Below are 141,932 nucleotides of genomic sequence, written 5' to 3'. Positions count from 1 at the left end.
GACTTCGAGAAGAGAACGCTGCTCATCTACAAGCACATCGGATGCTGGAGGAAGAGAAATTGAAGATTCTAGAAAAATTAAATCAAATAAGAAAAGAAAACAATGCTTCCGCCAATTGATTCAAGCAGAAGAAAAATGAGATATTAAGAAAATAAAATGAAATTTGCGTTCAGGTTCCTATGACTACTGCAATACAAGTACCGAATGTTCCAGAAACGGTGGTGGATACTGAAATAACGCAAAGCGTGAAACTAACAGATTCCCTCAATGCAATTACTATGAAGACCATGGAGATAAAAGAATTTTACGTTGAACTGAGAAAATTGAAAGAAGAGCTCACCAAAGTCCACAACATGTCATCTGTCGCGGGAAAGCTATTTGAAAATGAAAGTTTAATCATAGCAAACCAGCAAATGGTTGATGGTACACAGATTTCATAAGAAATCTATCAGTAAACCTAAGCTTTTACTCTCAAGCAGGATATGAAAAGTAAAGAACAATATTCACTCTACCATCACTCACCAGTATCAAAAACCATCTAGCTAAAGTTGGCGTTGCATCAGGAATCCTGAAGAACGCCCTTGCAGAAATACAACATAAAATAAGTGAGGGACACCTTGCAGAAGCAACTCTTTCTCTTGATGGAATGGCAATCAAGAAAGGAATTCACTGGGTCAGCAAGTTGAAAAAATACTTTGGTTTTTATGAGTTCCCAAACGTACAGACTGACGGAAGTGATAAAAAAACGGATCCGTTGCCACAGAAGCACTCGTCTATTATCTAGTAAGCCTCGATGGGCGGTGGAAAACACCGGTAGCATACTACTTCACAAACCATGTTGACAGTAAGCGTCTCGCCGAATTAACAACCGAAATTTTGGTGGAATGTGCAAACTTTGGAGTTACAGTGACATCTCTTGTGTTTGACGGATTGCCTACAAACATACAAATGACCACACATCTGGGTGCTAATTTAAAGTTACCTGACGTGTTAACTACAGCAACGACAAGGCATCGAAATAGCAGAGTTACCACCAAGAATGACCTGACTAAGCCATTTAATCCTTACTTCAAACATCCGTCAAAAAATGAACCAGTATACGTGATGCTCGACGCCTGTCATATACTGAAATAAGCAAGAGGTTTATTGGCTATGCCGCAAGGAGTTTTATTACCTGGATTCAGGATTCCTCCCAAATGGAATAACATAACGGAATTGTTTGAATTCCAAAACAAAACTGGATTTCGTCTTGGAAATCGATTGACTCGTAATCATGCCTACTTCCAGCGACACAAAATGAAGGTGACCCTTGCAGCCTAAGTCTTGAGTCAGTCAGTAGCAGATGCTCTCCAACATCTGCGCGTCAAGTTGAAGGTGCCTTAGGTAATAATTAATATGAATTTATGCAACTGTCAGTCATGCATTGTTACTGATCAAATGTTTGTAAAGTTTGCTGCTAGCGAGGCTACAGAAGAATACTGTCGTCGGTTCAACAAGCTATTTGATATTTTAAATTCATGGAACATCAACGCAAAGGGCGATAAAGAGCCATTAAACAAGACAAATTTAGAAGAGAAGAAGAAGGATTTGGAAGACCTATCGAAATTTCTAAGGCAACTGAAACTCCCTAATGGACGGTTAGTCTCTGTCAGCAAAAGGAAAACCTGTGTAATTGGATTTCTCGCTACAATTAAATCGACTATAATGCTCTCCTCGGAGTTGCTGAAGAAAACCGATGAGCCGTTGGATTACACCGCAACTCGTCATATGCAGCAAGATCCTTTAGAGCATTTCTTCGGCATGATTCGGCTTCGCTATGGTTTAAACAACAATCCTAACGCAATTCAGTTCAAGGGAATTTTAAGAAAGTTGTTAGTTATTAAGAATGGTGGTGTAACTCCTTCACTTTCCTCGAATTGCTCCATTCTGTCTGTTGACAACGTATCAGATGACAATTCCCTTTCGGTCGACGGCGAAATTATGTTAGACATGGAAATATTTGGCTCTGATAATGATTTTAATAACTATGTGTTGCAGGATCAATTTAATGATCATTGCCTAGCTTACATTGCCGGATATCTCATTACTAAAGTAGAAAAAGCTGTTAAAGTTCCAGTTCAAAGAAGTGCTTTGTTTTGCAATCCAGACGATCCCCTTGATTTAAGTCTAGCAAACGTGGCTGAACTAAGAGGCAAACGTGCCATGGTTATTCCATCACAATCTGTGTTCATATTGGTTCAAAAAGCTGAACAATTGTTTCCTTCTTTGATTGTTCAAAAATAGAACACACTTTCAAATGAATCTAATCTATTGTAAAGAGTTGGAAAAGAGATTTTTAAGTTTATCAATTATAGCACCATTTTCCCTTCAGTAAATGCTCAATTTCCTTCTGTGTGTGTTGAGGAGCTAGTCAAACTAATAGTTTTTCGATATCTCAAACTTCGATTCCTATCATTTACGAAAGTATTCAACCAAAATTTGTCAACTTCAACATCTAAGAGATATTTGTTAAACAAGTATACTTTGTTCATGAATGAATAAACCAAGATTATCTACTTGCAGTTCTTAAAAACAAAATGACTTTAATGTAATCAATTCATGTTTTAAGGTTGCCGCCGTTGCCGACTATGTTACTGGCACCGGTCGGTTGGAGCGCTAGCGTAGCGCTGGTGAAGCGCGAAGGGTGGTAGGGAGATAATTTTACGGTGGGTTCTGAGCGGGTGAATAGATGGGGCGGCGTCGTCTGCTGGCTATACCATTGAGTTGGCCATCTCCTTATCTCTGATTCGCTTTCAACGCAAACCCACAGTGACTTGCGCATTTCTTGATATCAAGAGTGTTTTTGATACAGCCTGGTTTCCTGCAAATCTCTCCGCACTGATCAAAAGCGGTTGTCATTATTACCCGACCCGCATGGTTGCTATTTTTTTCTTTGCGAACGAAAGGCACTTTTGTTCTTCAACGGAGAAAAAATCTCGCAAAAAATCAATTCACCCTACTAAGACACGAATGTCCTTAGTAGTAATAGTAATGAAAAAAACTTGGAACTGGTATATGCCATTTGTACATAAATACGTACGTACGGAAGATATCCGAATCACCTTCCCGTGGACGTCGTATAGATTAGATCGTCTGCTCATCCCATTAAGTATACACAGATTGCATTCAATAATATTTTTAACGGTATGAAATAAAAACCAAACGAGAAATAAAACTAAGCGTCAAATAAATCTTGAACTGGAAAAGTATTAAAAACAGTAGTATTTCTTTTCCGAATGTATTTAAACGATTATAGGGATAAATAGTTAGATAGAAAAAGATAATCATTATCTTCTTAAGTCTCATAGTTTGATTCAGCTCTTTCTTGTTCAAGAAGAAAATGTGTTTGTGCTGCGTTCCTTTGCGTTTCTTCATCTCCTACCTTTATAAAAACCCAAGGGTACTTTGTGGGCGGAGTTTGTTTGTGAATCTGTCTGTCTGTGTGTTTGTTTGTCCGTTCAAGGTCGTGTAGGCGCACGCTGCCATTGGTTGGACGGCGTCACGTGCTTTTTTTCTACCTGCGAAAAGGTTCGACTACCTGAAAAGGGTTCGACCTGCCGCCAGCAAGGCTTAACCTTTTCCCTCTTTCCGCTTTTCTACACTGTAGCTATTCCCCACACCGCACTCCGCATTTTACCTACCCCGACTCCACCATAATGGCCGACGTCAACCATATGTCCAGCACACAGCCTTCACGTCAACGGTAATAAGATTATATATTTATTACAGCTTCATTGACTGCATTCCAATTAATTTCAGAGACCGTTGCCTTTTGCACACTACAACCAACCACCACTGCATTTTGTTCTCAACTGCTACACTGACTGCATTCAGACATTTTTAAGAGACCGTTTCCTTTTGCATCCCTCAAACAACCATTAATTCATTGTATTCTGATTAGCTCCATTGACTGCATTCCATCACCTTTGAGGGACCGTTCCCTTTTGCATCCCTCAAACAAGCCCCATTCATTTTGTTTTCACATGCTCCATTGACTGCATTCCAACACCTTTGAGGGACCGTTCCCTTTTGCATCACTCAACAATCACCCATTCTTTATGTTCTCAACAGCTCCTTTGACTGCTTTCTAGCACCCTTAAGAGACCGTTCCCATTTGCATCCCTCAAACAAGCCTCAATTCTTTGTGTTTTCACCAGCTCCATTGACTGTATCCAACACCATTGAGAGACCGTTCCCTTTTGCATCCCTCAAACAACCACCAATTCCTTGGCTTCTCAACAGCCCCTTTTGCTGCATTGCAGCCCATTTCAGAGACCGTTCCCTTTTTCACCCCTCAAACAACCACCACTTCATTTTGTTCTCAACAGCTCCCCTGCCTGCGTTCCAACACTTTCAAGAGACCGTTCCCTTTTTTACCCCTAAAACAGTCACCACTGCATACTGTTTTCAACAGCTCCACTGACTGTGTTCCAACACTTTTAAGAGACCGTTCCCTTTTTCAGCCCTCAAACAACAGTTTTTGGATACTGTTCTCAACAGCTCTCCTGACTGCGTTCCAACACTTTTAAGAGACCGTTCCCTTTTGCACCCCTCTAACAACCACAGCTGCATTTTGTTCTCAACAGCTCCATTGACTATGTTCCCACACTTTGAGAGACTGTTTCCTTTTGCTTCCCTAAACCAACCACCCATTCATTGTGTTTGGACAGTTCCTTTGACTGCATTCCAACACCATTGAAACCGTTCCATTTTGCATCCCTCAAAAACCACCTATTCTTTGTCCTCAACAGCTCAATTGACTGTGTTCCACCACCTTTAAGAGACCGTTCCCTTTTGCATCCCTTAAACCAAGCAACTATTCATGGTATTCCCAACAGCTCCACTGACTGCGTTCCACCACTTTTGAGAGACCGTTGCCTTTTTCATCCCTCAAACAACCACCACTGCAATTTGGTTCCCAACAGCTCCACTGACTGCGTTCCAACATTTTTAAGAGACCGTTCCCTTTTGCACCCCTCAAACAACCACATAATCTTTGTTTTCTTAACATCTCCATTGACTGCATTCCAATAAATTTCAGAGACCGTTGCCTTTTGCATCCCTCAAACAACCACCCCTGCAATTTTGTTCTCAACAGCTCCACTGACTGCGTTCCAACACTTTTAAGAGACCGTTCCCTTTTGCATCCCTCAAACAAGCCTCAATTCATTGTGTTTTCAACTTCTCCATTGACTGTATCCAACACTTTAAGAGACCGTTCCATTTTGCATCCCTCAAACAAGCCTCAATTCATTGTGTTTTCACCTTCTCCATTGACTGTATCCAACACTTTAAGAGACCGTTCCCTTTTGCATCCCTCAAACAACCACATATTCTTTGTTTTTTTACAGCTTCATTGACTGCATTCTAATTAATTTCATTGACGGTTGCCTTTTGCAGCCCTCTAACACCCATCATTGCATTTTGTTCTCAACTGCTCCACTGACTGTGTTCCAACACTTTTAAGAGACCGTTCCCTTTTGCATCCCTCAAATAAGCCCCCATTCATTTTGTTTTCACCAGCTCCTTTGACAGTGTTCCAACAATCTTCAGAGACCGTTCCCTTTTGCATCCCTTAAACAGCCACCAATTCATTGTGTTGTTCACAGATTCCTTGACTGCATTCCAACACCTTTGAGGGACCGTTCCCTTTTGCATCACTCCACAATCACACATTCTTTATGTTCTCAACAGCTCCTTTGACTGCGTTCCAACCAAATTAAGAGACCGTTCCCTTTTGCTTCCCACAAATAACAACAATTACAATGTGTTCCTAACAGCTCCCTTGACTGCTTTTCACCACCCTTCAGAGACCGTTCCCTTTTGCATCCCTCAAACAGCCACCAATTCATTGTGTTGTTCACAGATTCCTTGACTGCATTCCAACACCTTTGAGGGACCATTCCCTTTTGCATCACTCCACAATCACACATTCTTTATGTTCTCAACAGCTCCCTTGACTGTGTTCGAATCAAATTAAGAGGCCGTTCCCTTTTGCTTCCCTGAAAAAAACCAACATTACAATGTATTCCTAACAGCTCCCTTGACTGCTTTTCACCACCCTTCAGAGACCCTTCCCTTTTGCATCCCTCAAACAACCACCAGTTCTTTGTCCTCAACACCTCAATTGACTGCGTTCCAACACCATTGAGAGACTGTTCCCTTTTGTATCCCTCAAACAACAACCATTGCCTTGGGTTGTCAACAGCCCCATTGTCTGCGTTCCAGCACTTTTCAGGGACCGTTCCCTTTTGAATCCCTCAAACAAGCCCCAATTTATTGTGTTTTCAACAGCTCCATTGAGTGCTTTCCAACACTCATAAAGAGACCGTTCCCTTTTGCACACTTTCAAACAACCAACACTTCATTTTGTTCTCAACAGCTCCTCTGACTGCGTTCCAACCCTTTTCAGAGACCGTTCCCTTTTGCACCCCTCAAACAACCACCTCTTCATTTTGTTCTCAACAGCTCCTCTGACTGCGTTCCAACCCTTTTCAGAGACCGTTCCCTTTTGCACCCCTCAAACAACCACCTCTTCATTTTGATCTCAACAGCTCCACTGACTGCGTTCCAACACTTTAAGAGATCGTTCCATTTTGCAGCCCTTAAACAGCCACTATTGCTTACTGTTCTCAACAGCTCCACTGACTGCGTTCCAACACTTTTAAGAGACCGTTCCCTTTTGCACCCCTCAAATAACCCATAATCTTTGTTTTCTTAACATCTCCATTGACTGCATTCCAACAAATTTCAGAGACCGTTGCCTTTTGCATCCCTCAAACAACCAGCAATGCAATTTTGTTGTTGACAGCTTTGACTGCGTTTCAACACCCTTCAGAGACCGTTTCCTTTTGCATCCCCCCAAACAAGCCCCAATTCATTGTTTTCACCAGATCTATTGATTGCATTCCAACACTTTTAGAGACCGTTCTCTTTTGCATCCTTAAAACAAACCCCAATTAATTTTGGTTCCACCACCTCTGTTGGCTGCATTCCAGCACTTTTCAGAGATCGTTCCCTTTTAACTTCTTTCAAACAAGCCCCAATTCACTCTGTTTTCACCAGCTCCATTGACTGCATTCCAAATATTTTCAGAGACCGTTACTTTTTACATTCTTCTAACAGGCCCCATTTCATTGTGTTTTCACCAGCTGTGTTGACTACATTCCAACACTTTTCAGAGACCGTTTCCTTTTGTATCCCCCCAAACAAGCCCCAATTCATTGAGCTCTTACAACTCCTTAAGAGACCGTTCCCTGTTGCATCCAAACAAGCACCAATTCATGTTTTCTTAACATGTCTATTGACTGCGTTCCAACAACCTTTAGACACCATTTCTTTTTTTCATCCCTCAAAGAACCATCCTTGCATTTTTTTTCTTAACAGCTCAATTGAGTGCGTTCCAACACCAATTCGAGATTGTTCCCTTTTGTTTCAGTGCACGTGCTTCCATTGGTTCGAGAGGGTTCACGTAACTTTTTCTGCCTGGAAAAAGGTCGACCAACTGAAAAAGGTTTGAACTGCCGCCGGTTAGGCTTAACCTTTTTCTTTCGAATTTTCGTGGACAGGGCGGGTTAAAGGACGGACTGGGGAAAACGGTGGGCAGGTGTAGACCTACGGGCAGGGCGAGACCCGCAGGCAGGGCGAGATCCGCGGGCAGGGCGAGACCCGCGGCTTAACATGGATTACGTGACTTAACGTGGATTATACGGCTTTTCATGGATTAAGAGGCTTCAAGTAGATTAAGGTGTAAAAAGTATAAGGGGTATTAAAGTAAAAGTCGACTAACGTGCAGCAGACAATACAAGTATAACTCAACTAACGTGCAGCAGACAATACAAGTATAAGTCGACTAAATGCACAGCAGACACTGAATACTAGACTTCACCTATTACCGTCCTGGGACGGGCCGCCGTATACTAGTCGGATCTTATAAACGCCCTCGTAGTTTTGAATTGCAATGCTGCATTAGTTGAATTGCAGCAAGCCGAATTTATTCAAAGTCCAGCTGAAATCCAAATTAAATAAGCGAATGTAACTAATCGAATATATTTATGAATAAAACTCTTTACCCCAGACAGCCAGGACAAATGGTGATTTTTTTAAGTTTCTTTATTCTTTGTAAGCCTTTCTTTACCTAATTCCAGTTGCAGAGCGCTCTAACATTTACGGCAACCACTTCTTTTCATGCTTGTTTGACGCTGTCCGCTTGTGTAGACCCGTCGATGTTTCGAACGAAACGAGTGTTAAAGGGAAAATATTCATTTTCAGAAAGTGACTTTAAAATGGTTAATGCTTTCTGTTTGACAACGTATTACATTTCATTTTGTCGAAATACAGCACATTTTTGAATGTTCACGTTGTCATTTATTTCGAAAACTACACGTAAAACAGCGTCAGCAGGTGCGTCATGGTGACAATTGTTTACAACAGACGGAGCCTGATTCATAAATACATAGGGTGCACCTCCCCCAGAAGAAACGAGCTGTCGAACGTGTACCTAATCATATGAACAATACTTTAGCGCCCTGAGTGTAACTCCTACAATTTTTTCATGCAAAGATAACTTTTAGAGCACTTTCTCTTCTGAAAGAGGAAAAAAGATAAAAAAATTAGTCCTTACCAGTAAAAAGATATTTAAGTTTTCCTAAGTCCCGTAGTGGAATAAGAATGCACAAAAAAAAACGGGGTTGTACCTAATCGTTTGGTGGGTACTGTACATCCGGTTTTATATATTTAATGGACCAAAGATATGTTATGAGTTCTTTCGAAGAAGACACACTACAAATACTTTAAATATTAATAATAGCCCAAGGAAAATTCATTATTAAACTGCTTGTGATTTGTTTGACCTTCTTAATTTCTTCTGGTATATTGTATATTTGGCAGTTAATCTACTACTAAAAATAACGTAATTTACAATGATAAAAAAAACATAATTGCAAGTTATCTTTCGGGATCGCGAAACGATCTTGAAATTCGGGATCGCTTAGTGATCCCTCAGATAATTCGCAATTTTATAACGAAATTCATTTTGGTAGACCCTAAGGGTGATTTCAAGGTATATAAAAATATTATTGCGTCTCCAGGGTTCTGTTCGTCTCTGACGATTCTACGTTTTTCTGTAAAAACGATTAAAAGGCAACTCTGTCGCCCAGTGAACCACACGAAGAACCGCGTCTACATCTTTGGAAGCTACCGCGCTTCTAGTTGAGTGCGCAGTGAAAGCCACAGTGGCCACTCCCGTTGCCGTAAAATCGATTCAACCCATCTCAATACGGTGTTGGTGTTGACATTTAATACCTAGGGCAAAAAAAAGGGGTCTGAACTGATATTACCCAACCCCCCTTATAATGATTTTGCGCCAAAACCGCCCTACCTCTCCTACAAAAGGTAAACTATTAATATTTTCTACCCACAGATGGCTTTTTCAAAAAAAATCGGTGTTCACCTTTTTGTGCAGGATACTGTACATGGCCTGTCAAAATGTCAGGGAATTGTAAGTCGAATTTTTGCTAGATATGACTTATGGTGAACAGTGGTAGAGGAGAGTGGGGGCAATTGAGACACAGGGCAATTGAAACAAAAATTTATTCTCAAGCCGTATAAGAGGAATTTTCTTGAAAAAATTAAGGTTAATAGAATGAGGGGGTTTACAAGTTTAGAAAAATTTACGAGCTTTTGTATTCAAAACTTTTTAAGATATCTTGAAAAAACTGTTTTTTGTTCTCCGTCTGTTAAATTTGCGTTTTCAATTTTTTTGTTTTAACCCCTAAAACACTACGCTTTATTAATAAAATTAGTTTCAGATGATTTGCAATTCATTTTTCTACAACTTAATGTCATTTAATTTTTCCCTGCATTCTTAAATAATTTTAAATAATTAAATGTAACGACGACCCTATTGCAGGGCAATTGAAACACTTTGTTTATATTCCCTGTCTGCGAGTGGTTGCATTTTTTTTCAAGTATTTGACGTAATTCATTTAAACAAATGTAAATCATCATGTTAACACAACTATAATACTTGTATTCGCTGTTTGGCATTTATTAAAAAAAGCATGTTGCTTAATGGTTTTTTTTTTATTTAATTATTTAAATATTTTAAACTAAATTACGATCTACTTTAAGCATATTTTAAAAATCTGTAAATTGCATTGTACCTATTGGTAAAATTTGATCACACTAGCAGTTGTGGCTGCTGAGATATCGTGATTTTCATTTTATGTGGGTATAAAGAAGCTTCCTTATGGGAAAACCCACGTTGCAATTGCGTCGACACACCGTTTCAATTATCCTGCTACCATGGCAATTGAAACACTCGAAGCGACCTCAGTTTTTTACAATTTACTACTATTAAAATTAATCTTTTCTCATTTTATAAAATACCGTTTAGTAGCTGAGATAATAGGCTACAATTCTATATAATTTTTATATTAAATGTTTTACTTTTTTTTTCAAGAAATACAAAAAACCAAAAAGTGTATCAATTGCCCCCACTCTCCCCTATGCATTAGAGGCCATAATTTGGCAAATTTTAAGTGTTTCACTTTATACCATGTTCACCTGTGAAATGTTTGCCTGAATTATGGATATTTTTTTTAATTTTTTGCATTTAAGGCTATTAATCTTTATGTAAGTTATCACAACTTATTTCTGAGTTTCCCACTCTAAAATAACTATAGGATTTTTGTTTATTGTAATGTTATTCTAGTTTGTTTACAACATCAACATTTCACTGAAATCCGTATTTGAAATACATGGGGCCAACTTACCCCACTACCACTGCCAACTTACCCCGTTAGTGGGGCATGTAGGCAAATTTTTTTTAGCTTTTTGAACTTTGTTTTCGATATGAATTTTTCAACGTAGATCAAATAAAAAAATAGCACGAGAAAGCTGGTTATCTGAGCTTTCTTTTACAATTTTTTGGTGGCAAAATATGAAAAATTAAAGAAACCAGAGAAGAAATAAAAAAAATTGTACCAACTAGCCCCACCCTCCCCTACATTACAGTATGGAATACATAAAAACAAAATAATGAATTTATTTAATGATTAGTTTAGGAGATATAAGGGGAAAACGAAAACCGTCCCGGCTTACTCCAGTCTACCCTATGTGGATGTTGATTTTCTCCAGGGAGGCTGTCATAAATAAGAACATGTGCAGGCTGGCTGAAGCCTTTAGCCGCCAATACCCAGTGATCCTTCCCGGTATGGATAATTTGCATCCATTTTTCCTCGTCAACCTTTGGAAATTCCAGGGATCCTTCAATGGTGACACAAAAAAGACCGCCAATGTCGAGATTATTTTTCTTCATCATCATCTGTGCCATATTGATGTATCCTGAAGTCAGTTGATTCTTTGAGGTAAGCTCTTCTACCTTATCAACAAAGAGGTGCTGGTGACCAACACGCGTTTTTCTTTTCGGCTTTTTTACAGGTGACGTGGTTGCTGGGATCTCCACCGGGGTATCCGAAATTGTTGAAGAATCCATAGCATCCTCCGTCTTAGTTTCGGTTGGCTGTAAAGGTAGAAACTTAATGATTCATCACCTCATCTAATTTTATTGAGTGATTATGTTTACCTCCATAGGCAAATCCGAAATGATGATGGAAGAATCATTCGCAGCTTCCGTCAATGCTACATCTTCCTCCTTAGCGTACATTCTGTCTTCCTCTTCAAGAATCATATTCTCTTCTTCAAGTAGTTCATCTAATACGGAGCTTGGTTGTGCGATATGAGCCTTTTTTCTCTGATGGAAGCTGTTGAAATAGCCATTATTATTCTTTGGGCGGCCTCTCTTTTTTACAGCAACTGGTAGACGAAGTGATGACCATTCAGAGGAAATTCCCTAATAGGTATTGGATGTTAGGACACAAAAATACCTAAGACGTGCTAGTATAAATTACCTTTTCTGTAGGATCAGGTTTGTTTTCCTCAGACACTGGAGAGGAACATTCATGGGGATTTTTAGTGATGGTTTTTCTATCTGGTGTCTTCACATCGTTATCAAACTCACTATTTTCAGAAACCGGTGATGAAGTTTCTTGAGTAGGATTCTTGATAGCACTTCCGTCTGTTAAACTAAGAGTCTTCATAGCATTTTCATCAAGAAGAAGTTCAATGGGTTGATCAGCCCTTATCAAGGTATGAATATCAACGAAGAGGCGGATTTTTTCACTGAATTTTGCTTCCGTCAACATACTAATGGTTTCGGCTATTTTTCGGAAAAGAAGCGTTGCCGTGTTGAATTGCTCCCTCTCAGTCACAGGCTTTCTGGCATTTTCCTTCTTATGCACTCTTGTAGGGGATGTTACACTGGCGAGAATATCTAAATCATCCTAACAAGAATTAACAGGTAAAAATTATGAATATTTACTTTTTGCTCTTAAAACAATTATGAATTACTCTATACCTCTAGATATTTGTTTCTCCAATGATCAGAATATGATTCGGGAGGAACCTCCAAGTTATCCTTTATATGAAAATAGATTAAATGTCGGCAAGGCAGCTGGAAAGACATGAAGAAATCACAGGAGCAGCCCGTTAAGTCCTTTTGTAACGTGTAGCTCTTGTTGTTGCTTGAAGAAATCTGGTATGTTGATGATTACTTTAATTAACACCAATATTATTACTTTGCATCATACGTTATCCTTATTACAACTAAGAATACCTGATGATATTTAAAATCGTGGGATTTCCTCATGTACTTAATGTTTTCTGTTATCTTTCCCCAGGCAAAGGGAGAAATGGAGGCAGCAAACTTTTCCAGTAGCGGATGTTTACGCTGTCTTGAAAATTTCACCTCTCGTATTTTCTGCATAAGTTGCCTGTCGCTAAGGCGGATTCGTACGATATCGACTAAACCTGTTATAACCTTAGCAAATCGCCTATCCTTTCCGAGTACTTCCTTGATGGTATGATGGAAGCTAGAAAAGTAAGAAAATAATAAATAATTGTTTGAAATTTAACTTTATACGTTTGTTTTTATTACCGTTCTAGCCTATTCGTTGTATTATTACCCAATTTTGGAAGGTGCTGTCGTCCCACACTCGTCCACTTGTCACTTATGTTGAACCAATTGTTATGAAAATACGCTGCAATGAGTCTTCCTTCTATCAATTACAGAGTTTGTAAAATTTCAATACTTTTTTTTTAGATTAAACTTAAACGATGACTATTCACTACCTTCGTATAGGCTGGCATTGGCTGTATCCAACTCTATCTTTGTTCCGGTATAGAGAACCTTGCGGAATTTTTCTCGGATGTCATTTTTCCTTTCTTTGTTGACTCCATCAATCTCTTTTAAAGTATTAAGCCAAGCGTCGACCGCCTTAAGAACATGGAAGTGGCATAAAATGTGCTCAGCATCCGGGAAATACTTCTCTAATGCGGAAATTTCAGAACAGTCCTTATCTGTTATTGTTACTTTCGTAACTGAAACATCATTATTCTGAAATTGGTAACAAGTACATTAATGATATTCTAAGATAATTTTGTAATACATTTATTGTACCTCTACAAAAATCCGCAGGCATTCACTAATTGCTACCGTTGTCTCTTCTTTCGTGAAAACCCACGCAATAGGTTGACTGTTATCATTATTGTCCACAATCATCAAATGGTAGAGGGAAAATCCAATTTTTGTTATCTTATAGGTGCCGTCCATTTCAACTACAATGCCATATTTGTGGTACAGTTTCCGTTGTTTTTCGAGCTGTATGAATATTGCTGTGACCTCCCCGTCCCCATCATAAGAAACGCTTATGACATTATTGGTATCTTTTCTGAGATCAAGAAGTAAGTCAACTGTATCTTTCCATTCATCTCCAGCGTTTTCTATTGGAGTATGGTAAAAATTAATAATGCACTCACAATTTTTATTTTTGAAATAGTTAATTGTATTCTATATAATTTCACACCTGCCAGAGTCTGCTTCAAGTTGATTAGGTCTTTGCTAATGAGATGACTCCCGAATTTATCTTGTAGCAGCTTCCGTACTCTAGTTGGCTGACCACCAGCAGTCACAGTATCTTTGGCAAATTGCAGTGCTTCTGGAGCCAATCTCCTACAAAATATTTCCATTATGGTAATTTTAAAATTAAAATTACATTAGCCCAGCACGCATTAACACTTACTGTTTTCTAACATAAGTCTGGATGTGTTCCTCGGAAACGGGGTGGTCTTTATGCTCCAGTTTCACGCTAGTAATCTGATATTTTTGAAGATCTAGCTTGAACACAAATTGGATCTGCACCGGACAGTTATTAGGCATAACATTCTGGTTGAGTCGCTTAGATTTATGCATTCGGTGCTCTCGAATTCCAAAGTGCGGGTAAATGAATTGAAACTTCTGATATGTCAACTTTTCACTAATCTTTGTCCGATTCCTCACATCATTATTGAATGATTTCACTGTTACGCATTTTCCACGATGAAGATACACATTTTCCTCCACTTCAAGTTGCTTGATAAACGCAACAATTTCTTCTTCGCTGTCAAAAGTTTTATATTTTGCTAATGCACTAACCGCACTAATAATCTACATTTTCTGTAAAAGAATTGAACTGTACTGAGGACTTTTCAATATCATGCCAACTTTTCCGAATAAAAGCTCCTCCCTTTCATTTGATGTTTTTCATTTTCTCCCTTCTTTCCCAATGATCTTTTCAACGATCCCTAAGCTTGTTTATGCCGCTGGTGCGGTAACCCTTTCATGTAAGAGTATGCCGTTTCCTCGAACCTGTCTATTTCTGACCTTGTAAAGCAGTGCTGCTGGCACTTCTGATTCAAGTGTAACATCCATCAGACAGGTAGACTGTGACAAACAAATGATTTGCTGGAACTTAGGCAATTAACGACACGAAATGTAATGTTTGTCAGAACCGTTTATTTCAAATTGAACGGAATAGTTTGTTGCACAAAGTCAAGTAAAAAGAGACAGTATTTTTCATTTATAATATATAAATATAATATAATATATAAATAATGCAGCAAGATTTCATGTTTTGCAAGCTATTTTCCGCTTTTTTCAGTGAAAAATTCATTGCCATCGAAAAATTCGATTGCCTTGCACATAAATATTTTACAAACAGAATTGCGAAATCCCCAAAAAGACTGCAGTATGAATTTAAGTTAACACGCTCTGTAATTTACATAAAAACAGATATTTTAGATCATAGAGGCTGTCACAAAGTGTAACAATATATATGTTTTATGGTTAACCGGTAAGGCTTAGTTGCTATAATAGCGCATTTCATGTAAAAGTAAGATTTATTCTGTAAATGTGCCACTTAGTATTTCTTTAATTTAGTTTAGTAATTTTTTCTTGATTTGATTACGGAAATATCACCAAATATTATCATTTTAAACGCAAAAAAGTTTACCGACTCCAATAGCACTTTTTGCCGTTAGAGGGATCCGTATTACGGACTCCAATAGCAACTTTTGACATTGGAGGAGTCCGTATTACGGACTCCAATAGGCGTCACCATGATTTCGTTACCTCCATTACCTTCTTGTAATTTGACGATTAAGAAGGTAATCATTTTATCGTCAGCAGTCAGAAAATAGAAATATAAACGATAATTTGCACAGAGGAAATGCACTTGAGATCAAAGAGAGCTTAAACACCAGTTACTATCTTAAAATAAACTAGACTGAAAAAAGGGGGCGTATTTTTTAATGGTTAGGGAATCGAGACTCGCTTTTGTTGCGTCACTTGTTTTTTTTCCCATCCTGTGGTCCATGATCTTGCAAATGTCGTCTGACATTAGTGGAATTATCAAGTCTTGTATTCTTTTACCAATATATTGATTATTTGTTTATTATTGACGTGCATTCGTTAATTGAAACCATAACCAATAGGTACGTATATCAGAAAATTAAGTTTCTTGTATTTTTAATTAAACTGCGTTTAAACTTTTTAACAACCGCAGAGAGGAATGACAGATAGAACTAAAAGAAGGCGAAATCAGGAAAATGCATCATACTTGCAATTTAGAGGTGAACAGGACAATTATTCAGATGAAGTGTCTGAATCAGATGTCGAACGTTGTTCGGTTTCCTCTCAGCTTGATGTTATTGAAGTTTTTGGTATTGCCCCAGACACACCAGCAGAAACACGAATTCAACAGTTATCAACATTGGAGGTGAAAGCACATGATCTTAAGTACATATTTTTGGGGATATTATACAAATAACTTTGCTTTAAAAAAAGAGCCGATGCTCTCATCGGATAACTATTCTGATCAAGATATACCAGACAGTAGTGGTAGTGATCTTGAAAACTCACCATCTATTTCAGCAGAAGAATCTGATGTTGATGTTCCAACTCTGCAAGATGTTTCTGCTGGTGAACTTGCACTCAGGACACAGTTAGCAACGTGGAAAATTGATAATCACATTGAGTTTTCTAAGCTTGATCAGCTATTGAAAATTCTGCATGCGTACCACCCTTTTCTTCCTCTATCGACAAGAACTCTAGTGAAAACATCAAGAACAGCGGTAACACTGAAAACTATATCCCCGGGTAAATATTACCATTTTGGTATTGCGAAGGGAATTTTTGATACTCTGTTGATAATGCATATTCAAGAATTGCTTGTTAATCCCGTCCCGTTGTGTGTTGCTATAGATGGTGTCCATCTTACAAATAGTTCCGGTAGCCAGTTCTGGCCTATTGTCGGCTATTTACCGTTCATTAAAGATTCACCTCCTTTTCCAATCGAAGTTTACCATGGCTTTTCTAAGCCCAATTCCTCCAACGCATATTTGTTAGATTTAGTAGAGGAAGCGCAATGGCTTATCGAAAGAGGATTCTTTTTCCGCGAAAAACTTTTTTCAGTTCTTATTAAGTCATTCTTTTGCGATGCTCCTGCAAGAGCTATGATTTTGTGCATTAAAGGTCATTCTTCTGAACAATATGGTTGCGCCAGATGCACAGGGTTTGGTAGGTTGGTTGGTAACTTGAGAACTAATGAATCCTTCAGAGAAAAGCAATGTGTGCCCCATCACCATTGCCGTACAATTTTAGAAAATCTCCATTATCTCGATATGGTTCTCGATGTCCCATTAGATCCAATGCACCTACTCGATCTCCCACATAGCACCCGACGTCGTATGGACGTCCCTGCTAGGGCCCAATGTCCCGAACCGGAATGGGATGTTGTAGCGACGTCGTAAAGAGGTCGCGGTAGGCCATTCTGTTTTAGTTTTTTTTCTAAGTCCCCCAAAAGCTATTTTGGCCCCTATCATGTACGCCACTAGATGGCATGCACTATATTAAACTGCTTTTAATAAATCTTGATCGATGTGTTTTCTTAAGTTGTTTTATTGAAAATAAATTTTTTAAACAAATTTATAACAGTTTATTTCAGTTTACTGCATTATTAAAATAAAAAACAAAATTAATTTGTAGAAACAGCAATGCCTCAATAAATGTTATCTGGCAATGCTTTTTCGTCTTTGTTCTGTTCTTCAACGACGCCAATCTGTCTTTGCTTCGCCGCCATTCTTTTTCAATTGTGTCAGCAGTTATTCAAAGAAATTCATGAGGTAAGAAGATTTATAAAGGAAATGTATATGCTATTGAATAATTGAAATGTGTTTTGGTAGCTGATGCAGCGAAATTTTTGTAAGTGAAAACTGAAATTAACTTACTCTTTCATCTTGGATCTCATCCCGATCACTTATCAGGTATGCCATATTCACAAGTTATAAAAAATTCTTGCTAATTATTTCTGAATTTTCTACAGGTTAGCCATTCTTGCTAATTGTTTTCTCTTTTGTGGACTTACCTTCAACATCTTGGTTTGGTCTCATCCCATCACAGTTGATAGGTCACAGTTCATCGGTCACAGTCATCAGTCAATCCGATCACTTATCAGGTATGCCCTATTCACAAGTTATAAAAAATTCTTGCTAATTATTTCTGAATTTTCTACAGGTTAGCCATTCTTGCTAATTGTTTTCTCTTTTGTGGACTTACCTTCATCATCTTGGTTTGGTCTCATTCCATCACAGTTGATAGGTCACAGTTCATCGGTCACAGTCATCAGTCAATCCGATCACTTATCAGGTATGCCCTATTCACAAGTTATAAAAAATTCTTGCTCATTATTTCTGAATTTTCTACAGGTTAGCCATTCTTGCTAATTGTTTTTTCTTTTGTGGACTTACCTTCATCATCTTGGTTTGGTCTCATCCCATCACAGTTGATAGGTCACAGTTCATCGGTCACAGTCATCAGTCAATCCGATCACTTATCAGGTATGCCGACGTACAGGAGGTCGACGAAGAAATGGACAATGATGAAAATTACGGATTAGTTCAGGAAAATAGTAATGTTGACAAAGAGCAAGCAAATGGTATTAACAGGAACAATCGTTCATTTACAATGTAAAAATTTGTTTGTTATTTTGTTAGCCAAGCAGAATATGATTAATGCCTATGGGAATCTTGAATTTGAATTCAAATTATCTAAAAATTATGGACTGCTGGAACCACTAAAAAAGGTAAAATATTTACAAAACATATTCAACAAACTATATTACACTATATACATCAATATTTGAAACAATTATTATTAGAAAGCAGAGAAGCTTACAACACTCGAGGAATTGTAAAACTTAATCATGGAGTAAAGGATAACAAGATGTTATGTAAGAAAATTTTTGATAAAATCGACGAACTTGAGAAAAAGCTGAAAACATCCCAAACCACAACAAACGAAAGCGATGAGGAGGACGATGACTTCCCAATTTCAAACATGGATGATTTCGATTCAGTTAACTTGAAACTTCCAAACGAAACAACTCGTAAACAACTGGTAGGATCTAAAATTATTGTATTCTTATTACCAGAAACTTATTTTAACTATTTCAAATTCAACTTTTATCATTCCAGAGGATTCGCCTTGACTCTATTGGAGGAAAAAACGTCGGCGATATCGTCCGAAAAATTTGTGTTTTCTGCTTGAATAAAAAGTTTGCTCGAAACTTCAGTTGGGAAGGAAACAGAGGAAATATGTGTCTTAAAGACACAATGCTTGGCAAAGTCATGCTAGGTATCATTTAAAATAGTTTTATAGTACAAGCAGTCACGATAGACACAACTTCTAATTCTAATCTTAATTAAATTAATAGGTGTAATCCTTAAATATGAAAAACCTAAAATAAAAAGTCATGAGGCGATATTGGCTATTCAAAATTGGCTGAGACATGCAAAGGATGGTATGAAAGCAGAGTTGGCGGCGGCAGCAAAAAAAAGGAGGAGAATAAAAACAATGAAAAAGAGGATGATTCCGAAGAAGACAGAGGGCCACTACCATCTTCGTCCTCTGATGATGAAGATTAAAATTTTTTCGTTATTCGATTAATATGTACCATGATTGTTGAAAATAAAATTCATGGAGTAACAAAAACCAATTGTAACATTTCTTTTTTTTTTTTTTTTTTGTTAATTATGAAAACCAATTAAAGCCCAATTTTAGTGGGGAAAAGGTTCAATTCTTGTCCTTATTCGAAATCCGAAAGACGTCTAAAGGATGTCAAATTGGGACTTCCATGGGATGTATCCTGGGTAGGACATTTGACCTGAATGGGACGTGACCTGGCCTGAAATTTAACGTCCTATGGATGTCCCAATAGCCCATGAGAAACCTCCATAGGATGTCCCTCGGACGTCTCTGTGCTATGTGGGCTCGGTACCATGAAGAAGATTCTTACTTTCCTTTTTAGAACAGATAGAAAGAGAAGAAATGTGCCACATGTAACTTTGCACCACACAATAGTCGATCAAATTGATTCCTTTATTACTGTCCATATAAGGCGATTTGTGTCAAGAATTGAATTTGCCCGGCAACCAAGAGCCATAAAAGAACTTCCTCGTTGGAAGGCCTCTGAATTCCGAACTTTCCTTCGTTATCTCGGAGTAGTCATTTTCAAGCAGTTTTTGCCAACTGAATTTTACAACCATTTTCTTCTGCTCCATGTAGCTGTAAAGTTATTATCGTACGATCCTTGGTCCGTCAATGATAATGCGTATGCTAACGCACTGCTTTCTCGTTTCTTTAATCAGTCGCAGGCTCTTTATTCACACTTCTTTATTTCTTACAACATTCATGCATTATTTCATTTGTCTTCCGATGTCTTGAAGTTCGAGCCGCTTGAAAATTTCAGTGCCTATCGTTTTGAAAGCTATTACGGAAAAATGAAAAAATATCTTAAGAAAAATTACAAACCCCTTCAACAGCTTGTTAAACGTCTATTAGAAGAAGTCCAAAATCAAAGTTTTGTCACCCGAAACATAGACGCCTGCAACGAAATAGAATTTTTTGATAGATGCAACAGTGAGTCCCTCTTGGAAAATATTCATGGTTTACAATTCAGATCAGTAAAAATTCCAAGAGTTGGTCACTTGAAATCTAATGAAGAAGCCGACAACTGTTTGTTTCTTAAAGACATATCCGTTGTTGTGATTTACGACATAGTTAAGTGCCCTTTTAACAATGTTGTAATTGGAAAAAAATTTGAAAATCAACATGATGCATTTACCTATTCCTGTTGTTCATCTGTAATCCAAGAATATGTTGTTTCCTCACTTTCTGTTAACTTTCAATGTTGGAACATTGAAGACATCTTGTGTAAGGCACTTAGATTGCCTACTTCAGCCTCACTGTAATCATTTGTAGTTTTCCCATTAGAAAACAATGAGTTTTCAGTTTTTCACTTATTCTTTTGTTTATTTTGAAAAAAAAAGGTTTAATTTGACAGTAAAAAGTATTACAGCCACGATATCAATTTCAAAATCACCGTTGTAAATTCGCCCGTGTCCGGATCCTCTTCAAGGCATCTTGAAGACAACATGTTATAGTCATTTATGGCGTATCGAGAAGCCATCTTTAAGTTGTCCGTAGGACACCAATTTTAGTCTTGAAATCGCTTAAAACATAAAGGAAAAGTTGGCTTAAGTTCACCTTGTCGAGACGCCTTAAAAACATCTTCTTCTGGTCCTCTTTTCTACTTGTACAGTTGTCTCGAGATAGTACGATCTCAGACGTCTTATGGGCATCTTATTTTAGTACCATTGTTATGTACCGAGTTCTTCTTTTCGTGGACATCCTTAAGAAATTTTTTTTTAGTTCCCATTTGCCTTGTCTTACACTAGACCTGGCGAGACATCCAAAAGATGTCACATTTCCGTACTCGAGTTCCGTTGGCCTAAGGTAGTCCTGACGAGACATCTTTAAGACGTCTTTTCTTGGACAGAGACGTATGTGTCCCAAGGTAGGCCTGGTCGGACATCTTTGAGACGTCCTGTTTTAGTCTGGGAAGTCTTGGGGGTCATGGGACATCATTGGGATGTCTAAAAGAAGACCCGGTGCTATGTGGGAAGTGATGTTATGTTAACCAAGTCTTTTCGTTAAATATATATTTTTTTTTTGGTTTTGCCTTTATTACTGTAACACTTTTTGAGTCGTTTTGCTTGATTCCAATTTGTTAATCTAGTTTGTACAATAAACTGCCATCAGTTTATTAGACACCATTCAGTTATAAAACCGTACACAGGCCGGTTCTATAACTAGACTGACACTATATGCTATGATAATAGTTCTAGGGTGTTAAAGGAGGAGGAGTAAGAATTGTGGAGACAAAAAAAGAGATAGAAATAAAAAAATCAAGAGATTGGCCAACGAAGGCGCTTTGTACTATGGATAAACGAACTAATTGCTTTCCAAATATCTGGGAGTGTGGGTATGATAGCTAGACTTGGTGACCAAACCAATAGGTTCGCTTGGCAGTGACTTGAAAGCGATGCGAGGCTGGAAAAACAAGGGACAGTGAAATAAAAAAAATTTCCCGTGGTTTCAACCGGCTGGCCACACCAGCCACACATTTCATCTGCGCATGCAGATAAAATCGAAAATTTTAAGTGGAATTGTCGGGAGTTTAGAAGTGAGTGTCCCGAAACAATTTGGCTAACCTGGCCTGATAGAGGGAGGCTTGACATAGCCCTCACGCATTTAACGTCTGGGAATAAAAACCGGGTAATTGAACCGGATGCCAATTTTGCCCGTTTCCGGTTCCATAACTCTATTATCTATTGTCGGATTTCGTTCCGTGCGTTTGATCTGGATGGGAGAAAATTTTCTGAGGAGCCACCACCACTTTCTTCTGGACAACTACATCCTCTAGAGAAGGGCATACTAGGCAACGAATTTGCACTACTGCTGATCAGTAATTTTTTATTGTAACGACTGCTAGGGATTCAAGATTGTAAATCTGAAATCTGAACAGTTTGCGAAGTGGTCGAGTGAATGAGAATGATGAGGGAGCTGACGATACTAGCTCTAACTGTGTGTACTTCGAATCAGTTGTTTTGGCTTTTTTCAGGGCCCAGTGGACCGCGATTTGTATAGTTTTGGCTCATTGACGTAGGAAGTGTAACGTTTTCAACTTCCAGGATTTCTTAGTTATCTGTGGACAGCAAAGAACACTGGTTCGACTTAGGAGCGCAACTGGGGCTGATGAAAATACGTTTTATGTTCAGCATGGATGGATACAGGGAGATGTTGTCGAGACGACAGTGTAGCGGCTTCGAACTTGGATGATATATTACTGTCCGGGAAATGCTTCCAACTTGAGGTATAGTGGAGTTAGCAAACCCCCCCTATGTGCATGAGGTCTGTACTCAACAATGGGGAAATTAATAAATTGTCCTGGAGTCCAAGCACCTCTCGTTCCGCCACAACCGCACCCACTTCTCACAGGCCATCCTCGCCCTCGTCTCTGCGTTGTACCCAATGCCAGCCGGTGACTCCTATACGTAGCGCAATTTAGGTGGCCAAACACCACCCGTCGAGGTCGTGGTCTCGTGTGCCGCCGTGAGGACTGACTTGATGGGGTGTCTAAACTGTCACGCTGGGTTAGAGTAGCGTCCTGCTTCTTGAGCATTGCTGCAAAAAATCTATCGCTAAAAAGGAGCTCACGGGCATCCTTCCCAACCGAGAAAATTTCCGAGACACCCAAAAGTCTGATTTGGGATCCACTGCGGGAACAACTGCTTGTCTCCTTAACCTAGTCAAGTGGATATAAGCCCGACCCCAAAGCTGTAAGGCCACCTCGATGGAATCTCTAACGCTGTCTTACACTTCTCCCCCGTCGTGAGCCGAAAAACGGAGGAAAAGATCCACAAGTGGCGGAGCTACATCCATGAATTTAGGTTTTGCCGTAATTAGCTCTTCTTCCGTAGTGTTAACGGCCTTAAAAACTTCCTGACCCCTGACTCAACGGTGTATATATCCGTCCAGTTTCAGTGGCTTCAGGGGAAAATCCTGGTCCTCAGACGTGAGAGGAAAACGCTTCGACAATGCCTTCAAAGCCTAGTCCGTCAACGGCTTTAACATAAATGTAGTTAACTGGTCTCAGACTGCCTTACTGACCACGATGGAGGATTGGGAACTATTAGCCAGACTTATTTGCTCCATATCCTTTGACGCCACAACGGAGCGAGAGCCTGACTAGGTAGGTCACCATGAACGATTTTGCTCTGTATAAATGAAATCTTCATCAAGCACTAAACTCTCTTCGGCCTCCAACTGTTCATCTTTAGTCTGGGTACGTTTGAGATCAGGGTTTTGTTCATGTGAAGCCATTTTCCTCTGAAAGCTCTCATCACACCGAGCTCCTGATCGTAGGCCGCCATGTTGTACGGCCTTCTGTTCGCGCCAACTATCCTGGCATCTCTGCTCTTTCAATTCGTAACGGTGCTGCGCCTCGAGCTGTAACTCCCATTCACGCTACTGCTCCCAATCCCGACTAAGCCGATAGCGTCGGTTTTCTTGCTTCAAAAACCGGTGCTTATTCCAGTCATTTACACCATAATTATCCTCACGACGGTAGTAATCCCTATGAATACACTCCCCACGGTAATCGACACTACGATGACTGACTGTCGAAGTGATGCAAGTAAGAAGCGTCCGGGTGCCACACGTGGATCGAAGCGCGTCCCCAAATTTCTGTCAAATGCCGTAACGGTGATCTATCCCGATAGTTTTCGTTCCTATCCGGAATAAGCGGCATCTCACTTCTCTTTTGGTGGCGGCCATGTCTCCGATATTCACGGTCTAAACTTTCACTCCTTGGTACAAAACTCTGGGCCCTAAAAACACTAAAACGGTTGGAGCACCTGTTATCAGAGTTACCCTGAGCCGACATTTTCTCAGGATGAGAGCTGAAGTATGTCTAAGTGTGGGTGTCTCAGGGCTGCAATAGGAAGAGGGAGAAAGGAGAGAAAGAGAAGTTTTTGTTTCTTGTCTGAGAAAATAGCTAAATTAAATTTGTCTACACCTTTAGGGTCTAAAGAAATGAAATTCGTCATACAGTAGTATAATATTGTATATTTAACAATTGGCCTACTACATTACTATTACAAATCACATGGTATTAATATAATTAACAATTAAGTAAAACACATTTTAAATGATACTTACGTGAAAATCAATTATTATTCTCTATGCTTCTGATGCTAAATTCAATACAAAATTACCACTATAAATAGCGAGTTCTTTAAAATGCTCAATTACTGCCTCATTGAGCTGAACAGCTTCACCCTTCTCCCACTATTTAACTGAACTTTTAATTGTAGAACTGCCAAACGTCCGCTTGTCAAAGTAAAAACTGTCCTTCTTTCAGTACATTTAAGACAAGATAATCCTCCACCCATAGTGACAGTTACGTAAAAATGTCTGTCCTAATTTAGTTAGTGTGCACTTAAGAAAGAAAATAATGGTAAAAACTTTAAAACTATTGTATTTGATTTACCTAACAACAATAAATTTTCAACATTACGACCTAGTAGAGATCCTTAAATATGATTGATATACAGTACCAAAAGCTAAATAGGGCTGTTCGACATCTTTTTCCTCATTTGATTTAATTATATTATATATTATATCCATCGTTTTGTTAGTTTTTTGTTGGTGTCAAACTATGTCGTGTTCCGAATATGCAAATGGACTCGTAAGGGATGCGAAAACTCGTTACTTAGATAAGTTAAAATTGTTAAATAGTGAGTGTCCCTATTCAATTCCCAATTCTATGTAGAAACACGGATTAGATTGTTGCCCAATTGTTCCAAAAATTTCTCCCCCAGACATATTCATCTATTTGGTCGAAACCAAAAGTTATCAAAACCACTTGGAGGCCCTTGGTGCATACAAGGGCATTTCTTCTGATCGCAGCAGGCTGTTAGAGATGGCTGGGTTAGAGAGTTCATGGCAATTGCTCTCGCAACCCAAGTTGTATTTATGAAGGCCAAGATGTCTTAAAGTAAAACTACAATTCCAATCACATAAATAATAATAATCCATTTATTGTTAGGTCTCACCTTCCCAAGCCTTAAGTAAGAGCCCATACAAGCCACGGGCAGCAGTTTCAAGTCAATTATGCTCAGTTATTGGTGCACATTGTACGTGTGCTGCTGGGTGAGATAAATTGATGTGTAAAGCAGAAATGAGCGTGTTGTTACTTTTATTTAACGTTTTTTAAGATTGGGGGAAGTGTGCAACTATGTTGCTGGGCTACTTCAAGTTTGCATGGTGGCTTCACAGATAAACGAACAAATAACCATAAGTTTTCGATTGACCGAATTGAACCCAGGACCACACATTTTCGACGTTGCCAGTCGAGTGCCTTAACCACTCGACTGCCAAGCCGAGATAAGCTATTTGAATATATTATTATTTGTACTATATTTTCGTGACTGTTTCGGCGATTGAGTTAAGAACTTTCTCACTGAAAATTAAAGTATGTTTACATTTAAGACATATGAGTATGTGTTAATAGTTAAATCCTACTTTTACTAATTAGATATTAATTGTTCACTATAATTTCTATCTTTTTCATTTTTAATCGCTAATTTAACCAAAATATTTCCAAAAAAACAAAGAAAATTTTAATGTTCAATAACAAATTTAAAAAACCAAAGTGGAAATAGTTATATGAAAGCAAAGAAAATATGAAAAATGTAAAGGGGGAAGTAAAATTTACCTGCAAGTCATAAGAAGAAAGTACTGTACGTTCGCTTTCCAAGTTTTGTTATGTTATTTTCCAACAAAAATTGCAATGTTTACTTGGGAATCGCCCGTCCATTTTTGTTGTGATTTTGCGTTTTCGTCTGCTAATTCTTATTTTTTGGTAGACACGCATTTCTCTACTATATGGTAGATCATCTTCCATTCCCCTACTAGCTAAAAGTAAACGAAATTTTCCAGCATTTCTCTACCTTCTTCGTTCTACTACGCATGGTAGCCAAAAAGTAGGAAAAAGGTAGAAACGAAAAATTTAGAGTGTAATAAAAATTTATGTAGAAAAATAGTTTAGAAAATTAATCTAGAAACTGGACTTTTTCATTTGCAGTAATAGCAAAGAATTCTAGGCGGTTAGATATAACGTTTATATTGTATCGTAAGAATCTAAATAATGTAAAAAATGCTCTGCTAAACTAGAATTTAACCAAATTCTTGGTGAATTTGAAGTTTACATCAGCAAGCAAATTGTTTTTGTGGATGTGGAAGATATTTCTGTTGTTTTCAAACCAACACGGTCTCTAAAATAAATATGATAATGATGATCATGATGATGATAAAAATAAACATGATTCAAGCACAACACTCAATGTTTTACTTGCCTCACGGTGCTAGAGACATTTATGGTTGCCTGGCTGCATCCGATAGTATTGAAAGTTGTCAGTACCGCCAGAGACATTCTCACTGCATAGAGGTCTCGTAGTAAAGCTATTTGGTTGAAAAAACTAGTGGTTCTAAAAAAATTTTAAATTATTTGATCTGCATCAATTAGTTTATTCCTTTCTACATCAGAAGTAAATTGTGAGGAAATCCCAATCCAGTATTACAATGGTAATTCCACACCAAAAACATCCATACATGAATGTTTTAAAAAAGATTCTAAAAATTTTAACACAACATTTAATAATTATTAAAATACTTTTTCTTCAAAATCAATTACAATTTTTTAAAGTAATAACGGTACAGAGTTTTATATTATAAACTTCGCGTTAACTTTCAATTGTACAACACATCGGATTATTCAAGTAAATATAAATGAGATAACTCCTTTTTAATATCTAGCTTTTCCCTTACAATGCCTTACCGAATCAAGAATTTCATTTCTATTATTACTAGTTGCAAGTTCATTGAAGGCCAGTGCTGCGCAGTACATAGTTTCGATAATTGGGAAACAACTTAAACAAAGGTTATATTTCCGCTAGAATATTTAGTTAAAGTTTTTTAGGTTTTGAACTTTCTTGCAAATAAATTTTTAGTTTCAACAATCTTGGTGTTAATGGTAAATTATTCAACTGAATTTTAATTAGACCATTAACTTGTATTAATTATTTTATAGACAATGTGTTACGTATTAGAAAAGTTTATTTCCATTATCCCTACTTGTACGTGCATCCTAATTAAATGTCAGTGTTGTATATTGCATTGCAATTTGAATTTCCCATCTTCCGCATCATTTCTCATTGTAGAGAGAGAATTTCATGAAGAATTTTACCCTTCAATTTGAGATCCGTATAAAGGTATTATGTTGAGGATTCATGCAAAATTGGAGGTTGGTTGTTGGAACCAGCAAGGGTTGCACAACCCAGTTTCTGGGGAGAGGGAGAACGACGGAGAATCGTCGGTATTGGAAAATATAAAGAGAAGGAGAGACAGACGAAACTGTGTGTGTTTGTACGTTGTATCCAGAACAGAGGAGGTAAAGTTGTATTTTGAGTATATAATCAAGAAGTGAATGATGACTATTATTAAAACAGCTGAAAAGAATCAGAAAGGTATCTCATGTTTAATAAACAAGCTCCAAGATGAGCATTATTAAATCTAAACTCTGTACGTGTTTCAACATATTAATCTTCACTTTCAAAGAGATTGACTTATCCTGCAATATTAACTCATCTTTAGTTACTTATGTAATACATCCCCGTGTGAGTGTGGATAGTATTTTCAGAATTAAAGTTAATTGTATTTAAAGACACGGAACTCGGAGGGCGATATACCCACAATGATTAAGGTGTATTACAACTAAGGCCATAAGAACTTTACGGGAATAAACACAGAGCAAGACAAGAAATAAAACACAAGATCCAAGACATGATGGGAAAAACATAAAGATAGGCTTACCGTCGTAGCGCGAGCGATACGGCGAGTACACGACGGAAGACAAGAATAAGACACGGTTCGTCGAAACGTCGAGGAAGAACGAGAAGAAACAGTCATTCAATAAAAGGGAACGCAATGATAGCGCTCATAGTAAAACGATATCGGACAAAACAAAAAGACAAGAGACAAGAGAAAAAACAAACAAAAGACAAGAGAGTAAAATGTGGTTAAAGATGGCCTCTAGCTGCACAAGCACGAGGGGTTGGCGACTACCGGGTAAAGTGTACGAGAGGCTAAATTTTGGCTTAGATTCAAAGATTTTGGCCTAGATTCAAAGATGTTGGCCTAGATTCAAAGATTTTGGCTTAGATTCAAACAGTTTGGCCTAGATTCAAACAATTTAGCTTAGATTCAAAAAATTTTGTCTAGATATACATATTTTGTTTTACATTCAAAGATTTTTGCTTAGATTCACAAATTTTGACATCGATTCAAAACTTTAAGCTTAGATTCAAACATTTTGGCTTAGATTTGAAAGTGATGTGTTCCTTAAATAACGTACTATTTCCAAAAACAATTTTTATCGCCATAGTGTACTATGTTGAGGATAAGTAAAGTAAAAGTATAGTACGTAAAATTCTCGGGGACTTATGCCTTTTATTTTATTCCTTGATCACACACAAGTGCAATACATTCTTGGAACATTCTTGTTAGAATAGTTCCAGTGGAGAGAATCCTAGCATCTTTTTTTGTGTTCTTTTCTTGTAATTTGTTATCGTTTTCAGTAATATGCCTGAGCAATTCTTGGAGGTAGGAATCTTTTTCAGCCAATCCACCTGTTTGCTCAATAATTAAGAAGAAATCAGTCATTCTTAGTCCATTGGTAGAGGCTGCCTTTTTCAATTTAATCTGCCGTATTGTGTCTCTTGAGTTCCAGTTTTTAACGGGGCTTTTAGTTACACCGGTGTTGCTTGACGGCAAAGGAACACCGGTAATCCAAAATCCCCAAACCCATCAGCTTGCCCCTCAGTCGAAGACTTGTTCTTAGAAGTTGGTTGCGAATTCAATTTCGCTGGTCGACATAAGAAGGACGATTTTTTCGCAGGAGCAGGAGCTTCATCACTGGCAAAAGCATTTGACAGGATATCAGACGACGGTGTATCAGTCGTTTTCGTCACAGCCCCAGCTGATGGAGCATTTCGCTTCATAGCTGAAACGTTTTTCTTAAGCTTTTTTTCTTTCCCCCTAGTGCTAGGAATATTGACCACGATTGAATAGGTGCTTGATTTTTTACAATCATTGCTGTTGTTATTACCAGCACTAGCACTAGCAACCACTGGCTGAAAAGAAACATTTTTCTACAAAAAGTGTTAACAAGGGTACATTTAGCAATTTAAATTTCGATTGATGCATTATTTATAATACCTCAGCATCACTATTTGTTAACGACAGAAGTCGTTAAGTCCCTAACGCCATTTATCCCTAACGACAGAAGTCGTTAGGGATAAATGTAAATTAATTTTTTTTTCTATGTCTGTATGTACGTGTGTGTTTGTGTGTGTGTTCGTGTCATTTCCGAGGGACAGAAAGTTCTGAACTTGTCTGACCTTGGCTAAACTAATACCCTCCCTTACACTTCCGCCACCCCATTTACACCTAAAGCTAATTGTTCGCGTTAGCGCCCTTCTTTTGTTGTTCCCTTTTTTATACATTTCCGTCGTAGTCGAAGACGGAGGGAGATGCTGCAACGAGGTCACTCTCAATCGTTTTCGTCGTGGCTGCAGTCGCAACCTGTTGATCCCGTTTTCTTGGTTTGTAACCTCGTGTTCGTGTTTAATACATCGCAGCGTGGCCCTTTTGGCCACTGAGTTAGCCACATTTTTGTCTCGTTTATTTCGGTGGTTAACACTATTTGCTTCTTTTCTATTTGTTTCTGTTTCATTCGTGATGTTCCCAGATAGGAATTGTTGTCCCATCGTGGCTCCAAAGCCGTACCGCACCAGCACCGCTGCGACGAGTTCATCCAGTAGATGTTCCAATCCAATCCCTTGAAAAAAGAAATACTTCCGTTTTTCCGTTATATTTCGTTTATCCCCCGTCGATGTCCCTAGCCCGTCCCATTTCTTTTCTTTTGGCTCTCTATCCACTCTTAGAAAATTCGTTATTACTCGGTGTATTACTCGTAGGCAGGTTACACGATACACAGCAGTACACGACAGCACTAAACAGCACTAACAACACTACAGCTACACAGAATCACTACACTGGACTGCCCCTCTGGCCGGCCATAGACGGGCTTTTAAGGCCTCTGACATCCGGCCAGAGCGGCAAAGTCCATTGACCATTGCACATTTAGGCCGCTCAGCATCCGGGGCTGAGTGACAAAGTACATTTGTGCTACATCCCCCCTCCTACCTACTGACATGGGTTCTTAGGGAATGGCATACAGAGTGCCCATATTTAATTAATAAATTCTAAACGGCCAAAACATAAAGGACCCTACTTACTACTTTAACATGGGGTGACCTAACTGAAATTTAACTGAGACATTTACGCCACTGCATTCGGGCCAGGCTGGCATTGATTCTCCTCCCCTGGCTCCCACATCTCCCTCAGACGAACCAACAGTAGGTTGTCTACATGGCCACTCAGCCTCCGGTACTCGAAGCAGAGGTAAACCAGCAGCGGCACCGGGAGCAGGCATCCGATTAACCATTCGAACGGATACCTCTTGGCATTCCCTTCCTCCTCCCATTGGCGTTGTAGGCGTTCCACCGCCTTTAAATGGGCGTTCGTCCCCGCTAGCTCTATCCGGGACCGCTTACGAAGGGCAGCGGGTGCTTCTTCCACGATGGGGCTCTTTGCCAGCGGTGATTGTTCCACCACCGGCGCAAGCAAGCCACTCAGCATACCCGCGGCTTCTTCATCGATGACACTTGTCACATTCACGGGTAGCATTTGCCTAAATCTTGCTTGTAGAACCCAATCGGCTGATGTCGCTGAACACAATCTTGCAATTTTTATTACTTTCGCCACTGGCAACACTTGCGGTAAGCTTATTCCCCCAATTCTTTTCCCAGGACACTGGAGCACTATGGTTACGTTGTCCTTGCCTGCGTAACCCCATCTTCTTCCACCGATGTAAAACAAGTCTATGCCAGTCCACCTTTTACTGTCTAAGCGACAGTTCCTTTGGATTCCTTCTTGCTCCTGCAGAAAGACTGCCGCCGCTAGTTGCTACCGGCATAAGAAACACGCTGTAAATCTGCAAGGCATAATTGAATTCGAATACCGGCAGATGAATAAACAACCGAACGTTGCCGCTTACAAGCGCCGCTTCCACCCTGGCCTCCTGGTACGCTCTCCAGCCATTTCCTCCTTGTAATGCTGGTGTCAGTCCCCAGCCTTGAGGCAAGGTTTGTCGAACTGAATCTAGCGCTTGAGCCAGTACATTCGGAGGACACAGGAGTGGTGACAGTCTCTCTATGGCTGCATCAGCTAGGCTGGTCTGCCACCCGTGTAGGACTTCAAGCGCCCAATCTAGCGCTCTATTTGCCTTCTCCACAGACGTCGTTTCCTTCTGTAGGAAGAGTAGCTCAATAGGGAAATTCCCTGTCACTACTTTGTCGAAGGCATGCGACATATCGTCTACCCAAGCGGTAACAAGTTTAATTACTTGCTCTGCCTGCTTAGTGGGCGCGCTTCGTCCATTTCGGCAATCGGCTCCAGCTGGCGGCGCTTCACTCTCCCTTTTCCTCCGCTGGCTAGCGGCTCCACAGCTGCTTCAGTAGGGGTGGTGTGGGGTGTCACTTCAGTGTCAGCTTCGGGTGCCACAACCGTGTCGGCTTCGGCACGCGGCCCACCCGCTCCAGTATTATTCCAAGCTGGTGTCAGCAATCGCGACACCCGAGTCGGGGTCGGCACTCTCGATATCCAAGACAGTGTCGGCATGCTCGATATCAAACTCACTTTCTTTGTCGCTATCTGACTCCTCGTCCGATTCAACTACAAACTTCTTCATTTGCGACACATGTACCACAATAGTCTTTTTCCCACTTGGTTTACGAAGTTCGTGGTTCAGTTCAGTAACCTGTCTGATCACTTTGTAAGGCCCCACGTATTGATGCAGCAACTTTTCCGCGAGCCAATTCTTTCGCTGAGGACGAAAGATTAACACTAGGTCTCCGGGTTCGTACACTGGTGCCACTATCACTCTGGCATCATATTGCGTCTTCTGCTGTTGCTGTACCATGGCCAGCCTGTCCTTAACGTCTTCTCTCAGCTCCATCATTGCCTTCATCAGATCTTCCACATTGACGAGTTTTGGCTGGCTTGGCCCCGTCGCCACCAGCAGATCCGTCGGAATCACTGCTTCTCTCGCATACACAATCATGAAAGGTATATGGTTGGTACTTTCTTGTCGTGCAGTGTTGTAGGCAAATGTCACGAACCCCAGGATTCGTCCCAATCCTTGTGGCTTTCGTCCACGTACATCGTGAGCATTGTTGCTAGCGTCTTGTTTTGCCTTTCCACAAGGCCGTTCGCTTGCTGATGGTAGGGCACCGCCATGCGATGTGACAGTCGCAGCAGTGCCAACACCTCACGGGTTACTTCGGCGGTAAAACACTTCCCCTGGTCCGAGGTCAGTTCCCGTGGAAATCCGTGTAGAAGCAAAACATTCTCGACGAAGAAATTCGCTATTTGCCGGGCCGTGGCATCCGGCAACGCCCTGGCCTCCACCCATTTTCTAAGGTAGTCAACCGCCACCGCAATGTTTGTATCACCACTACGGGATCGTGGGAACGAGCCAAGGACATTAATGCCGATCCACTCGAATGGCCCTCCCACCTGTGTGATCTCCATCAGCCCCTTCGGTTTTCCTTGATCCGGCTTCCGCGTCTGGCAACTTTTGCAGCTTTGGACATAGCGGGTAACCGCTCTGTCCATTTTGGGCCAAAAAAAACTTTGTCTTGCTTTCTCCAGGGTCTTTCCTTGCCCCAGATGTCCTGCCGTGGGTTCATCATTAACCCATGACAACGCTTCCTTCCGCCACTCCGGTGGCACACAAAGGAAGTCAAATTCTTGACCGAACCTGATTGTCCTCAGGTACAGTAAGCCCGCCTTCATCATGAAATTCCCGTACTGCGTGGTGCCGTTCTTGCTCATCACCTGCTTGATCCATCGCCACTGCTTCACCCGGTCTTGACCCTTAGCCCAAAACCGTGTATCCAGGCCTATGGCAGCGACTGGGATGGCCACCGCTTGTGCCCCCACACCATTTTCTTGTATAGGGTAACGCGATAGGGCATCCGCGTCTTCGTGTAAACTTCCCTTCTTGTAGCAGATGGCAATGTCGTACTCTTGCAACGACAAACTCCACCTCTCCAATCGCCTACTTAGCTCTTGCTTGGTCATCAGCCAACATAAGGCATGGTGATCGGTTTTCACCACGACTTTCGTACCCCAAATGTACGGCCGAAACTTCTTTACAGCCCATACAATGGAAAGGCACTCTTTTTCTGTTATGGTGTAATTTCTCTCCGACTTGTTCAACACTCTACTGAGGAAACAAATCGGCTTGGGGTTGCCATTTCTTTCTTGCATCAGCACCGCTCCTATACCGTAATCACAGGCGTCAGGATGCACTTCGAAATTCTTAGGATAGTCCGGATGAGCAAGCTTTACTGCCTTCACCAGCGCAGCTTTCAACTCGGCGAAATTGTTCCGTTCCGGTTCCCCCAACGAAAAACACCCTTCCCCTCCATTGCCGTGAGGGGGTACGTCACCTGGGTGAAATTCGGAACAAATTTGCGGTAAAATGAGCAAAGGCCTTTAAAGCTCTTCACCCACTTCCTTTTTGCCTTTTCATTGGCATTAAGGTTCGGCTCTCGATAGCCTTACAGTGATATGGATCAGGCTCTCTTCCGGCTTTGCTTACCACATGGCCCAACATCCTCACACGCTCGTTTCCGAAGGCCAATTTTTCCATCTTCAGCTGCAATTTATTTTCCGGAAGCACGACAAGACTTTTCCCAGTCTTTCCAAATGCTCTTCCACATTCCTCCCAAAGATGACTACATCATCCATGTAGACCAGGCAATCGTTCCACTTCAATCCTGCCAATACCATGTCGATCAGCCACTGGAATGTGCTCGGAGCTGAGCATAATCCAAACGGCATCACGCGGAACTGGTAGAGGCAATCCGGTGTGACGAAAGCTGTCTTTGGCCTATCTGCTTCCGCAACTGGCACCTGCCAGTATCCACTCTGAAGGTCTACAACACTAAACAGAGTCGCTCCCTCCAGCTTGGATAGTGCATCGTCTATGCGCGGGAGTGGGTAAACATCCTTTGTTGTCACCTCTTTCAGCCGTCTGTAGTCAATGCAGAATCGCCACTTCCCGTCCTTTTTCTTCACCAAGACAATGAGCGATGACCACGGGCTTTGAGCAGGCTCTATAACTCCCTGCTTAAGCATCTTGTTGACTTCATCCTTAATTAGTTCCCGCTCCCTCTAAGCGCGTCTCCTTGGCAGCTGCTTAATCGGTGCTGCCGTACCAGTTGGGATAGCATGTTCAAGCACATTGCACTCTCCCAAACAATCCCCATTGTCCGCAAACACATCCTGGAACTCTATCAGCAGCTCAATGAGGTCGTTCCGATCTTGCGCCGCCAAGGTCGACGCCACACTTTGATCGAATGCCGCTGGCTCCCGCGGTTTTCCCACCGGCCCCTCCCCTCTCCAGCTGCACCTCTTTCCTCGCTATCTTCTAAAGAAGGATTACTCGTCTGATCAATAGGCACTAGGTGACCGATGGAAGTTCCCTCGACGATCACATGATCCGCATGATCAACGTTCATCACGTGGACCAACGCCTCCGTCTTCGAGCAGTCAATCAACGCGTGACCCGCTGAAAGTCCACTATTCTGCAGCAGTTTCTTCGACGGTCTGAGTAGCATAATCGTGTCACTCCCTTCCAACTCAGGGATCGACATTTTCACTGGCACCGCACTTCTCTTCGGAACCATCACACACACCGTTGCTGTCACTTTCCTAACGGTATCTTTCCCACTGCTTGCTTCCATATGGATGCCTCTGAGTTCCACTATTGGCGGATCACTAAAGCCAATTTTCAGCTCTCGGAACAGCTTCAGTAAATTCCTACCCATGATAAATTCCGGCCCAAAGGTCTTCAGAACCAGCGCTTCACCCTCCAAGGACGGGTTTTTATTCGTGACCGTGAGGGAAACCTTTCCCCTCGGGCTCATCGGCTGTCCATCAGCAGTCACGACCATCGGACCTTCCCACGGGACTATTTTCAATTTTACTCGCTAATGATTGCGAAATAACTGAAATTATAACCCCCGTGTCGACCAAGGCATCGACCGGCCGTCCACTAATCCAAAATTTCTTCAGTTGGCTGACGATCGCCATTGGTCGTTCCAGCAGTCTGGTCTCCGCCAATCACCGCGCAGGCCGCCTTAGGCTCCTCCCCCTCGGGTTTCTTGGGTTTCGCTTTACTCTTCTTCTTCTTTTCCTTCTGACAGCTTCTCGCGATATGCCCTTCTTCATCGCAATTAAAACAGAGAATCGGATTCTTCTTTTTCGGCTTCTTGCTCCAATCGCTTTTCCACCTTCTTTCTCCTTTTTCTTCGAAGGATTACTTGCCCGGGGTAGCTCGCCCCGCAATCCTGGATCTGACGCTATAGATCTTGCATTTGATCAAGGCCTACTGCTCCGACAGCATGCTTCTCACGCTCTCTACGCCTATCCTCGTAGCCTCTCTCATAGGCTGTTCTGACGGCATCCGCGTGCAGTCTCGCCTCCTCCAGGAAATCCTCAACCGTCTTGATGCCCATCACGTAAAGTCTCTCGTACAGGACTGGGCTCAGCCCCCTGAACAGGTGATCAATGCGCACCTCTTGAGCCATGTCTGGCTGCACAATGCGGCACATGTCCATGACATCATGGTAGTACTCCGTGACATCCTCGTCCTTCTCTTGGACTCTCATCCGCAGCTTCCTTTCCGTTTGCCGCTTCAGATTTACCGCCATGAATTGCTTGAGGAACAGCGTCTTGAGTCCTCACACCTCTCTGTAGTGCTCCGGTTCGTCATCCGTCGCGGCTACGCGAATATTCCGGTCCTCCCAGTTATCCGGTCAGGCGTCTCTCGCCTTAAGGCCTACAATCCATTTGTAGACAGTACACTCGAGCGAGACGTCGATAGCCCTTGCTAGATCGTTATTTGACCAACGATTATGGCGGTCGATCCTTTCAAATAGGTCTATCCCCGGAACTTTTCGGGCTCCTTGTAGTGGAACATTGGGCGGCCCACCATGTCCTCCTCTTCTTCCAAAAACGGATCTCAATCTAGCTCGGGATCCTCCAAAGACTGTCGGCTCGGGGATCCACCGACACTGAATCCGCTTCGTCCCTGTTTCACGGTTGTCGCTTCCTGCGGAGTACTTAACGCTCTTGGTCGTAGGCCTTCGTGCGGGTTTCTTCCTCTCAAGCCTCCCGCCTCCAACAGATGGCTTCTATCGGTACCTGACACACTTCCTGGCTCCCGGTCACTAACCCCTGCGCTCCAAGCGAATTCGGGTCACCCGTCCGCTTCCACTGCGACAGCGGTCCTTGATCCCCATTAATTAGCCGCTCTTCCTGTCGCTCTTCGTCCCCCCCACCTGGTCCGTACGTTCACCTCTCGTCCGTTCCCTTCATCACGAGCCCCCTTACACTGCTTAGGTGCAGCCCTCGGCTCGTAAGTCCCCTCCGACACGGCACTTCCCGCTCCTGGATTCCTATAATCCTGGCCGCTCCGTGCTTCCTTAAATTTCTCGCCTTGTAGCTCGGAATCCGACCGGAATTGCGCCGGATCTTGAACTTCCCTTGTTCGGTACACTTCACTAGGTAAACACGCAATCCTCCCTCCTGCAATTGCGATCGCCCCACAGGTGTAGCTGCACTAACACCCGAGTAATAAGTGTGAATTTCCTTGGCTGCTTCCTCTGCTGCCCGCCTACGGCTTTTTTTCCCCCGCGTCTGCTATCACACTTCTCCCATGTGACATTCACTCGAGGATCCGCTGCGATCCCACTATCAACTCCACGCTTCCTCAGACCGTTGCTGTGGTCTCGTGCCCAGCAATAAATTGCCAAGTCCGCCTTCCAGAGACCCCTCACAGCAAATGCCTACTCGAGTCAAACGTGTCTTTGATTAGTGACAAAACAAAAGTATCTCCAACATGTAACAGATTCACTGGGTGTATTACTCGTAGGCAGGTTACACGATACACAGCAGTACACGACAGCACTTAACAGCACTAACAACACTACAGCTACACAGAATCACTACACTGGACTGCCCCTCTGGCCGGCCATAGACGGGCTTTTAAGGCCTCTGACAGAGCGGCAAAGTCCATTGACCATTACACATTTTAGGCCACTCACCATCCGGGGCTGAGCGACAAAGTACATTTGCGCTACGCTATTTTGAGTTTCATATTTTACCTGATAAGTTAAACTATTTTGAGTTTCATATTGTAATTGATTAATTTGACTATTTTAAGTTTTATATTGTACCTGAAGAAATAAAATAAATTTTAGTTTTTTTAGATAAATTTCTGAGTCTCTTTATTTTATGGAAAATAGCAGGATTGCCGCAAAGTCATCAATATATTCATCGGAACAATTGAGAACAAATGAAGATACTATTCGTGAATAAGATGTTTATTACGCATCTCACTTGTTTCATTGACATCTGAATTCCGTCCGAATGACGTCCAAGGTCTATCCAATGGGACAAGATTGGTACGAGTATTGGATCTCGGCGAAGTGCACATTACCGATACGTAAAAAACGTCCAAGGAATGTAAACTTGGAAATCTGGTATGTTCCAAGTACATCTCAGACGTCTCAAAATGACATGTTTGGGACGTCTCTGGAACGGCACTGTGTTATCTTGGATTCCCACCATCACTGCTGCTACTGTGGTGGCCGGTTGTAATAGAAATGAAACGAAATAGGACTGGAGAAATAGAACTGAAAATTTCCAGTCCTATTTCTACTGTAGAAATAGAACTGGGAGAATTAGGACTGATTTTTTTTTTATCTTTAAAGAAGTCCTAATTGTCCTTAGAGTTAGGCCTATTTTCTTCTTCCTTCTCTTAGATATTTCTGGACAATGAGCCTCTAAACCGGTAGGCAAGATGGGAGGGAAATGATCGGAATAAGCGGGTTGGCTTATATCCTTTATTATCCTTTAAGTCATCAAAAATTACCGTTGACAAAATTTCAGCGCTTAATTCACTTGCAGCTTAAGAACTCCATATGATTTTTTAAAAAATTCTGTATTTAACCGAAATTTGTTGCAATATATAGTTCATTTATCAAAAAATAAATCATTTCATAAATGTGAGTGTGATTTTACTTTGGTTATTATTTATTCTTTTTACGACTTGCATCATAGAGGGGCTACGATGGGTGTGGTCCTCACCCTTCTAGGGAGGGGGATGGTTCACCTAAGGAGCTGTGAACCCAAGATCCGAATGATCCCCTGCAACCCCCTCTGTGTTGCAAGATGTACGAAGAATTTACAATAGAAAAAGTTAAACAACGTTTAGATTTATTAAATTTAATTATTTGTTAAATGAACTGTATTCAGTAAAAAATGATGTTTAATATTCTGCAATAAAAAATTGTATAGAATAAGGAATTACAAGTGTATATTATTTTTGGAGGGTACTGTATATATACAGTTTGTGTAATTCATTTTTTAAAAAGATGTTTGGATAATTGGTAAATGGTCATAGTACTCTTAGAATAAGGAAAAACAAAATTCTTCAGAAGGAAAAAGAAAATTCGTTGACAAAAAATAGGGATGGTAGATTGCGGTGCCATAAGGGTCTATTCGGGGATTGAAATCGGGGATGGCATTACATCGTTAACCGGGGATTACACCGAGCACCGAAGTCACCGCACCGAGCACTGAAATCACTGCACCGAAAAAATTATCACTGCACTGAATCGATTAAAAAGCCCCGATTACCTGAACCCCAAAAAACCGCACTGACCTACCTGAAAAAGTGTCCGAACGGTTGTGACCCGGGTAGGTTGTTTTCCAGCGGTTCGGTTCGGTTCAAAATACCCGGAGAAACCGATAGACCCGGCGCAATCTCGAAAAAATGGCGCATGCATGGCGCCAAATTACAAAACCATGAAAAATACGATGAATTACCCGAATTTTAAGCTTAAATAAAATTTCGATCCGGGGCGGGGATAATCTTAATCGGTGCTCGGTGCGGTGATATCGGTGATCGGTGCTTTCCCCGATTATCAATGAATGGTGTGTTCTAAATTGGCATTTTCCCTGCTGCCATCAAGTTTAACAAAATATGACCCTAGTCACGTGATTCTCGTTGGCCTATCAGAACGCAAGGTCACTGGTAAGACTAACCCCCTATGGCTGAAGCGGTGCTATCGGTGCAGCACCGATTATAGCACCGTTCCGCACCGAAAAAAGAAATCCCTGGACCGAACTTCCCCGATTCATTTTTATCGGGAAGCTCAGCGGTGTCCCCGATTTGAATGTGATCGGGGCCGACCCCTATATCTATTGTCGATTTCGGATGGCTGCACTAGGTGCAGTAGCCAGTGCTCACTGGCTTGGAGCGAGAAGGGTCATGTGACGTCATGCACTCCACCGGATTGTCAGAAAATGGAGGTTACACTCGAATACTTTTTTCACTTTTTAATGTCGATTTCAGATAGTTGCACTCGGTGCAGTAGCCAGTGCACACTGGCTCGGAGCGAGAAGGTTCATATGACGTCAGCCACTCCACCGGGTTGTCAGAAAATGGAGGTTACACTCGAACACTTTTTTCACTTTTTACGCCGGCTGGAGGAAGTAACAGACGAAAGAAAAAAAGGCTCCTATCACTAAACTACACACTCTCTAAATCCGTCTGCTAAAAATTGCACTGCACCGCTTGCACTGACTAAAAAGTTCGGGAAAGAAAGTGCAGTTTTCGAGTGACCTCGGACGGTTCTGGAGTGCCACTGGAACGTACAAAATCGATGCACCGAAAAATATGATTGCACTAAGATTACCACTCGAACAAATTTTTCTCGGGGCAATTGCACCAGTGCAGAAAGGTGCAGCCATCCGAAATCGACATATGACTAGGGATCGGCCCCGACCCTAATCGGGGTGCATTTTGCCAATCGGGTTTCGAGATTCAGGGCCCAGGGCGGGGCGTTCAGGGCTCGGGGTGAAAATTTTTGAACCCCGATCTCAATCGGGGTTGAATCGGGGTGCCTAATCGGGGCTGCAACCCCCGATTGCAATCAATCGATCGACGTAAAAACATAATCAATCGAGTCGAAATCAATTATTATGATGAAAATCGGTGAGTTCGCCCCGGTTGCAACAATAAAAACCCGACCCAAATTCGCAGTTTAAATTCAGGCGCCATTTTTGCAAATGGTGTCGGGGCAAGCGGGTTAACCTCGATTTTTGCCCCGCTGACGAAATGGCACCCTGATTCAGCCCCCATTGCCTTTTCCCGTGGCGGGGCGGGGCGGTTAACCCGATTATGGCTACTCGGGGCCGATCCCTACATATGAGTATTAGAATACTGGTGTAGCCACGCTTATGGCGGGCGCGCGGTCCCTCCCATTGCCTTTTTGGCCTGAAAGTCTTTCTGTCCCATAACGAAAGCGCCACAGCGGCTGTGTTGTGAACTTGTGATGTATTACGTTTTCGCTATGTTTTCGCTCATTTTCGTCGTCTGTACTTCAGAAAGTAAACAAAAAGTGGCTTAATTAATAAGTGTGAAAAATGTATGTATAAACATATGGGTTGTTATAACCATAACAACCCTTAAAACTCAATTCATAGGTGGCAGTTACGGTTATGGGACACTTAAATCGATATCTTGCCTCATTTTCTCACAATCGATACGCGAAATTGGCAACAACTTTTGGGAAAAAATCCGAGAGGGGGGGTTAACATGGCCGTGGCTACACCAGTATTCTATTACTCTTATATGACTAGGGCTCGGCCCCGCGACGATCGGGTACGATTTTGGCCGAACCGCGCGGTTCCTTTTTTTAAAAAGGCCAAACCGGTGCGGTTCGGTTTATCAATTTTTGGGAACCGATCGCACCGCGGTTTCCGCGGTTTGTTGGGTCACACCGCGGTTCTTATCGGTCACACCGCGGTTTTAGGAAAAACCGCGGTGTAAAAAACCGCGGTTTAGGGAAAACCGTGGTGTAAAAAACCGCGGTTTAGGAAAAACCGTGGTGTAAAAAACCGCGGTTTAGGAAAAACCGCGGTTTAGGAAAAACCGCGGTTTAGGAAAAACCGTGGTGTAAAAAACCGCAGTTTAGGAAAAACCGCGGTGTGAACCGTAAGAACCGCGGCAGTTTACACAAGTTTACACAACAAGTTTTACACAGTTTATACAACAGTATAAGTCGTAAATTATGTGAAAAACCAGTTGTATTTTTGCCCACATCATTACAACAATTTTCTGAATCATCATTCGTCAATGTTTTCAATATCGAATTCAGTCAGATTGTGGGAACGTGAATCAATTTCGTTGATCAAACCGGCTTTAAACCAGAAGCGCAAGCAGATGAGGGCTTCAACAGTCTCGGGATTAAGGCTCATCCTAGCAATTCCAAAACAATCTTTTCCAGTGCTGAACGCCCTCTCACTGCCTGCACTAGTGGCTGGAATACTTAACATATCTCTAGCCATGTTTGATAATTTAGGCCATTACAGCAATGCCTGACAGCCTGACCTGACTCAATTAAGTAAATTAGTCTAAGTTCGAAGTTCAACTCAGGTCCCACCTGGCAACCATTGGTGCCACTTTACGCTCAACGCGATTTGATTGGTTGATTTGAAATTTCCGTCAAATTTTCAAAAAATTTTCAAAATGGCGGTGGTTCGCACCGGTTTGACTGAATTCTAAACCGAGAACCGCACCGAAGTAAAAAACGGCTAAACCGAACCGACGGTTTGGTGATTTTTGGCCGGCAAACCGCGGTTCGCCCCGATCGAAAACGATCGGGGCCGAGCCCTAGATATGACTCTGGGATAAGCATGATTGCGAGAATGCGCAACTCAGCACCGCTACAAATCTCATTCAGTTTGTTATTGTTTTATGAAGGATTAACAAGGGGGGCGGATGGGTGAGTTGGATAAGGCGTCACTTGGTGATCGGGGCACCTTGAGATCCGAGTTCAACTCTCCTGGTGAGCATAGTTGCTCCCACATCCGGGCACGCACCACTACACGAACAGTTCACACCTCTTCCTAAATCGCCTAACAAATCGCTCAACAAGTACGCATATAAAAATGATGGTACTTCCATCGCCCTCTTCCACACAAAATACACACTACAACATTTACACTGCTCATATGTGCGACTCACCTTGTACGACTGCGTACGCCGGTGCGGAAGGTCTTCGTTGTACAGAAGACCAGTTGCTGCAACAGCAGCACAGCACCCATTCCCTAAATCAAATCAAATCATGAAGGATTAACAACGAAATGCATTTCTAGAACTGCTAAATGATAACGTAAAACATGCAAATGTTACACATTGCATTCCAACTAACTTACCTGGCAGTTGCTTCAAACTTTGGATCAATTTTCACTGTTCTGATATGTTGTGCAGCAATGATCCTTCTTATCCGGCAGTTCAGGTACATGTTTCTTATTTGACAAGCATGTACTATGCTGAAGGAAACAATTACTAATGTTTTAAAGTGTATTCATCATTGTGTAATTGTTAGACTTCATGAGTTTGAACTTGCTGTGACATCAGTTGTAGAGGTAAAACAACCAGCTCAGGAACAGTTCTTAGCTAAAGTTAATTTACCATTTTCATTGGAAATAGGAAAATTTGACTCCAGTGGATTAGGTATATTCCTATATAATTTTATATGAATTTTTTTTTACTTCAAGATTTTCTTTATTAGATAGCCATCATCTAACTTTGTACTCCACCAGCTACTTTCCATGTCTTTTTGTTGTTTGCAGACAAATGTCAGCCGACAAAGTAAAAGTCTTGGTTAATGAACCATGGCAAAAGTTTATTGAAATATTCACAACTGAAGAGAAAATTTTACCTAATATGCAGATGTAAGTACTATGATATTGGCAGTAATTTGATATAATAAAGACATCAGCCTACATGTTTACAGCATTATTTATCTTGTTTCAGATATGCCAAAGAGGATGTTCATTTATCCAAGCCTTTCTTAATACAGTGTCCGATTAGTCAATTGCCAAGATTGACATACGCCTTTGTCACTTTTCACATCAGAACAGATGTTGAATGTATCAGAGATGAAGAACCAGCAGCCATAATCACTATTCTCCATATTCCAGACCGTTATTGCAACGCTCCGGCAACGACTTTGTGTCAGTACCTGAAATTCAAAGGCGGCCGGGTCTTAAACCTTAAGGTAAAGTCTTTGGTTGAATCTGTTACTTGGTAGATGAAATGTTTCCTTGATTGAGGTTTACTTATTTTCTTCTTTGTTAGCCGTTGTATTCACAGGAGAAGAATGAAAGTACAGATGAAGATGACTCAATGCGGAGATTTCTCAAAGAAGGCAACGTCAGCTGCATTATCTGTTGGAATTTACCGACTACACATGTTTTGCTGCCTTGCAGACATGCTTGTCTCTGTGCGAATTGCTTCAAGCGCGTAGAAAATTGCCCCATTTGTCGAAGTCGTGTCATTTCGTTCTTTGTAATCTAGTACAAATATGTCTCGAGAAATACCCGTTTAAAACCATATATTTCCACAATTGCACGAAAATGGTTAACACAAAAAAAAAACACAGCTATTACAAAGCTGGGAGTATTTTAAGAATCCATCCGCTCCCTGATCTTCATTTATAATTATTTCTCATTTACATCTTTCAAACTGCAGGAAAAAAAACTAAGTCTAGTATGAAATATGGCCCTTTCAGTAATCAGATTGTTCCAAATTCATTTTTTGTTAGAGAGAAATTGTTTGTTGAACGTACTAACCATAGACCACCTGTTCACCTGCGTTTCAGAAGGGGCGATGATGACGTGTGCTGCATTTTGTGCCAGTCCCACCTCGCCCCTTTGCACAGGTGTTAGCTGTGTGCACTGCACCACGTGTATCACTTGCACGAACGTGGCGTACCAGCTGATCGATGCATTCAATAATGTCATAAATGTTAAAAAAGTCTGATTTAAAAATAAATATTTATTTTGAGCCCTCCTTTAAAGTCGCTTTTTTACAATATGCATCATTCTGCATGTTATAAACACAATATGAATGTTGAGCTCGTACATGTAAATCATCGTTTGATAAATTACTCCATGAAGCTCATTAACGAGAAACAACTGGTACGTGAGACAACATATACCGCTAATAAAATTTGCTGTAAACAGCTATTTGACATTAAAATTCATAAAGTTGTAGTGTAGAAATCTTGAACAGATTCGTAATTTATAAGTTGGAAAAAAAGATATTTTATAAATATTCGTAGACAGTGACCCTATCACTGTTCCCTGTTCAGGCAAATACACAGAATGAGACACGAAGTACCATTTTAATAGTCGTTGTCGAGATCCATACTAAAGCAGTCGCACAGGAAACGCCTGAGCGGATGGAGGGGACACATAGGTGCAGATAGTGCAATATTTCAGGTTCTCAACTGCAGTTACAGTTTACTTTTGAAATTTAAATCGATAAATTATTTAATGACAAAAGGATTCGATAGCCCTCACGTGTACAGAGCCGAAATAGTAGAACGAGCTGGGATTATTAGGATTAACCATGGCACGCTACCAGAAGAATCGTTCTTCAGCCCGGAAAATGCATGACAAAAAGAAAGAAAAAAAAACTGCAGAGGCAACGGATTCACAGTCGTTATCTGAAGACAGCGAAGTCAAAGATGCCATTACAGCTTCAAAAATTGTCGACTGCGAAGGAGCCGTGGAGGTTATTCATTGGATCCCAGCGTCGGGTGGAAGCGTCATTCAAATCCCTGGTGGACAAGAGTCCGAGCACTTCAGTATTCATATTCACGAGAATGGCGATATTTTGGAGGTACCAGTTTTCGATACGGATACGGTACGTAACTAAACTGTAATCGATGTTTATTTATTAATGGAAGGTATTTTTTTTTAGGCTGAAGACTTGACGATGGCTTCCACAGTTCTGGCTCTGGGGGACATCGACAATGATCTATCAACTAGCCAATCTCCTTCTGCCCAAAAAACTCCCTCTGTGGAAACTAAGGAAGGAAGCGTCACCGTGTATGAATCCAATTTCAGGTGTAAGCAAGACAATGAATTGGAATTGCCAGGAAATTTGGAACTTAGGAAAGATCTTTTGCTGGAATCTTCCACTACCTATCTAGAAATTGATGAAGAAAATGAACTCCTCAAGACCGAAAATTCCATAGACAGAGATGAATTAGAAAATTCTTATGTTGACAATCCACATGATAGTCAGTCGCCTTCCGGCTACGTAACATTGGCTTCTTGTCATCTGCCTAGCGTCGTCCAAGATATTGACGAACCCCTGGATGCATCTGTCGAAACGACCAATGGTTTAATGCCGATTCCAAGCATGCTCAACTTTAATCCATCATGTTGGATGCAGAACAGCTACGAGGAAGCTCAAGCGCATTTGGCTCTTCAATCTTCCCATCAGCAGCTTGGCTCACCTTGCCATTATCCAATCATGTCAACAAAAAACAGCCTTTGGAGTATTCACATCCATCATTCATGATGATGGAAGATCCATTCAAATCATTGCCCGTTCCTGCGGGATCCAACGCGTTGTACCACCTTGACACCAACAATAGGCGGATCTGGGTACCAGAAAGCTCTTCAGCAGCTGGAAGTTATATTATGGATCGTAGTGGCAGATCTGGGCACGGTGGACATCGCTTAGAACAATTGCAAGATGGTGGGATTTTTATGGCGGCTGACATTGAAAATGAGGACCTGCTCCAACATGCCGTCAGCCTAGAACGATACCCAAACCCCAATCGTTGTTGGAGAGGTTCTAACCCGAGCAGAGCCCAGTATGAAAAAGGTTTGCTGATCTGTCCTAAAGCAAAACTGTCGATACGAAATTCTGTAATTCCCCAAATATTCGATAATAGATTATAAAAAATCCGCATGCGATCGAGAACGAACTCGAATGAGGGACATGAATCGAGCATTTGATTCTTTACGCGAGAAGTTGCCATACATTAAGCCGCCAGGGAAAAAGTTATCGAAAATCGAATCCCTCAGGTAATCCTTCTTGTTGTACGAATGTTCCAATCAACTAAGCTACGATGGTCAATTTCTTGGTTCCTCCAGGTTGGCAATAAAATACATACGTCATTTGCAGTTTTTGCTGGCTTCTCCTCCTGGTAGTACAGTGGATTTTGAAGCAACAAATTTTTCTCTGGATCCATTGCCGTCTTGGCGTTCCGTGGGATTGCTGTCCACTTCTTCTGGTGAAGCCTCAACATCGCTCGACCATCGACCTACTGCAACCAACAGCTACGGCTTCTCGTCTATGTTGCTAAGACACAGTCAACATCAACAAAAGAGCATGGATTTGGCTGCTGTGGGATCGGCGGTCGTTGATGTTGAAGATATCGATCAACCGTTCCACTCTTCGAACGTAGGGGCTCATCCGTTTTCTTGCACATACGAAGAAGCTTCGCCTTTGAATTGGGTTCAGCCAAATTAAATATCAAGGTGTCCCATCCCGAAACCAATCAACGGAAAATAAATCCAAGCTGGTAGATTGGCAACCTTTAATACTGTCGCTTGAGTTTTCTGAGGGAGGCAAACCTTAGTGTCCGGTGCAATCCAATACACCCAACAATTTCAGCTACTAAAATATATCAGAAAGGACGATGAAATTAATGTAATTGTGTGATTCTACGGCATTTATGCATCATGTTTAGCATTGTCATAGGTAAAAATACTGAGCAGATCAACTGAGGCTTTTGTAGAATAAGTCTGTAGTGCATGCCAATTTTTTAACTCTTGTTTGCGCTAAATTAAAATTCGGCAATCCAATCATATACTTGGAAATAGCCATAGTGGAGGAACCAGGGGTCTGTGTTTCTGGGTGGTTTGTAAAAAAATATATGAAATTACGAACAGTCCATGAGTAATTCACCTGTAATAAACCTGAATTGGTTTTAAAACTAACTAAATAATCATCAAAAACACTTTATCGGACGTTTTAAGGATATTTATTTTTATTTCGGTAAATTCCTTAAATTCCCGTGATTTCCCTAAATTTTCTTAATTTCTACCCCTTTTTCCGCTTTTTCTCAGGGGGTGAACCTCGAGAAATAGAGTCGGCGACCCCTCGGACGTGGCCACCATAAATAAGTTAGTATTATTACGAGATGATCGACAAAGCGGCACTGAATCAGTTAAATCTGGTGAACGGCAAAAAGATCAGGTTTGGCTCGTCTATTTCCACTGAATAATTAATAACAGCTATTACGAAAGCAAGAATTTAAAAAACAAAAAAATACCAAAACAAACAAAACGAAATTTTAAAAAATGTTGTGTTAATATTTTCGCTCTACACCAAAATTGATTAAGGAGATTCGAGAAGATTCAATTTGACCTTCAGTAGGAGTAGGGGAAAAGTTTGTTACTAATAAATCCCAAAACCAATCATGCTTTACATATTGCCCATGCCATTAGGGTTACGTGGATGTGTTGCAGTGATAAATAAACATAATCATTTGAAGTGTTCGAATAAGAGAAGCTATTCATACTATTGTTATCCTTTCCTATATTTCTGTTGTACCACCGCGGGGGGACGGGAAGGTAGGAAATTCTCCCTTCATTATGTTTTTGTGTTACGTTTATTTTATTTAGTGCGAAGTTCACCTAGTGTAAGGGCTCCTATGGCTATGACGTCACACGCTCTTTACACACAGGTGTTTTCCTATCCCTCCGTATTTTACAACATTGTGTCTCGTTCATCGCAGTAATAACACTTCACAATAACATATCACTCATTGTAGAGCAGCAGTAGTGTTAGCAGTGCAACACTGTACTTATTGTTCCTTTTTTCCCAAGCAATCTAACAAGCTGTTGAAAGAAACTTAATCCCGACCTTGCTAGCTTTACTCTTATCGAGGGGTCGTCGACTCTTTTCCAGGGTGAACCTAGAGATATTTTTCCGTATTCCCCTTTCTTTTTATTTCCGTGATTTCCGTAAATTTCCGTAATTTCTAGTTTTTCCCAAAATACCGTAAATTTCCGCAATTCCCGTACTTTTCCCTAAATTTCCGGGATTTCCTTATTTTTCCGTGATTTCTCTATTTTTCCGCGATGTCTGCTATTATCCACCGGATAAAACAAGAGAAAATAGAATCAAATTGAGGCCGAGTGCTAAAGCTCGGCCCCGCGCCAATCGGGGAGCTTTTTAGTCGATCCGGTGCGGGGATAATCTTAATCGGGGAAGTGATTTCGGTGCGGTAGTTTCGGTGTCCCCGATTAGAATGTGATCGGAGCCGAGCCCTAGCATTTTGTAAAAAATATATACAAAATTACCAACAGTCCACGAGTAATTCACCTGTAATAAACCTGAATTTGTTAAAATTAACTAAATAATCATCCAAAACACTTCATCGGACGTTTTAAGGACACTTATTTTTATTTCCGTAATTTCCCTAAATTTCCAAGATTTCCCTAAATTTCTACCCCTTTTTCCACTTTTTCTCAAGAGATGAACCTCGAGAAATAGAGTCAGCGATCCCTCGACCCTTATACACAGAAGAGCTCCCGAACAGGTTACCAAGGCTTTTGCTCCTATGATGTTGTACAACACGAACAACGACCCGACAACGTGCAATTCACAAAATATTTTATCATTTTCAATTCTGTGGTATTGAGATTGACACACGGACGTTTTTACAGCTTCAATATTCTGTTAAAATATCCTCAACAGTAGATCTTTTATTTCGCTTATAACTTGTACAACATACAACGGCGACTGACAAAATTCAGCTTTTGTAGGTTAGCCTACCTAACGATATTCCCTATTTTTATGTTTGAAGTTTATGTTGAACGCGTAGCATAAAGCAGTTTTGAATAAATTTCTTCTGGTGTTTACACAGGCATTGATACCTCCGTCACTGGAAATTCTTTTGTGCATGGGGTATTAGTGAACAATTTTTACCAAATGGAAAAAATTGACAAAATACGAACATGGTGCGAATCAATGCGGTAATACTACAAAAACGCGTCTAAAGGTAAGGACGAAATATCTAATTAATCATCGATCTGGATAATTCCATTTAGAGCCCAATGGCGCTGTGGCGGTTTTTTTTATTGCAATATTTGTCAACACCATCAATCTGTGTTAGTAAACAAGAAGGGAAACAAAGAAAGAAACAAGCTAGGAAGTGAATTAAAACCATAGTATTCATACTAATAATAATCGACATAGAAATTCAAACCAAAAACCTAGATCTGCAAACCACCCAAAAGATTTTCAAGTGACTAAAACGATTGACCAGCCGATACCATATTTTTTTTTTGCAAATCGTGTATTACGAGATATTTTATCATCCCAGAGAATTTTTTTTTTTTCGATATTAAAATTTGAACTCCTTGTATTTTTTGGCTTGTTTTGTGTCAGTTTGCTGTTGCTGCCTCTTCCTTTTGCTCTGTTATAAGGAATAAAACAATGAAATGTCGAAGTAACCATTAGTCAGCCCCGTCGATTATTTACCTTCTGTTTAGCAGCATGTTCAGCCACCATGTCACTGAAATCTTCTTTAGCCAAGTTGCCTTGTTGTTCCCGCAATGTTTGCTCGTAGCGGGCGGCCATCGATTCAGAGTCCAAACCTTCTAACTCCGAGGGATCCAAACTGAGTTCCACACCACCGCTACCTATAGCGACCATACATGTTCAAAGAGAAAGGAAATGAAACTGGAAACACCAACATGGCAAGAAAGGGTCTTACTCTTTTGCGTACTGGTAGCAGCCGCAATATCATATACATGGGTGGATCCCATCATCGCTTGACCGATTCTATCTGTCCGCTTTTCTGGTAGTACGGTATATAACTGAGGCGTCTCGGTACTAATAGATTGATAGGAAAGAAAGGTAATGATTACAGTAAACTTAGGCGGCGAATAGCTACCCTAAAGTACATACCTCTCCATTTCGGCTTCAATCTTTTTCTTTCGCAGCTCAATCATGTCTGGTGTTTCGAGACCAGCAGGTACAGATGAGAATCCGGAAGGTGTGGCAAGTCCCTCGGCCGGGGTGACCAAGCCTGATTGATCAATGGCACCTTCTTCGTCCTCGCCTTCTTCTTCCTCGCTTTCTTCAACCTCCTCCTCTTCTTCTTCAGACTCCAATTCACCCCATAATGTGCGATCAACCTCCTCGTCGAGCAATATCGTCTGTCAAGGGAAGATGGGTAAAAAAAAATTAATAGATATCCAAACGAAAGATGACTATCAAGCAAAAAGTGTTTCTGGTTGACTACTGACTACTACTTACGTCACCTCCGCTGCCAGTCAATCCAAATACATCACCATACAGAGGTCGCCCAAATTCGTCAACAGGAGGTTTTCCCCAGCCTCCTGCATGGTAACCAAAGGAGGAGCCATCTGGAATTGGAGCGTTCAGACCCGGGATCTTCAAATTCGGATAAGATGGAGGTGGTCCATACCTTTGCATTGCAATCAACCAGGGAGGGGGAATCCTGTTAAAGAAAAAAGAAAAATAATAATAATAAAAAAAAAATTATCAAAAGGATGCCCCTCGTATCAGTGATCCGACGAAAGATTTTGTATAGATTTTTACTTGTTTGAACTAGGGCCGACAGGCATTCCTAGAGCAGTTCGCAATTCATCAGACAACTCTCCCGGTTTTTTGTCTTTCATTCTGGTCTCGAATTCTTTGCCTTCGTAGTACAAATCACCCATGATTGTCATCTTTGGTTTGGTTTGCCACTTGAAGAAAGCATCGTGCAACTTTTGGTAGTCAATATCAACACGCCCCATTTTTGGTCGAACGCGTTCACGCATTTTGGCTTTCAGTGTTTTCGATTCTTCTTTTTCCTGCAGAGCAGCTCGCATTTCCATGATTCCAGTCTTTTTAATAAAATCTGGCAAATTGAAAGGTGGTTTCTCTATACCACGTTTTCCCTATGTAAAAAAAAAAAAATTCTATGGTTTGAAAATCCATTCAAAACGATAAGCAACTTTTATTGTGAACAAACCTGTAAATATTTGCGTTTCGCACACCAATGTCTGGGAACTGGAACAGAGTTCCTTGTAGCTTTTAAAAGGACAAGCAGCTTAGGATCTCTAGCGGTGACGTCATGCATTTCTACCACGTCGGGTCTTGCAACACACTGTTTCAAATCGGCCACACTGAGCCGAGTAAGCTGTTTAAGTTTTCTTTTCGAAACTTTTGGTTTGTCGTCGTCAGCGTTTTCCTTCTTCTCCTCCAAGTCTTCTTCTTCAGCAAACTTGGGCACTTTCTTAAGTTCCAAATTCCGTTGTAGTTCTCTTTTCTTGGCTTCTTCTTCTTCAGCTTTCTTTGCAGTTTTCTCGTCTATGATTTTGAATGCTTCAAATATTTTGGCAAACTGACGATAGAATGGGTTCTTCTCGTCATACGTGATTTCTTCCTGAACGTACTCAATGTCAACTTGCGGATATTCGTCGACATCATCATTCTGTTCATTTTCTTCTTCTTCTTTCTGTTGATGTCTCTTGGTACGCTTCTTCTTCTTCTTTTTCTTTTGATTTCTTTGTGTTTTGGTTTTTTCCTCAACATTGTCTTCTCCACCCAAATCATCTTTCTTTTCATCTATATTTCGATCAATCTCTACAATACTTTCAGCGGGGACTTCAGTAACTAAAAATAGAATAAAGGGTGTTTACTAACTCCAATAAAACCACATAATAACTACAAAACTTACTGATATTATCAACCTCTCCAGAGTGGCCTGTTTCTCTCACTCGGTACTCCTTGTAAGCTAGAACTTCTTCAAGTGCTGACGGCAGATGTTCATGGGCAGAAATGTCTTCATCTCCTGGAGGTGGTGACATAGGCCTTACCCCCGATCCGTACATACCGACAGGATTACCTTGGTAGGACATAGAAGGATCTCCATACATGTAATTTTCCTGGCCGTAGCCGGGTGGCATGTGATGATCCATGTTGAATTCGCACAAAATAATCTGTGATTCAATAAAGCGATGTGGTAATCGAAAGATTGATTCGTCTAGTTAAAGTAAAATAAGAGATCTCAATTTTCCGGTTCAAATTTCTGAAACGATTTTCTGAAACGAGGTTGGGAAAAAAAAACTTTTAAGCAAAACAAATTGATGTATAGCAGCTACAACAAGCCTCAAAGCCACTACCAAACGGTGGTGAATAGTGCATACTATATGAGATATTAGTAAAAACTACCTAGATGGCGGAACTAGGTTAGTTTACGGTGTGCTCATATGAACACCAGATGGCCACAAGGTAAAACCGAACGATTTTTTTTTTGTGGTGAGCTAGGCGAGCCGGGGGGGAAGCAGCAGTCAGAACGGTTTCTTAACATATTACTACAATACATGCGGAGAAAAAGTTTGTGCTAAGGGTACTGCCAAATCTGTGGGAGTGGTGTTCGTCGTTTGTGATTCATATTGTTTTGAGATATTCCAATTTCATCCGAGACCGGGTAAGTCTACTTTAGCCAATTGTCTTGCATTGTTCGACAATCGTTTCGTGGTCGGTTGTGTTCAGTTTCTCTTTCAGCAAGCCAGGGCTGAGTCGACATCATCAATTGAAACCGACGGCATTTTTACACTCTTTCCTTAAACGTGTACACCTCAGAGTTTTTTTCGTTTTTGCAATTGGCCTTCTGAAGGATCTTGCTCATGTATTTTCAGAAAAACTTGTCGGTGAAAAACGTTGTGTATGGCCGTTTAGTCCCACCCGTTTCTTGTTTCGGTGAAGCATCAAACGTTGGTAAAGCGAGCAACAAGCACAAAAAAGAGAAATCAGTTTCATTATCGGCAGCAGTTGGTGTGTGTAAGTGTGTGTGAGAGAGACAGAGAGGTTCTAGTGCTTGTGTATGAGTCGGATCGATAAGAGACTTCTATTCGAATCGGAGCTATGTCAGTGGAGGCCTCACAGTATCTCACGCCAGTATTGCGTACATGTTGACATTCTTTGCGAGAAGCCGTTTACAGTTTTCTCCTTTCGTCGATTTTTAAATATTCTCTGTTTCTGGCGGTGAGTGAAAGAGTGGGTCTTTTTCTTAACAGGGCGTTGGTGATCCAGCGTCAGTGCAACCACTAGGCCAACCCAAACCACATAACTGTCTTTGTAGCATTATCCCACTGTGAGAATGTTCCTGAATACTTATTACCAGATTATTAACCAACCCTTGTCCCATAGCTGTCTGCCCACGTTTTATCGAAACATTGCTGTGCAGACGAAGTAGCCCATTTATTTATGCGACCCTTGTCCAAAGTCTACGTCAAAGGTAAACAATGGATTATCTTCTGCACTCGATGATACCATTTAGATAGCTTTCTCTTATTGTAGGAGAAAAAGTGGTGGAAGTTACGTGACGTTAGCAGCTGATTTATGCGTCCTTCGATGACATAGGGCTCGCTTCAGGTTCAGTCAACTCTTGCCTTGTAGTTCATTTATGTCCACCCTAGCAGTGTGTAATTCGTCAACATAGACGCCGACCCTATGTGTATTGCTACTATTTTTTTTCTTCCTTAATATCTAACCCTCTAGGTTTGAAAGAGTGGAAATTCTAGTACCACGTTTTTTTTTTTTTTTTTCTCTTTTTTTTTTTTTCTCTTTTTTTCTCTTTTTTTTCTCTTTTTTTCGTTTTTTTTGCCGATGGAAGAAGAGCGAGAAAAGGTGGAGGAAAGAAGGAAAAGAAAGAACAGACAGAAAAGAAGGAGGGAGTTCAAAGATGGCCTCGAGCTGCACAAGCATGAAGGCCAAAGCCTCATTCCACGTACCTATGGCAACACGAAAAGAGCCAACGACGGTGCATGCGTCTGTACCTGGTCGGGACTACATTCCACTCTTTGGCTGGCGTTTGCTTAGGTTTTTTCACGTCACAGGCGCCATTTTGATGATCCGCCTGGCGGTTCGGTTGTTGTTATAGCTTGCTCCTCCAGCAGCACGCAGCAAACGGTCGTTCTCATCGATTTCTTTCGGACGTGTTGCGTAGCTACCCATCATTCGGATGTTATTTGTTGCCACATTCTTCGTCATTTTTTGAGTTTCGTAAGCGTGCATTACCTAGGCTTTCAGAGTGAACTAGTTACGACACACTACAGTGGAGCTAATCTGTTTTAGTGCGCACACGTAAGGAACTGATGGTGCAAACAAGAAGACAGCAAGATACAGACGGAAACATTTAGCACTTTTCTTTTACCTACCGGAATGGCAACCGGTCCTCCGTCGATTTTCTTATGGGAATCGCCGGTGCCGGCGTAATGGAAACCAACCGTGTGACGACGCAAGAACTTGTATCACACGGATGTTGATGCACGTTTCGTCACCTTAAGAAATAGGGTGGCCACAACAAAAAAAAAAAAAACTTTTTCCATCCAGTGCCAACAAAAATAACAAAAACAAAATGGGCAACGCCCATTCCGCTCTCCCGCACGATCCGCTTGAGTCGGCCGTAACACATCCTATCGCTCCAGCAGCCAACGAAATCGACAAGGTTATCGGGCTTTCTAAATTTTGTTAATTATTGGTAATGACAAGTCGTTCGTCTCAAAACAAGAAAACCGTCTAAAAATAAAACGGCAGCAAACAGAAAGCAGCACAAGAGAAAAGAAAAAAAAAATATTTGTTGGAATGTGGGCTAGGTTGAGTCTAAAGCACGTTACACGTTGCGTCTTACCTGGGGCGTAACGATGACCTGTTGCCCTCTGGTGTTGGCTGACATGTGAAGCGATGTCACGCCCCTCTCCTCGAGCAGCACAACTCCTCCTCTGTGGTCCTTCCCGAATTTCACGTCCACGTTGGATTAGGATACAAATTCCCCTTCTCGGTTTTCAAGCTGGCGTTTATTCTTTTGTGGTCATGACGAAGCAATAGATTTTCTTTCTCATTCTTCAGAAACGATAAATTCCTACACTTGCGGTTGTGTTCCGTTCTTTCTGGTTATTTATATTTTTTTTTTTACTATTATCCTGAAGAGGTACCGTAAGCAAAACATGATTCATCCTGTGGCTATTGCGAAAGCGTCAGGAGCCGGTGCGTAAAAAAAAAAAAAAAATGCCGTTATATTGCAACGTAAATTTTCTCTTGAAACGGTGTATTTTGCCAAAATGAGGCTTTTTTCACCCCCTTAGGTCCGAGTTGAACTAATGGAAGTGACTCGTATCCGACGCGTATTAAATACAAAAGTTTGGCACCTAATACTTGTATATTGTGTATAACAGGCTGAGAAAAGCGAAAGCAAAGAGAGCGGACGCCATAAAAGGATGGAGCGATTGCGGAGAAGTTTCCGCGAGAGTTTCCGTCGCCGCAAAGATCATGTCCCAGAGAGCTCTAAGCCCCACCAATGGCAGTCGGATGAGGCTGCCGTCCGAGCTGGAACCTGCAACTTTTACGTTAAGGTAATTACCAACCAAGTTTTAGGTTAGATTCGGCTTATTTGTATGTTGCAAATGCTAGCAAAAGGAGGCGTTGTATCAATTTACCGGTCTGCCATTTTCTTAATATATGAATCTTGGTTGAACTTTTACAGTATCTGGGATGCGTGGAAGTGTACGAGTCACGTGGTATGCCCGTGTGCGAGGAGGCACTTAAAGTTCTAAGGGTAAATCCGCCCATCCGTGCATCGCAAGTAAAAAATCCAAAGTGAATAAGTGCATTCGTTTTTGTTTTTCCTCTGCAGAACTCCAGGCGCCGACCAGTTAAAGGAGTATTACACATTTCCGGCGATGGATTACGCGTCGTCGAAGAAGACACCAAAGTAGGAAACAAAATACATATTGCTTTCAGTATCATTAGCTAAAAACCATGTTTCCTCCCTTTTGTGCTTGATGGCAGGGTTTGATTGTCGACCAGACGATTGAGAAAGTTTCCTTTTGTGCGCCGGATCGTAACCATGAAAAAGGCTTCTCGTACATCTGCCGCGATGGCACTACGCGTCGCTGGATGTGCCATGGTTTTTTAGCCAGCAAAGACTCGGTGAGGACTGTGATATGAATTGCTGTCAATCTACGAGACAAGCTTGATTGCTTCAACACTGGAAGTGGCCGTTGTTAACGATAATGAATTCACGGCTTCCTGTTTTGTTTTCCTGTTTTTTTTTTTGTGTTTTTGTTTTTTTTTGTTTTTTTTTTCTTTCTTTTTCTTTCGTTTTTTTTTTTTTTTTTTCTTTCGTTTTTTTTTTTTTTTTTTTGTTTTTTTTGTTGAATAACTAGCAATCCGGTTTCTGACCTTGTTTAGGGAGAGCGATTAAGTCATGCAGTGGGATGCGCTTTTGCCGTCTGCCTGGAAAGAAAACAAAAGCGTGACAAGGAATGCAGTGTCACCATGAATTTTGACACCTCTAACTCTACGTTCACTCGCTCGGGCAGTTTTAGAGCGGCGCCCTTAACGGAGCGCATTCAAGACCCACAAGAATACAGGCCAGCTGGTAATATTCGATCATCTTAGTGTACACATGAAATGGAGATTTGGTATATGACGGAATTTTGCCAATTTAGACCCTCCAGCGCCGGCAAAAGCGGTCGTCAACCCGTTTGCCATCGAACGTCCTCATGCCGCCCCACACCTGCTTGAGCGGCAAGGTTCATTTCGTGGGCTATCACAGTTGAATCAAAGTTCACCTTTCAAGAGGCAGATGTCACTTCGAATCGGAGATTTGCCTTCGACTGTCGAGCGCCAGCAGAACTCGTTAAGCAATGAAGCACCGAGCTACAAGTCCAACCTGATCATCACTCCTGGTAAAATTTCTCTTATTTCATTTCTGCTCATTTCTCTCTCCCTCTATAGCTTTTGCATCCTTCTCCGCATACTGTCTCTGTGTCTGCTCGCCTTCTGTCCTTGTTTGTGTCATTATCTGTTGGGTTTTTTTTTTTTCTTCTCTTCTGTTATTTGTTTAATGCATGCTTTAATACCATTGACCTGTCCTATAGAAAGTCCTCAGCCTCCTCCCCGAGTTAGTCGCCACCGGATGCAGCCATCTCCAGGTCAAGACTCATCTAGTGAGTGAATCACTGTTTTGCGTACCTTTTTATGTTGTTGCTTTCTATTCCCGGCCTGTTGCGTGTATATAGGAACAGCAGATCGTCGGAAGACTTTTTGACCAAATTACTCTCTAATTTTAGAACTTGTGTCATAATGTTTTGGATTGGTTGTTACAGTGACACCTATTCCGGAAACTTCGCCCATGGTTGAACGTTCCAACGCAGTCAGCGCTATGTGCCAGCAGCTGTCTCAAGGGCTGTCTCTTCTATCGTCCACCGACGATCCTTTCCTCGCGGACAACAAAGTCAACGTAACATTTCTGGCTGAATGACGAAGTATTGAAATATATTTAAAATGTGTCTGTTTTGCTTAGGTGATCCCACCAACTAATGGATTTCAAGTGAACAACAAGGAAGTACCAGTGAACAATCCAATGTCACGAGGCGAACAATGGCTGGGCAGCTTAACGGCGAGCGTGACATCTCAGGGACCGAGCTCACTACCGCCTCGCCGTCCACCTGCCATGGTAGCGCATTCGCGATCCCAATCATTGGGATCGCCGCCTGAAACCCCTTCCACTAGCTCGGTTAGTCATCCAGCGGCTGCTGCTCCGCCGCAGCTGCCCGCAATACCACCGCGCAGTCCTTTCCACACAGCGCTTCATTCCTCTTCTACTTCACCGGCCAGTTCGCCTGCACATCATTCCCCTTCTGTCGCTAATCGAACAAGCGCTTCAATCTCGGATCCGTTTGATGCCGAATGGGCCGCTTTAGCCACACGTAATCCCAGCAACACAAATCCTTTTTTGCAGAATTCCGTCGTCAAAACCTTCGAAGTTCGTATGTAGAGAGGGTGATATTTCTTTTCTTTAGTTCTCCCCAGCCAACCCCCAGGGTTTTTTTTTAATGATTTGTTTGACGTGTTTATGTTTTCCCTGCCTCTTAACACACACACAAAGAAAACAAAACAAATAACAAAAAACAAAAAAAAACAAAAAAAAAAACAAAACAAAAAACAAACAAAAAAAAACAAAAAAAAACAAAACAAAACAAACAAACACAAAAGCAAGAAGAAAAAAAAAACAACAAACAAAACGAAGACATTCCTTTACTTCTTGTACCCCCGCAAAGCTATGTTTTGCCAACAACATTTTTAACTTTTGAGTATGTCTTGTATTATTTGATTTAAATTTTTCTCTTCATTTTAGTATTCTTTGTGTAATATTATGTTTTTTGCTGGTGGACGGTGCCAAGAGCTCTTTCCTCAGGCGCGAGTGTGCTAGTTCCGTTTTAGATTTGCGATGCCCTCTCACTGTGTCACGCATGTGAGTATTGAGGAATAACTAATCAACTCCATCCCTTTTGAACCCATTTGTTGACCATTCGAGTAGACTTCTCTTGGTTAAAATCAGAAGAATCGAACAAGGAGAAGGAAAAGTACTTGGTTGGGGATTTGTAAGTTTTATTTCTACAAACCTTTCGCACAGACAGTTACCCTCCTAAACAACGGACAATAACGATTCGATTTAGATTCACATTGCTTCATTTGCATTGAAGCGGGAACTATTGCACAATTTGTATATCTCTTTATCTTTACCTTAGCGAAGACAGAAAAGAAAAAGAAATTATTATAAGCCATGTGGTATATGTGTTTCAATGTATATAATGTCGAGGACAACCCAATCGTACGCGGGGAGGGTTAATTTGAACGAAATTGGGACATACAATGTGGTGCCGTGTAGCATATAATGAGTGATAGATGTTTCACACGCTCAGTGAATGTTTCGTCGAAACATACGAGAGTTGGCGTTGAGTGAAGGGTGGGGAGGGGGGGGTACATCGGACACTTCTAAATTATATGCACCGTTCGCTGTTTGCAGGCCATTTGTCTGGCCATTAGCTGAATTGATGATTGTTTATGCCTTCCCATCTCCCATTATTGCCCTTTTGCTAAAGATTTCGGTCGGTTGCCTTTACGCAGGACAATGTCTCCAACACCCTGACATGTATCCAACCAAGGATGAAGGCAAGACATTACCGATTTGTGCTCTTTTCTTCCCATCTTTGTTTTTTTTTTATTTTAATCTTTACTTACTTGCCATGTAATCTTTTGGGACATGTCTATAAAAAAAATTTTAATCACATTTTGCGTAAACAAAACCCCACAGAAAAATTACTAAATCCCAAAACTTCGATGGATTTTCTTCTATGTTGTAACGACAATACATTCTCCTCGTTCTCAATGAGGGTTCTTTGTTGAATTCTTTCGATTTTGCCAAAAGCGCTAGTAAAATCATGGTGTCGTCTAAATTTGATGTGATTGACTGTACTGTAATGAAACCACACGAAACAGTTCTGCATGATAAGTTTAGCTAACACAGTTAAATGAAAAGTGAAATAGACGCACTGTCACGTTCCGAACGCCGGCCTTTTTTCACGCCTTTAACATAGCTTCTTACGGCTGCGGGGGCAGCCGAGGGTAAGCAGGAGTTAAAAAGTGGGGGTTTGACGTATGACAATATTCTTATTTTGATTCATATTATTTTATTCTTATTTGGTGATGATATGCCTTAGATGGTGACTTATGCCTTATTGCACATTTTAAAAAATCTTGTCTAAGGAATCAGTTTTCCGAAGTTATTACTAACAGATGATTTAAAAAGAAGACGAAATATTTCTACGTGGAAAACCCTTCATCATTATCCCTTAATACTAATTATACTCAAATCAGAGTAGTTTATTCAAGGATTTTATTTCTTTTTGTTTAAAGGCCCCGAAAATCCGATAAGGCAAACAACTGTTTTACCTTATCAGAAATATAAATTTACGGACAAGTTTTTGGGTGTTTAGCCGCCATATTTGCTAGAAACAACCAATCAAAGTATGCTGAGAAATTGGCCGGAAAGAAAATAATCTCGAGAAATGATCTTTTTATATGATGAAAAAGTAAGAAAATCATAGCCCAAACCCGAATCGGCCGTTTTATATTGCTCCGCAATCCTTTACTGTTCAGCTCATAATTGCGGGAACTCGACGTTGCACTGCATCGTTATATGCTCTACAACAGAATACCAATGTTCACTTTCTAGCTTGGGAACATGGCCGTAGTTCCACATAAAATTCTTATTCCTAATCTATAGTGACGTTTTCCTTATTAGAGCTGCCGGCTGTCAACGCCATTCCTGGTATTGAGGGTCACCTTTTCCCATTGAAAAATAATTTCATTTACGTTTATTGTTTATTTTTCGTTCTTTTTAATTAAATCAATACAATGCTACCTTAATCCTTTTGGTTTCATTTTTTAAAATATTAGTTAAACTAAGCAACTGAATACTTTCATTGAAATTAGTGTTAATTGTGAATTGTCACCCATGGGCAGTGTAACCCGTTCCAAAACCCCAAACTGAGGTATAAAATTTTTGAAAAATATTGTCGCGGGTGAAAAGGGAAAGTGGTTTTCTCTTCGCAGAGATGAGTCACCCGCTCCTTGTACAACGCTGCGACCGTGGTGGGTGAAGAAATTATCAGGAGAAGACCGCTCTAAGGGAAAATACGGAGATACGCAGTCCGGAAGGGGAGTAATTCGCGCGACGGTATAAAACGCTGCCCCGAATCAATGTTAGATGAGTCTCCATCGGGTTAACTCCCGGAGCTAGGCTCCGTCAGAGGAGTTCCCTGAGTTTCCTAGAGGTCTTCAGACGCTTCTCCGAGTCTGGGTAAATTGTTATTCCCATTTTGGTTATAGTAAAACATTGTTTAGTATAAGTCATCACTTATTGTATTATTTCTTGTTTGTGCTAATACAACATTCGTGTGACAATATTCATCAACAAAAAAGTTTGAGACAAAAAGTTTTGTGAAGTTTTTGCGCTCCATAGATATACTCGACCCAATAAACGTAAGTAAAAATTATCATTGGTATTAAAATTTTTTGTTTATGAATATTTTTTCATTAATTTTACATAAATGGATAGCTCTTGCTGTCCATTTCTGTAAAATTTATTTATTTCGGACCTATGAATTTTCGGCAAAAAATTATTTTAACTTTACGTATTATTGGGGGATGGGGATTACCCGAGACCCGTGAAACCGAACCACCCTACAAGAAAATTTGTGAATCGGTTTACTACTCGAGTAACTGTTTTTAAGCGATAATTTTGTAAAAATGGACAGCTCTTTTCAAGAGTTATCCATTTCTGTTATTTATTTAAATTTAGAACATCTAGTTTACCGATTACAATTAAGTTAATTTCGCGTATTACTGGGAAGAAAATTCCCTGAGACCAGTCAAACTACACCAACCTACACAACAAATATTCAATCAGTTTACTACTCGAGTAGGTATTTTTTTAAATTTATAACATCTAGTTTACTGATTATAATTAAGTTAATTTCGCGTATTACTGGGAAGGAAATTCCCTGAGACCCGTTAAACCGCACCAACCTACTTAACTGAAAAATTGCCGATCAGTTATGACTCGGGTACGTACTTTTCATATGATTCCATTCAGATCAAAATACCCGTGTAAACGATACGACCTGGTCCAAACTTGAAATAGGTTGGGTAAGTAAAGGAAAATAAATAAGAATACAATGTATTACACGAAACGGGGCAAACAGGGTACAAAGGAATGTAATCGGGTTTTGGAACCGGTTACACTAGCCGAATGCCCATAAATGACAATTCACAATAGATCTTCAGCGGATGCTGAGTTGCACCACCTCGCAATTCAGCCCAATCCCATCTGGTGTTTTAGTACCATAAGTAGGGCTCGGCCCCGATCACATTTTAATCGGGGACACCGCTAAGCTTCCCCGATAAAAATGAATCGGGGAAATTCGGTCCGGTGATTTCTTTTTTCGGTGTGGAACAGTGCTATAATCGGTGCTGCGCTGATAGCACCGCTTCAGCCATAGGGGGTTAGTCTTACCAGTGACCTTGCTCTCTGATTGGCCAACGAGAATCACGTGACTAGGGTCACATTTTGTTCTTGTTGGCCGCAGGGTAACTGCCAATTTAGATCACTGTTCATTGATAATCGGGGAAGGCACCAATCACCGATATCACCGCACCGAGCACTGAAATCACCGCACCGAATCGACTAAAAAGCTCCCCGATTGGCGAGGGGCTGAGCACTACCCATAAGGCCCTCTTGAGAAAAAGTTTTTTAATCTTAGCATTATTATTAGTGCAAATTTTTGCTTAAGTGTAATTTAAATATGTAGTTCGAATTTATTACGATTTTATTTGATAAAAGAAACTTAAACATCTATCTCTATCTAGTTTTTCTTAAATAAATCATTATAGGACGATGTTTACATTCAAAATCATCTGCTGATGGCTACTTGACACGGTAAAACGCCATCTATATTTTTACTTTTAAAGATGATACCTATCCACACTTAACATATATTTCAGTTCTTGCATACCATTAAGTTCACGACATCTATATATTTTTTTTATAACAAGAAGAAGTAAGGATACCCAATTGAAATTAACTGCACACAAAACAATGCGTGAAGCTGTCCAATATGTTAAGTGTGGCTGGTATCAGCTTTAGATTTAAAACTATAGATGTCATTTTCCGTATCAAGTAGCCCTCAGACCGTCGGTATCGGATTCGATACCGATAGTAGCGCCACTAGCGATACTCAGTATCGGTAGAGTATTGGCGCTTCTTTCAAAAACAGGTATTGGAACACCATCGGTAGAGTATCGATCGATACTCGATACCGATGAATCGTCTGCAAAAATCTTTTTTTTCCACCGAAATATTGTGGTTTAAAATGTCAACTCTCGTGTTTCATTTTTGAAAGTATTTTTCAATTTCGTGGTCCAGCTTCTAAAGTTGGAAAATCTTTGTATAAATGCAAGAAATGTGCCACTAATAGCTAAAAAACTAAATAAGGACGGCAAATAGTCGTTGCTTTCATGCAGTGACATCTCTAGAAATAATCTAAAACAACACTAGAAGGTGTTGTTTTAGACCTTACCTTTTGAAGAGGCATGTAAGAAAGGAGGAAGGAAAAATAAAAGAAAATGCAGAAAATACAGTATCCACTAAACGATTAGTACATCCCCCGTTTTTTAGTGCATTCTCATGGCGCCACGGGTCTTAGGAAAACTTAAATATCTTTTTACTAGTAAGGACTATTTTATTTTTCTTTTTTCCTCTATCAGAAAAGAAAGTGCTCTAAAAGTTATCTTTACATGAAAAAATTGTAGGAGTTACACCCAGGGCGCTAAAGTATTTAAAATTTTAATACATAAATATATAAATATATAAATTTTATATAAATATATAAATTTTATTTAAAAACTAAAGTTTAGTAAAGTGTATTATTTCTATTTCTAAGTATGACAAACATGTAGTTAAGTAATATTTCACTGAAATGATTTTAGTTAAATTGGTTTGTGTATTTAACGTAATACTAGTTGATTCGATTATTTCTACGAATGGATCTATTACAATTTAGTCGTTATTAAATGACATGTTCAGATCGGTTTATACAATGTGTAAAGAACCGAATGATTATATTGTTGGGTAGCTCAGTGGTATAGCACTGGATTATTAAGAATAAGGCTTAAGGTTCACATCTAGTTGTGGCATAATTGTTGTTTTAAAAAGTAAGTTAAGTATTGTATTTCTATTGTTGTCCGAGGAATAGTTAGCTTAGTAATACTTTAATAAGCTTCTTAAGTTAAAATTTGGGCATTTAGGTATGTTTATATTTTGTATACTTTACTATATTATACTTTACTATATTATTGTTTACTTCTAGACTGTAGTATGTTATGCTTTGTTGTACTCAGAGTTGAAAGAAGCTCACCGATTTTGGAGCGCGCTCAGAGCTATCCGCTCACACCCGTAAAACGAGCGACTCGCGCTCTCCGCTCACCATTTGAAAAAAAGAGCGCGAGCCGCTCGCAAAAGCTCTTTTTCCGCTCTTCAAAATTCTGTTGCTGGACGTTCACTGAAAATTTCCGTTTCTCATATTCATATTCCATTTAACACGTGTATTATAATTGAATACATGTAGTACTTCACATTTTTGAATTTTAGTTAAAACTTTAAGAATAGAATTTTTATTTACTTTAACTTAAAAATCTTGTTAAGTTTAAAAAATAAATAGAAAGAGACTAACTAAGAATAATTTTACTTAGTTGGGGATGAGATGAGATGAGATAAGACTAGGACTAATGTAAAGAAAAACTCACCAGGATAGCTTTCCCAAATCTTCCTGTGTTCTAATCTGCTTATACTTCCAAGAACTATCCCAATGATTCTTTATAGAAGGCTTATTAGCCTTTTTTACTTTTCTCGTAGTAGAGAGTCTAGCCTGAACAGGATTAGATGACTGTCTTTCTTCGCTTGGTTCTTGGTTTCTTATTTGCCAAGCAGAGTTAAATTCTGTTAGGTGTGTTGGGAGTATTGTCTAGAACGAACAAAAATTAGAATTTTTTCAGAATGGATGAGTACGATAGAAAACAACTTACTCTTATGTGCCTCTTGGCATTGTAGCCAGAATTGTTGGAAATAGTCAGAAGTTCAATTTCGCCTTTTTTATTAAATTTTGGCTTTGTCTTGTGACCTATGAGGCATTTAACTAAAAGCCTTTGCCATCTTTTTTGTCGTACATGAATTGGAAATAGTTGGATGGCAATTTAATTCTGGATTCATTTCAGCTTGTTGGTTTTTTTCCCCAGGTGTTTTCAACTTCAACATGAGAAGAGGAATTTACACTAAGGAGAATTTAAAAATAGACAAATGAATTAGATACGACCATACAGGGAAAGGGAATCAGGGATACAGGCCAAAAAGGATACATACAGCCAATCAGCCACACAACATTCGAAAACATTACATTGATTCACTATGAAAAGAACTTCTTTCTACTTACTAGGAATTTGCATGATTTGATTCTGATTCAGATTCAGAGCCATCAGAGGCTGATAGCGTGATTTGGTCAGCCATGCCTTGACTTATATTTGCACTTGCCATTTCCATTGCTTTAGATTTAGAAGTCAGCCTCCTGTTGTCTGCTTTGAAATTGACGAATTACACTTGGTGAAAATATTGGCTGATAGATGGCGCCACGGTCACGAGCTTCCGCTCTCGTAACGAACGGTCCGAGCGAGCGACTCGTCCGCTCCCGCTCTAGCTCGCCGCTCACCGAAAAAGGCGAGGGCGTTCGCATTCCGCTCTAGCTCAGAGCGCGCTCGTTTCAACTCTGGTCTCAATGACATGATTTTCTGGCAGTTGGAGGAAGAGTGATCACCATTTGCATTAAATGAATTTTCAGGTTAATAACTTGAATATTCAATTTTTGGTTAGTTACAAATCACTTACTGTTTTGCCGTTTATAATTGAGAGATTTGTAGGTTTAATTCAACCCTGACCATCTCTTATAGATAGTGGCTCTGTGTGAAATGACCAAGAGACATGAGGAGAAAGGCCTCTCGCAAGAAATCGTTCGCCTATTTCAAGGAAATATCCGACGAAAGTGTAACAGAATTCCCATTCTGCAAGCGTGGCTTCTTTCTTTTCTCTCCCCCACATCCCTCGTCTCACATACTCCACTAGAACCCACCGTCCGACACAGCACACTGACGTCTTTTAAAGGATATTTATTCATCCTAACGGCACTATTAGGATTTCTTTATACTGCCCTGAAATCCTACAATGACCAATTAAAGACGATTTTAGCAGCTGTTGATGATCGGCAAAAACTGCTCTAACACACGGATTTTTATGGTAACCAAAGCTCTTATTTTGGCGTTAACTGGGACGACTTTTTGCTCTATGAAAAAATCGCTTATATTATTATACTGCCATCGAATTCTAACACGGGTCTCCCGCTTGACAGTCGAGTAGTCTACTATATACGCAACATTCATTCATGTTTTACGTATTTTTAGACTGACTAATCATACGGTAACACTTTCAGGCATCGGAAGACTGGCCAAATGATCACCGGTAGCCTAAAATCCGTTTTCTTCAGCAACCCAATTGATGATATGGACAACGCCGTCCGGAGAAGTGTACGAGTAAGATCCTTTAGAAACGGTGCCAATATCTTCAGGTTTTGGTCCCACTTGCTTTTGGCTTCTCGGAAACTTTGGTTCCGTCAGCACTCTGGTATTTCAGAATGAGAGTAGTATAACATGGTTATCAAATATTAAGAAGTGTGACTTACGCGAAAGAATAGCTACCATTTCACTGTTAGAGGAGATTACTTCGATTTGTTTCTTATCTCCTGGAGGTGCGGCAAAGTCCATAGCCAAGAAAATGAGAGCGACGATCTGAGTGTGTCTAGTGAAATACGATACATTTTTACGACCAGTGAAAGAGGTCAGAGCTTTATGGACGTGTACCTGAGCCAGTCGATGAGTCAGCGAGCGTCTTGATGACGTGTTTCAGTTTTTGGAGGAGGGAAAATGAATCATCAGATGCATTCTAAAAATTTTCAGGTTAGTTACTTACGAAATTCAATTTTGTAAGCATTTTAACTTAGATCAGTCAATCTCAATTGAAACGCATGGATGATTAGCGTTGCTCGCTGGCAATCGTCGGTAAAGAATAACGCTATGTTTCGTATTAAAATATTGGGGCTCTCAAAAATTAATTTTGTTAATTTACATAGAATTTTTGTTTAAATTCAATAATTGTTAATCATAATTTTATGCTTAATTTTATAGTTTAAAAATAATTTGTGTGAGTTAAGCGTAAGCATGTTTATTTTACGATTTAACTTACTGAAATGACCTTTTTTTAAATTGAATTGTTTTAATATAATTAAAATATGTAGGATATTAATATTTATATCATATTAATAATTGTTATCTAGTGCATAAATTGTGCCTATGTCGCTTTAAAACTCTATAATTATTAGTGTATTTAAAAGCGAAAAAATTGGCATATTTGCATCATTTGCCATAGCGATATTTAGCCCTTTTACATGCCGTTGGCTACTTGACGAAAGCCAAAGTCACGCGACTTTTTGACTTAGTTACCAAATTGTCCCTTAGTTACCATCACAACCATTTGCAAATGGCAAGATATGATTTTGCCACTGGCAATAGCGTCTGCTTTTAGCTTTGCGAAAGCATCAAAATTTTGCCGCTAAGGACAGCACATTGGAAGACGCGACCTAACGGTACGACGAAGTGGTGATTAGTGACATTCGTCTTAACGGTACGACGTGTGGGCTGATATCAAGTTGTCCCAGCCACCACGGAAGAAAAAGTTGAAGCTCGTAACCTGCAAGTGGTGGTGCTGCCATCTGTTAACGTTTTTTCCCAAGATCCAACCGGAAACAGCAGTAGGAGACACGTCGTCATCGAGATCCCGTGAGAAAATACGACGTCAAAAATAAACCATCAGCAACCTGCTCCAGCGCAACGACCGTGCCAGATTGGTGGTGAAAATCACTGAAGAGCCAATCCATAGCTTTGTGACGGAAGCAGATAAAAACCGGAGACATTTTCCTCTCGATATTCCTATGAATTAATAATGGCAATTATATTATTGAGTATAGGAACAATATTTTTGGGGTATATTGTAAGTTTTACTTAGTGAGAGATTAGCTGCTCACGAACAACACGGTGTAGTCAGCCTTCCACCCGGAGACCGCGTGGGAGAGGAATTTTATTTTTGGTTTAAGGGCATTGGATTCCAACTTACTTGAAAACGGGGCAACCATAGAACTACCAAAAGAAAACTTGAAGGTTAAAAGCAAAGAAGCAATTACATATCTTTTAAATTCTATTTTGATATTTTTAAAGTGCCCTAATATGTTTTGAGAAAAAACAATTAAGACGAAGTTGTTTTAGTTTGATAAGTGATTGTATTGGATTGTGCTTTAATAACCAAATATACTAACTGCTTATTTTTTAAAAATATACCGACCTTATTTTGTAAAAGTAATTTTGATAAAACACAACGTTCATAGCGCTTTTTAACATTCTGTTAGTAATAAAGAATATTGGAAATACAAGTTTGAATTGGGCGTCGGGAAGGGGTGAATTGAATTTCAATTTTTGGGGTCTAAATTATCAATAATACAGTTTAAATTTATAAGAGCATACTAGAGATAATAAAGTTTGTAAAAAATATATTATCAAATTGAATTGGTGTAGATAAAAACCAAAACAATGTGCTGAAAGTTTATGTTTTGGTTCTTCATCCACCCCATGCATCCTCCCAAAAGTCACAAAAATTAGACAATTAGTATTTGAGGCTATAATATCAGACGTAATTTAATAAGACGAACTGCAGTAGATAGCTTTCGTTGAGAGTTATCAACTGCAAAATTCTTTTTAAAATATTAAAACGGAAACATTTCCCATACCATAAAATTTTTATTCGTTTTATTCTGTCGCAATTCTTGCTTTAGCGACAAAATGCAAAAACTTACATCGACCGTGGAGTTATCCAGCATGAGCCTAACCAATGCGCCCCCTATAGCTGATGTGAAAGCCACCAAAGCGTTCCTGGCGGCAACAATTATAGCTCGTTTATGTGCTTACTCTGATCCCTTAGATTCCAAGGAGATCTAGAGAGAACACCGTTGTGAGTAGCGCCCCAACCCGATAATGAGACGTCGCAAAAAATCAGAACACCTGGCTGGGAAGCCACGATAGGCTTGCCCTTAAGTTTTTTCATGGTGTTTAACCACCAAGCCAGATCCTTACGCGCTTCGACGTCCAGGATCACTCTCTCTCGTAGGCCCGCGTCCGCTGCCGCCGACTTCTTGATATAAAGGCTCTGTAGCGATCTATAATGGGCATGAGCTAAGGATACTATTTGACTAGCCCAAGGGAAATTTCCCAATAGTCTGGCTAGATCCCTCAGGGTTACCTTTGATGCACTAAGGGAATCTTTATAAAGGGAAATGATCTGGTTGGCCTTTTCTCTTCTCAGATATAATGAAAGGGAGCATGAATTTATTAGCAGACCCAAATATTCAATCCGTTGATTGAGGTCTCCTCTTGATTTCTCCTCTTTAATTAGGAATCCGCAGCGTAAGGAAATTCTAATCGCTCGCAAAAAGTCGCTTCGGTTCCCTATCTTGGACTGATTAATCATGAACATATCATCCCGATAGATTATCAAACGTATGCCCACGCTTCGAAAGCGAGAAATGTCGGGCTTCGAAATTTTCGTAAAGGCACGAGGGGTGGCCGGGAGGCCGAATTCCAAAGTCGTAAAATGAAAAACTTCGTTCTGCCACGTGAACTGTAGAAATTTCCTGTCATGTTTGTGTACTAGGATACCAAGATAGAAATCACGCAGGTTCATCTTTGATAAAATAATAATTCTGTCGGACCATCTCCTTAAGAAGACCGACACCCTCCATCTTAAAGTGCTGATACCCGAAACTCGTTCAATTCCTTCAAGTTGACTAAAGGCCTGTAGCCACCTGAACTTTTCAAAATAATGAAAAGACCACTCACAAAAAATTTATCTGACCAAGCGATTTTCTCGGTCGCTCTCTTGCCCAGCAAACCCATCACCTCTTGGTGACAAACCAACGCCGCTTCTCCCCACATCGGCCTATTACCTTGAAAACTCGGCTCTCTAGGCCGTTCAAAAAAGTGGAGGCGAGGCACGATGCTCGAAATGCTCCTCTTTGGCTATCATCCTCTCGAACTTCGGATCGGTGACCCTGATTACGTTTTTCCTACGATTCGCTGTCATCATAGTGAAATAGTGGCCTCACATTTTTAGCGCTGACTCAGCCGCTCTGACCAATGGTTCCCGTGCAGTGTTACTCAAAAATTCATTCCTGATGAACAGCAGCGGTCTGGCCACGTCTAGCATTTTGTATTGTAGTGCTAACATCATCTTTTCATTCGCTTCTGCACTTGAAGCCACAGCCAATTTTACCTCCTTTAGACGCCTAGCTATTGATGAATCCAGCTTTGGGCAGACGAGCTCAAACGAACGTTTACAAAACTTCGTGTGAATTCTAGCCGGATCCTTTTGGCCTCTTAGGGCTTCATTGTTGTCGTCATCCAACGACGTACTCTCTTTGAGGCTTTCCCATTGACTTGAAAAGTCTTTTCTGGTGGACTTTCACATCGAACGTTGGGCTCACTATGTGAACGACGGTGACGTTGACGATCACGGCACCCCTAACGGAAATCGCTCCTTCCTTGAATGCCGCCCTTTGAATGCCGGGGATTATGAGATGTCGAACGAAACAGACGATAGCTGAAAAGTGGCGATGGAGTACGACTTGGGCGCACCAGTCCCTTTCCAAGTGGCGAGTAATCGCTTGAGCTTGCTGGACTCGTATCGGTTGAGTATGGGACTCGTATCGCTCCCTGCTATCACGGCCACGACGTCTATGCTCTTGCTCACTCACACTAGAATCCCTAGACGTGCTTCTCGACATCCTTGAATGGAAAAATTTTCAATAGCTTAAGACCATTTTCAAGACATGACGACTATACTTGACTGTCCCAGACAATAGATGAAAATGGTTTCAAAAGGGGAGGTTTTCTGCCCTGAAGAAGCTTTGGCGTATTTCTTTTGTTCGGTTTGCGTAAAAATAGATAAAATAAATGGTCAACACCAACGACAAGTGACTACAGATACAATTGCCAGTTACAACAACAGCTCAAGTTCATATTCAACCTTCGACGACCAGCATGGCGACCGTGCAGGACCTGATAGACGCTATAGTGCTATAAACGACTCGTTTAGTTTAGAGATCAATAAGCGCAGCGAAACACTAACAACATGGAAGCACAGAAGTTTTAGCAGGACAACCTTGCCCCAAACATCTCGTAGGTGCTTTGGGTGCCAGTGGTGGTACCGGTGGTGGTGGTGGTGTTGTTGGCGCCAGCGTTGGCGTTGGTAATGGCGGTTGTGGCGATGGTGGTGTAGCCTACGTGAAGCTTGATACTTCTATCTTTCACTTTTTCATCGGTAAAAAGGTACTGGATATGGTGAAGGAGCAGCAAGTCGTGATCGTGTAATCGAGATAACTGGAAAAGGACGGGGCAGTGAAGGAACGGTAGCAGTGCCGTACGGGCGATTTGTATCGGTGAGTGATCGGAAATGCTTCAATAGTGACGTCAAAGGTGACTTAGCCAAAGACTCTCTATATCCAAAAAATAACATTGTCGCCAGGTATGTGCTCGATTTTGACAAAATATCGCAAATCGCCTCTCACTGCCCCTCTCTTAGTCATCAAAGTGTATATTTAAGGTATTGGTGAGGTAGTTGCATTGATCGACTCAGGTGCGAGTTAGAGTGCCACACGGCGCAGTCTTGCAAAAAAATTGGATAAGTGCGTAGCACCCAGCGTTAAGATTCTTTGGTTGATTCATTTGTAAACATTACAGTGACTTGGGAAGGGAGAAAAACAATGGTGAGTAAAGCCTCCCCTTTTTCCATCATACTTGGGGTGGACTGAATAATAACCAGCAATTCTCACAGCCGACAACGGATGAAGGGGTGGTTGTGGGGCCGACACCAGTGATAACAAAAATCAGATGGGGCGATTCGGTGACATGCGGTCAAAAGTTTATGATAAAAAAAAACCCTGTGGACTCAAAAATTAGTGAACATATCTATTAGTGTGGTGGAGAGAGAACCATTGTACATATCGGAAGAGCTCAACTCCTCCTTTCAAGAGGAAAGGCGACATCGTATAGAGAGTTGTGGTCAGCCAACAAAAATCTTAAGGTGAACGGCAATCCCAGCAGGGTCACTAAAATTCGTGTCGTGTAGAGTCATCCTAAAGTACACGAAAAATGCGTCCAATTCGCTGCTCTTTTCCCTGAAGGGAGTTCTGTGTACCCTCCTGTCTAGTTAGCATTAAGAAAGGTATCGTTGGAGTTCCCGTCCTCAACCTCAGTATAGGAACACTTTATCTAAAAGCACGACACAGGTTGGCCGATATCGAGTTGTCCTACTACCCACAAGTACAACTAAAGGATGGAAAGGATGGAAAGTGTCTCTTGTAAGACGAAGTAAAGAAAAAATTATCCACGCAGAAGTGACTAATGTGTGCTACTATATTGTATGCAGCTGTAATGTACAGATATAAGTACGATTACGAAATTATTCCTGCAAACGAGGTTCCCCAATTAATGCTCCCCTGGTAGAAGTGGACATATCCCTTCTCTGCCAGGTCAGCTTTTTATTTTGTGTGTGTTGGAAGTAATTACAATTTTTAATTCAAGACTTAGGAAGTAAAGTCTTAATGAAAAATTTTCTTTTACGGCCTACAGGAGGGGTTTGTACTTTTTTTAAATGCGATCCCTGCAATGAACAACTACTGAAATATTCTTTAAAAAAATTCATTTTTAAAAACGGAATACAGTACCCACCACAAGTGTTAGAAAATGCGCGGAAACCCGTAAGCCTCCGTGTAAATACCTCGCTGATTTTCGAGGTAAATACTGGGGATAGATTTTTTAAATTTTTTTTACAAATACATTTGTTGAAGATGTATTCTTGAAAAAAAAATCTGAACTGTACAAGCCTCCGCTGAGGCTGTACACCAATTTCCAGAGGTATTAGAATTTTTTTTTGTGTGTGGATCTCTTATGGCGGGATGGATTTTTCCGGCGGCCATAGTTTTTGTTTCGATTAAGATACGGAGCCGGGGATTTTTTTAAAAATTGCCCATTGGGCACTTTATTCCACAACCGCGATTCGATCGTGATTCATGAACCCCTTCCCTATTTTTTTCGCCCGGGAAAAACGCGCATTCCATTCAAGGACTATTATTGTGTGTACAACGACACAGGGAAAATGTAGTATGACTTTTGCCCACTGTGGGCGCATGGCGCGCAAGGGGTGCGCAACTCTCTCTTTGTCGTGGACACATATCCGCGCGGCTGATTTGGAACCGGCGGGAATCGGGATTTATATGAGACTATTTAAGACTGCAAATAGTAATAGGAGAACAAGGGGCTATTTATTTAACATTTATTTAATAACGCGTGTGTCCTCCTTTTGCTGAAATTACAGCGCGACATCTTGCTGGCATAGTATTAATATATTTTTGCAGCTCTTGAATAGAAATGTGGCTCCAAGCTTGTTGCATCGCGCGCCATAATCCTTGTTCGGACGTTTTTGGCGTTTTATCGATTTTTGATTCGAGGAGGTCCCACACTTGTTCAATCGGGTTTAAATCGGGGCTCTGGGGAGGCCACACCATTCGCCTCAGAATTCCTTTAATTATTAAAAAATAAATAATGAAGAAACTAGCAATATACTACTGACTAACACTAAATACCTAGCTTTTCTTTTTTGGCCAAATAATCACGGCAATACGCAGAAGCATGATTCGGATCATTGTCTTCCTGAAAGACAAAGTTCTTTCCGATCAATGCAGTGCCGGCGGGAATTGCATGTCTTTGTAAAATATTGTGATAATATTTTTTGTCCATTTTCCCTTCTATTTTTTTTAATGGCCAGACACCATGAGCAGATATTGCCCCCAAGCCATTATTGAACCACCGCCATGTTTAATTGTAGGTTTGAGACATTCTTTTAGAAAACGCTCCCCTTTACGTCTCCTTACATAAACCCTTCGATTATTTCCAAAACATTCTGATTTTGTCTCATCAGTGAAAAGGACCTTATGCCATTCCTCTAAGCCCCAGTCTTTGTGTTCCCTAGCCCAGAGAAGTCGTTTTTTTATATTGGGCTTTCTTAATAAAGGCTTAGCTGCAGCAACTCTCCCAATCAACCCTCGACTTCTTAAGCTTCTACGAATTGTAGCCATCGAAACTTTTACCACGTTTTTTAAATTAAATTCTGTTGTTAAAAGACTTAACGTCTTTCTACGATCCCGTAAACTGCAAATTTTGACATATTCTACATTTTTTACAGTCAACAACTTTTTTCGCCCTCTTCCTGATCTATTGTCAAAATTATTCAATTCTTTGAAACGCTCGACAGTGTTATGGACTGTACTAACAGAGCATCCCACAGTGTTTGCAATTCTTGAAAGTGTCCATCCTATTAAACAAAAAAACCACATTTAAAAATCAAATGCGCAATAAGGGTAATTGTAATTGCTCACCTGAGTCACTACGAAGTGAAACAATTCGGGCGCGTTCAGCCGCCGACAGCTCTTTTCTCGCAGACATGTTCAATCAGCGATTGAAACAGTAATTACCACGCTGTCTCAAATACACTCAATAGGTAAAAAAACTATCGATAAATATATGTAGGCACCATAAAATAAATCCCGATTCCCACCGGTTCCAAATCAGCCGCGCGGATATGTGTCCGCGACAAAGAAAGAGTTGTGCACCCCTTACGCGCCATGCGCCCACAGTGGGCAAAAGTCATACTACATTTTCCCTGTGTCGTTGTACACGCAATAATAGTCCTTGAATGGAATGCGCGTTTTTCCCGGGCGAAAAAAATAGGGAAGGGGTTCATGAATCACGATCGAATCGCGGTTGTGGAATAAAGTGCCCAATGGGCAATTTTTAAAAAAATCCCCGGCTCCGTATCTTAATCGAAACAAAAGATATGGCCGCCGGAAAAATCCATCCCACCATAAGAGATCCACAAAAAAAAAAAATTCTAATACTTCTGGAAAGTGGTGTACAGCCTCAGCGGAGGCTTGTACAGTTCAGATTTTTTTTTCAAGAATACATCTTCAACAAATGTATTTGTAAAAAAAAATTAAAAAATCTATCCCCAGTATTTACCTCGCAAATCAGCGAGGTATTTACACGGAGGCTTACGGGTTTCCGCGCATTTTCTAACACTTGTGGTGGGTACTGTAGCTGTGCAAATTTAACACTTGACAACCACGCGAGTATGCGTGTTGCGTTTGCGTATAAGCCTTTGTCTTCAGCAAACTCCAGGTGTATAGGCAGTAGGTCTGTGAGTCTCTGACGCTGACGATTCCTGTTTTTAGCAGTCATTTTTTCAACAGAACAAGCTTCTTTGCCATAGCATGGAAGAAATATTTTACATTGGAGCACTTCGTCATCGTTTGATCGGTCAGTAAATTTTATTTACATTTCTCATATCGCTCTGTATTTAATTTATGCTTGAAGGGCTGACTTGAGCAAATATTTTCTAATGCATCAGGATGCATCGTTTGCGAAGGACAATCAATTTTCAATGTTTCAAATGTAGTAATGTAATCCCTGGGCCATACTCGGCGCTTACCGTTCCCAATATTGTAAAAGATGATTCCGAACTTGCCGGTTTATTTAAGAACTACGCAAACAGTGATATAAAAAGGAACATGAAAAGGGAATAAAACAATACTTATCTCACTAAGGGAGAATCGTACGTACAGAAGACGTTTTACAGTGACACACTCGAATCTGGAACTCGACTAGCCCCAGACTTCTTTCTGACTCTGCTATTTATATTTAAACACAATGGTGGGTGTTTCATGACTTCTAGATTACTTTTCTGATAGCTACTCTTTTATGGGGTGATGCCCTTTATCCGATACATCCCCTCCTCTCAGCCTGCGAATCGCCCCGATCACCCCGACTCTTCTGGTTAACCCGACAAAACAAGCCAAACGGGTCTACACATATTCGACAGCATCAAACACCCAAATGATTGTTTACAAAATAGAGAATCATATTGCGGATGAAAATCAAGGCTAAGCAAACGTTTCAAGACGAATACTATCCATACAAAAAAAAATTGTAAAATTTTGCATGACATGAATTTCCCTCACCCGTGCTATCTTTTATCGGCTAGCAGAAGAAAGAATCAGATAAATATCAATAAAAAAAATTAAAGATAATAAGGTCTCGCTAGAAAGTGATGCTAAGGCACGGCTTATACGCGTTCCTACACTTCAAATTCATGTGATTTCAGTCTTTTTTCCAGCTTACCCACTCGTTCAGTTAGGCCTGATAACGAAGCTTGATTTTGGTGCCTAAGAAATAATAACATTAACGCCAAGCCGGAAAACAGCACGGCTACAACTATGATAATTTCGACGGGATAACGAACAACCTCAAGGTGATCGTTTCTTCGTTTTGCTTTTTCCTCTACTTCTAAGATGCGCAGATGTTCTCTCGTGAGCGTCACATGGTTTTGAGTCGTGACGCGATGCGATATCAGCAGTTTATTTTTCCAATTACTCGCCTGTGGCTTCATGGTTGTGTAACGAAGGACTACAAATTCATTTAATTATGATACCCACATTCTTATTATATTATGTTTACTCTCCCTTGGCATATAATTATGTCTACATTTTACTCTCTCGCATTTACTCTTCTTTTGCATATTATTCGAATATTGTAATCCGTATAGTAATCATTTGTCATAGACATCTTAGCGTTGACCCAATTGAACACATGCTGTCTGACTCACACGTGTGACGCATATCACGCCACTAAACAAACATCCGTGATTGGTCAAACGTGTGACGCATATCACGCCATTAAATAAACATCCGTTTGATTGGTCGCAAACGCGATGCCAATCAAACCATTAAACAAACACCTTCTGATTGGCTGCACGCGCGACATAGCGACACGTCAACCGCATCACGCCACTTTGACGAGATGCGAGGTTTCATGGTGAACCCACAAATCTAAGAAAGATCAGACAACTAGCAGCTCGCTAAAAGTTCAGTTGCCTTCAAGAACACTAGTTCGACGCCTAACTTGCCTTAGTGTTTTCTCTTACAAGTGTTTCTCCGCCTACCTGTTTCCGTAATTGCCTATCTGAGTTGTATTTCCAATCGTCTCCCGTTCGTCTTTAAATCCGCCCGTATCGCTCGCGCTACTACGGTAACATCAATTTACGTCGTCTCCATTTACACTTTGTTTCCCTTTAGTTTATCGTATTCTTATGCGTGTAGTCTCCCTTATATTTTATGGCCTAGTCTAGTAATACACTGTCGTCATTGTGGGTAAACGCCTCCGAGTTCCGTGTTAATATACATGTGTCTTAATCCGTAAAGTCATTCACCCGAGAGGGAGGATGCTTTACATAATGGTGCCAGCGCTTTTTGGAACTCAACCACAATGAATGATGATGTTTTTACTGGCGGGCATAAACTTGTACATTCCCCTGTAAACAAGCACTTTCGGCCCGAAATAACTCTTACGCTACCCGATCAGGAAACCGTAGCTTGATCCCTTGATTTTGATAACTTGGCCACTGAAACTCAGTTTACACCAGATACACTTCAGAGTGGTAGGACTTTGGAGACCACTGCCGGAGCAATTAATTAGTAGATCTGCTTCCCCCGTTTTGAATCCCAAAGTACACCCAAATAACTCTCAGTTACGAAAACTATGATCGAACGCTGCGTACAAAGCCGTAGCGGGGCTTGATACAACTTCCTCCCGAAAAACTCGAGCAAGTGCTACGTCCGAAATTGTGTCAGGAAAACGATCACCCTCCTTTTTTGATAGATTCGCTGAACGTATTTCACCTTCTAAGTCTCCTCCCAAAGTAGCGACCAAAACTAGTTCATTAGCAAGCACAGTTCTCGGTTTCTTCCATACGAGGAACACACCGAATGGAAAATCACATGAACCTGAGCCTGAGCCACCTTTTCAACAAAATCAAGAACAATCACGACAAGATATTCCAGACCAGGGCGAGCAAGCTTCCATCCCTAATACTTGCGATCAAGAGCCTGAAGGAGAGAGAAGTGGATTCCCAGTCGAACGATCCGAAGGTTCAAACCCAGATAATTCGGCTGATACAGGACAACCGACTGACAAATCTATATCAAGACGACCAGAACCCACCGCCGGTGTGAAAGGAACCAACGATCCTACTGAAGTACTTGACGTCGATCCTAGAGGTGAGACTCAGTGCACAGTCGAAGAAGACGACAGTAACGGAACAACAGACGTCCGAGCTGAAGGCGATTTTCACGTCATGCGAGACAGTTGTGGCATAGTCTTACCTTCCTACTGGGACAGTTTCACAGCATAACCGACTTGCAGAGAGACAAGGCTATCTTGGAATCAACCCTGAATTGTGGGACTACATACAGACACAAAGAGGATCGATATTGCCATCTTTCGCAAGAAGTGGAAGACCTATCCATTCACTTGAAGACAGTATCGCTGGCCTATCAACAAATATTTCTGGCGGACATTCGCAACCTCACTCTATATATACGGGAACTGCAACTACTGACTCCACTGGAACCACTGACGCCCGAGATCAACTTACTGCTAAGGAAGTTGGACAATTTCCCAGGAGCCAGCAGACCGAACAACGTATAGCTTGCAGAGGAGATCAAACAAACGCTCTTTCAAACCCAAACCCAATTGAAACAACTAATATCACCGGATATCACGGGACAAATATCACAGCAATCCGTGGCACCACAGCAAGTACCGTCGCTGTCGAAAACCACTCAACCACCGATACCAGTACGACACACCGTCCACCGCCCTATTCGGCAACCACACAATCAGCCTACAAATTGACACAACCTTTCCCCGGAACAACGGTCCAGGTGGACAACAGACGTCGTTGCGAACCTCGATCGCCTACGAGCAGCGTTTCAGCACAGTCTCAGACTTCGCTTCAAGGAAATTTAAGATTTCGATTGCCAGTTCCAAACAACAACATGGCCTACTGTACTTCCCCCACCAGAGCAGCAACAGTAAGAGATTTGGATGATTTTCAAAATAACCAGCATACTTTAGCCCGGTTACAATTACTTCCTTCTTTCACCGGAAGCCCTATTACTCGTTTTGACTCTTGGTTAGACTAATTTGAAAGTATAGTAGATGGGTCGGAATGGTCAGAAGAAAAAACTATTCAGATGTTACGTGCTAAATTAACGGACAGAGCTTTTTCCGTCATTCAGGCAATTTTAAAGGAACATCCACATGATTATGAGTCAATTAAAGAAGCATTGCTTGACCACTTTCATGGCGATGAAAATGTTGATTTATATCTTCAAAAGTTTAACAAAGCCAAACGTAAGCCAGGTGAAAAAGTTGTTGATTACGCGCTACGTCTACAGGAAATTTTTAAACGCGCGTATCCTGTAGGTCATTCCGAAAAATCGTTTGCAGTTATTCTCATGCAAAAATTTATTGAGGGGTTAGATGCCAAATTACAGGCAAAAGTCAAATATAAGGAATTTAAAGATTTTAACGAACTGGTTGCAGCAACACGCGTCTATGCCCTCAGGCTAGAAAAATTGTAAACCGATCGCGAAAAACAGGAGTTTATTCGATCCATAGACTGGTCACAAGACACCAGCAGTGCAGAGTTAAAAGAAATCAAGCAGATGATAATAGACCAAAAGGAAGCTGTGAATAAGGCGGTTGCCAATATTCGCCACGGGGATAAACCTGTCGGGGAAAAGAAAACAGAAAACGAAGAAATTAAAGACGTACTTAATGAGCTTATCCAAACCATGAAAAAACTTCAACTAAATAAAAACGACGTCTCTTATCCGGGGAATGCAGCATACAGGAAGCAAGTTTCTTTTCAAACGCCTACTGTTAACCAGTATAGTAATGGTAGACCATTTCCACCGCGCTTCCCTAACAATAGTGGTAATCGACAATTCTTAAACGCACAGAATAAGCCTACAAACGCAACACCATCATTTCCGAGATCATCTAACGATACCAACAAAAGGCCTACACAGCCGTCGATAATTTTCAATTTTTGTGGCTATCGCGGCCACATTCAATCTAATTGTCGTAGTTATCAACGCCAACAACTAGAACAAGCTCAGCATCCTATATGTTATTCTTGCCGGGATATCGGTCATAAATCTAATAATTTTCCTAAGTCAGAAGCACCAATAGGCCTAACATACCAGGTTCCCCTCAAAACCAGGGAAACCAGTAAGGATCAACTGTAGCTTCGGGTCAGTTGATGAAGAGCCTCATTTTAAATCCCGACAAGTCGTAAAATTAACAACCATTACGAATGAATCAACTCCAAGAATTCCATTAAAAATTTTCCAGGTCCTGTTACAAGCATTATTTGATACAGCAGCGTCTAAAAGTATTATTCAAGAGAGATTATTCAATAAGTTGCCCCCTAGAGGTCAGATGATCTGCAGTCAGCTTGATTTCGATTTATATGATGTAGGGGAGAAAAAGTTACATACGTTGGGAATAGTGACTTTGCCCGTTGGATACGGAGAGTCAATTTTACAACAAGAATTTATCATTACAAATGGTATTTCTGTAGATTGTATCCTTGGATGGGACGCAATTCAGAAACATGCATTTAAGCTTGATGGAGAAACTAAAAGCATTTGTCTAGCTAAAGATGGGCAAGGCTCATCTTCTGTTTTTGGGGTACTGGAAATGGCAGGTACGACGGTAAAAAAGATGACGCTATCTCGTCAGACGTCGCTCGTAATTGTTGGTCAATTAAAGGGTTCATTTCCGTATGTTTCCCCTAACACAGCATTTTTATTTACACCAGTAGAAAATTTGTCGACATGAGTTTATATTGAAGAATTTATCGGAAAAGTATCGGGAGATGGAATGTATAATATTGTAGTTGAAAACCATTCGTTAAATCAAGTCAAAATCCCAAGAAACACTAAATTAGGCGTAATTGAAATTATTCATTATTTCATCGGAAAAACAGCTTTAGACCAACGTGAAGCTAAGCATAACAAAATAACTGAGCCTATGGTAATTTCAGAAGTCGACACTGAATTTCAAGCACCGCTCTCTAAATTATTAAACGACTTTTACGACTTGTTTGCTTCAAAAAATTCTGAACTAGGGAATACTAACCTTATTAAACACACAATTGATACCCAAGGACGAGGCCCTATTCGACAACGCCCATATAGAGTAACAAATAACCAAAGGAAATTACTAGAAAACAAAGTACAAGAAATGCTTCAATTAAATGTAATTCGATATTCGCAGTCCCCATGGGCTTCAGCCGTGGTGTAAGATCTTGTTCAGCCCGTGTCTGAACTTACCTTAGTAAAGAGAAAATGTGATGATGAAATAAAGAACACACGGGAGCACTGGCTGCTGTCTTGACGGTGTGAGGTATATTCTGTAACTGATTGCCCCTTGCCCTGTACATTTTCCGGCCGGTAGGCCGAGGGGCGGGGCTACACAAAAATAAATTGTAACATGGTGGCCTCCTAGCGAGGGCCACCCAAATCATATTCAATAAAACGTAATGGAACTCGCGTCCGTCTTCCAGCTCGTGTTGTCGGATGTTGGGAACGAGATATATTCCCAACACACTCCCCACCAGAGCCCGTGGTCCACGGCTCTCCCTGCTCGACTGGATCTGCGGCGGCCACGGGTGGAGTTGCTTCTTCTGGTTCCAATTCCAGCTCTGGCGTAGGTGGAATTTCGACGTCGTCCGGCTGATCCTCACGTAGCTCTAAGGGGTGTAACGATTGAATGGCACGGTTGATAAGGTTCCCGTTCGGCGTTTTGACCATAACCGAACGGATCAACCCGTCTCTGCTAGTGATTAGCTCCTTCACTACTCCTATCGTCCACATAAGGCGCTTGGTGTTGTCATCGTGAATGATGACAACTTCTCCTACCCGGATCTTGCGGCCGGGTCCCCCTTTACAGTGGAACTTGTCGATTTGGAGAAGGTAATCCGTCACAAATCGTTCGCAGATATCGCTGACATACTCCCTACGTTGACGATCCATTTCCAGCAGTTTCAAATTGGTTGCGTCGGGAGCCAGAGGTTTTCGGCTGGCTCCGGCGGAGTGCAGTTCGAACGCCTATTGTTGAGAAACTGGTTCGGGGTGATGGGGGCGGGTCGTCGCTCCCTTCTGCCACGTAGGTGGTGGCCGTGCATTCACCACGCTCTCGGTTTCGATGAGACTAACCTCTAGCTCGTCGTATTCCAGACATGCACGACCATTGGAGCGCCTCAACAAATCCTTCATCGTCCGCACCATGCGCTCCCAGAACCCTCCCCACCATGGGGCTAGGCTGGCCGAAAAATCCATTCGGTTTTCCGCATTGCCAGAAGGTCGTGGATCGCTGGGTCGGATCTTAAGACTTTCAAGTGTTTCGAGACACATCTGAATGTTTGGGCATTGTCCGAATACATGATGGAGACGCTACCTCTCCTGGCGGAAAATCTTCGAAATGCGAGGAGGAAGTCGCGTGCGGACATTGTTTTTGTTAGCTCCAGATGGACGGCCCTCGTTACAGCACAGGTAAATAGGCAGGCATAGCTCTTTGGCTGTTTAATTGTGCCTTTCTTTTGGCTGAGGATTCGTCCAATTGGAGATTTTCTTCATTTTCCTCCGATGGTTCTGTGGTTGGAGGTTCTTCAATGGGCTCCATCGCTGGAGGCTCTACCGTAGGCTCCAAAGCCGAACCATCCGTTTGCGAGGATCCGTGGAGGATGTAGGATCCGTTTGCTTGCGTTTCTTACGCAATGTTGGGTGTTTGTAATACAGCGGCCCTGCGAAATCAACACCCGTGATTTCGAAGGCTTTCGCTTGTTTCAGTCGATTAATCGGTAGAGGTGCAGCTATTTCTCTGAATGGCGGTGAAGATAGCCGTTGGCACTTGACGCAGGCGTGCCAGACTGATTTGGTCTGTTGGCGTCCTTTGATGATCCAAAAACGTTCTCTTAGATCCGATAGAGTGGCTTGTAGATCCTGAAACGTCTTGGGAAAAGCTTCTTTTTGGAGCTGCCTATAAATAAGTAGCTCTGCCTTCGTCAGTTCCTCTACTTTTAGGTGTTCTACCATTATCTGTTTTCCGTCTCCTGTCTTGATTGGAGTCTTCACTTGTGTGGCGTTTGTGGGGCGGTTTTTGGAGGCGAATCTCAGTATCCAAGCAGTTCTTCTGAGTAGTCGATTCCAAGACGGAATTCGATCCAGGTGCCATTCCACTGGAGTGGCTGGCTCCACGGAAGCTACCGACATGGTGACGGTTTTTGATTTTGCTTCCGCTTCGATTCTTTCATGGATACTGGGTTCTTCTACCTCGGGCGTTGAATCTGGCCATTTGGTTTCGTCTTCTTTCAGCCATGATGGTCCGTTCCACCATAGCTCGGAGTGTACCAGCGTTACGGCTGGCGCTCCCCGCAGGCGAGATCCGCAGGATTCTGGACGCCTGGACAGTGCCGCCACCAATTTGGGCCAGAAAGTTTCTTAATAGCTTCGACTTGGTTCCTGACGAATGGTTTCCACCTGTTGGCGTCTCCTCGGATCCAGCCAAGTGCCACTAGAGAGTCAGCCCAGAATATAGTTCGCCACGATTCGATGTGGAGAAAGTTCTTGAGTTTTTCTCCCAATCGTGCCGCCAAAAGTGAGCTTAAAAGCTCCAATCTTGGTAAGGTGACCTTTTCTTTGGGAGAGGCGCCACTTTTGTCTTGCTAGCAAGAAAATGGATGACTGTGTCGCCGTTTTTGCTTTGTAGCCTTGCGTAGGCAACGGCTCCATAAGCGGCCTCGGATGCGTCGCCGAAGACATGAATTTGTGCATTTTGTATGACCCTTTTCGAGTAGCCTATCCAACGTGGGATTTTTAAGTTGGCAAACTCGTTCAACCCAGTCATGGCTGCTATCCATGTCTTCCGTATTTCAGGAGGCGCTTCCACATCCCAGTCAATTTCGGCTTCCCAAAGTTTCTGGTAGATTATTTTCAGCAGGAGCGTTGTGGGTGCTAGAAACCCAATGGGATCGAATACTCTTGCCGATATTCTTAAAATATTTCTTTTGGTCACTAGTTCTCCCAATTCTGTCGCAGCTTCGATGATAGGTGCGGGATCGAATTGGAAGGTGTCGGATTCGGTATCCCATCGAATCCCCAGGACCTTAGGCTGACCTTCTTCCAGTTTCTGAGTAAAAATTTTCACTATGGGGTTGATGAGCCCCTTTTCACTGAGAAATTTGCGAACTGTTTTGTCGTTGGTGACCCAACTTCGCATGTTGAGTTTTGCCTCCTGGAAGATGGATTTTGTCTCCTGTATCCTGGTTTTGGCTGTGGAGATGTTGTCGGCGCCTCCAAGGTAGTCGTCAACATAAATTTGCTCCTTGAGCTGTCTTACTGTGGTGGAGTAGATTGATTCCATGCCGTCTAGGTGCTTGTTTAGGGTAGCTCGCAGCAAAAATGGGCTGGAGCTGAGCCCAAATGGGACTCGTTTCCACTTGTATGCCACTAGAGGCGGATTTGGGGTTTCTAGCTCCGTGATCCACAGGAATCTGACAGCTTCGGCGTCTTCAGGATGCAGGGCGATGTTTAAGAAAGCTTTTTCGATGTCTGCTATCCATGCGATTTTGTTCAAACGGAATCGCATTAAGACGGCTAGCAGATCGGGATTTAGGTTCGGGCCGGTTTCTAAGACATCGTTGAGGCTTGGGCCATACTTTGATTTTGCCGCCCCGTCGAATACCGGTCGAATCTTCGTGGATTTTTGTCCTGTCGGATGACAGGATGGTGTGGCAGATAAGTGTGGAGTCCTTCGTAGTTCTGGTCTGCCTCCTCTACGAAGTTTTGGACGCGAAGCTGGTCTATTTCCTTATGGTAGGCTGATAGAAGCTCTGGTGTTCTTTTGAGTCTTTTCAATAGACTCTCCAGTCTTCCTTTTGCCATCAGAAAATTTTTTCTAGCCTCCATTTGTCCGTTTTCCACGGGATTGGGGTGCAGTATCGCCCATCTTTTTGACGGGTGATTTTGTCGCCAAAGGAGCTGAGAGAATCGTCTGGCTCCACTGCATCACAATCGTCTAAAATGGCAAAGTGTTCCAGCTTCCAGAACAGAGATAAGTCAAAGTCCGTTTGCCGTTTCAATTCTTCTTTTACGATTTTCCGTTTTCCTTTTTGTTTTTGGAGGTACGGTTGAGCTCCTGGCTGGAAATTTCTTCCATAGGCCTCGGCTGGGCGGGCGAAAATTCTTTGGCCTCCTTGCCGGCTCCCATTACGTCCATATCTTCGGAGGGATTCGTAAAATAAAATTCTGAATCGAGACATCTGGCTGCGTACGATGATACTGTCTGATGATTGGAAAAGCTACTGCATTGTAGCATTTGCTGGATTATTGCCTTTTCTTTTTTCGATCTTTTTTCCTTCGAAGGTCCAGCTATCATGCGACCTAGTTTTGTGTTGTATGCTCTAAGGCCGCACGGACTTTGGATAGCCGGTTCGTTAGGAATGATCTTAAACATTTGGTCGACTCCGATTAAAATGCCGACTTCTTTTTCTTGGCTGTTGGTTTCAAACCTGTCGTCAGCCATTTTTCGTCTTCCAACCACAGGTGTCTTGCGAATGCCGTGGGGAGTAGGGTCCAGTGTCTCCGATGTAGTCCGTTTCCAGGGCTGTTATTTTGACGAGTGGGGCTCCTTTCCAGGTGCCCCGAACCGCCAATTCCACTGCGTTGATTTGCTCTACTGGATTGGGTTTTCTTTGTTTGAAGACTCTCGTCCCGATATTTTCCACGGCCACTATCTTCAAATTCAGCGATTTCGAAATAGATCTGGTGACCCAGGATCTATGACTGCCATCATCAATGAATAATATTGCCCTGTTTTCTTTACCATTGGGGCCTACCACCATCACTGTTGCCGTTTTCACCACGAGATCGCCGTAGGTGTTTGCACTGGAGACAGATGCCATGACGTTCGTTGGGGCATTGTTTCCGGTGTGTGCAAATCTTGTCACCTTTTTGTCACAGAGGGCGGTGTGGTGTGTCGCCTGGCAGTGTTTGCATAAGTAGTTGGTGGGGCAGTTTGAAGTTTCGTGATTAGGGCTGAAACATCTGACGCACCTTTTCTGCCTGGCGATTATGGCCTTTTTGTCCTTGAGGTTTACTGGACAAACCGTGGGGTAGTGTATTTCCCCACAGAAAATGCACGGTCTTGTGCATTGTCGGACGATGAAGTTATCTTGTCGTCCTGGTGGTGTATTTGATGGCTGTGTGCTTTGTTTTGAATATCTTCTGGTTTGTGGAGCTAGTTGGGATCTAGCTCCAATCGCCAGTTGAGAGGCTGTAGCAGCTGGTGGCTGTTTCGCCGGTGTGGTTGTTGTCGTCTGCTGTGGTGTTTTTACCGTTTCTGATTTCCATCGGCTATACCTTTCAGCAGCGTCGACTTGATCCCTGATGAAATTCAGCAGGGCTGTGATGTCGGTGATGTCGTTTGCATCGGAACTCGACCATTCTTTCTGCAATTCTGCAGGAAGCAATTTCATTAATTTTGTGCCAAGGAGTCCTCCAAAGGTGTCTTTTGTACCCCGAGAGTCTCCAAGGCGTTTATGTGCGACTGGACGGTGAGCTGAAGTCTTCGAAGAGCCGATACGTCTGTCATAGACTTAACGGGAGCCAGGTTATCAAATTTGCATAGATGGGTTTGAATGAGGGCCTTTGGTTTGGCATAGACCCTTTTCAATTCAGCAATGGCGATGTTGTAGTTTGCTGCAGTCAGTTCCAAGTTTTCCACGCACAAGTATGCTTCCCCCTTGAGATATTCTTTGAGATAGTCGAATTTTTGGACGTCCGACATTGTGGACGAGTGGATGGAGGCGTTAAAGCTCTCCCAGAATGACGTCCACTCAAGGATATCTCCTTTAAAATGTTTGATTTGCCTTTGGGGAAGGCGTGTTGATTGTGGTGCAGGTATGGCTGCTACTGGAGCAGGAGCGGCTGCTATTGGAGCAGCAGCGGCTGCGGCTGCAATTTGTGCCGTAGCTTGGTTTTGAGCTATCAGCTGCTGAATTTGTTGCGCGTAGGCCTGTTGTTGCTGAAGGACTTGTGCTGCAAAGGCTTGCTGTTGTTGTGTGAGCAAATCATGCAGTGCCTTGCTTCTGTCTTCTTCCCGTTTTCGCTCGTCTTTTCTTTGCTGGTCTTGGAACTCAGCGTCCAGTTGACGTTTGTACTCCTCGCGTTTGTTTTTGGCTAGAGCGAGTACAGCACTCATGTCTTCTTCGACTTCTGCCACTGCGGAGTAATCTTGTTCGATTTGCTCCTCGGTGGCGTTAGTGGATTGTAAGTTCCATCTAACTTGGTCGCTTGCCTTGATGAATTTCTGGTAACGTTGCTTGAGGAGTTCGGTTTCCGTTGCAAGGTCGTTATCCAGTTCTGCCGTCATGGAGAGGTTTTTGTACTGCTTGATTTTGTCCATCGTCCTAGTAAGGTGGCCTTTCAGGCCTGCGCGTGTTGCCGATGCTCCTCGTGACATTTTTTGTTGCTGGAACTAACTAAGGCAAAAAGAAAAAGGGGGCTTGGATTTTCCTGCTCCTATCACCGAAATTTCTTCAGTTGATGTCGGGTTTTTCCGACCTTTTCCCGTTGCTTGATTCTTAGTAGTAACAGCTGGGTCCGACTTCTGGATTTCCCTAAAAGAAGTGGGCGAAAAATTGAGTTGAAAGCTTTTAGCTTTCGTGTTGCCACCAGTTGCGAGTAATGGAAGGGAGTAGCGTTTCGCTGTACTCCAAACAGTGGGCGTATTTTTAAACTCCACTGGCTTGGGATGTTCTTCCTTCCTTTATCAGGCGACTGTGAGATGTGGCGAATAAATTTGGCTCTTAGTTAGCTTTCGGTAACTTAGAGCACTTTACCGACTTTGTTGTCAGTTATACAGGTGTCACGAGGTTTGGACAATGGCTTAGCACGATCTAAGATTATTGGACATTAAGCGGAGTGCAAAAAAATTTGGCTCCTCCAATGGCATAAAGAATTCAAAGCAAGGTTTAGAAGTAGCGAAGAAATCATAAGTTAAAAAAGGGATCCACCATAGCGTTATTTCTAAAGGCTAGGTGGCATTAATTTGCAATTTTTTATGAAATAAATGAAAATTTTTGAATTCTTGGAAAGAATATAATAATTAGTGGCGTACTACTTCAAGAAAAAATCACAATTTCTGACGTGTACAAAAGAAGTTGTAATTTTGAACGCTATGTGGCGTAGACGTTCGTTTCTTTGAAAGAGAAAAAAAATTTTGATTTTGAGATCACCAACAAAAAAGGAAAAATAGTTTCGAATCTGAGCGCTAGATGGCGTAAGACGTTCAGTTCTGAGGAAAATGTTTGAAAATTTAAAAAAGGAAAAAAGTTTGCTATTTTGAGCGCCAGATGGCGTAGGCGTTCAGTAGATGAGAAAAATGTTTAAATTTTTTGAAAAGAAAAAAGGATTGCTTATTCTGAGCGCCAGATGGCGTAAGCGTTCAGTTATAATGGAATTTTGAAAGATTTTGAAAGTTGAGAAAAGTGATTGGAATTTCGAGCGCTAGATGGCGTTTGCTGCCTCGAAATTTAAATAAATAGAGATTGGCGTTGCCTAATTTCTAAATATGTGAGAAAGTTTTTTCGTTTAGGGAGTGTAATTATTAAATTACTCTCCAGTTTAGAAAAAAGAGAAGGAAATGGCAACAATGGATTTTGAGTTTTATGTTTATTACAGAAGAACAATCACAATTCGTGGTAAAGATCGATTAGATCGTCAGGGTCAATTTCGATAATTATGATGTCTTCTTCTTCTTCTATTTGTTTGAGTCTCTAATTTTTGAAAATGTCTTGGAGACCCGAGGTGCTGCGCTACAGCGGAGAGTGACCACGAGAAAAAGAAAGGGAAAATTTATGGGAGGCCTAACCTCCAACAAAACAAAGAAGAAAAAAAAATTTTTGAAAAGGAAGAGTAAAGAAATTCAATCCAATATGGCCGCCACCGACCACGTGGTGAGAGGCAAAAAAACTCAAACTCTTTGGCTCGAAATAGAAAGACAAAAAAATAGCAAACGAGAAAAAAAAAAAAGAATTAAAGTGTTTCAAAAAAATATTTTACGGGGAGGTAACCTTCGTGGAGGTTTCTCCAAAGATTCCTAGCTTGAGCTAGGTTGAGCCCACCGTAATGGCCGCCACTGACCACGCGGTGGAAAAAAAGAGAAAAGAAAAACAAATTTTTTTTTTTACAAGACAATTATTTACCCGTCTACTGTCGCAGTTACTACGACGTAAGTAGCAAAAAATGAAAAAGGGAAAAATTTGCCCTGCGGCTAACACGTGGTGTTCACCGAATAAGAAAAGAAAGAAAAAAATTTTTTTTTTTAGGGGTGAGTTACGTCTCCCCACAGTCTACAGACAGCGAAATTTTTAGTAAATTTAAATTACTTAACTAGTTCGAAGGACCATGTAGGTTCGAAGGACCATGTAGGTTCGAAGGACCATGTAGGATATTATTCTCCGGTTCGAAGGACCATGTAAGATCTTGTTCAGCCCGTGTCTGAACTTACCTTAGTAAAGAGAAAATGTGATGATGAAATAAAGAACACACGGGAGCACTGGCTGCTGTCTTGACGGTGTGAGGTATATTCTGTAACTGATTGCCCCTTGCCCTGTACATTTTCCGGCCGGTAGGCCGAGGGGCGGGGCTACACAAAAATAAATTGTAACATGGTGGCCTCCTAGCGAGGGCCACCCAAATCATATTCAATAAAACGTAATGGAACTCGCGTCCGTCTTCCAGCTCGTGTTGTCGGATGTTGGGAACGAGATATATTCCCAACACGTGGTATTAGTTGAAAAAAAAGAATGGAGAAATAATATTTTGCGTCGATTATAGGAAATTAAACGGTATTAGAAAGAAAGATTCTTTTTCAATGCCAAGAATTGACGATACTTTAGATAAATTATATGGAATAAAATTCTTTACGACTCTTGATTTAGCTTCCGGCTATTGGCAAATTCAAGTTCATGATCCAAATATCGAAAAAACCGCCTTTGTTGTAGAAAATAACCTTTACGAATTTAAAAGAATGGCATTCGGTTTGTGTAATGCACCAGCCACTTTCCAACGACTAATGAATTACGTACTAAAAGACGTCTTAGGAAGTAAAGCATTAGTATATTTGGATGATGTCATCATTTTTTTAGACACTTTTGAAAATCACATACGAGATATCAGAGAAATTTTTACCCTATTAAAAGAAGCAAATTTAAAATTGAAACTTAACAAATGTCAGTTTATAAAACGTTCCATAAATTATTTAGGTCATGTCATTTCAACGCACGGTATTAAACCCGATCCTGGGGAAATTGATAAGATAGTGAATTACAAAACGCCAACTTCGGTTGACGAAGTGAGATCATTTCTTGGACTTGCCGGATATTAAAAAAGATTTATTAAAAATTTTGGTTCAATAGCTAAGCCATTAACTCGATTAACGTATAAAGATTTAAGTAGGAAACGTTTTGCGTGGGAAACGGAGGAACAGGTTGTCTTTGAAAAATTGCGCACTTCTCTGGTAACTCCCCCAGTCCTCGCTTATCCTAATTTTAACTAAATTTTTTTGCTTTTTACCGACGCATGCGATTATGGAATAGGAGCCGTGCTGTCTCAAATGCAGCATGGGCAAGAGCATCCAATAGCCTACTCTAGTAGACAATTGACAAAAGCCGAAATGAAATACAGTACAACCGAAAAAGAAGCATTAGCCGTAATTGATGCAATTAAACATTTCCGAAATTATCTCTTGGATAAACCCTTTGAAATTATTAGTGACCATCGTCCTTTGCAATGGCTGAAAAATCAGAAAGATAATAACGGTAGATTAGGTAGATGGGCTATACTATTAGCTGCTACAAATTATGAATTAAAGTATAGGCCTGGACGTATTCATCAAAACGCTGATTGTTTATCCCGATTAAAAGTAGCTAGTATACAACCGGAACCGAATAATATTAAGTTGATTTGCGAAAAACAGCTAGAAGACGAACTTTGTGTAGCCATTAGAAATTATTTAGAGAAAGGAGAACTCAATGAGGAAAATAACCAATCTAAACCTGAATGGGCTAAAGAAATTGAATATTTTGAAATTATAGAAGGTACACTTTATCGCCGTGAAGTGCCTTCCAAAAATAGAAAGCGTAACGAAATTAATTGTCAAGTAGTGTTGCCCTTATCGCTTCGCCATCTAGTGCTAAAAGAATTACATGACGCACCGATAGGTGGGCATTTAGCTTTTTATAAAACTTATTTGAAGGTCAAAAATCATTATTATTGGCTTACAATGTGAAAAGATATTTTAAATATTGTCAAGCTTGTGAAACTTGTATAGCTAACACTTCTTCCACATATAGAGCACTTTTACACCCCCATGAAATTGCTAAAGCCACTTTCCAAGTAATTGGCATGGACTTTTTAGGCCCTATTACTCCCGCTTCACCTAATGAAAAAAGTTATATTTTAGTTATTACGGATTATTTTATTTGCTAGGGGGAAGCAGTTACTCGAAAAGACCAAACTGCCTAAACCACGACAGAATGTGTATATAAAACAATAATTGTAAGACATGGTATGCCTAAAGCCATTATTTCCGACCGTGGAACGAATTTCACCTCGAAATTGTTCCGTTATTTTTGTAAGAAATTAAAAATTGACCAAAAACTGACAACGGCCTACAATCCCGCTAGTAATGGCGAGACAGAAAGGTTTAATCGAACACTAACCGCGATGTTAGGAAAAGAATTGAAAGACGGAGAACATGCAAATTGGGAAAATATGTTAGACGATGTTTTATTCGCTTATCGTAGTTCAGTTCACTCTTCGACACTTGAAACCCCTTATTATTTAGTCCACGGTAGAGAACCTAATATTCCCATTAATTAATTTTTAGACGCTTCCCCTCAAACATTTAAATCTGTATCTGACTATGTAGGAAATTTAGCTGATCGTTTGCGCTATAGCTTTCAGCGAGTCCGTGAAGAAAGCGAGAAAGCACGGAATCGTCAGCGTGAACAATATAATAAACGTGCGAAAGAAGGAAAATATGTCGTAGGAGATAGAGTTTTATCCCTGAGAGATTTTCCTTGGGAAAGATTGAAGGCTATCCCGTGGTTATGGGCCCCAAAATGTTTATTGTTTCCCCAGGGGTTCCAGCCGGGTTTCGATTGGTTGTCAATTGGAGGGAATTATCGCGTGTAAACTGGGGAACTTTTCGTTTTTATTTATTTTTTATTCGATTCGCCGTATTAAACTACGTGTCTGGGCAAATTTTCAAGTCTGTTGGTATTTTTCTTCATTTTATATATTTATTTATTCGGTCGAAATTCAAATTTTTTAGGTTCCCGCCGGTTTGTGATTGGCTGCAAAATTGGGGGGAATTATCGCGTGTAAACTGGGGAACTTTTCGTTTTTATTTATTTCTTATTCGATTCGCCGTATTAAACTACGTGTCTGAGCAGAATTTCAAATCTGTTGGTGTTTGTGTTCATTTTATATATTTATTTATTCGGTCGAAATTCAAATTTTTGAGGTTCCAGCCGGTTTGTGATTGGCTGCAAAATTGGGGGGAATTATCGCGTGTAAACTGGGGAACTTTTCGTTTTCATTTATTTCTTATTCGATTCGCCGTATTAAACTACGTGTCTGAGCAGAATTTCAAATCTGTTGGTGTTTGTGTTCATTTTATAACTTTTATTTTGTGTTTGACTGTTTGTTTAGAAATATCGTACGCGGCTGTCGTTTGTCATTTGTTTTATTACCATTCTAAGAGCAATGAAGTCAGCCGTGAAAACTGCTTGTACAATCAGTCATTCGTGTGGTGCCATCTAGTGGCAAAGGCAACGACGACATGTGCGATCCTAACATAACCTAACCCACCGTAGCGTTTTGGCACTACAACTATTTTACTTATTTTAGCCATCACGGGCCTTTTATTATTTTTATATTATTATTTTATTATTGATCAACCTAACCGGTACTTGGCTTCAAACTAGGCTATCCCGTTGCTGTTTTTTAAATTGAATAATTGCGCAATAGCGCGCCACTTCACCATTCAGCCCGGTTCAGCCATTGACGTATGCCCAACTAAATCTTGAAGGCGGACACCCAGTGGCCTTATTAGATATTCGCGCTTTCCAACTATATAAATTTGTTCCAAAAATATTGTATCCTTCTACTATAAAAACGGTTATATTACGACAACCCCTATTTTTCTATTATTTTGCCATGGCGTAGCCGATGAAAAGCAGACGAAAAATCGTTGATATTTCAAAAGCCATCAGAATTTTTTTTGTTTTCTCTCTTTTACTTTTACTTTTGCTTTCCATTATTTCTGTTTCATATTTGATTATCTTAGCTTAGTAAACCCACATGATGACTTAGACTAAGTTGGCCAGTATACTGTTCATTTTATTTTTGTTGTGTCATTTACCCTGTATTTTCCCATGTAGAAATGTCCTCGTTACCATTCCTACTGCTGCTTTGCTTTTACGGGTTACACCCGCAGGCATTTGAGACAACTGTGTGCGATTGTGCTGGACCGAAGAATATGGTAATTTTTCAATTTTCCGATTCAACAGAAACAAACAATACCGATATCGTGCAAGTGAAATATACCGTATACAATGATGAACGTGCCGCGGTAAAATTTCCGGGTTTTATTTGCGCGCAGTGGATAAACATTCGCCGTATACAAAGACCTTTTTCGGCCAATTAGTGATCGTGCAGGACAAAATTTCTATTGATACGACGCCATCAGAGTGCTACGACATGAAAACAATGTGGTGAACATCATGTGACATTTTCGGACAACAAATATGTTTTTGGACGTGATCCGGAAATTGTCGGATACTGGTTACAAACAATCGATTCGGAAATTCTGAATTGTGTGCTCGAACAAATTCAACTTTATCAACAAATGGAAGATGAGGATTTTTCGACACTTATCGGCAAAGCTTCCGCAAAAACCGGTAGTTTGTCACACAATCACCTGATACTAGTTTGGGACAAAACGTACACGCTGAAATCTCAACATACATTGCAAATTGTTGAATCTGGAACCGGCACACTAACGAAGAAATTGGGAGCTGAAAAATATTTTCGTCTTTTGGATGATCGCCGCCAACTGGATTTTCATTTAACTCCTCAGCCACCTTGCGTTCCAATTCAACAACACTGCTCCAACCGTACTACAGTCTTTACGATCGTCGGCCAATCAAAATTGTCCTTGATAACGGCGGCCATCATGGAAAAATTTCCGCCAATCACCGTAGAGACTTCCACGCCATCTAGCGCTGAAGATTTAGACAAAGCGGCTAATAAACAATATAATCAAGACCGTGTTACCGATCGTGAAAATGAATTAGGGCGTATGATTCAAAGGTTAGAATGTGATGCCCGGAAAGCAAAACATGAAAGAGCAATTGCAGCCGCTCCGTATAACGGTTGGCTTGCCGCTTCACATTTAAAATTACCACAGTGCACGAAATTACAAGCTTTCGGACAAACTGCTGTTGTGATTAAGTGTAACTCAGTGAATGTCACATAAGAAACTGTAATTGCGTCATGCGGACCACAGCCAAAATTCAACAATTATACCATTAATCTCGATGGCTGGGAATTAGTTAAATATTCCCGATGCTACTGGACTAACGGATTCGTTAACTTCAACGATAAGCCTTACGCTTTTCGCAACAACACCTGGAAACGAGTTGACGCTAACATGGTATTGCCGGAACAAACGCTGGCACATTCCTTCCGTTACGATGACGTAAAATTCTTTCATTATGAACATCGTACTAACCCTGCTTACAACGACAACTTACTTAACCACATGAATGTCATGGCTGATATAAGAACCGCCATGAATGAACATCCACCGACCGAATTTTCGTTAATTCCCCTGCCCAGCGCATCAAGTGTGTTAGTGACAGCTTCTGGAAAAATACATTATACCAGCTGTTGGGAGACCATTAAAATGTGGTTCTTCATCAGCATATTCTGTATTCTCGGCCTAGTCATCTTACGTATCTGCTGCTGGTTGGGTTTCTTTAGATTCATTAAAAAATTTTGCAGCTATCCAATAGAAGAGGGACCTACGTCCAACAAGTAGGAGTGATCACCGAAAACTTTCGGTTGTATGGAGAAGCCAGAAAAGATGACGCGACGACCCGAGCAAACAGTCAACGGGACCCAGCCCACAGTGCAGCTTGGTATCACAGCAGTCGGAGATCCCAGCCGACCAGTGAAAGAAATTCACACCATGAACGGCCGACTTTACATCTCACTAGCGAGCCATCTGTTTCGTCGTCATCTGGGCATGCAGGCAGTTTACAGTCACAACTACCTTCGGTTTCCGGTGCCCGAGAATCCAGTAGCCGGGCATCCTCTCGTCATATACCCCAGCACGACAGTCGCCATTCTCGATCTGGACGTCAAACCCGAGCCCCCAAACCTACGCCCAGAAGTTCAACTTCAAGAGAGCTAGCAGAGGCCGAACGGGCCCTGAAGAAGCTAACGTTCGTTGAAGAGGAAAAGGACCTGGGAAGCAGAATCGAGGGTAGGAAGGCCAATGATGTTCAGGAATGGTGCCGAAAGCAGCAGGCGTTGAGTCAAAACGATCTTACGGACGAATTGCCTCCTACTGGGTGGATAGATCTCTATCGGGAAGGCGGATTACAGCTTCCACAGTGGATCGAACATGGTTCACGGTCCACCATTAAAGCAGAGTTTGATGATTTTCATGGACAGGCGTTAGAGTGGTTCACCTGGATCGACTTGTTCCGGGTTCTAGTCCACGACACCACGAGAGCGGTGACGGAGAAATTGGCGATCCTCAAACGCCATCTACGCAAAGAGTGCGCAGATATGGTCCACGGTCTTGGAGGTGGAGAAACGGCCTACGTGGAGGCACTCACTCGTTTGAAAGAGACTTATGGTAGAAGAGACGTTATGAGAACAGCGCTTATTCTTGCCTTAGATAAGCTGGAGATGGGTAAACAGGATGCGAACTCCTTTCGTCGTTTTGCCGAGAAAACACGCACTTATCTATTTGACCTAAATAGGATCGGCGAGACGACCACAGTAGACATCATTGAACGAGTTTGTTTAAAGTTACAACTTCCGGACCGTCTCGCATGGAACGAAGAACGTGTTGATGGACAGGAGAAAAGGAATCTCCTTACGTTTGGAAGATGGTTATGTAAGCGGGCCGCGGCTTATCAGAACGCTCATAGTCTTGCAACGGAACTCCTGACTATTCCACCCGCCAAACCACCTAACAAACATACTGCGCGGACGCATTCGACCAATATCAAGTTTGGTCGGAAAGGAGGCGCAAGCGAATCCGGGGGCAAACCCGGGGGCGACAAAATCTTTTGTTTCCAATGCGAAGGATCGCACCGATTAGAGGTCTGTGGATTCTTCAAGGAGATGACAACAAAAGACAGGTTATTTTTTTGCATCCGCCGGAGGCTGTGCTTTATTTGTTTTGGCATTAGTCATTCGTGTCGCGATTGTAGATCGAAGAAGCCCTGTTCTGTTCAAGGATGCAAGCATTGGCATTACATTCTCCTTCACGACGACGCGGAGCCACCTGTCACTGACGCACGACCCGCCACAGTGACAGGTAAACAGCAAGAAAACATAGACGGCTGTTGATATGCTCCATTTAGATGTGTTTGATGCCAACGGGCATTTAGTAAAGGCAAACGTGTTTGTGGACGAAGGGAGTGGTAGTACACTTTTCCGTGATGGTTTTGTACGGAGGCTTCGATTGGATGGAGCCTCCCAAATGCTATCAGTAGACGATGCTGGTGCGACAAAGAACAAGTACGCATCTCGACGGGTCTAACTACAAATGAAGCTTCCCTCTGGAGAGATAATAGCACTATTTGGTTCAACGATGCCAACGGTCGCCAGTCCAGTTCTCTTGGTAGACTGGGCTATGTTGAAGACCAAATGGCAACATCTTGAGGATCTGCCGATAGCAGCTAGTAGTGGACGAGTCGATATCCTGCTTGGTAGCGACGTTATTCATTTGACGACGGCCATGAAAACACGCATCGGACAGGATTCTGAACCTACGGCGAGCTGGACTAGAATCGGGTTGATCGTACTTTGTGCCATTGGAGAACCAGCTAGATCGAGTGCCGCGAGGAGCCATATGACCTTCGCCACGGATTGTGATGTTGATCTTCTAGCTCAATAGGTCAAGAGATGCTGTGATACGGAAGACTTTGGTACCGAACATCGGCAACCAGGTATCTTTGAAGTGAATGAGCAGGCTATCCAGATTCTTGAAAATGGCGTGCGGAAGCTAAAAGTCGGATACGAGGCCCCAATCACCTGGAAAACGGGGGAGCCGTCGTTGTCAAATAATCGTATTGTGGCCGAGAATAGATTGGAGAGTCTGCTCCGGTGGTTTCGCGGGGATTCAGAGTTCGAATCAAGTTATCGTGTGGCCATGGAGAAAAATTTTACTGAAGGATACGCCATAGTGCTTGACGAAAATGAAAATTGTCCGGAGTACTATTTAGCACACCACGGAGTCCAAAAGGGGATGAAAACGAGAGTGGTGTTTGACGCAGCCACAAAATTCCAAGGACGGTGCATTAATGACTGTATCCTCAGCGGACCAGCCTTACAAGTACCCCTTCCGGCTGTAATCATCAAATTTCAGGAAGGTGAAATAGCCTGGGCGTCCGATATCGGCGCCAAATATAGCCAAATCCGGCTTAAGGAGGAAGAATGCCGTTTCTTCCGATATCTTTGGCGACGAAAAGGGGAGGACATCACTCGTGTATGTGAATTTAAGTGATTGCCCTTTGGAGCTACCTGCTCCCCTTTTATTGCCATAAGTTTAACTTGACGGGCAGCTGCAGACTTTGCAACAGATCCCGAGGTGGTAGAAGTGGTCGGAACGAAGATGTATGTCAATGACTACCTCAGCTCAGCGGCGACAGTTGTCCAGGGTGTGCCAGAGGCGAGAGGAGTTAAGCGAGCACTCTCTGAAGGAGATATGCATCTCCAAGGGTGGCTTTCTAATTCAATCGAATTCCTGAAAGCTATGGCGGTTGAAAATGGCCCTAGCGATGACGCTGAATTATCCCTGGACAGCGACACAACAGAAAAGGTTCTTGGGGTCTACTGAAAGGCGCGAGAAGACGTTCTCACCTTCCAAGTTGGTAATTTGGAACATGTCGCTTACACTCGCGTTGGGATCGCGAGTAAGGTCGCTAGTCTCTTCGAACCACAAGGAATGGCAGCGACTATGATCGTCAAGGCGAAGATCACGCTTTCGAGAATTGGGCGTGCAGGGCCTCTAGTGGCCTGATCCAGTTGAGGGCGAAAGCAAAGGGTGGGAGAATTGGTTCTCAACCCTCCAGCAGTTGAACGCAGTGGAGGTGTTACGTTGTCCCTTCCCGAATGAGAAGGACATTTTGAGAACGGAGTTGCATGGTTTCGGAGACGTATCCAAACAGGCTCATGGTGCAGTGATTTATCTCCGCCATGTGTACGTCAACGGAACCATAGTGGTCCGACAGAGCCGAGCGACCACTAAGCTCGCCCCAAAACAAACCATTTCGATCCTGAAAATGATGTCGGAAATTTCCGACCCTCTATTTTCTAAGTATTGTTTTCATATTTTTATTCGCAGAAATTCACCAAGGTCTTCCGCATATCATTAAGGATGATGCGCCGGTTTACCCCACTTTCCCCCAATTTTCCCCAAACGTTTCATCTCTCTTTTTATTTCTTTTTTCATGTTTGAAACAACTTGCTCCAGTTTCTTTTTTATCGTCAATGACTACGGTCATCTCTTGTCACTCTCTAAATACAAAGTGTGAATTGTATCAAAAGTTTCTCAATCACTTGTCGCACACTTGCGATAATTTTACTCTTTCTTTTACAATAGTGTCGGAAACACTATTCTCGACAAATGAAGTTGAATGCCTCCCTACAAGTTGCTAAATTGGCGAGAACGGTTGGAGGAGTACTCACCAAGAAATCCATAAAAGGTTTCTATGGACTGATAGCAGTTCGGTGAGAAATTGGGTCCGTGCTATTGCATCGAATTACCAAGTATACGTAAGCCACCGGGTCGGGGAGATCCAAACCTTGACCGAAACGGATGAGTGGCGATTCATTCCAGGACGGCTGAATCCCACGGATACAGCCACTAGGCTTGTACAGTATCCTGCACAAAAAGGTGAACACCGATTTGTTTTGAAAAAGCCATCTGTGGGTAGAAAATATTAATAGTTTACCTTTTTTTGGAGAGGTAAGGCAGTTTTGGCGCAAAATCATTATAAGGGGGGTTGGGTAATGTCATTCCAGACACCTTTTTTTTGCCCTATGTATTAAATGTCTGGAAAAGTGTAGACTGCACCATCGGTAGACTCCCCTACCCCCCGGCTAAATAGAACTATTTTTGCAATACAAAATAGAGTCTTTCCATTACTCGTTATTGTCATTATCGGGTCGGGTAATCGGGTAGCATATGGAAACACAAAATTATTTTATCAGTATGCTAGCTGTTAGTTATCAACTTGTTAGTGGTTTGTTGGATACGTTTCCGTCGGCGACGCGGGAGATCTGCGTTCTAGACTTGGATAAGATAACTGTTTACAAACTTATTGCGTTCATGAAAAAAGTGTAATTGTTTACGAATTAAATATTCATTAATCGTATATAAATACTTTTTTCAAAATTTTTAATATTATATATCTCATCAAAATTTTATTTAATTATATTCATTAGTTAGATTTTCTCAGAATACTATTAACGCAAACAAGCTTTGAACGCGGAACTCCCGCGTCGCCGACGGAAACGTATCCAATAATCCACTAACAATATTGTAATAGATAGCTAGCATACTGATAAAAATAAGAACGCCCCATTTCGGTGGAGCACACGAATCTTTAGTGCGCTCCACTAAGAAAGCAATGTATGCCGCACTAGATAAAGAAAAGAAGTGTTTACGTCATCCAACGGATGAGACGCTTCGAACCATGTTATATGAAGTAGCGGGTCTACTGAATCGTAGGCCTCTTACCACGCCCAGCGAAGATCCAGCTGACTTGCGTCCATTGACGCCCGCGGATTTCCTGAATCGGGCGAATACAGCCAGCCCACCAGTCGATACTTTCGACGATGCTCTACCGAGAGAGAATTACCGCTATCTACAGCGAGTACTGAACATTTTCTGGGATCATTAGAGGAAGGTGTATCTCCAGTCGCTGGCTGGACGTTCGAAATGGAAACGCCCGACGACTAACTTTGCCGTCGGAGATTTAGTATTGGAATTCGACAAATCATTAACACGGAGTCGATGGAATCTCGGCCGCGTCGTTAATGTATTCCCAGGCTCGGATGGACTTGTTCGTGCAATCGATGTGAAGTTGGAGCGGGGTACATTTCGTCGAGGGATTGGAAACTTCGCTCTGCTGGAAGCGGCATCCGCCGAACCTTTTCAGAAGTCGCTGTATGCGGGGGAGTATGGTGTGGCGCCAGCATAGCGTCACTACGCGATGCCGATTTCTTTTGTTTCTACCGTTTGTCCCTTTGTTTCCCCAACCTTTACACCTGCGAACCGCCAAATGGTTCCGTGAGGGAAAAAAGGTTGGGCAGTATTACTATCTGTTTCAAGAGAGAAAGGCAGTACAAAATTGCCTCGTGTAGAGCTCGAGCGCCATTTTGAGTGATTAAGAGTCAGCCCTTTTCCCATCACCTTACACGTGAAACGTGGAAGCTGTATAGAGCGTATTAATACAAATCCTGTTACCTTTGTCTGACAACACTTCTTTTATTTTGCCCCACTTGAGCTCCCGAACAGGTTTTGATAACTTTTGGTTTCGACCAAATAGATGAATATGTCTGGGGGAGAAATTTTAGGAACAATTGGGCAACAATGTAATCCGTATTTCCACATAGAATGGGGAATTGAATAGGGACACTCACTATTTAACAATTTTAACTAATCTAAGTAACGAGTTTTCACATCCCTTACGAGTCAATTTGCATAGTCGGAACACGACATAGTTTTACACTAACACAAGAAACAAAACGATGAATAACGTGAAACGAAACACTTACATTTTCAGCGAAACTTTTAAATTCATTCGTATTTTGCACAATAACAAAATACAGTCATAGCAGAAAGAATCAGCCGTCGAATGCTGCGTTACACGATAAAATCAAATGCGAAAAAAGATGTCGATCATAGGGCTAAGCCCCGGTTTGCCTCAAACCGCGTTAGAAACGGTTCGTCGCAACAAATTACCCAACCCAACTCAAACCGTTTGACTATTTCTCAAATGGGTAGGTAATGGCTAGTTCAAACGGGTAAATGGGTCAACCCGCCGCCATCTTGGAAAATCGTGGACATCATGGCGCCAATTCAAAAAATAGGTCGAAACATGAATTTTTTTTCGAGAAATTCTGACACCAGATGGCATTGAAGGACCTGGCTTGACAGAGGACAAATAACAGGTCAGCTCAGGACTCAGGAGTCAGGACTCACGTCAGGTGTCAGGTCAAGTCAAGCATTCAAGCTAGTTCAAGTTCACTGTCCTCCTGTCATATATATATCGCTACATCTACATGCGTGTGGCGGCCTGGACCTGGCAGCCTATCACGGCGTGTCAGCGTCACTGCTTCAAAGCCGTCAATGTCAATGCCTCATTAGTTTCCTATTCCTAGACTAGCAAGTAGCAATTTATATTTTTAAGTTCTGTACAAGTCTTTGGAATTGCGAGAATGAGTCTTCATCCCGAGACCGTCGAAGCCCTTGTATGCTTACGGTCTTGGTATAAAGCAGGGTTAGTGGGGGAGGTTGATGTTGTCAAACATTACGAAGATGATGTCGATTTTGCTTCGGCCAGGTAGACTACGCGTATCAGACGTTTGAATCTCGCAAGTTGCAATATTGGTTGTTTCGTCTTTATTTGTTTTTGTTTAATTCTTGCTGGTTGCAAATTACTTATTTAATTTTTGCTTCGCGAAAACAAAAATATAACCGGAAAATGCAATTGTTTCAAATGAAATACTTAATGATTTTTTTATTTCTTCATAAATACTTTATCTTCATACTCGATTGCGGCTTTGTTCCGACCCGAGCACAGGGGAAACATTCGAGCGCTACATGCTTTAAAGACACATATTAATTAGGAACACTCAATAAATAACAATTACTTACCCGATTTAATCGAATTAATCCAATCGGTTAATTGGCATTCCTGTACAATTCGTGACATCTCGTCACCAACAACCACAAATAGGGCAAAAATAGTGCCCTTAGGACCGTTTGCCACATTCCCATAGGACACGAATGAGACATCTTTTAACATGACATTTGCCTTTTCGAAATCAGAAAGAATTGCCGTCTGAATGGAATAAGTGATCAATAGTGGCGTTTACTAATTTACATAAAAATCTAAAAAAAACTTACCAAATTTTGGGACTTCACTGTAAATGAAGTGAAATTGTGGAACACAATTGTGACGTGGTCACATCCTGGTCGGTGGAAGGCACTAAGTCGAAACACCAATTCGGACATCGGTAAGAATGTGGTTCCGTTTGGGTTCTTGTCCAATTTTTCGTGCATTGCACTGTGAGTGGCCAAAGCAGAACCATTGGCACCGAAACATCCCACCCAGTTTTGTATCTTCGTTTTTCTAAACGGGAAATCACTAAAAGAAAATGTATGTTAAACTCGACTACAATTACAAATAAAAAAATTTTACCTCCATTGACGAGCAAATGATTTCAAACCATCGAAACTTTGTTCGGTAAGGAAACGTCCTCTGGACTGACGTCCTACAAAAGCAACATGGCTCACTCCTTTTGTTGTGAACGGAGGATACCTCACCATGGATAATTTAACTTCTTGCTAAATAAATGCATTTCCGCAAAATAAATAAGTGATATTTTACATTCATAAATAATACTTATTGCCTGCGATGTCTGTGGAAAGTTTCCCCTGTAACAGACTTTACACACCCGTTTATCAGATGTGCTCGTGGGATACACATTGGGTACCTAATGTTTTAAAATAAATTACAATTGGAAATGCAATTCACAATAATGGCAAAGTTGTACATACCTGATTGAAACAAGATGCGCACATGAGCCCTTCCGGTAACTCCCACCAATCACATTTCCTAAGGACGTCCTCGTTACCAGTGATCTGCAAATCAATTGAAAAATGATTTTAAAATCAAATCAAATCATTTTCTAAAAATCACTGAAAATCAAATCAAAAATCAATCATTTTGATAAAAAAATTTTTAAAATCAAATCAAAATCAAATCAAAATCAAATCATTTTAAAAAATGAATATATATTGAATAATAAACCCAAAATCTTTAGTAAATATGTTTTTCTATAGTTTTTTGGCTATTTTGAGTAATATCATGTACTCTAATAAAGTGTCTCGCAGCCGGCTTCTTCTTGCAGTCAAAACTAAAGAAGCAATGCTGAAGAGACGTTCTACGGGAGCACTGGAAGGTACAGCAGTGTTGTACTTAATGAAAACAGATTTGATTAACGGATGTCTATCTAACATTGACAAATTAGTGCCTTTGTCAGATAAGATCGTTCGTGAAGCTATAGGGGTCGTTATTTGAGGACGAAGGAGCACAAGGTACTACTCGCTTAGAAAAACTATTTAACCTGGAATTTAATCTATTGCAGGTGTGTTCTTTGTCAGCATTAGACGAAATCCAGGCAAACTTGAATTTAGAATGGGAGATTGATGACAATATATAATCATCCTTTTACGAAATTAGACCCATTGGCTGTCACAATATGCTGCACTTTTCCCGTAAGTCCGTAATCAAGAATTATACTAGGAATAAGATTAGCTATTTTATAAAAGGTATGACTTCCTACATGTTGGAGATATTTTTAGTTAACGAATCACGAAACTGGTCAAGTGAAATACCTGTAAATCTCTTTAAACCGATAGCTGCCGAGTGGCGCTGCAACGTGACTTCATCTAGCCAATGGGCTGTAACACCGAGAAAACTTCTGTGCCTCGAACTCCAAATATCGGTAGTCAAGGAAATTACGGATACTTTTCCAAAACTAGCCTTAAGATTACTATGAAATTTCTTGAAATCTTTGGTAATCAAAGAGCAAAGAGTTTTTGAGGAGAACAAAACATTTTTCGGATTTAAAGCCTGCAACATCTTTTTGAAAAAATACGAATCAACTGTTGATAGGGGCAATGCGTCGGCTATGATGTAATCTAGAATCCGTTGATTAATTTTTTCTTGTTCAGTTAAAAGAAGTGGAGCACGGACAAAAAACTCGCTCGCCCTAGCTTTAGCTGCAATTTTCTGGTTATCTGTAAGTTTAGTCTTGGCAGGAGTTTCTACTCGCTTTCTTTTCTCAGATTTCTTTGCTTGTTTTTCCTTTTCGTTTTGAAGCTTGAAAGTAGAATATTTAGACGGATGGATCTACATAGTACATAATTTTAAAACTTTACCTTATTAAATGCTCTTCAAAATTTCAATACCTGCTCGTAGTGTCTGGAAAAATTTGTATTAGCACCATGACGCCCAGAAATAAATTTTTTACATAACCCACATTTCCCACGAATGTTTTGATTGTATGGTGGAGTTATGTCAGTTAACTCTTTGGAAAACACAAAAAGGGCAAAAATTCCCACCTTATACCACACAAAAGATTTTTGAGACGAAATATCTTCTACTTCAACAGCACTATTCTCTTCTAAATCAATTTCGTCTAACGACTCGTACGAAGCCATATTACTAACACACTATAAACACTGTTACTGTCCTGTCAAAGGAAATCAGAGTAAAAGCTAATGGGTATGTTTTTAAAGTAAACCTAAAACATGATTTGATTTTGATTTGAAATCGATTTGTAAAAACAATAAAATCGTCTGCAAAATCACCTTTCTAAAAACGATTTTTAAATCAAAATCAAAATCGTCAAAAAACGATATAAATCGTCGATGATTTGGCGAACACTGCTCGTTACGAGGTACAGCAATACAAAAATTTTCTTCTTTTGGCACAACATGTGCCTGTGATAAAACTTCTAAAAATACAATATAAAATAAATTTTCTGCAACAGCTGAGAATAAAGTAAAAAAATTAATTTGTAAAGAACAAACCCTTTAGTAACTTTGTAATAGTTTCTAGTCCACTCGTCTTGACAACTTCTAGCAAACGTTGCAGTTATTTTCTTTTGGATTGTGCACTTTCCATTGTAATAATTAAAACACTGATGAAATTGAATAAATGCACTGAATGGAACAACTCACGTGATACGCGTGCTATGTGCATCAAGCGACTGCTGTCGACAAAACGTTGGCGAAGAGACCCGTGTGCGACCTTGCTTCAACTAGCCGGTGTTCTATGGCCATAGAACACGGCATATTAGCGCCTGCTACGTTCTGCATTGTTTTTTGCCTAGTCTTCGTTCGGCTGGCAACCAAAAACGTCATTGGATAACTCTACTGCTGATTTGTGAAATGGTAAGTTGTAATTATTAAATATTACATGTTAGTAAACAATGTTTCATTACTTTCTTTAGATGTAAATGAAAAACATGTCAAAATTGAATGTTAACTGTAGCTATTTTGTAAGTGTTGGGGATGGGCTTACTTCTCTGCTGTTGACGTAATTTTCTTTCGCTGCATGTGACGATATTGTACTGATATTTCGTTTTAGGATAAGAGCAACTTTCAACAATGGTCACAGCTGGATGGTGACGAAAAAATCATTGCATTATTGCGTAAGACGTAAGCGTAAGCGTAATTAGCATTGCTAATTTCGTGTTGGATGTTTGTTGGTAAGTTAAAGTTTAGTCCTAGTACGTTTTCTAGGTTGTGCTGCAGTTTTTCTTTAGTGAGAATTTTACTCGGCTCTACTCTCTCCAGCTCAGTGGCTGGACAGCGAAGTATGGCATGGGTTGTAGTTTCATTTTCCCTGCAGTAGGACAGGCTGGGTCTAGTTCACTTTGGAATCGAGCCAAGTTTGCTGCCAGTCTGTTGTGTCCTGATCGCAACATGAACAGGGTTACGTTACCTGCCTGGATTTGTGTATGTGCCATTTGAGCATGCCAGTTCTGGATCTCAGGTGAATATTTATCTTGTCGTTGCCTTGTCTGAGTTCATTAATAGTTTTTTTCTTCAGGTGTTCCCGTAGGATTGCTTCTTGCTCCCCTGTTGAAAACAGGGTTTCATATTTCCTTGGTGGGGATGAGGTTCAGGGATTCCTTCGCGGCAAGCTGGTCGGCCCTTTCGTTGCCTGGGCTACCTACATGACTAGGTATCCAGTAAATCGTTGTTCTAGTGCCTGCACTTTTAAGGTTTCCTGCTGTGCTGATAATGGTGTGTATTATTTGGTGGCTTGCATTATTAGGTTACTCCAGCGCTTGCACCACTGACTTGGAGTCCGTGAGGATGGCTAATTCTTCTGTCCATTCATCATGGCCGTAGGTGATCTCCATAGCCCGGGGGATGGCGTGTGCTTCAGCCGTAAAAATTGAGGTGCCTTTCCTCAGTGTGCCAGTTTCCTCAACTTCTAGAGACGGTATGTATGTGGTTTTCCCTGTGTCTTGTTGTGCTGAGCCATCGGTGTAAGACTTTCTTGCCGAGCTTAGGTTGCTTTTGAGTTCGTGAAAGAGCGCTTTTGCGGCTGCTGAGTTGGATATGGCTTCCATTTTTGTCATAGGAAAATATTTCAGTTCTATTGGTTGGGCAACCCACGGTGGTTCGATGCGTTGGGGGAGCATTGGTACCTTTTGTGAGAGGTCTATCCCTGCTGACATGATGTGTCCCGCTGCCATTTTTAGGCCAGGGACATTTAGGTTTTTCCATGTCTGGGGGTTTGTCGAAATTCTCTTGCTGATGCGTACAGCGGGTGGTCGGGCATTTGCTCGATTCTTATGAGGTATCTGCCGGCCAAGGTTATTCTTCTGGTTTCTATGGGGTTTCTATGGGGTTTCTGGATTATCTCAAAGTTCGACTACTTCATTGCCAACAACTAGTTTTTTTTTCAAACGACTCAGCTTTATGGGAGCCTATTACTGAAGAACTGCGGGATCATTTTGTCACCAAAGGACCAGCATGCTGCCAAAACAACGACGGCAAGTTCAAAGCATCAGCGCGTATTTATAAGCAATCCCTTAGCGGTAATAAGAACATTAAAAAATGCTGACATCAAACGTTTTTTTTCGAGTTTTGCGTAACGGAGAGAAAGTCCATAGGGAATGGTTGCTTTATTCCCCTTCAACAGGATCAGTTTATTGTTTCGCATGCAAACTTTTCTGTTCAGTCAATTCTAAAACTAATTCTTTTTCCAAATCGGGGTTTAATGATTGGAAACACGTGCATAAAATGATAGCGGGCCATGAAACGAGTGAAGAGCATCGCACTTGCATGATGGATTATGTAGCAAGGTCAAGAAAAATGGGCACTATCAATTCAAAACTCGTCGAATAATTTGAAGATGAGAAATCATATTGGATAGAAGTTCTACGAAGAGTTATTGCAGTAATCAAATTTATCTCTTCAAGAGGGCTTGCTTTTAGAGGAAGCAAATGAAACTTTGGGATCAAATATAAACGGAAATTATCTCGGCATTTTAGAGCTTGTAGGTCTGTTTGACGCCTTTCTTAGCGAGTATTTGAAGAAATATGGAAATTGCGGCAGAGGAAATACCTCATACCTCTCGTCCACAATTTGTGAAGAAATTATGATATGATGGGCGAGAAGCTTTTAAATACTATTTTAGAAGAAATAAAACTCGCAAAGTACTACACAATAAGCGTTGATTCAACTCCAGACCTGTGTCATATCGACCAGCTTTCGTTCACTGTTCGCTACGTTTTTTCTGACGAACCGGCCGAACGTTTTTTAAAGTTCGTCCCCATCACTGCTCACAACTCAGCATATCTTGCAGAAACTGTGTTGGAATTTTTAAAAAATCATGGCTTAGATATTAAAAATTGCCGCGGACAGTCTTACGACAATGCTTCCAATATGTCTGGCCAATATACAGGCCTACAAGCTCGAATTAAAGATAAATGTCCGTTTGCTGTATACATTCCGTGTGCGGGTCACTCTCTCAACTTGGTTGGCGCAAGAGCTGCCGAGTGCTGAACGGCTGTTGTTGATTTTTTTGGCTTTCTTCAACGGTTGTATACATTTTTTTCAGCCTCGACTCACCGATGGGAAACTTTAACAACAGCACTGGGACCTACAAAAAAGGTTGTCAAACGTTTGTCTGATACTCGTTGGTCAGCAAGAGCCGATGCCGTGACGGCTTTATTTAATGGTTATTCCGAAATACAACAAGCCCTCAACAAGATAGCAGAAGATCAAAAAGAACAACGAGCAACCAGTCACGAAGCTGAGAGTTTAAGCAATAAAATGGACAAACTGGAAACAGCTTTTCTGAGTGGTGTTGGAGCTTCGGTATCCTATGACGGAAAACCGTCTTAATTGCTTATCGCTTTTGAGCATTGAATGCGATCTCCTGCAAACTATTGATTTTGAAACCCTTATAGCTGAATTTACCTCAAGAAAAGCTAGAAAGGTGTATATCATTTGATGTTTACTTCAGTATGAACTGAAGTAAACATCAAACGATATCATTCAGCAAATACTTTCATAATGTAAGTAATTTAGCAAAATAAGTTTTTTTCCATTTTTACATTAATCTTATTACGATTTATTACTTTTTAAGGTATGCAGTCTGCCGTTTGAATCTTATCTATGAATACAAAGAACTTCAACTTTTACCGTAAAGTAGTTTACGCATTTAACAATACAGAAGTCAAACTTTTTCCCTACTCCGCTGTGTTACTATTTTATTAATCTCAAGTATCGAGGTCACGATATGATAATAAAAAATTTCCAGCATATTGTGCCTGTAAGGGTAGGGCCCGCCAGTGCCTCTGCCCAGGGCCCCAAGATATGTTAATCCGGCACTGGTTGTTGCTGGTGCCCCTAGTATCGTCCTCAGGATGCTATTCTGGATTCTTTCTAGCCTTTGTTGTCTTGATTTGCTGGATGCGCCGTAGACTATTAGTCCGTATTCTAGCTTGCTTCTCATAAGGGCTATGTAGAGGGTACGTAGTGACTCAATGCCTGGACCGTGTTTTGAGTAGGTGAGGATCTTGAAAAGGTTCTTGAGTCCCAGTGCTTTTTTAATTGCGATTTCCGTCTGGGTTTCCCACCTGAGGCCTTGGTCAAACGTGACTCCAAGGTATTTAACTTCTTTAGTGTTGGGTATGCGCACACCGTCTAGGAATATCATCGGCTCCACTTGTTGTCTTCTTTGCCCCGTGAAGCTTATCAGGCTAGACTTGGGGGCCGAGAATTTGATTCGCCATTTCCGACTCCAGTGTTGGATTTTTTCCATGTATGGGGAGAGAGAGTACGAGTACATGATGCATAGAATTGACACCGAAGTTTTGTCTCTTTACATAATGATTTGTAAAGCGTGTGGCATCAAACCAAAAGCCCTGCACGTTGACGGTAATTGCAAACTTTATCGTTGGCTGTTATCCCACATCAAGTAAATAAAAATTTTTGAATGCGTGACGTGATAAATGAACAAAGTAGAGTCCAAACATTTCTCATTTTTAGAGATAGGTCTTGTTCTCTTTTTAAGAAAGATATTATTTATTCTGATGAAGATGTGAAGAGTCACGTCACTCTGATCGACTCAGTTAAACCAAGAGTATAATTCTACGAATAATCTAGCTGTGTTTAAAGAAAAAAAATCTGAGCACTTGAAATTGATCCCAGTTCCCCTGGTGGCGCAAGCACAAATCTTAATTTTCTCTGTAAAACCTTTGAGTGTAACAACTTTGGGGTATAGAGAAGCACTTTTTTAGTTCAAATAATTCAAAAACATGCACTATATTTTAATAGAGTAAAGAAAAACGCTTCGTTCGGCATTAAAAAAATAATTTAAGGATGTTTTGAAGTATTTTATTTATATTTTTGGAAACGCCGGTATTAATATGGCGTTTATGAGGAGAAAAGTGGTATACCTAATCATGTGAACGATACTTTAGCGCCCTGGGTGTAACTCCTACAATTTTTTCATGTTAAGATAACTTTTAGAGCACTTTCTCTTCTGATAAAGGAAACAAGAAAAAAAAAATTAGTCCTTACCAGTAAAAAGATATTTAAGTTTTCCTGAGACCCGTAGCGCCATAAGAATGCACTAAAAAAACGGGGGTGTACCTAATCGTTTGGTGGGTACTGTATTTGTACCAAACTTTTTTGTTTGCAAAATCAAATTTGTAATGAAATAGCAAAGAATTCACGGCTTTTGCAAAATAATACAGTATGTATTATTTAATTTTCTCTCTTACGTTTATTTTCGAGCAATAACACATCGGATTACCACAAAATACTTGCATTTACATTTAGCAATTAATGGATCCCTGTGCGTTTTGCTGAGGGATGCATCTCCCAACATTATTTATATTCAAAGAATCGATAATTTGTTGATGTAATGCCCACAACAAGGAAAACGGGTCGTATACTTATATTACCAATACGAGTTATAAGACTGTTCTATTCTAGCTTCTAGTTCTCGTTTTCACAAATCACGTGACTCTCGTCGTCAGGTAGCCGTAGGGCAGATTGTGTTGAAACGAGGGGTATTGTTGAAAATTGTCAACTTTTTCGTCATCAAATAAATGAAGGAATGCATCATCAAAAATAATGAAAATAGCACAAGTTGTGCTCCACAAAACCCTCTATTACAATTTGAAAATATTATTAGGATATCGTAAGGTTTTGTTTCAATCCTAGGGAGAAATTGGCTAAATACCGTGATACACGTAATAACTAGTTAGTACGTGTTGCCGCGGCAGCAGTGGTTAGCGTCGCTTACTGAGAATAAGTTGTGTATCCGGGTGCTACCCGGGTTTCACCCGGTTTCACTACCCGGTTCCGAAACCCGGTTTCGATGTCATTTCCAAGGCCTTTTTTTTCTCGATAATCGGAAATATTAATTAAAAATCATTAAGTATTTATAAAGAAATAAAAAAATCATTAAGTATTTCATTTGAAACAATTGCATTTTCCGGTTATATTTTTGTTTTCGCGAAGCAAAAATTAAATAAGTAATTGCCAACCAGCAAGAATTAAACAAAAACAAATAAAGACGAAGCAACCAATATTGCAACTTGCAAGATTCCAACGTCTGATACGCGTAGTCTTCCTGACCGAAGCAAAATCGACATCATCTTCGTAATGTTTGACAATATCAACCTCCCCCACCAACCCTGCTTCATACCAAGACCGTAAGCATACAAGGGCTTCGACGGTCTCGGGATGAAGACTCATTCTCGCAATTCCAAAGACTTGTACAGAACTTGAAAATTTAAATTGCTACTTGCTAGTCTAGAAATAGGAAACTAATTACGCATTGACGTTCACGGCTTTGACGCAGTGACGCTGACACGCCGAGATAGGCTGCCAGGCCCAGGCCGCCACACGCATGTAGATGTAGCGATTTATATAAGAGGAGGATAGTGAACTTGAACTAGCTTGAATGCTTGACTTGACCTGACACCTGACGTGTGTCCTGACTCCTGAGTCCTGTGCTGACCTTTTATTTGTCCTCTGTCAAGCCAGGTCCTTCAATGCCATCTGGTGTCAGAATTTCTCGAAAAAAAAAATTCATGTTTTGACCTATTTTTTGAATTGGCGCCATGATGTCCACGATTTCCCAAGATGGCGGCGGGTTGACCCATTTACCCGTTTGAACCAGTCATTACCTACCCATTTGAGAAATAGTCAAATGGTTTGGATTGGGTTGGGTAATTTGTTGCGATGAACCGTGTCTAACCCGGTTTGAGGCTAACCGGGGTCGAGCCCTAGTCAAACAGCCCTTTACTTTTATCTAAATGAGCATACTTGATATAATTTAAAACTTACATTATATTAGTTTATGTGATGTATAAGAATATAGCTTACTTAGATTATATTATATGTAATACAAATCTCTTATTAAACTTTTATTATTAACATAATTACATGTGATACGTAGATTTGAATTAGAAAAAAGAAACAAATACATATTTCATAAATGACGAACAAAGTTATTGCATCCGAGGTCCCATGGATGTAAAATTGACTCCGTTTTTGAAGGTAAATTTTTTTAAAACCATTAGAAATCTAATTAGGCAATAATTAGTCAGTCACGTCTGACGTGACTGATCTATTTGCACACGTAAAACATTCACAAGTATATGGTTAGTGCAAAAAAGGGAAGATTCTGGCCAGACTGTGTGGGTGGTGAACGAGAATTTGTGTTAGGATCCGTCAGCCAGTCACGTCGGTTTCCCGGAAAATGATGACTAGTATGAAAGAGAGGAAAGGTAAGTGATAGACTACTTACAGTGCGGGTGTTTCTATGTCGACGTCTTGTTGGTGATGGATAGAAGTCGCGGCGTTGGATCTGGGGGCACGGGCCGGACTAGTAGTTAAAGGGCGACGGTAGGGTAAAAAAGTAACGTGACGTACACAACGAGTCTCAGCAGTGAATCGTTTATTCTCCTCGACACTTGCTATTAAATTTCTACATCACAGCAGGGGACACAAAATACAACAGCTACACACGATTGCTAAAAGGGAACTAACACGGGGGCGAAAGAGATGTGGGTTTTTTACTGCATCTCGGTTTGGGGACGCTAAAGTTGGCGTGGATCATAAAAGAGAAAACACAAGCCACCAGTTCACGAAGGAATGTGAACTGGTGTGAAACAAGGTCAAGAGATAAAGTGAAGACATTGACACCTCGGTCAAACGGAAGAAGGCGATAAAACAATAAAATCGATAGCAGGGGGAGGAAAACGAGGTCAAGGGAAGGAAAAACTTTACACAACTTTAGCAAAACAACTTTAAGTTTAAAACAATTAAGTTACATTTAAGAGTCCTAACAATTGTAACGGGTTACCAAAGGCCAATTTTCGTCCACACAGAACAACACTTGGACGTTCGTTTAGGATGATACCAAGGACGTTCAAAATTTTACTTCCATGGAACATCCAATCTCCTTGTTCTGCGCAACTATTAAGTCTTTTAGCGAAAGCAGATGCAGAGAGTCCCTTATCAAACGCCCAGCTCAAGATCAGCTATTGGGAAATTTCAAGCAATTTTTAATAAACAACAACGATCCTCTTTAAGTAAATAAAAAATAAAGGAACTTTTGGATATGAACTTTAAGAGTTAAGGTTTTATTTTGCGTGGTTTGACGCAATTAAACATGTACAAAATTTGGTCTCAGATGTAGTCCCTGTTAGGAAAGTGAAAAGTAATCTGAAAAGAGTTTGTGAATTTTTGAAAAAACCAGTCCTCACTTTTGAAAACTACTTGTCCATTTCTGAGAATGTATCAGTGATGACCCCAGTTTCTTATTCTTTGGATGTGTTACAAGAAAAACAACACACTCAAGTTTCATCTGGATATTTGCTTCCAACTATAGTTGTGATTCGCAGACGCCTTGCCGAACTTGCACTTATGGAACCACTACTTGTAATCTGCAAGCCCCTTGTGGAAGCTTTGCAAGAAGGACTGTCAAAACGTTCTGACCGCTTTTTTAAACTGAATTATTGTCACACTTGACTTTACAGGATGTATTAAATCTCAGAAAAAAGAGAATGCACAAGAAATGAATTACACTCTTACTTACTAGCTACGCGTCTAGCGGAAGAAGAGATGGTTGAGGGAGAAAATAGTGGGTTTTATACTAGCCTTGAAAATACGCCCTTTCCCTAAGGCTACCCTGACTCTAATATACTTTCTTATTCTATTCTGGAATTTCTACTTATTAAAAAGTAATGCCCGATGGCATCACAACAAGTTTTAATATTCGTAACTACCCTACTAGCACACTTACATAAATAGAATGTAACATGGATGTACATTAATGGATGTGCGACATAGATTTCGTACGTTCTCTGGACATAACCTAACCATCCAATTTACCCTCCGTTCGATGGGGATGCGTACGTTGTATGTATGTACGAAGAAGAACAATGATTAAAGGAATAAATTGGCCATAAACGTACGTCAATGTACATCCGATTCAAATCGGATTCATAGAATCGGATGTACATTGAATCAAACGGTACATACCCTTTGTATCCAGAGGGTATGTACCGTTTTACATACCAGGTATATACAGATTTGGATTGAAAAATAATGAGTTTATTTTAGGATATTCGGATGAAATTGAATTGACCCAGTAAATTTAATGTATCGATAACGAACGAATAAAAACGCTTAAAAATTCTCGTAACCAACTTTATTAATTAAGGACAGACATACATGTTAATACACGGAATGTAATAAAGTTACTAGGCAACTAGGGGTTTCTGCACGGCACGGCGCGCCAACTTGACATTCTGATTCTTCAACATATCTTGATTTTGGATTTTGAATAATCCATGAGAAGTGATTCTGATTGGTTGAAATTGAGTTTGGATTTTCAATAATCCATGAGAAGTGATTCTTGATTGGTTGAAATTGAATTTGACTAAGTGGGGTAAGGCAGATGGTCCTTAACTCACAACTAAAACGACGATTTTCAATCCACACCATTGGGAAGTTGTGGATGATCAGCCGTGCCTGCTGGGCGCTTCTTCGCGCGAAGCTTAGTGCGAACTTTTTCAGGAGCGCGGACGAAAAACTTCCTGGTCTCATGTTCAAACACCGCATCCTTGAGATCTGCGTACGTAGCGTTCATTCTGATTCCCTCTGTAACGATAAAATTACAATTAATATAATAAGCGAAAAAGTGAATAACAAGCCTTACTTAATACAGCATCCTTAATCGATGAAAGTTCGAGCCCATGTTTCTGGTGAGTGCCTCTTTGACACCCTTCCAATTGCAGTCAGAGCGACACTCAATGGAAGTAATTTTGATCCACGCCCGACAAATCGCATCCGATTCCGACATCCCACCACACGACTTTACTAACTGATACTGCCAAAGTACATGTAAAAATTTGTTATGTAAAACTTGACGTAAACTATTACCACAATGGCAGCTTTAGATGGATCTTCATTTAGTATGTCTTCAAGCTTAATGAATTCTTCAACGTTTGCTAGCGGAAAAGATACTGGGAAATCTTCGATGTCAGCAAAAGTAGTTTCTTCAGTTGCCGTCTTCCCACCTTCTTATCTATGGATAAAATTTTTCGATCCATCTCCTTCATTGTAGCATTGACTTGCTTCAGGGCACGAAGAATGGAAAATCTTGTTGTGATACTACATAACGGTTAAACGTTCCCTGCAAGATGAACACAATTATTTGAAACTAGATCATGAGAGAATTAAACATCCTTTGGAATTGGAAACTACCATTGTCCCAGATGAACCACATGCTGGAGTGCCGGAGGACCCAGCAACGACATTCTCTGTATAAGTTGAGCCAGAAACGCCTGAATTCATGCGTTGAACTTGTCCATGGATTTGCATAGAACGATCTTCAACTTCATTGCTAGACTGTGGAGAAGTGATTGGTGAACCTGAAATTTAAGAACAATATGTTAAAATATATCAAAGTTTGGCATTTTCCTAACATTTACACTTACTAATTAACTGACTGCAGATCTCTTGAGTTGGTGATACTGCATTGTCTTCGTTTGGTAGCGAACTACAATATCCTGATGTACTTTCATTGATTCTTTTCTATAAGTTGAGCCAGCAGCGCCTGAATTCTTGCGTTGAACTTGTCCATGGATTTGCATAGAACGATCTTCAACTTCACTGCTAGACTGTGGAGAAGTGATTGGTGCACCTGAAATTTAAATCCAATATGTTAAAATATATCAAAGTTTGGCATTTTCCTAACATTTACACTTACTGATTAACTCACTGCAGATCTCTTGAGTTGGTGATACTGTATTCTCTTCGTTTGGTAGCGAACTATAATATCCTGGTGTACCTTCATCTGAAAGGGCCGTTGACTGGGCGACCGGCAATAAGAATGGGGCAGGAGGCAATCCATTTTTCATCAGTTGTGAAGCACCTTCTTCTTCGCTACACGACGATGAGTCAAGATGGTAGTCAATTGCAGGAGAAAATGGTCTCCTCATCCTGCGAACCCTCTTACCCCTTCCAAGATCTTCGGGCTCAGAAGCTAAATCTGTCTTTTGAGTGGCAGTAATTTCTTTGGCTTTAGCTTCGTTGTAGCTTCCTAAAAGGAGATTTGAATGAGACATTACAAAATATTCTAAAATAATTTTAATAGACCAAAAGTCTATCTGTATAGAATTACCAAAAGTCTTATTTCTCTTATCCGCATAGAATGAGGCCCACTCTCTCTTGGGTTGAGTCCTACTCTTGATTTCCTTTGTCTGATGAAAATGTGGCCAAACACAGCAGAATTTGTCGTCTACGTAGTAACACCAAATATCTGGCACCACACATACTTGTAATCCTTCAGGTGTGTGTAAGTCTACAATGTAGAACTCCCCTTTCTGAAAACAGAATGAATTGTTTTACATAAAGTAGCACAAACAATTTAAATGAAAAACAAAATAATACATCTTCGAAGAACATGATGTCTTTTACACTTGGCTGATCTGGTGATTGGCCAAAAGGGCTTTGGGTTACGACAAACCTACTAAAACAAAAATTTTGAAAACATAACAAGAAATGAATCTGCACAAGGGTTTACCAAAATTGGAAAAGATGCTGTGTCGCTTAAAATATTTCCACACTGCCTGCTGTACTGATAGGCCAAAAGCACAAACTTTTTGTTACGACAAACCTACTGAAACAAAAAGTTTAGAAAACATAACAAAAAATGAATCTGCACAAGGGTTTACCAGTAATGGAAAGATGCTATATCGCTTAATTTACCACAATAACTTTATACAAGCTCAGAATAATTACCAAAAGTATGAAGTTTATAGTCAGTGCCACTAGCAATGTTAAAAATAGGCTACTTAAAATCAAGACAACGATATACAATTCTTCACAACAAAACTTACAGTTTCATTAGAGATGTAACTATTGAAAATTTATTACCTAATTATTAATTTAACAGAGAATGTGCTGTGAAAATAAGATCTTCACTCTTCAGTAGAAAAGAAAGATGGACAATGGCGACTATGACGCTTGGCTTTTTTTACAGTGAAGGCATTTATGGTTGCCAGGTTTATAAAATTTAAATGTTGGTCTGCTTTGTATAAATACAAATCGTGATTTAAAACGCCTCTCTGTACTTCAATTTTGGAATGCATAAAAATAATATAGCTCACGCTATTTAAAAGCCTCGTAGAGTTGAATGTCGATTTGAAACCATCAATTAATTGATGGTTTGAACGTTAACTTACGCAATTTGATAATTTAAATAACAATTTAGCCAATGCATGTTTTAGAGTACCATTTTTTATATACTGGCGTCATCCAACTATGATGTAGTAAAATGAATCAGACTACATACAGATGTGTATGTGCACTTAACATTCGTTCTCTGTCCTAAACAGGACAGAAGAAGAGCTATTTTCATGTCCATATTTGTACGTAAAATGAATACTATATTCCATATCCAAACAGTATAACATGGATATACAAAATGGATTAATCGGGTCATGGATTCATAATCCAATTTCGTACATTACGAGCATGTACAATAGTGATCCAATCGCATTCACTGTTTTAACATCCGAGTTTGTATGTACCCATCATATCCATTATTGGATGACAAAAAATGTTAAAACTACATCCGCTATTGTACATTACGAGCATGTACAATAGTGATCCAATCGCATTCACTGTTTTAACATCCGAGTTTGTATGTACCCATCATATCCATTGTTGGATGAGAAAAAATTTTAAAACTACATCCGCTATTTTACAGTCATCTAACGTAATAAGAATATACAAAGTAGAATGTACGTTATTTATTTTATTTCGTTCAATTTTGTACATTTATGTTATAAACCGTAGCCATCCCACACGGATGAGTATGGAAAACGGATGGAAGTACATTCATGTTATGTTATTTGGATCCTATGTGTTAGTAGGGTACAGCGTCGGCTGTAGCGTCACTAAGAAGAGAAAGGTGCATCTGCGATTGTCACCCCGAATCAGGTCCCCTTTCTTTAAGACAGACGACTTGACTGTACTACAAATAGCATAGAAAGTGGAACAACATGATAAAAGGTGGGAAACTGGAAACAGCAAAAGAACTTGAAGATTTTTCTAGATCTATTAAAAGATAGCTGAAGAGAGGTAATTGCGCGAGATGAAACAACGTTACGACGAAGGTCATAAGTAAACATTGACAAGAGATTATCAGAAAGGGTGAATCAAAGTAAAATAAAAATAAGACGACTATTCCAGATTGCTTGTTCAGTGTTTTTTGCATCCACAGAAAAATGATCACGTACTCTGGCGATTTAGAGAATCTTCGTGCGTTTGATAATCATCGGAGTCGCTACAGCTGGTTACATTCAAGTGACCGTGTGTTTTTTTACGGTGCTTACGGAAATTCAACGAACTGATGCTCGCTTGAATTTTTCACCATCGTTAAGCACCGTTTGGTTTGGCGATTATTACTTCAGGTAAGGAAAAATTGTATTTTTCAATTTTCTTTCTTTCTTTTAATAGAAGCCTTTCTTTTTTCCTTTTTGTTTTAGCACGTATTCTGGATACGTCAAGTATCGCAAGTTGTAATCTTTAACGCATGCGCGTCTTCTCTGGTGGTTTGAATCGGATAAAGACATTTACCACCCAACTCCGCATCGCTCCGAATTTTACACTGAGATCACACAGGCTGAAATGGACAACCGTCTCGCCCCGCGTCAAACATGGAATGATATTTTGACGTTGTTCAACATGGAAAGTCCGGTGCCGGAAGATTTTCACCTACTACGGCAGTTTTCCCTTAGTTTAGCTTCTCTTCTTGACTATGTCGAAGACCAATTAAACAAAGAGTGATGTGAATTTTTCTGTGAACTTTAAAAAAATACACTTTTTTCTAAACTAGAACAGTCTTTTTCCTTTCTCCAGCACAATAAAAAGCGTTTCTATCTCTTCCCTCCCGCGGTCTCCGGGGGGAGGTTGTCCTAAGACAAGAAGTAAGATTGCAGTTACCAATTCGTAAGGGTTCGTATAGATACCAATTCGTATAGAAGATGTTTCTTTCTGTCTTTTAGTTTCAATGATGAGATTGTGAATTTGCTCTCCTGTCATTTCCGTTGAAAGGCTGGCTTAAGCATTGCGATGTCACAGTTGACTGATGATGTCTATTGACGATGTGTTTTCTTGCGGAGGTGCCACGAAGGTATGTTTCTTGCTCGCAGTGGTGTTGATATCTTGAGAGAAAATTTTAACTGTTGGTAGGGCAACTGCTTGTAATTTTGGTGCCATTATGTTGCCTTCCATACTAGCTAGGAAAACCCACTCTTCTGTACGAGCAGTGCACCTCAAAGGTATTTCAAACATTCCTACAGGCGGTAATGTTGCTGTTCTTAGTGGTGGCTGCTCACCACCAGACGGACACGAAAAAACAATTTCATGTGGCTTTGTTGCTGAATAAATCCATTGGTTGGCTCCCATGTAAACGACTTCAGGGCCGCGCCATTCCGTAAATTTCTTTATGCATTGTGTGTTAATTCTTGGTGTATCATTCAGGAACACAGCTATTGCACAGGATTTTCGAGCAGCTCTTTTGCTGACACTGGTATGGAACTTGCATAGAGAGCGTTCTATCTTACAACAGTCTTTAATATCATATTTGGAAAGTTCAAAAGACGTTTAAAGATCTACTGACACATAAACCCAGATAGGAATTGTTGTTTCATAGTGGCTCCAAAGCCGTACCAATGGCACCGCTGTGACCAGTTCATATAGTAGATGTCCCAATCAAATCTCTTGAAAAAAGAAGTACTTCCGTTTTCCCGCTATATTTCGTTTGTCCCCCGTCAATATCCCAAGCCCGTCCCATTTATTTTCTTTTGGCTCTCTATCAACACTTAGAAAAATTCGTTATTATCATGTCTTTGTTCAGCGCGGGGAAATTTGCTCACTCCCTTTTACGACAGAGTTAACGTTTCGCTCACTAGATGGCTAGTCCAATAAATTATGTAAGCAGTTTCTATTATTTTTTAGAATAATTTTTTATCTGCTTTTTTTATTTTTCTTCTTGCTGTAGATTTCTTATTTTTTATTGGTAATTTATGGAAAAAATATTTTTACTTGGCTGTTCACAAACATTGCTTGGCAACGTTTACGCTCATTCTTGATTTGGATTGTAGCGTCTGTTTTCTGCCTCGTGCGAGAAAGCTGGAAAAGAGTATCTCTGTTTCTTGCTTCAGTTAGTGGATATTTTTACTCAACAAGGTATTATTTTTAATATTTTTCCATGATTCTAGGGCTCTATTTGTTGATTGAGCTTATAACGTTCTTTTAGAAATATTCAACGCCGATTGTGTTATTGTAGTTGAGTCACGAGCAAGTCAACCAATGCGTTCTACAATTTTAATGCTAGATGGCTTACAGATATTTATAAATTCTGAGTTGTTTGCTTTGACGTATTACGACTTACATTCACGACATAATACGACGTAATACGGCGTAATACGGCATTACATTTACTTTTGGTCTTATTTGGTTTGATTTGTTATCGGTAGGAATGATACCGATACTGACGCATCGTTTGGAACTTCAAAGCGTCATCACTGTGGACAATAATGTCTGCAAGTGTTTCTTCAAGACATAAACGAAGACGCATTCAGAAAAAATTTGTTACCGATAGTGCGTTTTATGAGGAAGATGCCGAAAAACATTCATCTGCTACTGAAAGTGTCACAGGTGCGAGTGAATGAAACAGTGGTCAAAGTGATTCATTCCCTAACAATCTATTTCAAGATAATTTCATTGCAGAAGTTGTCGAAGTTGTAATGCACTGATTAAATTACCTATTTTGAGTTTCATATTGTACCTGATAAATTAAACTTTTTTGAGTTTCATATTGTAATTGATTAATTTGACTATTTTGAGTTTCATATTGTACCTGAAGAAATAAAATAAATTTGAATAATTTTTGAGATAAATTACTGAGCCTCTTTATTTTATGGAAAATAGCGAGATTGCCGAAAATTCATCAATATATGCAGCAGAAAAATTAAGAATGAATGAGGATACTTTTCGTATACAAGACATTTATTATGCATCTTACTTGTTCCATTGACATCCCAATTCCTTCCGAATGACGTCCAAGGTCTATCCAATGAGACAAGATAGGTACGAGTATGGGATCTCGGCGAAGCGGAAATTACCCATACGTAAAAGACATCCAAGGAATGTAAACTTGGAAATCTCGTATGTTCCGAGTACATCTCAGACATCTCAAAATAACGTGTTTGGGACGTCTCTGGGACGGCACTGTGTCATCTGGGGAGGTAATCTGGCAAATTTCCGAACAAGACGCCACGGGTTCCATTATCTGCTGCTCCTGGTAAGTTGATAATCTGGAAGAGCTTGTACTGCTGGGAGGGGTCAAAAATAGGAAATGTATGAAGAGGCGAAAGGAATTTTCCATGGCTGCAACTGAGACAGTAGACTCTCGGTAAGCGACCCAAAGTTCGTCGCTTGAAATAGACCGTCCTCTTGGTAATTGACCATTGATTGTTTTAATGACTTTATTGAATTTAGCTGGAGAGATGATTTAAGGGTCCAAATGCCCGTTGGCTAGAAGATTTAAACTGACTTCGAGGCTATCAGCCAGTTGTTGTACCCACAGCAAGATTTGATTCATTGCTTCAAACGTTTCCTCCAGTTGTAGAAAGTATTCGAAGTGACTCAGTTCTACGTTTTCCATGTCAGCTATTTTTTCCATTATGATTGTGGTAACTTTTTTCAGCATGGAGTATTGGCCTCGTAGTTCTATAATTAATTTTGCGTTATTTCTTGTTTCCCACAGTGATTTATTCAAAACTGTTGCTTGCTTGTCAACAATGTGGATTACTTCTCGTTGATTTCGGGAGAGAAGTTGAATGATTGCTAAACTCTTCCAAATCTTTCTGTGTCGACACTTCAAAAAGCCATTTCAGGATTAATCCTCCCCCGTCGACGAGACTTCGACGATTTCTTTGGTTTGTATTCAAGGCTTTTTTTATGTTTGATAATCGATCTGCCGCGTTCTCCATTACTTTCAGGAAAAACTGCATTCTGCTAGTGATTCTCTTGACTGCTATTTCTTGGGGTCGGGAACCTTGATTCTTCCACCTTTCTGCTACTTCTTGCTGTTGCAGAATTTTCTCTTTTAGGTACGCCGTGGCCGTATCAGGTAATCCAAAATCAAGGTCAGTCACGATTGTCCAAGGGGATTCACTAAAAATGACATCAGCTTGTTTTTTAAAAATAGCATTTTCTCTCAAGATTAGTGAGCTGCTTGTTGAGGGGGCCAGCAAGAAGATGAAGAACGGCACTAAAAAGGTGAGATAGCTAGCTGGAGGTCTTCTATTTCGTATGGGTCTTCGTGATGCATTTGAAGAGATCTGGTCTGGAGGATAGGAGGTCACTTCATTACCGGCAGTGTCAGGGGACACGTTAATTTCCTCAGGTACTGTTACTTCTTCTTCAGGCTGAGGTTGTGAATGAACTGAATCAGGTAGGTCTTGTGCTTCTTCTTGTCGTTCACCATTGTTCTGTTGGTCTTTTTCTGCTGCTCTCTCAGTGTTATCCTGGATGGATGTCTGCGGTTACTCCCATTCCAAAGTGGCTTCGTAAAATGACATTATTCGAGCGACGTGAACAATATCTGATGTTCCTCGGTCGGAAGCCGATATCACTTCGTAGTTCACGGGGGTAGTTTGTCTCAGGACTTTGAATGGTCCTAATCACCAGTGAAGAAGTTTTTCAGATTTTCCGATTTTGCGAAATGGCTTGTAGACCAGCACTAGTTCTCCTGCTTGAAAGGATTATTCTCTATGGCGAGCATCGTAGGCTTCTTTTTGCTTTTCTTTGACTCGCTCCATTCTTGTCTTTACAATTTCTTTTGCTTCAGTTAGATCAGCTTGTAGGCGATCTGCATAAATCATTGCAGCGTCTTCTTCTGTCAGCAATGGGTTGGGATCGGCGTCCAATTCCAAATCAATGAGAAGTCTGGGTTCACGTCCATAGAGCAGAAAAAATGGTGAATATCTAGTCGACTCTTGTCAGGCTGTATTGTATGCAAAGCATACGTATTGTAAAGTGCGATTTGATTGACGAAAAATTCTGCGACATCATCTGCTTTTCCAGTGGGCATGGCTTTTAGTTCAACCCATTTCGTTAGATAGTCGACTGCGACGATGATCATCTTGTTTCCCTTAGTAGACAGTGGGAATGTACCTAGTAGGTCAATACCTACTTTTTGAAATGGTCTCTCTACTTTGATGCTTTGCAGGAGTCCTGGGGGTTTGTGTAGGACTCCTTTTCTGCATTGACAATGGGCACAGCTCTGTAAGTGACGAGTTATGTCGAGTGCCATCTTCGGCCAGAAGAAACTATCACAAATCTTCTGTAGTGTGCGATTGATGCCAAGGTGACCTGACACAACGTCGTCATGGTATGCCTGTAGAATTCTTTCACGGTAGTCGGCAGGTACGCACTTCTGTAGTTTTTAAAATTTTTAAAAGTTTCCCTGTACAGCTTTCCGTTGAGAATTACAAAATTTTTGACTCTTGATTTTCCATTTTGAAGTTTCATAATTAGCCGATTCCAATTATGACAGACTTTCTGTTTCTCGGCCAATGATTCGTCTTCGTCTTTGGAAAGGCTAGGGGAAGTGATGGCTCACGATGAAACAGCGATCATCTTCTAGCTCTTGTGCAACTGGTAGCGGATTTCTTGAAAGACAGCCTGCATTGTCGTATTCCTGAAGCGACAAGCTCCATCGTGCCAAATGGCCTGCAAGGTCTCTTTTGCTTATTAACCAGCAAAGAGCCTGATGATCGGTCACCACTTTCACTTTGCAACCCCACACAAAACATCGGAACTTGGAAAGACACCACACTAGTGCAAGACACTCGTTTTCAGTGATTGAGTAGTTCACTTCTGTTTTTGTTAGAAGGTGGCTGGCGTATGCGATAGGACGTTCTTCTTCTTCAACGTGTTGAGCCAGAACGCCTCCTATGCCATAACCACGGGCATCGGAAAAGATTTCCATTGGTAGATTATAGTTGGGCTGCGCCAATACTGGTGCCGAAGTAAGTGCTTGTTTCAAAGCATTAAAGCTGCTAATTGTACCTTCTCCCCACGTGAAGGGAATTTCTTTCTTCGTCAGTGTCTAAGCGGGCGTGCAATTGATGCAAAACCTCGGATGTGACGTCGATAGTACGAGCACAGACCAAGAAAGCTTTGTACTCGTTTCACCTTGTTTGCTGTTGAATGGCCTTCATTGGGTGACGAGAAACTTTAAACTGCCTCGAGTTTTTCAGGATCTGTGGCCATGCCTTCTTTTGAGATGAGGTGTCCTAACACTCAGTGCGTGCTCCATGAATGAGTATTTTGACCATTTCAACTTCAACCCAGCTTGAGAAAGGCAACTCAGCACTAGACGAAGTCTTTGCAAATGCTGTTGGAAGGTTGCTGAGTAAATTATGACGTCATCCAAGTATATCAGGCCCGTCGTCCAACGAAGTCCAGCTAAGATGATGTCCATGGCTCGCTGAAAAGTACCAGGGGCGTTTGTTAAACCGAACGGAAGAGTACGAAACTGGTACAATCCGTCTGTAGCGATGAAGGCTGTTTTTGGTCTATCACTGTCAACAACTGGAACTTGATGGTATCCTGCTTGAAGATCCATGCTTGAGAAAAATATGGCGCCTTCCAGCTGACTCAATGTATCGGCAATACGTGGTAAGGGGTATGAATCCTTTACTGTTACAGCGTTAAGCTTGCGATAGTCCACGCAGAAACGCCATGAGCCATCTTTTTTCTTGACTAAAACCACTGGGGAAGACGAAGGGCTATCAGAAGGTTCAATGACTCCTAGACGCAGCGTTCCTTCCACTTGATCTTGAATAACAACTCGTTCTTTCCAGGCACTCTTTTTATTGTCTGTTCTTTCTCTTCTTTTGTTAGATTCTCCCCAATTTGTCCTTTGAGATGCTCCAAATTTTTTTTTCTCTGCTCTTGAATCTTGGTCGTCCACCGAAGCATCTATTATTAAAATTTCTTGAGTTTCTTCAATCTATTTAGCTTCGGAATGTTTTTCTAGGATTCCCAACGTCACTCCTTTTTCTAGCCATTCCGTTTTCGGAGACAAGTTGGCCACTGGAATATTTTCCAAATCCGTTCGTACGAGTGCGTGACCAGTAGACAGGCTTGTTTGTTGCCAACAGATGACCTGATGGTGTCACGATACACGAACCTTCTATTTTGTTGGAAACAGTTGCTGGAATTTGCTTCACCGTGTATGCTGGTATTTCTTGACGATTTCTTAAGACCAGCCGACTTTCTGATGATTGTTCTACTCAGAGAGAAGGGATTTCTGCAAGTGACGATTTCCCCGTCGTAAATAATGACTCTTCTGATTCGTAGTCAATGTGTAAACTCGAAAGTGTTGTAGGAAATCATTTCCTAACAGTAGTTCAAAACCTGACATTGCCATAACAATTGCTTTTAATTTTATAGTTTCGCCTCTGTGAGTTACTAATATATCTGCCTCACTCTGTTGGGACAGGGTGCGGCTCCGCGCGCTCCTCGCGCGGCGCTGCGGCTCCGCTGTGGTATCCTTCCATCCTCGTGTGTCTGACATGAGGGAGGTTTCTGTATAAGATTTTGCTAGCGCCAAAAATTCTTCGCATGTTTTGGGCTTCAGCGGATAAATTATTTTGAAAAGCGTTGGTCGAAGTCCTCGAAAAAGATGTTCCAATCGGTGCGTTTCTGACATGTTAGGGTCGACCAGTCTGCAAAGGTTAAGAATTTCGTAGTAGTACTAAATGGTTGGCTCGTCCACTCCTTGGCAAGGAAGTGGAAAGGGAGGAACTCTATTGGTATCTACCAAGGAAGATACCAAGGAAAAGTATATTGTTAGTGACAAGATACTTTTCTGCAATACAAAACAGAGTGTTTCCATTACTCTTTATTGTAATTATCATGTCGGGCAATCGGGAGCATATAATAACCCTAAATTGTTTTCATCGGTATGCTAGCTATCCACGTTTAATTGTAAGTGGCTTACAGGAGAGGTTTGCGTCGGCGAGGCGGGAGAGCCGCGTTGAAAGCTTGGTTGCGTTATAAGTTTAGAGAATAAATTTACCTAACGAATATAATGAAATAAATATTTAATGATACATGTTAAATTTAAAATTTTTAATAAAATATTTATATAAATGTTTAATGATTATTTTTTTGTTACCCACATACAATTTAATGCAGGAACTCATCCTAAATCTCTCTTACTAGGACGTGCAGTACTGGATTGCCAAAGGATGTTATAAGGACGCGCTTAAGCAACGGTCCTTAAAAAAAACACGACCCTCTGAAGACGTCTTATTTTGATCGATTTCTTTAAAAGCCACGCTTCCAAAATTAACAGTGTAGCGTTGGGTATCAATTTTGTAAGAATTACGTACACCATATCAAATAATAATCCAGAATTTCTTTTTCAATACGTAGTGATTGGTTAACGAGAAGAAGCTCAGTCTATGATGCGGTAGTCCAATGATCGAAAATCATAATAGTTATGTTTCTCTTCTGGTATTTTTGGTCAAAAAGCGCAAGATGTAGATTTACTAAATGCTAAATTTTATTCAAAAATTCATTTCTTTATGATTGAAGCCAAAATTATTTCACTGTAATATGTGTCTAAAAAATTCTAAATGTAAATCAATGCTGCTTACATGGTAGAATACTCAACTATCATGCGGGAGACCCGTGTTCGAATCCGATGGAAAAAAACTACTTTTTCCATTTTTTTTATAGAGCAAAGAATCGTCCCAGTGAATGCCATAATGAGAACTTTGGTGACCATAAAAATACGTGTATTAGAGCAGTTTTTGCCGGTCATCAACACCTACTAAAATCGTCTTTAAGTCGTCATTCTAGGATTTCAAGAAAGAATAAAGAAATCCTAGTAGTGCCGTTAGGATGAATAAATATCCTTTAAAAGACGTCAGTGTGCTGTGTGGGTAACAATTACAGTGTATTCATGACCGAATGAATACACCGTTGTCTCCTCCAAGCCTACGACGCGGATCTCCCGGGTCGCCGACGGAAACCTATTGTATTGTGATAAACGGTAACTCATCGCCCGTTACTCACTTACAAGAATGGGTTACAAGCATGGTTAGTGCAATAAGGAAGATGCTGGTCAAATGTGGGTGGTGCACAATTAAGGTTAGGATCCGTGGCTCCGTCACGTCGAGCTCCCGGATATGAAGTGATCGGTCAGAGAAAGAGAGGGAGAGTAGCTTTTAGTTTTCTGTACATACGCGTTTTTGAGTTCCATCGCAGCGTCGAGGGTGGCGGCACCGTGAAAGAAACGTCGAAGTGGTTGCAGTTATAGAGACAACGATCAGCTTGACGGTAAAAGTTTTATTTCCACCACACGGCAGACCCAGTTAAGTTATTCTTAGGGTTGCTGAACCAACGTGTCGAAAACATTGTGTCAAGTGTTGCTGACAGATGAAAATTTTAGTGTCCAAAAGTTGACTTTCAACCCAAAGGTTGAAGCCCTAGTAAAATGTTTTTCCTTTTATTTTATTATTTACTATTATTTACTAGTGTTGAAATCATTAACTGTAGCCAGCAGTCTTTTCGTAAGAAAAGTAATGACGTTATAACGAAAAGTTTCCTTAGCGTTATAACGCGCAGATAACTTGAGCAACATCTTACCTAACCTCTTGACCCTAAGTTAACTTTCGTGCCAACACTAGTGTACCAAGTGTACCAATGGTGTCACAAGGAATTTGAATTTGCACTATTGCCAGTTAACCACTATTTACCAACTTTTCTTTGTTTGTGTTTATTGCGGGAATAAATATGGCATTCTTTGTTTTTATTACACGATTAATTTAGTAAACTAGCCTTAGTATCAATTATAGTTGTAGTTGTGCAGCGATTGTCAGTGTGTTCACTAATTTTGTGATGGCATCCTATAATAGTAATGAGAAAAATAAAAGTCAAGCTTGGTAGTACAAGTATTGTAAAAAAGAGGAAAAAGCGTGGTTTGTTGATACATCGGGTGGAACTGTCCAAAAGCTATTTATGGTTTGTTAGCTAACAAAATCCAACAACAACAATGACAAATGCGAACCCAAGTATGTAACATGAGATTTTGCAAGTTATCTACGCACGAAACATGGTATAGATGTATCTTCCGAAAAGAGATTAACTCCTACTGAGGTATTTACTATTTCAAGAAAAGAACACGCCGTCTGCAATTTAACATGATTTTCACTTATACTGGTTTTCAGTTGAACAAATAAACTTTAAAGAATGCTATGGCAAAGCATGTTGTAGTCAACAACTGGCCATTCTTCATGTACGATGTGAAAGCCTTTTAGAAATTGTCAGGTTAATTAATGTGGGTGATGTAAAACTGATGGTTCAAGCAGGCGCATTATCTGACCTCGTCGTCCAAATGATATTGTTATGGCTATGTTGAACGATTTTGTCACAGTTTTGAACTTCACTTGTAACGTTTGGACCTCTCTGATTAACAATGCAATATTAGGCGTAACCGCTTATTGGATTTCTCAGAAATGGAACTCGAAAGTAATGTACTTTTTACAACTAAGGTTTTGGTTGTCTGATATTTTGATTTCTATTATTAGGATGTTGTCATTGGTATTATTGATGTTGATGGACAGCATACTGGGCAAAATTTGGCTAGTCATATTTTTTAAATCCTACAGAGCTATGGCGTACAGTCCAAAATATTTCTTGTGACTACAGGTATTGCATCAAATAATGGGAATTTGTCTCGTGCGTTGAAAAATATGATTGATGGTTAAGATGCAGCCCAAAATATGCTTGGATGTGTAGGACATGTATTGAATTGGTCCGTTAAGGCTGGACTGAAAATCATGGGTAATGATGTTTTGGATGGCGGAACCAACCTAGTTATTTTTGTCGATGAAAACCTTGACGACGTTTTTATAAAAGAATATTTCTTATAGATATGACAAATGTCTTTAAAATTTTTATTTTTAGGAGAGAAATGAAACAGATGATCAGCTATGTCCCTCCCAGGGAACAGTCGTTTCATCAGTACGAAAATGGTTGTCCGAAAATGGACATAAGAGGCTCCCCTCAAAGAATTCATGCTTTTGATAAACTTGTCCAGATGGCCAATATTGTTCCACATGATCTCAACGTCATCCTAGACGTAGAATAATAAGGTGGAATGCAACGTATGACACGCGCAATAGTGTAACGAAGATCTACAAATACATTTACTTATGATACCAAAATTTTATTCTATTATGTTAACTCTCCCTTGGCATATAATTAAGTCTACATTTTACTCTATCACATTTACTCTTCTCTTGCATATTATTCGAATATTGTAATCCACGGAGCAGCCATTAGTCACCAACGTATTAGCGGTGACCCAATTGAACACCGGCTGTATGACTCACACGTGGGACGCATATCACGCCATTAAATAAACATCCATGATTGGTCACACGTGCAACACATATCACGCCATTAAATAAATACCGTTTGATTGGTCGCACGTGTGACGCCAATCGAGCCATTAAACAAATACCTTCTGATTGGCTGCACGCGCAACATAGCGACGCGTCAACAGCATCACGCCACTTTGACGAGATGTGAGGTTTCATGGTGAACCCACCAATCTGGAAAAGATCAGACAACTAGCAACTTGCTAAACGTTCAGTTGCCTTCAGCAAAACTAGTTCGACTCCTAACTTGCCCCAAGTGTTTTCCTCTTACATGTGTTTCACCGCCTACCTGCTTTCCGTAATTGCCTATCCGAGTTGTATTTCCAATCTCTTCTTTTCGTCTTTAATTTCGTCCGTATCACTCGCGCTACTACGGTTAGATCAAATTACGTTGTCTCCATTTATACTTTTGATTCCCTTTATTTCCTCATATTCTTATACATGTAGTCTCCTTATATTTTATGGCCTAGTCTAGTAATACACTGTCGTCATAGTGGGTAAACGCCTCCGAGTTCCGTGTTAATATATATTTGTCTTAATCCGTATAGTCATTCACCCGAGATGTTACAATTGTATCTCCCGCCAATATCCCCATCCCTAATTATGTGCTTGTCTCTGCCAGATGGCGGGTCAATTAGCCAGACGCCTTTGTCTACCTGTTGTAAAAGGCAGTAGAGGGTAAACCGTCTGAGCGACAGGACCATAGGAGGGCGCTTTTCTTAATGCTGGCTTCCCCTCGCGGATTATTTTTCCATTCCTTTTTCGCGTGTTCCCTTTTTTTTGCGTAACTGTGCGAATCCCAAGTGCAGGGACGAAATACAACTATTTCGTTGAATATTTAATTGCCTCTTTCAAGAGTAAATCCCTGCGTACTCGTTACGAACGTAACAATTGGTGTCAGAAGAGGGATTACAAGGCCTTAGAACGACTTTTAAAAAGTCGCCTTACTGAACGCCACTGCCTTAAAGTATTTATTTATTATTTTTTTTTTCTCTCTCTTCTCTGAGGTTTTGTCTTGTCAATTTGTGAAGTGGTGTGTGAATCTCCGTAAGTTTTCATTTTTTTTTTTTTTATATTTTGTGTGTTTTGTGTGTAAGTGACATTTTAGGGGCGCCGCCATATTGGATCCAGTCGCGTGTTCGAGGCAGGCGTGACTGTGGGCGTGGCCATATTGGATCTGTGTTACGCGACAGACTCTCCCGCAAAGTAGTTTCCCGTGGGATCGTGGTTTTTCGCTTTGAAGCCAAAGGGAAAATATTTATTTTTGTTGTTTTGTTAATTTTTCGGCGTTTAATTTCTTGTTTCTTTTTTTTTGGCGCGCCAACAATTTAAGCGAGTTTCGGTTGGTGTACCTAAGCTTTTGTTGGGTATTTAATTTGGTTTTTGTGTGTTCGTCTCCTGACTTATTTGCTTTTGCTGGTGCCGTCGTTTATGTATGTTTATTCTGTTTCTTTTTTTTGCAAGTGGTTTTTTTTTTCTTTTTTCTTTCTCGTGGTTGACCGACTGATTAGTCACGTCTGTTTTGGGTCTTTTTCTTTTGGTTGCTTTTGCTGGCGTCGGGACCTGCATGTCGGATACGGATTCCGAAATTAAAGAACCTTTTTTTGGTTTTGAACACCACTATCACTTACGGAACCGTAGCCAACAAACCGATCCAGAACCGGTTAGACCCCGTTTAGTTCGCCCTGTACCTCGCTATCCACCAAACGACGCTGCTAAACAACGTCTGGAATTTGACATTTCTCCTTCGGAAGCGTCGACCAAAACTGAAATGGCGGACAATGCAGCTCTCATCGCTGCGTTACAAGGGTTCACCACGGCAGTAGCAACGGACGCAGCAGCGAGGCAGAACCAGATGGCGCAGCTACTTCAAGTTATCGGGGGCCAACAGCAAAACCAAGCCGCTATGCAAGCCATTGTTGCTGCACCACCCAATGCACCTGTTATTCGGCCCTCCACAGTGGCGGTAAACTCTCTACCACATTTTTCAGGTAGTGCAGACGAGGACGCACAGGGGTTTGTTGACCAAGTAAACAGGGTAGCAGGGTTAGAAGGTTGGACGGCCGAAAACTGTCTTTTGGTTGCCGTAACACGTCTTTTAGGTACGGCGTCCCAATGGCACGCGCAAACCGGGCCGAACTATGGTACGTGGCCACTTTGGTCGGCGGCCCTTATCACAAACTTTTCCCACACCTTGTCGTTTTTGGAGTGGAGCTTAATGGTAGAAGCAAGAGTGCAGAAACCAGGGGAATCTTGTTTGGAGTACGTTTTGGACAAGCGTAGATTATGTCTGCGCTCTCCTGTACCTTTGCCAGAGGCAGACATCATTAAGGCGTTGCTTAGGGGGCAAGCCAATCCAATTTACATCGCGGCGCTTACGGCTCAGCTACCTGTCAATTTTACTGACTTCGTAACTCGTCTACGGGACTTGGAACAGCTTGGCTTATCGAGTGTTCGAATGGGTATTCCTGCCCCGCCTGTAACATACACTGCACCCTTTAACGGCACGGCATGTCCTGCGCCACCTGTTGTTGCCCCACCTGCCCCAAATTTCGCGGCTCTTTTTCAAAATCTTGGTGACAGATTGGTCAATCAGATTTCAACGTCGATGTCGCGGCTGGCGGTTAACCCGATAGCCGGTGGTTCCCGCGCTGGAGGCCTGATGCCTCAGAGAGGCCCACCACAGAGACTTTGTTATGTCTGCAACAGGAATGGACATATTGCCCGGGACTGCCCAGCAAAAAAACGACGCGTCTACCCGCCAACGGCAATGGCGCCCTTAAGAGGCTTTGTTTTTTTTGAAAACCGACCTGCCTTACCCCTTATCAAAGTCTGGATAGAAAAAGTAGGCGAAGTTATAGCTCTCGTCGACTCTGGTGCAAGTGTTAGCGTAGTCCGGCTGAGTGTCGTGCGCAAGTTTTTAAATCCAAGCCGTAAGGTGAACAAAGCTAAACTCAGGGGCGTTGACAACAAACCGGTGCGCGTCGAGGAATCTTTGCCACTCAACGTTAAATGGGGGGGTAAACTTGTAAAAATTAATCATGTAACTGTCTTGAGGACTGCACCATTTGCCTTAATTTTGGGGGTTGATTGGATCGTTAAAAGTAATACAAGTATAGTGGTTAAGAGGGGGAGGATTGAACTAGTTGGGGAAGGGAGTAAAATTTCGAATGGGGAAGGGAGTAAAATTTTAAATGGGGAAGGGAGTAAAATTTTCAATGGGGAAGGGAGTAAAATTTTCAATGGGGAAGGGAGTAAAATCGTGGAAATTAAGGAAGGTGAAATCTTAGGGGAACGGGGGGAAAAGAAGGTACGATTTGCGAAGGACGTTTTTATAATTAATGAAGAAACGGAAGAAGAAAAGGTTTGCGTGTGTGACGAAGAGCAAAAACGGGAAGCGGTTGACTTAGTTGTGGGGGGAGTAGAAGGAAATGAAGAATTTATCATCGGGAATGATATTTGCGAGTATCTAACCGAACAGTCACCGTCAAAGCGCCGTGGGTGGATGCCTGTTAAGGTGGACGGACCCCAAACCATCCCGCCTAATTCACTCATGTTTGTGAATGGGAGATTGCCAAGTTGTATTTCGGGGAGGGGATTTGTTAAATTTAATTCTTGTTCAAAACCGGGGAAAGAATGGGTAATACCGTCGAGCATTGTAGATATTAGGGAAGGAATTGTAAAAATTGCTATTGTAAATTACGCCTCGGTGGAGTTGAAGTTGAAGCGGCGCCATTTTTTTGTGTTGTTGAAGCAGACGAAGACGTGGAATTGTCTGGCGTGTCAGAAAGTGGCGGAATTCCAGAAGTTGGCGCAACTTTGATCTCAGAAGATCATTTCTCTAAGTTAGCTCCACAAATCAGAATGGGGGAGAAACTCAGTCCTTTGGAGCGCGCAAAAATAGTCGAGTTGCTTGAGCGTCGACAAAAGTGTTTTCCGGCGTCAAAAAGAGCCATCGGACACACGACAGATGTCGTGCACCACATCGACACGGGGGATGCTCGTCCCATCAAATCTGTGCCATACCGGGTGTCTGCTTTTGAACGCCAAGTTATTGCCGACAAGGTTGAAGAAATGTTGGAAGACGGGATTATTGAAGAGTCTTATAGTCCGTGGAGTTCGCCCGTGGTGTTGGTGAGGAAGGCGAAATCGGGAGAATATCGATTTTGTGTCGATTTCCGTCGCTTGAATACAGTGACAAAACGTGACGTATATCCATTGCCTCGGATCGACGACGTTTTCGATCGATTAGCAGGCGCCCAGTTTTTTTCATGTCTTGATTTGGCCAGCGGATATTGGCAGGTGCCAGTAGCGGTAGAAGATCGAGAGAAAACAGCCTTCGTCACTCACGACGGCCTTTATCAATTTTCTCGTTTACCGTTCGGTTTAAACTGTGCCCCAGCAACATTCCAGCGTTTAATGGACAAGGTTTTGGCTGGCCTGAAATGGCATATGTGTCTTGTTTATCTGGACGACGTTCTTGTTTTTGGGAAGACGTTTGAGGAGCACTTGGCACGTCTAGAGCTGGTTCTAACAGCCCTAGAACAAGCAAATTTGACTCTGAACGTCAATAAATGTGTTTTTGGCTCAACCATGGTGTCGCATTTAGGACACGTAGTTGATGCGGAAGGTATTCGCCCAGAGAGTGAAAAAGTTCGAGCCCTAACGACAATGCCAGTAACTAATCTGAAGTCCTTACGCGGGTTTTTAGGTCTTGCTTCATATTATCGACGTTTCATACCCGACTTTGCAGCCCTTGCGCACCCCTTACACTTACTTTTGAAGAAGAATGCTGGATGGAGATGGACCGAGCGTCAAGAAGGCGCAAAGAACAGGATCATCGAGCGCTTGACCTCAGCTCCTGTTCTGGCTCATTTCGATGACGTTCGGGAAGTCACCATCCAGACAGACGCAAGTCAAATCGGGCTCGGGGCAGTATTGTCACAAGATGCTGGTGAGGGTCATCGGCCTGTCTCTTTTATTAGCCGGAAGCTGAGTGATGCAGAAACGCGCTATCACGCAAACGAGCTGGAGTGTTTAGCAGTTGTCTGGGCATTAAAGAAATTCCGCACCTACATTTATGGTCGACATTTCATTGTGAAAACGGATAGTTCTTCTGTAAAATGGATGATGGGAAAAAAGGAGTTGAAGGGCAAATTTTCAAGGTGGGTGCTTGATCTCCAAGAATTTGATTTTACCATTGAGCATGTCAAAGGCGTAGACAACCAAGTAGCAGACGCCCTGTCTCGGAATCCGGCGGAGACGATTGTCGAAACCAACGATTCTCAGACAGAGGAAACATGCTGTATTGCCGTAAATATGCCTGAAACTGGCTTAACATTCAATGAGATCGCCCTCTTGCAACAACAAGACGGCCAACTCCGACCAATTTTCGTTTCCTTGAGTTCCCCAATTCAAAACAATATGTCCCAACGGTTTGTTATTCGGGGTAAAGTTTTGTATAAAAAAAATAGTAATTCGGGTAGAAAATTTCTTTTAGTTGTTCCCTCCATCCTACGTCGCAAAGTCCTTGAATCTTGTCATGATTTTCCCTCATCCGGGCACCAGGGAGTAGAGAAAACTTTATTTAGAATTAAAAGTAGGTTTTGGTGGCCGCGACTGGGAAAGAGTGTCCAAAATTTTGTAAATTCATGTATCTTTTGTTTAAAACACAAACACTCTGTTGGTCTTCCAGTCGGCAAACTTCAACCTGTCGAGCCTCCATCATCTCCTTTCCAGTTAATTGGCGTCGACCATCTTGGACCCTTCAAAGAAACGCCGAGTGGCCATCGTCACGTCATAGTTTGCATCGATTACTTAACCAAATGGGTTGAAATGGCGCCTGTTCCGGACACATCAACCAAATTTGTGACAATCTTCTTAGAGTCGAACATGCTATACCGGCACGGAACACCACAAAGGATAATTTCCGATCAGGGATCATGTTTTACATCTGAACTATTTGAGGAATGGTTAAGGAAGTGGGGAATTCAGCATATTCAAGCAACTGCCGAACATCCAGAAACAAACGGCCTGGTGGAACGCGTTAACCGGACTTTAACACTTGCGCTTTGTGCCTTCATCAACGCACAGCACAATGACTGGGATAAGCACCTGGCGGCAGCAGCTTACGCAATCAATACTGCGCGTCAATCAACTACCGAGATCACACCTTTCGAGCTGGTGAACGGTCGCCAACCAGTCTTGCCCGTCGAACGTCTTTTTCCATGGCCAGCTGAAGAGCAAGAGAGCCACGTTGATTTCCTATCACGGGTTCATAAATTAAGAGAAGCCGCACGACTGAGAATTTTGTTTTTTTTTTTTTTTTTTTTTTTTTTTTATTATTTAATAATTATTTTTTTTTTTTTTTTTTTTTTTTTTTTTTTTTTTTTTTTTTTTTTTTTTTTTTTTATTTTATTATTTTTATAAAAAAAAAAAAAAAAAAAGGAAAATTTTTTGGGTTTTTTTTTTCTTTTTTTTTTTTCCCCTTCTTTTTTCTTTTTTCCTTCCTTTCCCTCCCCTTCTTTTTTTCTTTTTTTTGGGGGGGGTTTTTTTTTTTTAATTTTTTTTTTTTTTTTTTTTTTTTTTTTTTTTCCCTCTTTTTTTTTTTCCTTAAAATATATATTTTATTTTTTGTTAAATATAAAACCCCTTTTTTTTTTTTTTTTTTATTTAAAAAAATTTTTCTTTGAGGGAATAAATTTTAAAGAAACAACGAGCCGTAAAGGAACGAGTCGACAAACGCAGGAGAGTTCAGTTCGAACTTCTCCCCGGTGACCTAGTCCTCGTCCGTCGCCGGCCACGTAAGAAAGGCCTAACAAAGAAGTTCCTTCCCAAATTTACCGGCCCGTTTCAAGTCGTCAAAAAAGTATCGGCTACGACCTTTTTAGTAGAAGACCTGCCCGCTGTAAGAAAAAAAAATTCGTTCCGGCGTTTTCATGCCCACGTATGCCAAATTCGTCGTTTCAATGGTAGAGTTGACGACGAGTGGGATGAAGACGAGCAAGGAATAGAAGACGAACCAGATGAAGACGAAGAACAACTAAGAGAGATAGCTAATATTCATGAAAGAGAAAACGAAGATGAAGAAAGAAGAGAACATGAGAGAGAAGAAGAAGAGAGGACAACAACTACAAGAGCCGGTCGCAAATCAAGACGGCCAGTATGGATGAAGGACTTCACTGACCAGTATTAAACACGATCTTCCTTCTCTATCGTCTCCTTGCATTTTTTTTTTTTTTATTATTATTATTATTAAGTCGCAGGCCAAGGGAAAGGTATTAGATGAATTTTGTTTTGTTTTGTTTTTTTAATTTTTGTTTTTTTTTTTGGTATGAAGCGGGGTTAGTATTTAAGGAAAATGTATATTCATGTTGAATTTACTTCGTTTTTGTTTTGTTTTGTTTTGTGATTTCGTTGTTCTTAACACGTGCGTTTAACTGGTAATTTTAGAGCCGTGAGCGGAGGGAGGGTATAGTATTCTGGAGGGTTGGTAAAAGTGGAAATTTCGAAGTTCTTGTTTTGCTTTTCTTTTGTTTAAATTAGTTGTGCTCGTCTTGTTCCCTTTTGTGTTTTGTTTTGTTTGTTCTCGTTTTTTTTTGTTTTTTTTATGGCGAACTTCGAGTCAGGAAGGGCCGAATGTTACAATTGTATCTCCCGCCAATATCCCCATCCCTAATTATGTGCTTGTCTCTGCCAGATGGCGGGTCAATTAGCCAGATGCCTTTGTCTACCTGTTGTAAAAGGCAGTAGAGGGTAAACCGTCTGAGCGACAGGACCATAGGAGGGCGCTTTGCTTAATGCTGGCTTCCCCTCGCGGATTATTTTTCCATTCCTTTTTCGCGTGTTCCCTTTTTTTTGCGTAACTGTGCGAATCCCAAGTGCAGGGACGAAATACAACTATTTCGTTGAATATTTAATTGCCTCTTTCAAGAGTAAATCCCTGCGTACTCGTTACGAACGTAACAGAGAGGAAGAATGCTTTACATTAGGTTCAAGATTCTAAGACTTCCTATCGAAATATTCTTTGCCAAAGACCAGGCCATGGAAGAGTGTTAACCCACATAAAAATTTACCCACATAACAATTTAATGCAGTAACTCATCTTAAATCTGTCTTACTAGGACGTGCAGTACTGGACCGCCAAAGGACGGTATAACAACGCGCTTAAACCACGGTCGTTTTTTTTAAATAAATCGCGTCCCTCAGAAGACGTCTTATTTTGATCTATTTCTTTAAAAGCCACGTTGCCACAATTCAAAGTGCAACGTTGGGATTCAACTTTGTAAGAACTACGTAAACGACATCAAATAATAATCTAGAATAACTTTTTTTCAATACGTAGTGATTGGTTAAGAAAAAGAAGCTCTGTCTATGATGCGGGACTTCAATGATAGAAACTCATAACAATTATGTTTCTCTTCTGGTATTTTGGTCAAAGAGCGCAAAGTGTCGATTTATGAAATGCAAAATTTTAGTCAAAAATTAATTTCTGGATGATGGAAGTCAAAATTATTTCACTGTATAATTTGTCAATCTAAAAATACCCATAAGAGCATTGAATGTTTTGTATATGGTAACCAATCAATCAAAAAGAAATCAATACATTTTAAATTCGGTAATGGCGTTTTTCTATTAGAATTCCGACATTGATTTCTGCGTGTTTACTTTTGTCACCTAACAGCACACTAGCGTCCCTAGGGACGGAAGGCGAAGGTAAGATTTTCGCTTTCGAAGTGCATAGAGAGTAGGCTACAAGTGATAGGATAGGGTTCCTAATAAAATCTTTTTTCTAGAAATAAATAAAAAGTGCTATTAAATAAAGAACACCGCATTTTTTGGTGTAAAAAAATTAATTTCGCGTAGTTCAAAATGTTTTATTTTAATTGAAGAAAAACGTGGTTTTAAGTCAGTGGTTATGGGGGGAAAATCTCGTGTTCTTAATCGATGAACGAGTGTCTAGGGGCGTGGGGATTGCTCCTACAAAAAGGTCAAGTGTGAGTGATTTTAAGATCTATTCTTCTTCTGATCAGCAAAAAAGAAAAAGAATCCATCTCTAGCCATTATTAGTTATTTGAGGTTTAGTGACACTCGTAGTGCCATAAGAATACATGGAAATAGAGGGGAATGTTCCGTTTGGTGGGCACTGTAAAATTCTCAGTCGTCCCGGATTTAAAGTTCATGGAACGATCGTTACATTCAGTGCTGATACCAAGGGGGTGCATGAAGTGGATGGGGAGTCCCTCTGCTAATATACTATGCCGTTGGTGTGAAATAGTAAGACCTGATGTAAGAAATCATTCAACAACGGATACCGCTGTTTTGCGTATGACGAATTCAATTACTGAAGCAGGACGCTATGCAGAAGACCATGCTCTTTTAGGAGATTCCAGAATTTGTCAAGGGAACATGTCCTTTGAATTCAAGCTATTTTTTTATATATAGGTAGAAATATCATTCTTGATGCCATGCATAATATGCCCGAATTCGGCCGTATTTTGCGTCAGGCATTGAAGCATAAATGACATAGAGTATGAAATAACTGCAGAATTTTTGAATCAAAGAGTGACATCGTTCCATTATGGGCGCTATGATTTCCGAAGCAAGCCAAATCCTAGGTTTTCTCAATCAAACTTGCGGGAACAGGGTAATAATAATATAAAACAGCGTACGAGTCAAAAATTTGTGTCTGATAATAACTTTGTGTTTTTATTAAGCAACAAATTTACCGTGAATAACCATCATTTCAATTTCATCTTGTTTTTTCTCAAAATTTGCGATATAACATTTGCCCCATCAATTACGTTAGGCCACTCTAATATTTGACGATGAACTCTTTCCTGATGTCCAGCCCATAAACAAAACGCATCATTTGATTCAATACACGGACGTGATGCGTTTGCACGATCCACCAATCAGGTATTGGTGCATGCGATTCGAGTCTTTTCATTAAGTCATGAAACGCAGAGCCCAGTTCATTAGTAATTTTACAAATATTAGTAAATCGTTGGCTTGTCATGTACAACGTCTACAATGTCTGAACTTATTAGATAACCAATAAGTTTCTCCTGAAATTACTCTTTGACCAATACCAAATAGGTATTTAAATGAAAACGAGCAATTATGGCTGGAAGCATTAGACTTCGAAATTTTGTGTAACCCAGGGTTGAACTGCCGAGGTACTCCGGTGCTATCGCCAGTACCGTGCCGCGGTAAAAAAGAAAAGTACCGTAGTGTAGTACCAAACTCACTTCTTCTAGTTTCCGGTAGCTGTATTTTTATTTTTACTTCAGTGCCATCTAGCTTCGTTCTTGAAATTTTTTAGACCAAATTAGTCAAAAAACGTCATTTTGGTGTTGGGGTCAAATTTTTATCCCAACTAGAAGTAATCTTTCAGAAATATTTTTTTAAGTCAATAAATTAGAAAAGATTGCTCCGAAGGGCAGTATCCTAACTCTACTCCCGCAGTTCTTGCATTTCTTCCACTTCCCGTAAATGTCATCAAGTTTACTCACGGCCAGTCACTTGAAGTTGATGTTCCATCAACCACCATTTTCACATTTTTATCGATAAAATACTAAAAATTTTTTATGAGCATTATGAATTAACGTTTCGTTAGATGGCTTTGTTTTTTGTGATATTTTTTGTACCGTCCCATGTGTATTAACCATTTTGAGCCAAATTCTTTGACCTTCAGTTTTTTCTGTTTTACTTGTTTTGAAACTGAGTAGTGCAGTGTCAGTTGAGCAGCATGGAGCATGAAAAAAGTGTTTCAGAAATTTCCTGGACAATGGAGTTAGCTAGGTGAGTAATGAAAAACAATTTTAATAATTTATCTATTATTATTTAGTCATGTACCAACTGTTTGCAGTTAAATTTTGAATGTTTATTGTTTATTCAAAGTTTCATGTTTTCTTCATTTTTAGTTTTTCATTGTTTTGACAATTAAAAAGGTGTAGTTGGAAAAAATAAAAACAGGGGACGAAGCGCCGAAGGAAACCAAAAACAAAAAAAAGGCGTAACAAACACAAAGCACAAAAATCAAACGTATTTGTCAATGTTCCGGCCCCAGAAGTCGCAACACAGGAAGAAGCAATCGGCGACGGTAATATAAATTTTGATAAAAAGTTTCTTCATTTAACAAACAATAAAACGTGTCATTCAAAGTAGGCGATCTCTTGATTCTGGATGTAATGCCATCCACGTCTGGAGATATTACATCTCATAAAACAGACGTGGTGGCAGATGCATCTGGCAACGAGGGAGATATATCCACTAGACATCCACTTAACATACATGTAACTGCACGGATGAATACCAGTTAGCCACCGAAAAAGAAAAACAAAATCATATTAGGTAAGGGTTAGAGAATAACTTAACTATTTTGTTAATTTTAATATTTTTTTCTTTTTATTTTTATTGTGGAATGCAGGATGTTTGGTATTATTTTTATTTTTTAAATCTTATGTATTAATGCCATCAATGAATAAAATGAAATAAAAAATGTAATTAAAAATATATTTTGTTTTAGTTTGGCAACGTTTATTTCAAAAGCCATCGTTTATTTTTCACACTTATTTTGAGACTTATTTTCCCATCATGATTCAATATAATGATTCATTTCCCAAATAAATCAAGTGTACTGATGGGTTATTATTTACGGAGAAAATCACTGGAACATATGTAGATTTTGTTTTCAAGAAGCTAGGTTCAGCAACCTACCAGAGGATTGAACAAGGACTGACGCAAGGACTGCGGATTTGTGCAGGAATTTGGTGGCTATAGCACAGCTAAAACCACGCAGTTTACCGGGTTCACGTACGCATTTTACTGTGGCCAAAGTAGAAGCGTCCAACGCCCAGACACTATCTGTCAATGCTAAGGCTTTAGTGAAAAGGGAAACTTTGCCAGTGTAGTCAACTGTTTATATTTCCGTCGCCCAGCCAAACTTAAGGTTGACTCGGAATGCTTTCGGTTGGTCCGAAATCGGAATACGCAACTGAAAAATGCCAGTGACCGTTTTCTGAGAACCAACAAACAACCGTGATGATGGCAATTTTCTTTGCAAAGAAAAGTCTCTTCAGCTTTGCAGTCTGTCAAAATTTATGTCTAATTATGTCTCAATTGGCAGCAAATACCTCTAGGCGCTTCTTCTAAATTTATTTATCCTGAC

The 141,932-nt window shown here is 40.8% G+C and overlaps 9 protein-coding genes, 2 long non-coding RNA genes and 3 pseudogenes across 19 annotated transcripts; 9 read left to right on the top strand and 5 right to left on the bottom strand.

Annotated features, from left to right (window-relative positions):
• Positions 1–183, top strand: part of LOC116916099 — a 770-nt pseudogene extending 587 nt beyond the window's left edge.
• Positions 184–1,296: 1,113 nt separating this feature from the next.
• On the top strand, positions 1,297–2,316 carry LOC116916251 (annotated as a pseudogene).
• Positions 2,317–13,219: 10,903 nt separating this feature from the next.
• LOC123470097 lies at positions 13,220–13,711 on the bottom strand. Its single transcript, XM_045169817.1, has 2 exons — positions 13,559–13,711; positions 13,220–13,495 (listed from the first exon to the last, which is right to left on the bottom strand). The coding sequence occupies exons 1-2, from the start codon at positions 13,709–13,711 to the stop codon at positions 13,220–13,222; spliced, it is 429 nt and encodes a 142-aa protein (XP_045025752.1).
• A 4,016-nt stretch (positions 13,712–17,727) lies between these two features.
• LOC123472424 lies at positions 17,728–19,465 on the top strand. Its single transcript, XM_045173893.1, has 7 exons — positions 17,728–17,739; positions 17,799–17,930; positions 17,990–18,121; positions 18,181–18,312; positions 18,640–18,871; positions 18,949–19,108; positions 19,188–19,465. Exons 5-7 carry the CDS (start codon positions 18,698–18,700, stop codon positions 19,418–19,420), a joined length of 567 nt encoding a protein of 188 aa, XP_045029828.1. The 5' UTR covers positions 17,728–17,739; positions 17,799–17,930; positions 17,990–18,121; positions 18,181–18,312; positions 18,640–18,697; the 3' UTR covers positions 19,421–19,465.
• Positions 19,466–25,034: 5,569 nt separating this feature from the next.
• LOC116917312 lies at positions 25,035–25,741 on the top strand (annotated as a pseudogene).
• Positions 25,742–42,386: 16,645 nt separating this feature from the next.
• On the top strand, positions 42,387–44,501 carry LOC116930752 (cell growth regulator with RING finger domain protein 1). Of its 2 annotated transcripts, XM_045168416.1 has the most exons (6): positions 42,387–42,404; positions 42,775–42,942; positions 43,033–43,160; positions 43,219–43,381; positions 43,464–43,707; positions 43,788–44,501. In XM_045168416.1, exons 2-6 carry the CDS (start codon positions 42,824–42,826, stop codon positions 44,004–44,006), a joined length of 873 nt encoding a protein of 290 aa, XP_045024351.1. In that variant the 5' UTR covers positions 42,387–42,404; positions 42,775–42,823; the 3' UTR covers positions 44,007–44,501. The 2 variants fall into 2 exon arrangements, with proteins under 2 accessions (XP_045024351.1, XP_032794053.2); XM_032938162.2 differs by lacking the exon at positions 42,387–42,404 and having other exon boundaries at positions 42,412–42,942.
• A 348-nt stretch (positions 44,502–44,849) lies between these two features.
• On the top strand, positions 44,850–47,053 carry LOC123469439. The gene is given in 6 exon segments (XM_045168415.1): positions 44,850–44,932; positions 44,997–45,359; positions 45,417–45,990; positions 45,993–46,331; positions 46,402–46,534; positions 46,604–47,053. Coding segments are annotated over 5 exon segments (1,722 nt in total). The 5' UTR covers positions 44,850–44,932; positions 44,997–45,062; the 3' UTR covers positions 46,983–47,053.
• Positions 47,054–49,862: 2,809 nt separating this feature from the next.
• LOC116930763 (splicing factor 3B subunit 2) lies at positions 49,863–52,673 on the bottom strand. Its single transcript, XM_032938171.2, has 8 exons — positions 52,216–52,673; positions 51,508–52,151; positions 51,090–51,433; positions 50,784–50,988; positions 50,433–50,683; positions 50,239–50,357; positions 50,004–50,164; positions 49,863–49,938 (listed from the first exon to the last, which is right to left on the bottom strand). The coding sequence occupies exons 1-8, from the start codon at positions 52,454–52,456 to the stop codon at positions 49,867–49,869; spliced, it is 2,037 nt and encodes a 678-aa protein (XP_032794062.1). The 5' UTR covers positions 52,457–52,673; the 3' UTR covers positions 49,863–49,866.
• A 131-nt stretch (positions 52,674–52,804) lies between these two features.
• LOC116930772 (protein numb) lies at positions 52,805–59,718 on the top strand. 6 transcript variants are annotated; one of them, XM_045168413.1, is made up of 11 exons: positions 53,590–53,778; positions 53,841–53,915; positions 55,718–55,894; positions 56,026–56,097; positions 56,176–56,253; positions 56,331–56,471; positions 56,733–56,922; positions 56,993–57,232; positions 57,425–57,493; positions 57,653–57,786; positions 57,850–59,718. In XM_045168413.1, the coding sequence occupies exons 3-11, from the start codon at positions 55,760–55,762 to the stop codon at positions 58,321–58,323; spliced, it is 1,533 nt and encodes a 510-aa protein (XP_045024348.1). In that variant the 5' UTR covers positions 53,590–53,778; positions 53,841–53,915; positions 55,718–55,759; the 3' UTR covers positions 58,324–59,718. The 6 variants fall into 6 exon arrangements, with proteins under 6 accessions (XP_045024346.1, XP_045024347.1, XP_045024348.1 ...); XM_045168411.1 differs by lacking the exons at positions 53,590–53,778; positions 53,841–53,915 and adding an exon at positions 52,805–52,968; XM_045168412.1 differs by lacking the exons at positions 53,590–53,778; positions 53,841–53,915 and adding an exon at positions 53,134–53,525.
• A 4,915-nt stretch (positions 59,719–64,633) lies between these two features.
• Positions 64,634–65,505, bottom strand: LOC116930789. Its single transcript, XR_004398565.2, has 3 exons — positions 65,378–65,505; positions 64,974–65,219; positions 64,634–64,912 (listed from the first exon to the last, which is right to left on the bottom strand). It is a non-coding gene; the product is annotated as an uncharacterized LOC116930789 (long non-coding RNA).
• A 76-nt stretch (positions 65,506–65,581) lies between these two features.
• LOC123474114 lies at positions 65,582–68,223 on the top strand. The gene is made up of 2 exons (XR_006648764.1): positions 65,582–65,806; positions 65,889–68,223. It is a non-coding gene; the product is annotated as an uncharacterized LOC123474114 (long non-coding RNA).
• A 33,646-nt stretch (positions 68,224–101,869) lies between these two features.
• Positions 101,870–103,295, bottom strand: LOC116917223. The gene is made up of 4 exons (XM_045174219.1): positions 103,218–103,295; positions 102,859–103,153; positions 102,564–102,804; positions 101,870–102,498 (listed from the first exon to the last, which is right to left on the bottom strand). The coding sequence occupies exons 2-4, from the start codon at positions 102,984–102,986 to the stop codon at positions 102,304–102,306; spliced, it is 564 nt and encodes a 187-aa protein (XP_045030154.1). The 5' UTR covers positions 102,987–103,153; positions 103,218–103,295; the 3' UTR covers positions 101,870–102,303.
• Positions 103,296–107,849: 4,554 nt separating this feature from the next.
• Positions 107,850–108,593, top strand: LOC123470072 (zinc finger MYM-type protein 1-like). The gene is made up of 2 exons (XM_045169675.1): positions 107,850–108,177; positions 108,307–108,593. Exons 1-2 carry the CDS (start codon positions 107,850–107,852, stop codon positions 108,591–108,593), a joined length of 615 nt encoding a protein of 204 aa, XP_045025610.1.
• Positions 108,594–114,804: 6,211 nt separating this feature from the next.
• LOC123472543 lies at positions 114,805–116,823 on the bottom strand. Of its 3 annotated transcripts, none has more exons than XR_006647027.1 (9): positions 116,806–116,823; positions 116,673–116,751; positions 116,404–116,605; positions 115,990–116,322; positions 115,718–115,923; positions 115,485–115,651; positions 115,161–115,413; positions 114,937–115,107; positions 114,805–114,878 (listed from the first exon to the last, which is right to left on the bottom strand). XR_006647027.1 is itself a non-coding variant. In XM_045174249.1 (7 exons), exons 1-4 carry the CDS (start codon positions 116,685–116,687, stop codon positions 115,721–115,723), a joined length of 753 nt encoding a protein of 250 aa, XP_045030184.1. In that variant the 5' UTR covers positions 116,688–116,751; the 3' UTR covers positions 114,805–114,878; positions 114,937–115,413; positions 115,485–115,651; positions 115,718–115,720. The 3 variants fall into 3 exon arrangements, 1 of the variants encoding a protein (XP_045030184.1); XR_006647028.1 differs by having other exon boundaries at positions 114,805–114,868; XM_045174249.1 differs by lacking the exon at positions 116,806–116,823 and having other exon boundaries at positions 114,937–115,413.
• Between the last annotated feature and the right edge of the window lie 25,109 nt (positions 116,824–141,932).

The sequence above is a fragment of the Daphnia magna genome, linkage group LG1 (genome assembly GCF_020631705.1).
Source record: "Daphnia magna isolate NIES linkage group LG1, ASM2063170v1.1, whole genome shotgun sequence".
Classification (NCBI taxonomy): Eukaryota; Metazoa; Arthropoda; class Branchiopoda; order Diplostraca; family Daphniidae; genus Daphnia; species Daphnia magna.
Note: the sequence above shows the minus strand (reverse complement) of the source record. Positions and strands in the feature narration are given on the sequence as shown.

Bases quoted from the DNA above. Each gene is read 5' to 3' on its own strand.
- LOC116930752 (XM_045168416.1), top strand. From the start codon at position 42,824: ATGCAAATGTTACACATTGCATTCCAACTAACTTACCTGGCAGTTGCT. The intron at 43,161-43,218 runs GTATATTCCTAT...TTTCTTTATTAG, and splicing joins ATTTGACTCCAGTGGATTAG to ATAGCCATCATCTAACTTTG. The intron at 43,382-43,463 runs GTAAGTACTATG...ATCTTGTTTCAG, and splicing joins ATTTTACCTAATATGCAGAT to ATATGCCAAAGAGGATGTTC.
- LOC123472543 (XM_045174249.1), bottom strand. The intron at 116,323-116,403 runs GTAATTCTATAC...ATCTCCTTTTAG, and splicing joins TAAGAGAAATAAGACTTTTG to GAAGCTACAACGAAGCTAAA. The intron at 115,924-115,989 runs GTAAGTGTAAAT...TTTAAATTTCAG, and splicing joins GATCTGCAGTGAGTTAATCA to GTGCACCAATCACTTCTCCA.
- LOC123470072 (XM_045169675.1), top strand. From the start codon at position 107,850: ATGATGGGCGAGAAGCTTTTAAATACTATTTTAGAAGAAATAAAACTC. The intron at 108,178-108,306 runs GTCCGTTTGCTG...CATTTTTTTCAG, and splicing joins AGCTCGAATTAAAGATAAAT to CCTCGACTCACCGATGGGAA.
- LOC116930763 (XM_032938171.2), bottom strand. From the start codon at position 52,456: ATGGATCATCACATGCCACCCGGCTACGGCCAGGAAAATTACATGTAT. The intron at 52,152-52,215 runs GTAAGTTTTGTA...TTCTATTTTTAG, and splicing joins TGGAGAGGTTGATAATATCA to TTACTGAAGTCCCCGCTGAA. The intron at 50,684-50,783 runs GTAAGTAGTAGT...TTCCCTTGACAG, and splicing joins TGACTGGCAGCGGAGGTGAC to ACGATATTGCTCGACGAGGA.
- LOC123470097 (XM_045169817.1), bottom strand. From the start codon at position 13,711: ATGGACGGCACCTATAAGATAACAAAAATTGGATTTTCCCTCTACCAT. The intron at 13,496-13,558 runs GTACAATAAATG...TACCAATTTCAG, and splicing joins GCCTGCGGATTTTTGTAGAG to AATAATGATGTTTCAGTTAC.
- LOC116930772 (XM_032938180.2), top strand. From the start codon at position 54,901: ATGGGCAACGCCCATTCCGCTCTCCCGCACGATCCGCTTGAGTCGGCC. The intron at 54,991-55,717 runs GTTATCGGGCTT...TGTGTATAACAG, and splicing joins CAGCCAACGAAATCGACAAG to GCTGAGAAAAGCGAAAGCAA. The intron at 57,233-57,424 runs GTAAAATTTCTC...CCTGTCCTATAG, and splicing joins CAACCTGATCATCACTCCTG to AAAGTCCTCAGCCTCCTCCC.
- LOC116917223 (XM_045174219.1), bottom strand. From the start codon at position 102,986: ATGGTGAGGTATCCTCCGTTCACAACAAAAGGAGTGAGCCATGTTGCT. The intron at 102,805-102,858 runs GTAAAATTTTTT...ATTTTCTTTTAG, and splicing joins TCATTTGCTCGTCAATGGAG to TGATTTCCCGTTTAGAAAAA. The intron at 102,499-102,563 runs GTAAGTTTTTTT...TATTCCATTCAG, and splicing joins CAGTGAAGTCCCAAAATTTG to ACGGCAATTCTTTCTGATTT.
- LOC123472424 (XM_045173893.1), top strand. From the start codon at position 18,698: ATGTTATGTAAGAAAATTTTTGATAAAATCGACGAACTTGAGAAAAAG. The intron at 18,872-18,948 runs GTAGGATCTAAA...TTATCATTCCAG, and splicing joins AAACAACTCGTAAACAACTG to AGGATTCGCCTTGACTCTAT. The intron at 19,109-19,187 runs GTATCATTTAAA...TTAAATTAATAG, and splicing joins GCTTGGCAAAGTCATGCTAG to GTGTAATCCTTAAATATGAA.